The 142,802-nt window shown below is 35.1% G+C and overlaps 9 protein-coding genes and 4 non-coding genes across 33 annotated transcripts in view; 10 read left to right on the top strand and 3 right to left on the bottom strand.

Moving 5' to 3' along the window:
- Positions 1-8,785: 8,785 nt before the first annotated feature.
- Positions 8,786-15,772, bottom strand: LOC131520386 (nucleotidyltransferase MB21D2). Of its 2 annotated transcripts, none has more exons than XM_058744575.1 (3): positions 15,647-15,772; positions 14,727-15,036; positions 8,786-11,067 (listed from the first exon to the last, which is right to left on the bottom strand). In XM_058744575.1, exons 1-3 carry the CDS (start codon positions 15,665-15,667, stop codon positions 9,803-9,805), a joined length of 1,596 nt encoding a protein of 531 aa, XP_058600558.1. In that variant the 5' UTR covers positions 15,668-15,772; the 3' UTR covers positions 8,786-9,802. The 2 variants fall into 2 exon arrangements, with proteins under 2 accessions (XP_058600558.1, XP_058600559.1); XM_058744576.1 differs by having other exon boundaries at positions 8,787-11,067; positions 14,727-15,049; positions 15,647-15,721.
- On the top strand, positions 15,750-25,446 carry parlb (presenilin associated, rhomboid-like b). 3 transcript variants are annotated; one of them, XM_058744579.1, is made up of 10 exons: positions 15,750-15,888; positions 17,077-17,278; positions 18,256-18,396; positions 20,437-20,503; positions 20,666-20,761; positions 21,752-21,901; positions 22,007-22,077; positions 22,161-22,262; positions 22,366-22,463; positions 24,935-25,446. In XM_058744579.1, exons 1-10 carry the CDS (start codon positions 15,788-15,790, stop codon positions 25,056-25,058), a joined length of 1,152 nt encoding a protein of 383 aa, XP_058600562.1. In that variant the 5' UTR covers positions 15,750-15,787; the 3' UTR covers positions 25,059-25,446. The 3 variants fall into 3 exon arrangements, with proteins under 3 accessions (XP_058600562.1, XP_058600561.1, XP_058600563.1); XM_058744578.1 differs by having other exon boundaries at positions 15,777-15,888; positions 17,074-17,278; XM_058744580.1 differs by having other exon boundaries at positions 15,777-15,888; positions 17,074-17,278; positions 20,455-20,503.
- A 1,197-nt stretch (positions 25,447-26,643) lies between these two features.
- cldn15lb (claudin 15-like b) lies at positions 26,644-35,643 on the top strand. 3 transcript variants are annotated; one of them, XM_058744582.1, is made up of 7 exons: positions 26,651-26,798; positions 27,754-28,308; positions 28,648-28,882; positions 32,189-32,353; positions 32,434-32,515; positions 34,150-34,260; positions 34,346-35,616. In XM_058744582.1, the coding sequence occupies exons 3-7, from the start codon at positions 28,663-28,665 to the stop codon at positions 34,434-34,436; spliced, it is 669 nt and encodes a 222-aa protein (XP_058600565.1). In that variant the 5' UTR covers positions 26,651-26,798; positions 27,754-28,308; positions 28,648-28,662; the 3' UTR covers positions 34,437-35,616. The 3 variants fall into 3 exon arrangements, with proteins under 3 accessions (XP_058600564.1, XP_058600565.1, XP_058600566.1); XM_058744581.1 differs by lacking the exon at positions 27,754-28,308 and having other exon boundaries at positions 26,644-26,798; positions 34,346-35,614; XM_058744583.1 differs by lacking the exons at positions 26,651-26,798; positions 27,754-28,308; positions 28,648-28,882 and adding an exon at positions 28,889-30,908 and having other exon boundaries at positions 34,346-35,643.
- A 203-nt stretch (positions 35,644-35,846) lies between these two features.
- On the top strand, positions 35,847-57,976 carry atg16l1 (ATG16 autophagy related 16-like 1 (S. cerevisiae)). Of its 9 annotated transcripts, none has more exons than XM_058744883.1 (20): positions 35,847-35,979; positions 36,892-37,003; positions 37,948-38,038; positions 38,281-38,386; positions 41,093-41,166; positions 41,242-41,493; positions 42,083-42,148; positions 42,873-42,959; positions 43,044-43,106; positions 43,415-43,459; positions 44,610-44,712; positions 46,164-46,269; positions 46,758-46,828; positions 47,735-47,806; positions 48,502-48,622; positions 49,631-49,736; positions 49,826-49,975; positions 50,107-50,154; positions 50,426-50,527; positions 55,821-57,976. In XM_058744883.1, the coding sequence occupies exons 2-20, from the start codon at positions 36,898-36,900 to the stop codon at positions 55,912-55,914; spliced, it is 1,863 nt and encodes a 620-aa protein (XP_058600866.1). In that variant the 5' UTR covers positions 35,847-35,979; positions 36,892-36,897; the 3' UTR covers positions 55,915-57,976. The 9 variants fall into 9 exon arrangements, with proteins under 9 accessions (XP_058600866.1, XP_058600869.1, XP_058600867.1 ...); XM_058744886.1 differs by having other exon boundaries at positions 35,882-36,065; positions 43,047-43,106; positions 44,613-44,712; XM_058744884.1 differs by having other exon boundaries at positions 35,883-36,065; positions 44,613-44,712.
- LOC131521036 (small Cajal body-specific RNA 6) lies at positions 44,785-45,063 on the top strand. Its single transcript, XR_009266183.1, has one exon. It is a non-coding gene; the product is annotated as a small Cajal body-specific RNA 6 (non-coding RNA).
- LOC131521038 (small Cajal body-specific RNA 6) lies at positions 46,320-46,601 on the top strand. Its single transcript, XR_009266185.1, has one exon. It is a non-coding gene; the product is annotated as a small Cajal body-specific RNA 6 (non-coding RNA).
- Positions 48,126-48,394, top strand: LOC131521037 (small Cajal body-specific RNA 6). Its single transcript, XR_009266184.1, has one exon. It is a non-coding gene; the product is annotated as a small Cajal body-specific RNA 6 (non-coding RNA).
- Positions 57,977-59,512: 1,536 nt separating the features above from the next.
- Positions 59,513-69,668, top strand: sagb (S-antigen; retina and pineal gland (arrestin) b). Of its 3 annotated transcripts, XM_058798993.1 has the most exons (16): positions 59,513-59,630; positions 60,779-60,846; positions 60,982-61,042; positions 62,268-62,312; positions 62,400-62,599; positions 62,724-62,783; positions 63,076-63,143; positions 64,068-64,203; positions 64,334-64,418; positions 64,505-64,577; positions 65,843-65,980; positions 67,053-67,130; positions 67,243-67,257; positions 67,336-67,388; positions 68,355-68,358; positions 68,871-69,668. In XM_058798993.1, exons 2-16 carry the CDS (start codon positions 60,799-60,801, stop codon positions 68,962-68,964), a joined length of 1,158 nt encoding a protein of 385 aa, XP_058654976.1. In that variant the 5' UTR covers positions 59,513-59,630; positions 60,779-60,798; the 3' UTR covers positions 68,965-69,668. The 3 variants fall into 3 exon arrangements, with proteins under 3 accessions (XP_058654976.1, XP_058654975.1, XP_058654974.1); XM_058798992.1 differs by lacking the exon at positions 68,355-68,358; XM_058798991.1 differs by lacking the exons at positions 68,355-68,358; positions 68,871-69,668 and having other exon boundaries at positions 67,336-67,489.
- A 772-nt stretch (positions 69,669-70,440) lies between these two features.
- LOC131553998 (complement C1q tumor necrosis factor-related protein 7) lies at positions 70,441-74,322 on the bottom strand. Its single transcript, XM_058798990.1, has 5 exons — positions 74,188-74,322; positions 73,364-73,637; positions 73,202-73,282; positions 72,671-72,751; positions 70,441-72,577 (listed from the first exon to the last, which is right to left on the bottom strand). The coding sequence occupies exons 1-5, from the start codon at positions 74,206-74,208 to the stop codon at positions 71,676-71,678; spliced, it is 1,359 nt and encodes a 452-aa protein (XP_058654973.1). The 5' UTR covers positions 74,209-74,322; the 3' UTR covers positions 70,441-71,675.
- Positions 74,323-79,659: 5,337 nt separating this feature from the next.
- LOC131520300 (diacylglycerol kinase delta-like) lies at positions 79,660-113,866 on the top strand. 2 transcript variants are annotated; one of them, XM_058744407.1, is made up of 30 exons: positions 79,660-79,928; positions 86,498-86,605; positions 87,100-87,180; positions 93,580-93,684; positions 94,682-94,814; positions 94,948-95,054; positions 96,041-96,166; positions 96,258-96,360; positions 97,629-97,791; positions 98,276-98,384; positions 99,623-99,762; positions 99,840-99,924; positions 100,976-101,070; positions 101,146-101,245; positions 101,349-101,625; positions 102,508-102,642; positions 102,962-103,090; positions 103,169-103,262; positions 103,348-103,458; positions 104,566-104,662; positions 104,741-104,848; positions 104,935-105,048; positions 106,512-106,646; positions 106,732-106,886; positions 107,347-107,458; positions 107,543-107,635; positions 109,166-109,285; positions 109,357-109,474; positions 109,554-109,684; positions 110,703-113,866. In XM_058744407.1, exons 1-30 carry the CDS (start codon positions 79,806-79,808, stop codon positions 110,790-110,792), a joined length of 3,597 nt encoding a protein of 1,198 aa, XP_058600390.1. In that variant the 5' UTR covers positions 79,660-79,805; the 3' UTR covers positions 110,793-113,866. The 2 variants fall into 2 exon arrangements, with proteins under 2 accessions (XP_058600390.1, XP_058600391.1); XM_058744408.1 differs by lacking the exons at positions 79,660-79,928; positions 86,498-86,605; positions 87,100-87,180 and adding an exon at positions 87,801-88,695.
- An 8,531-nt stretch (positions 113,867-122,397) lies between these two features.
- trnag-ucc (transfer RNA glycine (anticodon UCC)) lies at positions 122,398-122,469 on the bottom strand. Its single transcript has one exon. It is a non-coding gene; the product is annotated as a tRNA-Gly (tRNA).
- Positions 122,428-128,072, top strand: ilkap (integrin-linked kinase-associated serine/threonine phosphatase). 5 transcript variants are annotated; one of them, XM_058744827.1, is made up of 11 exons: positions 122,428-122,473; positions 122,858-122,927; positions 123,437-123,565; positions 123,703-123,823; positions 124,624-124,730; positions 124,811-124,904; positions 125,031-125,118; positions 125,948-126,081; positions 126,665-126,784; positions 126,897-126,978; positions 127,664-128,072. In XM_058744827.1, exons 2-11 carry the CDS (start codon positions 122,885-122,887, stop codon positions 127,802-127,804), a joined length of 1,059 nt encoding a protein of 352 aa, XP_058600810.1. In that variant the 5' UTR covers positions 122,428-122,473; positions 122,858-122,884; the 3' UTR covers positions 127,805-128,072. The 5 variants fall into 5 exon arrangements, with proteins under 5 accessions (XP_058600810.1, XP_058600809.1, XP_058600808.1 ...); XM_058744826.1 differs by having other exon boundaries at positions 122,455-122,473; positions 123,437-123,555; positions 123,638-123,823; XM_058744825.1 differs by lacking the exon at positions 122,428-122,473 and having other exon boundaries at positions 122,497-122,927; positions 123,437-123,555; positions 123,638-123,823.
- Positions 128,073-128,758: 686 nt separating this feature from the next.
- Positions 128,759-142,802, top strand: part of zgc:162872 (BAR_ACAPs and ArfGap_ACAP domain-containing protein) — a 14,580-nt gene continuing 536 nt past the window's right edge. Inside the window, exons 1-22 of the mRNA XM_058745439.1 lie at positions 128,759-129,185; positions 129,609-129,666; positions 131,770-131,889; positions 131,970-132,023; positions 132,505-132,563; positions 132,634-132,817; positions 134,839-134,883; positions 134,965-135,060; positions 135,171-135,245; positions 136,396-136,499; positions 136,774-136,825; positions 137,171-137,271; positions 137,486-137,597; positions 138,036-138,214; positions 139,234-139,303; positions 139,456-139,547; positions 139,641-139,720; positions 140,611-140,765; positions 140,860-140,969; positions 141,085-141,195; positions 141,276-141,337; positions 142,390-142,802. The exon at positions 142,390-142,802 is cut by the window's right edge and continues 536 nt beyond it. Coding sequence (XP_058601422.1) covers positions 129,133-129,185; positions 129,609-129,666; positions 131,770-131,889; positions 131,970-132,023; positions 132,505-132,563; positions 132,634-132,817; positions 134,839-134,883; positions 134,965-135,060; positions 135,171-135,245; positions 136,396-136,499; positions 136,774-136,825; positions 137,171-137,271; positions 137,486-137,597; positions 138,036-138,214; positions 139,234-139,303; positions 139,456-139,547; positions 139,641-139,720; positions 140,611-140,765; positions 140,860-140,969; positions 141,085-141,195; positions 141,276-141,337; positions 142,390-142,523 — 2,106 coding nt within the window. The 5' untranslated portion in view covers positions 128,759-129,132 and the 3' untranslated portion in view covers positions 142,524-142,802. The remainder of the gene's footprint in view (positions 129,186-129,608; positions 129,667-131,769; positions 131,890-131,969; positions 132,024-132,504; positions 132,564-132,633; positions 132,818-134,838; positions 134,884-134,964; positions 135,061-135,170; positions 135,246-136,395; positions 136,500-136,773; positions 136,826-137,170; positions 137,272-137,485; positions 137,598-138,035; positions 138,215-139,233; positions 139,304-139,455; positions 139,548-139,640; positions 139,721-140,610; positions 140,766-140,859; positions 140,970-141,084; positions 141,196-141,275; positions 141,338-142,389) is intronic.

The raw sequence follows: 142,802 nt of genomic DNA on the forward strand, positions 1-142,802 counted from the left end.
GAAATCTGTTTTGTACCTTTGAAATACACTGATAACCACCAAATGCAGGTGATGATGAACCAAAGCCCATCACAAGCAGCTTTTAAATAATAACATATATAGAAGGTGCACAGTGTCATTCACACAAGCACTAAACACCATCATGGTGACACTCATTAAACTGAAATATGCAATAAACATTAATTTAACAACATAAGATGTAACATACAACCCTAATAAACATAACTGATAAGAAAAAACTAAGAAACCTAGTTATTTCAAAGAAAAAACATCAGATTCAAACAAAATTTGAAATGCAATGCAGGGAATTCTGGGAACGTCAATTTACGTTTTTTCCCTGTAAATTTTACATTCTTTTTCACTTCCAAAAGCGGTATTTCACTGTAAAATTTTCTGAAATGTCTATTACAGTTTTTCACCGTATATATTAGGGGAACTTACCGTTAACCATTTATTTCACAGTTTTTTACCGTTAAAATCACGGTCATTTTTACAGTGAAGGTAACCACTGCATTGCAAAGTGATTCACTGTTTCGAAGCGCTCCAATCATCCCGTATTGAAAATCATTTGATTTAGATCGGGACATCGGAATGGGATTTGTGAATCATTTGATTTAGATCGGAACTTGCCGTAGGCTATTCCAAATCATTTGATTCAGATCGGAACTTCGGAGCAATGATTGCGAATCATTTGATTCAGATCGGAACTTCGGAGCAATGATTGCGAATCATTTGATTCAGATCGGAACTTCGGAGCAATGATTGCGAATCATTTGATATAGATCGGAACTTCAGGGCGGGTTCGCAAATCTTTTGAATCAGATTGTAACTTCGGAGGGCGAATCATTTGATTCAGATCGGGATTTCCATGCGGGTTCGCGCTCATTATTCAGATCGGGACTACAGAGCAAGGATCGCAAATCATTTTATTTAGATCAGAAATTCGGTGCTGGTTCGCAAATTATTTCACGATTTGAATGATTCACTCCAATCAGATCACATATCATTTGATTTAGTTTGGGACTTCGGAGCAGGTTTGCGAATCATTTGATTTAGATCGGAACTTTGGGGCGGGTTCTTGAATCATTTGATTCAGATTGGGACTTCTGTGCGGGTTCGCACTCATTATTCAGATCAGGACTATAGCGCAAGGATTGTGAATCATTTTATTCGGGTCAGAAATTCGGTGCTGGTTCGCAAATCATTTTGCAAATTGAATGATTTGCTCCGATCGGATCGCATATCGCAGATCAGTTGATTTAGTTTGGGACTTCAGAGTGGGTTTGCGAATCATTTGATTCAGATCGCAATTTTCGGAGCGGGTTTGCGAAGTCTCGATTTGAAATGATGTTTTGCGAATCATTATTCAGATCGGGACTACGGAGCAAGGATCGCGATTCATTTGATTTACATCAGAACTTCGGGGTGGATTCACAAATTTTTGGAATCAGATCGTAATTTCGGAGCGCGGATCTCGAATCATTTGATTCAGATCGGGACTTCAGTGCGGGTTAACGATCATTATTATATTGTAAGACAACAAATGAAGAAAACTAATTTCCAGCCTTACAGTAGCCTACATTTAGTCTAAATGCAAATGTGGATGGAATAGCCTACTAGAGATTAAAACAAAATTTATAATTATTTAAAAATGTTAAATTTAACATTTTTAAAAAGTGTCATGCACTGAAAAAACAAGAAGCTAAATTTACTTCATTTTTATTTTGCATGCATATTTTTTAAGTAAAATTTAAATACGGAATTAAGTAAAATCTACTTATGTAAAATTAGCAACGGAAATAAGTAAATTTAAAGCTGCAGTCCGTAAGTTTTGCCTCTTTGTCGCCATCTATGTTTGAAAACCTGGAATTGCAGTTACTTGTTGAATTATCTTCATTGCGTGGGTTGTACTCTGGCACAGCTCCAGTGCGGATGAATCTAATGTTTTGAGGAGTATATGTAGCTGTCAGTCACCGCACCGGTGTGAATCCTGTACTTAGTAATCACAGATTCTAATCTAAGTCTTGGAATATATGACTCAAATAAGAATTTTCACTGTATATTGTCATCTGAACAAGTAAGTAACAAGTCTGCCACGTTTGTTCTGACCAACTGAGGAAACAAGCATTACCATAAATCGCGCTACCAATGGTGATTAAATGTAACGATCGGTTAGCTCATATCACATCAAACCGTGCAAATTATTATTATTGTTATACTTTATTCTAAAATTATTAATGTTAACAACATCAGCATTGTGTGACTATGAGTATAGTGTGTATTAGCGTGTAGATTTCAATTTCTGTACAGTCTAATATCTAATTGTCATACCATTCAAATTTCATACCAAGAAATTCATTTAACCCAAAAAGCAAACTATGCTCCCTTCTAACTGGTTTTCTTTAAAATACAAATCTTGCATAATCCCAGGCTATCTGTAATCAGAAGCACATTTAAAACTGGAATATAATTTAATTTCATTCACATGTGTTTCATAAACACATAATCCTTTCTGGATCACAATCCACCATCAGAATGATTTTTTGAGATTTAATTATTCCAGCTGCTGTGAGAAAAGGCTATAAACGTGCCGCCACCTGCAGGATCCTCACCTGCGACAGCATACTAGCCGGGACAACTTCTTTATGTTTACAGACGTGATGTAATGATGCAGCAGCATGCTCCAATTTCCCGTGAAAACCTACCCGTACCACTCAAATTAGAAAACATTATTATAAGCTAACCGTTGTGAATCGGGCTAAAGCAAGGTGATAGTTTTGAACACTGGCTGGTTATGAACTTGCTCAAATATTGATTTTGGATCATTTTTAACCAAAAAAAGTTACGGACTGCAGCTTTAACGTGGCCAGGTAGAGTTTGATGAGTAATTTCTACTTAATTATTTTAAGTTTACCCTGCAATACTCAAGTACATTTTACCCAGTCACAGTTTGTAAATTTTACACAAACAACAGAACGCTGAAAAAAAAATGCCTGTAAAGCATGTGGTTAGGTTACAATCACGTATGTAAGTAATTAGACCGATCGTTATTCTTTTTAAGGTAATATGTTGACTCAATATAGTTATTAACTGAATGAACACCGAGACCTGAATACTTGGCATATGATACACAATGACGGTGACAATCAGTGAATAGTGTTTGAGTATGAATGGGTCATTTTGAGTAAAAAAATGAACTCCAGATGTCACAAAACAGCAAGTTACTTAACCTAACAACAAAAGCAACCACAAAATAGTGTAAATAAGTCTCAAAAACAAAAACAAAAAAAACCTTATTAATTATTCAGTGCATGATGGGAACAACGGGATCATGATGTTGATATTTACTTAAACAATCTTTGTAAAAATAACAAACAATTCCAAGTAAAATATGCTTATAAGTTCAAACTTTAAATTCTACAAGCTTAAATTGAGTACTAATATTGAATTTACTCTTCTTTTTTTTTTTTTAATTCTTGCCTTAACAAAAATTTTTAATGTAGAAATTACATTTGTTTTTCTGTAGTATTTACTTCACCACAAAATAATTTTTATCAGTGTGGCATAGACAATAAATAATGTTTAAAATTATATAAATTATTTTAAAATATACCAAAAATGGCCAAAACGTATATTAGCATAAAATATATATTGAAACATCATTTGAAATATATTTGAAAATATATTTGAATAAAAATATTTCCATATGGATACAAAAGCCTGGCACATTCAAGTTACAAATGACCGCACCGCTGTCTTATGTTAAAATTTTTTGAATGTCAACAAACCAAAAACCTCTCTCTCTCTCTCTCACACACACACACACACAACGGTAGGTAAGTCGCAGGTGGGCAGACAGGTGCTGAGATGACAGAAAACAAAAATAACCTGGCATGGCCTGCGCAAACTCACGCACACATATATAAAACTGAGCTGGATTATTTTGGTATTTAGCTGCTTAAGCAAAACTGAATAAGCAGTTGTGTCATATCTAAATGTGTGCAAAAGAGTTTGAAACTCCACCTTCCTCAGGTCAGCAAGATATAACAACAGCTCTCAGCATTTACACACACACATCTCACCATCATCCTGAGCTGTACTTTACAAAGAGGCATTCTGTTGTACCGATAAACTTCTCAGCATTTCGGCTACCTTTCTTACACACACTTCTGTAATTCTCTGTCACAGCACTTTAGTGGAGCTGAGCTCCTGAAGGAAAAACTCCATCCAAATGTTTCTCCTACAGCGTCAGTGCTTTTAATACAGTAGTGAAAGAGCATTTAGCTGACGGCATGTGGGTTATGATCCCTGACGGTGCTCTCTAACTACACGAGTTGCTGGAGAAGCAGTAATATTACAATATATTTCGATTCAGTAGGAATCAAACACTGCTATTGCTCATATATAGACAACTTTTCAAAGAAATAGCATGTGAAACAGGAGGTTAAATGCTTCAAATGGTTGCATGCAACATTGATGTCATTCTTGCAATCCAATTTTGTGCATAAATATAGCAGCTTTTGGCAGTGATTATATAATGAGTCACAGAATGGAACAAAATCAGTTGATATTGCCTTCTACTAATCTCTCAAAACGTTTTTGTGAGAAATTAACACTTTTATTCAGCACGGATGCATTAAATTGATCAGAAGTGACAGTAAAGACATTTATAATGCCACAAAAGATTTCTATTTCGAATAAATGCTGTTCTTTTGAGCTTTCTATTCATCAAAGAATCCTGAAAAATAAAACGCATCACAGCTTCTCTATAAATATGAAGCAGCACAACTGTTTTAAACATTGATAATAATCAGAAATGTTATTTGAGCAGCAAATCAGCATATTAGAATGATTTCTGAAGGATCATGTGACTCTGAAGACTGGAGTAATGATGCTGAAAATACAGCTGCGCATCACAGAAATAAATGACATTTTACACTATATTTACATAGAAAACGGTTATTTAAAATTTTTATATTTGATAATATTAATGTATTTTTATCAAATAAATGCAGCATTGGTGAGCAGAAGAGTCTTCTTCAAAAACATTAAAAAATCTTAAACCTCAAATATAGGAACTGAATTTGCTTTTTTTATACTGAAAAACATTTTTTTAGGTCATTTTGGAGTTGCGAAACAGAATAAACAAAGTCTTCTTCACAATTTTGCACTTCTGTACAGCTTTATTTACCAAACACAAGTTTAAAATGCAATGCAACACTGATCCAGAGCAGATATGTTATTTTGCTGAGGTGTCTATAAGCCCGCTGGCATGTTAGAGATATTTATCAAGCATATGAATAACATGTACACACAGTTTTCAAGGACATTAGCCTAATGACGACAGTTAAAATAAATCAACATGTTCTGTTTAGTTCTGATATGTCCTGATTCAGATATAAAGAGAAACACATGGTGGGGCTGTAAAAGAGTTTTTAGGATCCCCTTAATCGGAATAAAAACACCCCACTGGTTTATTTTCTGTGATAAGGCATTACGATTGGTCCCTGTAGAGCTTGAAGATTCACGTTTGGTCTGTTCTGATCCGTCCCTCCTACCAATCACATGCAAAGATATGCATGTGTCAATAATTAAATGAGTGCACATCACATGATTGGCTGAGGCTGATTGGCCTAACCGGGAGAAGTAGGCGGGGTTAATTACAGCAGTATGTACAGTTACAAAGCACATCACATAATGATCAAAATACTCAAATTATTACAAAAACAAATTATTCAATGCACCTATCATGTTTAGCAGCATATATATATATATAAAAAAACACAAACAAATAAAGTTAATAAAGTTTTCTGTTTAGAATTTTTTTTTTCAAGGGGTGAATCTCACAAAAGCAATTTCAAAGCCTATTTTAGGATCGAGATTTTTCATGACAAGCGTTTCTTACCTTGCAATTCTCATTAAGGCAATGCAAAAAAAAAAAAAAATTATTTAAACTGCAATATTAATTGATGTACAATGTATATTTAATGTAGGCTTATTTTTATTTTTTTAAATCAATATTACAGTAGTGAGAATCTAATTAAATTTTAAAAAATGATCAATTTAAGGTTAAAAATGTGTTTAAATGTCATGAAAATAGTGTCACAATGAAAACATCTTAGTTCTAAAATATGCTTTATTTTTGAATGCAACATAATTACTCATAGAATTTTAGGGGGGTAAAATGATACACGGAAATGTTTTCATGAGATTCACCTCAAGAGACTGTGTTAAAATGAAACAAACATCCATCGTCATAGGGAGTGTGTTTGTGTGGAGTCCTAATGTGCAGTTTGTGAGAATAAAGTTATTCTATAAGTGTGTTTGTGAAACGATGGTGTCTAAAATAGCGTGTTTACAGTATCATGTTACAGTGTACTTACAAGTAAAGCGTATAAACACATTTTGTCTAATTGCACTTCTGAGTGGAGTTATGGATTTCCTGTTTTCCACATGAGCCATGCACAAACAGTCCTCCCCCCACATCCTTCCATGAATCTCTCGCTATCCTTCCCGTAAAAGCTGGGCGTCCATAATGGGGAGGAACAGATATGTGAACACGACTTCAAACTGGCAGCAGTGAAACAGGATCATGTCCATTTTTAACATCATATTTAGAGCCTGAAGCGTTTAACATCTCCAGCGCTGTGCAGAACACACAGCTTCCTGATTCTGGGACTCTTAAAAAAAACTAAAAAAAGTCAGCGCCCAATCAGATCAGGGGGCGTGGCTTCAGAAGAATTTATCATTAATGTTATAGTGAGGTTGTCAGCTCCCAAACAGATCAATGGGCGTAGCTCGAGAAGAATTGATCATTGATGCGAAAGTGAGGTCATGTAACATCATCTGCAGTCAGCGCCCAATCAGATCAGAGGGCGTGGCTTCAGAAGAATTTGTCATCAATGAGAAAGTGAGGCCTTTCTGCAGACAGCGCCCAATCAGATTAGGGGGAGTGGCATCAGAAGAATTGATCATTAATGCTAGTGAGGTTGTCTGCAGTCAGTGCCCAATTTTGATCAGAGGGTGCGGCTTGAGAAGAATTTATCATTAATGCTATAGTGAGGTTGTCAACTCCCAATCAGATCGGGGGCGTGGCTTCAGAAGAATGTCATCAATGCAAAAGTCAGCTTGTCATCAGTAAGCACCCAATCAGATCAGGGGGCGTGGCTTCAGAAAAAATGATTAATGCGAAAGTGAGGTTGCATAAGGTTGTCTGTAGGCAGCACCCAATCAGATCAGTGGGCGTGGCTTCAAAAAAAATGTATCATGGATGTGAAATTGAGCTCATCTCTAGTCAGCGTCCAAGCAGATCAGAGGGTGTGGCTTCAGAATTATCATCAATTAAAATGTGAGGTCATCTGCAGCCAGCACCTAATCAGCTTAGAGGGCGTGGCTTCAGAATTATTTGTCATCAATGGAAATGTGAGGTCATTGGCGGCCAGCACCCAATCAGATTAGAGGGCGTGACTTCAGAATAATTTGTCATCAATGGAAATGTGAGGTCATCTGCAGCCAGCACCCAATCAGATAAGAGGGCGTGGCTTCAGAATAATTTGTCATCAACGGAAATGTGGTAATCTGCAGCCAGCGCCCAATCAGATCAGAGGGCGTGACTTCAGAATAATTTTTCAATGGAAATGTGAGATTATATGCAGCCAGCACCCAATCAGATTAGAGGGCGTGGCTTCAGAATTATTTGTCATCAATGGAAATGTGAGGTCATCTGCAGCCAGCACCCAATCAGATAAGAGGGCGTGGCTTCAGAATAATTTGTCATCAACGGAAATGTGGTAATCTGCAGCCAGCGCCCAATCAGATCAGAGGGCGTGACTTCAGAATAATTTGTCATCAATGGAAATGTGAGGTCATCTGCGGCCAGCACCCAATCAGATTAGAGGGCGTGACTTCAGAATAATTTGTCATCAATGGAAATGTGAAGTCATCTGCAGCCAGTGCCCAATCAGATAAGAGGGCGCGGCTTCAGAATAATTTTTCAATGGAAATGTGAGATTATATGCAGCCAGCACCCAATCAGATTAGAGGGCGTGGCTTCAGAATTATTTGTCATCAATGGAAATGTGAGGTCATCTGCAGCCAGCGCCCAATCAGATAAGAGGCGTGGTTTCAGAATATTTTTCATCAACGGAAATGTGAGGTCATCTGCAGCCAGCACCCAATCAGATTAGAGGGTGTGGCTTCAGAATTATTTGTCATCAATGGAAATGTGAGGTCATCTGCGCCAGCACCCAATCAGATTAGAGGCGTGACTTCAGAATAATTTGTCATCAATGGAAATGTGGTAATCTGCAGCCAGCGCCCAATCAGATCAGAGGGCGTGGCTTCAGAATAATTTGTCATCAATGGAAATGTGAAGTCATCTGCAGCCAGCCCAATCAGATAAGAGGGCGGCTTCAGAATAATTTTTCAATGGAAATGTGAGGTTATCTGCAGCCAGCACCCAATCAGATTAGAGGGCTTGGCTTCAGAATTATTTGTCATCAATGGAAATGTGAGGTCATTGGCGGCCAGCACCCAATCAGATTAGAGGGCGTGACTTCAGAATAATTTGTCATCAATGGAAATGTGAGGTCATCTGCAGCCAGCACCCAATCAGATAAGAGGCGTGGCTTCAGAATAATTTGTCATCAACGGAATGTGGTAATCTGCAGCCAGCGCCCAATCAGATCAGAGGGCGTGACTTCAGAATAATTTTTCAATGGAAATGTGAGATTATATGCAGCCAGCACCCAATCAGATTAGAGGGTGGCTTCAGAATTATTTGTCATCAATGGAAATGTGAGGTCATCTGCAGCCAGCACCCAATCAGATAAGAGGGCGGCTTCAGAATAATTTGTCATCAACGGAAATGTGGTAATCTGCAGCCAGCGCCCAATCAGATCAGAGGGCGTGACTTCAGAATAATTTGTCATCAATGGAAATGTGAGGTCATCTGCGGCCAGCACCCAATCAGATTAGAGGGCGTGACTTCAGAATAATTTGTCATCAATGGAAATGTGAAGTCATCTGCAGCCAGTGCCCAATCAGATAAGAGGCGCGGCTTCAGAATAATTTTTCAATGGAAATGTGAGATTATATGCAGCCAGCACCCAATCAGATTAGAGGGCGTGGCTTCAGAATTATTTGTCATCAATGGAAATGTGAGGTCATCTGCAGCCAGCGCCCAATCAGATAAGAGGGCGGCTTCAGAATATTTTTTCATCAACGGAAATGTGAGGTCATCTGCAGCCAGCACCCAATCAGATTAGAGGGTGTGGCTTCAGAATTATTTGTCATCAATGGAAATGTGAGGTCATCTGCGGCCATCACCCAATCAGATTAGAGGGCGTGACTTCAGAATAATTTGTCATCAATGGAAATGTGGTAATCTGCAGCCAGCGCCCAATCAGATCAGAGGGCGTGGCTTCAGAATAATTTGTCATCAATGGAAATGTGAAGTCATCTGCAGCCAGCGCCCAATCAGATAAGAGGGCGTGGCTTCAGAATAATTTTTCAATGGAAATGTGAGGTTATCTGCAGCCAGCACCCAATCAGATTAGAGGGCTTGGCTTCAGAATTATTTGTCATCAATGGAAATGTGAGGTCATCTGCGGCCAGCACCCAATCAGATTAGAGGGGGCGTGACTTCAGAATGATTTGTCATCAATGGAAATGTGAGGTCATGTGCAGCCAAGGCCCAATTAGATCTGAGGGCATGGCTTCAGAAAAATGTGTCATCGATTCAAAAATAAGGTTGCATGATGTCGTTTGCAGCCAATGCCTAATCAGATCATTTGGGGTGGTTTCAGAAGAATTTGTCATCAATGCGAAAGTGAGGTCGCGTGACGTCGTCTGGGTTGATGAAGACTGAGATGGACTTCCCAGGATTCTCCGTGACCAGCTGCTGGAGTTTCTTCGCGAGCCGGTCGTCCGGTTGCTGATCGGCTCCAGTTTCTGACAGGGGAGACGATAGGTTTGAGCTTCCTCCACGCCATTGGAGCTCCAGCGTGAGTCGCGACGCGGCTTTAGCGTGCTCTATTGCGCTTCGCAAGTGTTCTGCTGGGTCTGAGCGAACGGACGACAGCTTGCGTGCATGCAGCATGGCCATGTCGTCGCTGAGGTGCTCTAGCATGTTGCATTGCGGGATAAAGTAATTCGGACAGGTCTTATTCACCAAGCAATGCTGCAAGTCGTCAATCAACCCTAGCAAAAAGTGCGCGGCGTAATCTTCCTGCGCCAAGTACGTATGCGGCAGGCGGTCGCAGGCCCAAAGCATGAGCGAGCGCAGATGATACGGGCTGATGGCTTTGGGTCGAGAGAGAAGCTTGATAATCAGAGCTTTACAAGCCTGGTACGCCTGCATGAGACTGGCAGAGATGCACTTCTTCAGCTGCACCTCGCTGCGCGCAAATGACAAACGCCATTCGTTTTCCTTCTGGCCTGTAGAAGAGCAGGCAGGCAGCAAATAAAACCCGCTAATCACTTCCTCCTCCGTGATTTTCCCATCCCAAAAATGGTTTTCCATTAGCCAGCTTTGGGCCACCGCCGGCCAGCCTTTGAATGACACTACTGGAACCACATCGTACAGCATCCGACTGCCTCCGACGCCCAAAATGATGGAGATGACTGTTGCATTGCGCTCGACCTTCTCGACCCGCGGGACGCCGCGCTGCGGCTTCTTCTGAATCTCTGCCAGAACCATACTAATGGATTCGTAGAACCAGTCGGCCACCAGCGTGGGTGAGAAAAAGTAATTGGTGGCACCGTTAACGTGGTCTACAACCGTGCAACAGTCCTTCCACTTGTTGATGGTTCCCTCGTCAAACAGACGCAGGCTGAGCCAGGAGTGGCAGAGCGCAGAGTGACGCATGTCTAGCGTGACCGGCTGGTTTCGGTCGTGGAGTTTGAGCGCGGGAACCAGTAACGTGAAGTCCATGTCGTAATCAGCTCCCCGTGCATATACCGTCAACTCGTCCAGATCCATGTCAACCACGCCTTCCCGGACCCCGCCGGACAACAGCAGGTACTCGTTGGCAACTGGAAGCTTCTGGTCCAACTTCTGCACCATGCCTGAAAACAGAAAATGATATCGTTAGATAGGGACAAATGTTGTGTACTTAAAACAGACTATATTTCCTTGTAAAAGGGAATGTGTGAGACCCTCTGTGAGAAATCCAGGCTAAAGTCTCAATCTAATTATGAGATAATAAGCATCAAAGTTTGATTTCAACCATTAATTTCACTATGATATCATAGTTGACATGGTCTTACTCAGTCAATGTTAAAGATATCAATGTTACATTTTCACAGAATGTTCTTTACCTTATGAAGTATGATTTTATGTAGAAAACAGTAAATCACCAAAAAATGACTTTAGCTGGGTGTTATACAAGTCTTGCGTGACAAAGTTTTATTGGAATTCTATCCTAAAGAACGTTAATTGGAGACTGTTACTCTACAAATTTCGTATTTCAAAAAAAGTCAGATAAATTAATTTAAAGACCTTGCATAAAATTTACAGAGACAATATTTTACTCTCAAAGTTTATAAGAAAACCCATCCACGTTTTTGTTGAACTTGCAATTATAAGTTGAAACGGCTTGTAACAAAGTACATCACATAATGATCAAAATGTTCAAATGACTACAAAAACAAAAATTATTCAATGCACCCATCATGTTTTGCAGATTTTCTCATTTGATTTTTAAGGGTTGAAACTCATGAAACCCACAATCTATTCATGACAATTAAGCACTTTTTTCCTTCCAAATCTCAATGTAGTTGTCAAAACGATATTATGTAAATAAGCATTTCTGTCTCACTGCATTACTTTTCATTTATAACCTGTAATTTAGTGTGATTTTATTATTAGAGTAAAATGATTATGATAACGTGTTAAAGTGCCATAAAAATAGCATCTCAATGGTTCTAAAACAGGCTTTGTTTTCTTCATGCAGTATATAATTACAGTACTTATTTTTATTCTGACATAGACTGTGTGTCTGTCATCACATGGTTTGTGTTTATGTGTATTTTTCAAGTCCTGATGTGCAATTTGTGAAAAACAGTTTCTAAAACTGTAGGCCTACAAGTTTGAAATTTGATGGAAACCTAGACTTCTCACACTTTGGTAGTTGCTCTACACGCAGTTTAAAATAAAGCTTTATAGCTTTGCAAGAGAATAGGGAGGTGAATTAAATTTGCATAGTGTAATTTTTGCACCTGTAACGTGACAAAATCGCATTGCAAAATAATTTTCTAGGCTTTTTAATGAAATTAAATAAGCTTAAATTAATGCAAACATCTTAAGCGTGGTGATTAAGTTTCTTCAAATTGGATGCACTTCGGGGTCATGAGCGTTGTCACAAAAACTAACAATTTCCATGTAGTAATGTTGTTATTTCGAGAGGTGAGCGCAACATTAGAGAGAATGAAGGGCATTGCTTCACAGAACAAAATTTCATAATGAAGCAATTGACAAAGGTTAATCTATAACCACAAGAGCAACAGAGCAAACGCAATAGAGTCCATAAAACGATTCCTACACAAACACAAGAACATTCCAGACTGGGAGAAACAGCCAACAGACTCCTGAAGAAAATAATCCCCAGTCACCCCTGAGCTCAAGCTCATGATTAAGTGTACATGCGCCAGCCAGTGACTCATGGGTATTAAAATCTCCCGTCAGCAGCAGAAGAAGAACCTCCAGAGACGCTCAGAAAAACCAAAACAACTTAGTGTGTGTGTGTGTTTGGGCCCTGAACATCTGTCACACTCCTCCAGAGGCCACAGTGAGTTCAATATTCAGAAATACACCTTCAGGCCCACAATTTGAGCATCTATCATAATAAGAGTGCAGTAAACTCAGCTCAGCATGCGAGAGGATCATTCTGTGTCGCCTCAACCAGAGGTCCCCGGCTAAACATATTGATTTTGATCATTTTTTTGGCTGTTGAAAGAAGTACATGAATGAAGGCGGCGGCAAAATATTAAATATCATTCATTGAGTAATCCACTATTTATGCATTATTAAAATCACGAGTTGTTTTTCACTGGTCACCATTGGCGTATAATACAACAAGTATTACTAAAGTCAACAGATTTTACTAATAGACCTAACAATCTCAAAATGATGCTGCCATCTTTCTAAAGTCATTTTTTCACCCTGTAATTTGGCTCCGAATCTCAGGTGAAAATTCACCTTTTGACCCCCCTCTGCAAATCACTGGATTACTCAGAAAATATTCAGCTATAACATTTAATATTCTGGCTTTCATCACTATTTATGTTTGTCTTTCTTCAGAAGAAATACTAACAGATTCAAAGGCTTTAGCAGAGGACGTTTCTGGTATTCGGTTGATTGCAACCAATTTTACTTTCCTAATGTGACTTAAAGCAGCAAACACCGCCAGTTTTGATTTCATCCTGCCCTCAGCTTGTTCTCCAGCACAGATGAGTGTGTGACTGCACGGCTGAGTAAACACGCGTGAGACAGAGAGTCAGTGCACACACAGCATCGCTGCATCGCCCTGAGGCTGCTCCTCGACTCATGCATCTGGACACATCTTCTGCTTCACGGTGCAGCACTTCTGTTCAGCGTCTCTGACAATTCAACTCCTTTACAAATAGACGCAGCTTTTATGTTCTATTTTTATGCAGTGATGCTCTTTGTACTGGCGCCACACGACCGCTAATTTGGTTCCACTAATTCCTGCTGGTCTGGCTGAACATTGCATTTTTATTCTAATCCACAACTACTTCAACTTCAAAACATATTTAGACCTAAATGTAAGATTTGTGTATATGAATTGCATACAACATTTTCATGAATTTGAATTGCAGAGTTTTAATATAAACTATTAAAATTAATGTGATGCATATTTTTCATGTACATATGTGATTTATTATAGATTTATTTATATAATAGTACACAATCAGAATGATTTTTGTTTTTATTTGCATGCTTTGGATTTGTTTTTTGCATTTATGTTATTTTACTTTATTATGCATTTAATTTTTAAATGCATTTCTTAATTTATTGCAGATTTGCTTATTTTATTCACATTTGGCAGTTTATTTAATTATTAATTTAATTGTTTATTTGCAGCTTTTTGATTTAGCTATTTTCATTTAATTTTATTCCTTATTTTAGTTTTCACATTTGCTTTTCCTCATGCTGTCTTGCCTAGTTTTTCCTTCCAATAATTAAAGCCAAAGCAACGAAAATTCTGTCATTATTTACATGTCTACATGAACATTTTCAGTGAATAACAGTTTAAAATGTTTAATTTTATGCCTTCAAAAGTGCATTTTTTGCTCTTTCTGGAGCTTTAAAGCCACTGCTGACCTTCCACTTTCACTGAATGAAAACAGAAAGCAGAGAGGCTTGGAAATTGTGCATCTCCTTTTGTTTTCCAGAGAAGACGAAAAGTCATCCAGCCATGCATGGTGAGTAAATAATGACAGAATATACATTTTTGGCTGAGCTGTTCCTGTAACAGCAAGTAGATGACCTGATTTTGACATCTCATGCAAATAAAGCATCTGAATACCAGTGCAAACTCGAGTTGAGGGTGTCGAAGCTGCAAACACACCCATCCGCAGCTCAACGCAGACCGAAGCGCAAAGACAAAGACAAACAGACGCGCTGAACGCGCAAAAGCGCACTTTCCCTTTCAGATGCATGCATGCATGAGTTGCATTGTGTCAGAAGCAGAGCTCTTCCTCACCGAGCATGGAGAAGATGAAGTCCTTGGCCGTGTGGATCTCGAGCGCGCGCTGGTCGTCATACTCGCGCTGCTCGTGCTTGCTGAACTCGGCGATCAGCCGGTTGAGCTCCTCTATCCTGGCTCCGGACCTGAAGTCCAGCTCGGGGGCCTGCGGGACGTGTTTGGTGCTGCTCGGGGTGGCGGTGGGGCTGTTGCCAGCTGAACCAGCCCGGCTGGAGAGCGCAGGCGCCGCCATGTTCGCGAGGAGACGGTGAACCGGAGCGGCGGAGCGCAGGCGCTGTACTGAAGCTGGAGGCGGGATGATGCGCAGCTGCGGACCCACACTGATTTATTTTTTTATTTTTTTATTAGACACGTGCTAAAAACTATGGAGGGCCAAATTGCTCATGCATTGTTAGTACATGAGTGTGAATAAATAAATGCATTAATAAATGCATAAATAAATGATTGATTGAATGAATTAATAAATATTTATTAATTCATTTATGTATATATTTCAACATTTATTTAATTTTGAGTAATTTGGCCCTCCATATGAGTAAACTAAACAACTACAAATAAATTAATTAATTAATAAACTAGCCTATAAAAGCAAATGTACAATCCAACCACTAATTCCAAATATAATAAATCAATTGTGCTGCAAATGAGTAAATTAAATGAGTGAATAAAAATAAACAAATGTGTAAACCTGTAAATAAATAAATAGGCCTAAATAAACAATTACACAAATTTGCAAATGAATAAAACTAAATAAATAAAAAAACCCGCAAAGCCTGCCCGATAACATATTCATAAAAATAAACAAATAGGCTATTTAAGCATGCAAATATATCAAAATTTTATAAATTCTGCTAAATGTATATGAATTAGAATTAAAATGCACGTTTCGTTTTTTTGAAAATAGTAACATTGATTACAACAATAGTCAGAGGTCTCATCTTGTCGAAGGCATAGATTGAGTGTCAGCGCGCGTCCTCCTCCAGCAGGCGCGCTCTGAGCCAGAAGCGGAAGCAGCAGCAGCAGCAGCAGCATGAGCCGGAAGCGGAAGCAGTAGCTGCATGAACCGCAGTGGGGTCGCAGCAGTGATGATGGCGGTGAGGGGGACAGTGTTCAGATGGGTTTCAGAGGACATCATCAGCACACACTACCTGACGAACAGGTGACACACACTCCTCTGACTGCGTGTTTATATCCTGAGCGCCTCACATCACTCACAGCAGCTTTAGTGGCTTTAATCAGCTCATTCATTAAAGCTTCAGCTTAAAGTATTCTTTTTTTTTTTTAACGGAATGAATATCATTGTAAACATAATGATAACGAGCAGCTGTTTAGATTGTAAACGTGTGTTTAGTTCTGTTATGGCATTTGTAGATGTAAACATTATTTAAGGAGAGCCTGAAATAAGAATGGACCTTATGTATTGTAATAATAAATAATACTAATAACTTTGGCAAAATGGAATAACTTGCTTCAGAAACAACTTTTATATTAATGTAACCAAGGCACAGCAGGCGATGTAAAATAATAATAATAATAAAATATATATATATATATATATAACAGTTTCATCCCATCATTATAATGTAATATATTATATCATATATGCGGCCTCAGAAACAAGGATGTTTATGAAAACAGGTGTGTGTTCATTTAATGGACATTTGTGACCCTGGACCAAAAAACCAGTCATAAGGGTAATTTTTTGAAATTGAGATTTATACATCACTTGAAAGCTGAATAAATAATCTTTCCATTGATGTATGGTTTGTTAGGATCGGACAATATTTGTCTGAAATACAACTATTTGAAAATCTGGAATCTGAGGGTGCAAAAAAATCTAAATATTGAGAAAATCACCTTTAAAGTTGTCCAAATTAAGTCTTTAGCAATGCATATTACTAATCAAAAATTAAGTTTTGATATATTTACGGTAGGAAATTTACAAAATATCTTCATGGAACATGATCTTTACTTAATATCCTAATGATTTTTGGCATAAAAGAAAAGTCTATAATTTTGACTCATACAGTGTATTGTTGGCTATTGCTACAAATATATCCGTGCTACTTATTACTGCTCCAGGGTCACACATTGAATGATCCAGTCAAATCATGACAGATAAAATCAAGTCCCTCCCACATTATTCCACTAGTAAAAACGTCTTTTCATTATTGAAAATAAATGCATTACGTATATTGTTTATAAGTTCTCTCAAGGTTACTTTTATCAAACAAGTTTTTAAAAATTAAGATAACATTTTTGGGTTATTGTTTTTATTTTTTCCACATTCCACCTATTGAAAAATCAATATAAATGAAATATTTGATGATTGTTCTGCTCCAAGTAGATTCACTCTTCAGACGCAGCAGAGATGTGGTTTCCGCAAGGTAGCGAAGAAGGTGGAGCCAAAGAAGGGTGTGGCAGAAGAGGCGGAGCAAAATGAAATCCTACACAAGAAGGGCGTGGCTCCTGCTCCAGACCCGCCCACCCCACATGTACCCACCAGGTCATTTGGCAGACTGGTCAAACCATTTGTCTTCACCATAGGGGTAGGTATATTTTGCTGACACATGGCAGGCCTCGTTCATATGCATGAAATATGCAGAAACAATTTCTGTGTAAATCCACATTTTTATATTATTATATTTAATTATATTCAGTTCAGTGGGACAGTTAAAATATAAAAAGGGCAAGTTTTACTAAACAGAGCAAATTAGCACAAGAGCACCGGGCGTGGAAATTTCTGCGGGTGATTTACTAACAAAATGCATAAATTAAAGAACACAGACGCAACATCTCATTTACATATCAAGCGCAGTGCAAATTAGCATATTCGCAAATAAAGAATAAAGAAATAAAGTAAAGAAGCCACAGTATGTTGAAAAGAACCGGAGGCCAAGGCCAAGTTTTGATAGACCTGGCATTGCTTGACTCCTAGTTGAGGGTTACAAGTCATCTTTTATTTCCTGAAGCAAATTAAAAATAACATGGCTTGATATGTTTGGACATTGTGTTTTTCTTGCTTTAAATTAATACATGTGGAAAAAATCCTCTCTCTTCTACCACACGCTCTCTGTTTTCTGCGGTGCCTCCTCTTAGCAACAACAATTGCAGCCATTTAAAGCGCAAAATACTAGTTTAAGACATGCTTTATTTAAGCGTTAAATAATGGCACAAATACCAGTAATTTGACGAGCGGAAACGTTAGTAAAACACGTTGCGTGATTCATTTCAATACTCTCCTCCCACAACTTTTGCATCTGAAAGGGAAACTCCTAGAAATGCATATTCAATGCAAAGGTCAGCTGCAAAAATAACTGTGTCTGCGCCTTTTCAGCGCTAATTCGTCACTGCGCGTCTTTAGTAAAACTTGACAGTACAATTTTAACGCCAAAAGACAGTTTGCAAGGGTTTTATATGCAATTTGCACATTCATTGTATTTGTATTCATTGTGTTTCATGAATAAAGTCCAATGTGTGTGTGTGGATTATGATCTTTCAGAATATCGTAATAACTCCAGCTCAGTTTACAGGTTGTTCGTTCGGCGGAGCGGCGATATGGCAGTACGAAAGTCTCAAATCTCGTGTACAGAGTTATTTTGACGATGTCAAAACAGACTGGATGGAGAAGATAAGGCCTCAGAAACAAGGAGATTTACGCAAACAGGTGTGTGTCCATTTAATGGACATTTGTGACCCTGGATCACAAAACCAGTCATAAGGGTAATGTTTCGAAATTGAGATTTATACATCATTTGCTGAATAAATAAGCTTTCCATTGATGTATGGTTTGTTAGGATAGGACCATATTTGTCTGAGATACAACTATTTGAAAATCTGGAATCTGAGGGTGCAAAAAAATCTAAATATTGAGAAAATCACCTTTAAAGTTGTTCAAATGAAGATCTTAGAAATGCATATTACTAATCAAAATTTAAGTTTTGATATACAGTCATGGCCAAAAATATCGGCACCCTTGGTAAATATGATCAAAGAAGGCTGTGAAAATTAATCTGCATTGTTAATCCTTTTGGTCTTTTATTTAAAAAATTCACAAAAATCTAACATTTTATTGGATAAGAATTTAAAATGGGGGGAAATATCATTATGAAATAAATGTTTTTCTGTAATACACATTGGCCACAATTAACGGCACCCTTTTAATCAATAGTTTTTGAAACCTCCATTTGCCAGTTTAACAGCTCTAAATGTTCTCCTATACGAGAGATCAGAGACCATTCCTTCATCCAGAATCACTCCAGACCCTTTAGATTCACAGCTCCATGTTGCTGCTTCTTCTCTTCAGGTCACTCATGTTCTACAGGGTTCAGGTCAGAGGACTGGAATGGCCAGCAGAAGCTTGGTTTTGTGCTCAGTGACCCATTTTGTGTTGTTTTGAGGTTTGTGTTTGGATTATTATGCGGTTGGAAGATCCAAACATGGCCCATTATAAGATTTCTAACAGAGTCAGTCACTTATTGATTTTTTATCTGTTGGTATTTGATAGAACCCATGATGCCATGTGTCTAAACAAGATGTCCAGGACCTCCAGCAGAAATATAGGCCCACAACATCAAAAATACAGCAGTATATTTCATTGTACACATGGGGTACTTTTTATCCCTGTGTTCACCAAACCCATCTTGAGTGTTTGCTGCTAAAAAGCTCATTTTTTAGTTTCATCTGACCATAGAAGTCAGTCCCATTTGAAGTTCCAGTCGTGTCTGATACTGAATATGCTGGAGTTTGTTTTTGGATGAGCGAGGAGAATTTTTCTTGAAACCCTCCCAAACAACATGTGCTGATGTAGGTGCTATTTGACTATTGTTTTTTTTTTAAGGTTTTCTGACCCCGAGACTCAACTATTTTCTGTAATTCTCCAGCTGTGGTCCTTGGAGAGTCTTTAGCCACTCAAACTCTCCTTCTCACCGTGCATTAGGACGATATAGACACACGTCTTCTTCCAGGCAGTTTCCTAACATTTTATGTTGATTGGAAATTCTTAATTATTGTCCTGATTTTCACTGCTCTAGCTCTTTTCTTAAAGCCACTTCACTAATTTGTGAAGCTCAATTATCTTTTGCTGCACATCAGAAATATATTCTTTGGTTTTTCTCATTGTGATGGATGATTAAGGGAATTTGGGCTTTGTTTTCCCTCCAATTTATATTTCTGTGAAACAGGAAGCCATGGCTGGATAATTTCATGTTCATAATCACCCCGGAGTGCTCAAAATTTCGAATATGAATGGGAATATACTTCAGAGATATTTTACTCAAGATATTTCTAGGGGTGCCAATAATTGAGTCCAACGTGTATTTGAGAAAAACATTTATTTCATAATGATATTTCCCCCCATTTTAAATTCTTATTATCCAATGAAAGGTTAGATTTTTGTGATTTAAAAAAAATAAATAAAAGATTAACAATGCAGATTAATTTTCACAGCCTTCTTTGATCATATTTACCAAGGGTGCCGATATTTTTGGCCATGACTGTATTTACAGTAGGAAATTTAAGAAATATCTTCATGGAACATGATCTTTACTTAATATCCTAATGATTTTTGGCATAAAAGTAAAATCAATAATTTTGACACATGCAATGTATTTTTGGCTATTGCTACAAATATACCCCAACAGCGACTTAAGACTAGTTTTGTGGTCCAGAGTCACATTTATGTTTTCTTAATGTGTGTTTTTAACAGACGTCTGTTGTTCTGCAGATGAATCAGTGGTGGAACAGTTTAAGTGATGGACAGAAAACAGTCACAGGTCAGCCTGAACGACACAAACCAAATTTAGCCATCCATATTACACAGATGAGCAGTTTAGATTGTGGAGACAATGTATTTAATGCAGTTTTAGTACATAAACAGATAATGTCCATCTATTTCTCTGTGCACTGTTCCATCTGAACAAATCTTTCTCTCTCAGGCATCATTGCAGCGAATGCGTTGGTGTTTTGTTGTTGGAGAGTTCCTTCTCTGCAGCGCTCCATGGTCAAGTACTTCACATCTAACCCCTCCTCCAGTGAGTCAGCTCATCTGTTTTGCTTTCATAATGTGCTGCATCTGAATAACAAATCTCTTTCAAGGTCAGTCTTGTTTACATTGCCTCAAAATGAGGAATTTTGTGTTGGATTGAAAAGGTCTGATTACACTTGGTCTGATTTATACTTTTATTGTACAGTCTGGCGTCTTTTCAGGTTTCTTTGGTATTGGAAAGAGTTTTGTCCTGGATTTTTGTATAGATTCTCAAACTGATAATAATGAGTCATTTGCAAACTGAGTAAAAAATGAATGTAATGTATTAATTTGCATTAAGCACTAAATTTCTGGTAGCATAACTGGTAGAATATCAGCAATTGCAATTCAGAGTGTTATACTTTAATTGAAGATAAAACATTTTTGTTATTTTAAATAAAATTGCTGAAATTTAAAAAAAAAAAAAGAGAGAGAGACAGAAAAGAAACTACTAACTGGAAAAAATGTTTTACATTTAAATAAAAAAAATAAAAAATAGAAATATTTTTTAAAACAAAAACTGATTTTAAAAAATGACAAAAGAATACAACAACATAACATTAACTGGTTATGCTGTAATTTGATCTGGATTCTGGTCTGGTTTTTGTAGTAATTTAATCTGAATTGTGATCTGGATTATGCGGTAACTTAATCTGCATTCTGATCTGGTTTATGCAGTTATTTAACCTGGATTCAAATATGGTTTCTAATATAATTTAATCTGCATTCTGATCTGGTTTATGCAGTAATTTAATCTGAATCGTGATCTGGTTTGTGCAATTATTTATTCTGGATTATACATTTATTTAATGATTCTGATCTGCTTTATGCAGTTATTTAATCTGGATTCTGATCTGCTTAATGCAGTTATTTAATCTGGATTCTGATCTGCTTTATGCAGTTATTTAATCTGGATTCTGATCTGGTTTATGCAGTAATTTAATCTGGATTGTGATCTTTGCACTGTTATTTAATCTGGATCGTGATCTGATTTCAGAGACGCTGTGTTGGCCCATGCTGCTGTCCACATTCAGTCATTATTCTCTCTTCCACATGGCGGCAAACATGTACGTGCTGTGGAGTTTCTCTTCAAGCATCGTCAACATGATGGGAAAAGAGCAGTTCATAGCGCTCTACCTCTCTGCAGGTCTGGATCATTTAAGAGTTTTCAGATTTCAAAAACTATCCTACACTCCTTACACTCTTTAAATTTGTGTTATTGGATTTCGTCTTTCTGTGCACATGTTCTCAGGTGTGATTTCTACGTTTGTCAGTTATGCGAGTAAAACAGCGATGGGTCGGTTTGGTCCATCACTGGGGGCGGTGAGTGCGTTTTCAGATTAAACATTTCAGGATTTCATCAGTGTTCATATGGATGTAGTGAACAGATTATTGCGTTGTGTCAGTCAGGGGCCATCATGGCCGTCCTAGCAGCTGTTTGCACCAAAATGCCTGAAGCCAAACTGGCCATCATCTTCCTCCCCATGTACACCTTCACTGCCGGAAATGTGAGTCTGTGTGTGTGTGTGTGTGTGTGTGTGTGTAAGAGTATTTTAGTTGTTGTTGTTGTTTTGTGATGGTCACAGTCTCATGATCTTCTCCTGCCTACAGGCTCTCAAGGCTATCGTCGCCTTGGATGCCACAGGCTTGATTCTGGGATGGCGTTTTTTCGATCACGCAGCTCATTTAGGTGGAGCTTTATTCGGCATGTGAGTGATTTGTCTCTGCTTTCTCTTACATTTAGATTAGTCTAGCAGTTTTTGAAAGCAGAAAGTGTTGTTATTGTTAACCAGAACTATTAAATATTGTTTTTGTTAGTTGAAATAAAGCTGAAAGGAAATAAAATATAAATATTAGATGAAAAACCTGAAGTGAAAATTAGAAATGTTGCCCTGGCAACTAAAAATAAAAGTAAAGTAAAAAATACATTAAAACTGAAGAAATGAATATATATATATATTAGGGGTGACCCCGAATAGTCGAAGATTCGATGCTTCGATTCGAGGAGCCTGATTCGACTCCCAATCTCACAGTCGAATATTCGCGGGTGTTATGATCATGCCATTTTGGCTATATGGGGGTGCTCAATGTCTGATTTCACATAGAACTACCAGTTTTCTCCCAATAAGTTAATATACAGCCTATTATGATAATGCTGTAAATAAGAATCTGAAAAGAAAAAAAAAAGCTTTAAATAAATATTTTAACGTGCGTGAATAAATCCAACCACCCCTATAGATTTAAATTTCACTTTCGTGACCGACAGAGGAGCATCTTGGCGGCAAGGATTTAAAACTTTAACAAGACTCAAACTGACGCAGAGTGAAAGACTGGATTTTTTTCGATCAGGTAGGATACAAGCGATTTCAAAACATTTCAGCCGGTTTATATATATCGTGTATATATTATTTATCTCGTATATGATGCATTTGGTTGAGTCGCTGCAGTAAAGCGCTTTATTGAACAGTGATTATCTCTTCAGTGCGCAGCGCGAGCAGGACAAACAACTATGCAGAATAGTAATAACTATGACTGGGACTGTCACATAGGCCTACACATAACATTATGAGAACACTATTATAATAAAACACTATGAATTTTTAGAGTTTATTTCCCGTGTTTTTGCACGTTGTTGCGTCAAGAACGCGTCCACAAAGAATAAATAATGAAGCGTATTTTATATGAGATAAATAAGTTAAATCCCATTGATTAAAAACCTTCTAAATTATTAATTCTACTGGTCATTCAGCGCGCGCAGCTCAAAACAGAAATGCAGAACATTAATAACTGTCATATACATAACGTTATAATGAGAGCACTATTGTAAAAAATGTTGTGAATTCTTAGGGTTTCGCTGACGTTTAATGTTAACTATCTTTTAATCAAAACATAAAACATTATTCACTCCGTTTGTATCTGCTAGGCATCCTTTACACATTTTCCCTGTGTGTTAATGTCAGTATTTATGACTGTCTAATGTCTGACTTGACTCTTGGTAATGTATTTTGCCCCGCCCCCAAATATATGATTGGACTATCAGTCGACTGTCAGCAAGATTCGAAAATTCGATTCGACTATGAAAATCCTTAGTCGGGGACACCCTAATATATATATATATATATATATATATATATATATATATATATGTGTATATGTATATGTACATTAGTGCTGTCAAACAATTAATCGCATCCAAAATAAAAGTTTTTGTTTACATAATATGTGTGTGTGCTGTGTATATTTATGTATATATATAAATACATACAGTATATATTTTGTAAATATTCAGTAAACCAGTAAATATTTACATGCATATATATTTATATTCTTATATTTTATATTATATATAAATATATTTAGTACATAAAGACAACATATCTGAATTAAATATATACATGCATTTGTGTGTATTTATATATACATAATAAATATGCACAGTATACACACATATATTCTGTAAACAAAACTTTTATTTTGGATGCAATTAATTGTGATTAATCGTTGACAGCACTAATATATATATATATATATATATATATACATAAACTAATAAAAATGGCAAAAGCGTATAATGAAATGACTAAAATGAAACCCGAAAAGTCAAATACTAATAAATATTTGAATAGTGTATAAATAATACTAATTTAACACTGGCAAATGACTTGTACAAGTGTTAATTCGGTATCATTAATATACTATTATAGTTTTTGTTAATATTTGATAATATATAATAGTTGATTTATCAGATTTAATTTTTATATTTGCTGTTTTCACTTTAATTTTAGTGAAAGTTTTAGTATATGTTTTGTTTTTTGTATTCATTTTTCATCTATATAGTTTTTATAAATTTGTATTTATTCTTTTTAGTTTATATAGTTAGATTTTATTTTAGTACTTCATGTTAAACTAAACAAAAATAAAAAGCTGTAAAAAGTTGGGGTTTTTGCATTTGATTTTTAGTTCATGTTTATTTTATTTTAACTAACTAAAAATTATTTTTAATAATAACCCTGGTATGTAGTCACTCAATCAGAGATCCTTGCCACAAAATGCATTTGACACGCATTTTAACAGCAGGAGGTGTAAACAGTGATGTGTATTGATTGACCACTTGATAGATCTTTTTACCAGTTTAAACATGTCAAGCATGTTAATTCTCTCTCTGTGTTTCTTCCTCAAGCTGGTACATCATTTATGGTCATGAGCTCATTTGGAAGAAGAGAGAGCCGCTGGTGAAGATGTGGCATGACTTCAGAACGAGAGGCCCGCCTGGCCCGGGCCCTGGCGGCAACGGCTCGATTTAGAGCCATGCATCATGGGTAGACGCTGAGCAGGTGACATGAAGAAAAAACAAGTTGAGAAATGGACACAGACACACTGACACATGCACTTAAAGCTCATATTCTGTTTTTTATTCTGTGAGGGAGTCATAGAGTGAGGTCCGTTTCAGTCACAGTGAGTATCGGTAGTATTACTGTGATGTCATTATGCTCCGCCTCCAATTTGAAATTTGAATCCAACTAACCCCACCCACTTGGTTAAAAATGCAATTGTATATTGAGGGGCGGAGCTTCGGCACACAGCTCTAAGGACGCTATACGTCTCAGTGACATTCAACATCATGTACAGAAACTTAAATGTTTAAATAGACTGTAACTGTCATTTTGAAAAATAAAATTATTTAAAATTCTGTTTTCACTGTTGTCAGAAATGATCAGGTGCCAGCTTTTGTTTGATTTGCTATAATTGTGTGCAATATGTTCTGCTTCCGTTTTGTTTATTTTCTGAGTCTCAGATGAGACTTTGGTCCTTGTTAAATGTGAATGATTAACCCGTTTCTCTATAACACACACACACACACACACACACATTCACCTGTGCTATACGTCTCTCATCAGTAGAAACCGTTTCAGTGTTGTTTTCTCAGATCGATCAAAGTTCAGCAACAGTCATGGTATCATAATGGCTCATGAACAATGCGTCTGTTTTCCACTTCCTCGTGTTTTCATGAAGTCACTGTATCGCTCATCTCTTCCTGTTTCCCAGTTATCACTCGTTAACTTCCAGCCCATCATTCTGTTCTCTCACACACGTCACTCGTTTTGTTGTCTTCTGGTTTTTGTTTAATTAATTACACAGTTTGGGTTTCATGTAGAAACATCCAGGTCATATTTCACCCCAAATTCACAAGAAATCTAAATATTTAGCAAAAATAATGTTAGTATATTAGGCTTTTGTTGACAAATTGGCGCATTTCCGGTTTTTTTCATGATGTAAAAAGGGTTTGGTTAAAAGTTCAAACGTTAGAAATTAACACTTTTCAACAAGGATGCATTAAATTGATGAAAAGTGACTAAAGGCATTTATATTTTTTGCCATTTCAAATAAATGCTTTCTATTCATCAAAGAATCCCCAAAAATAAGTTTCCGCAAAAATATCAGCCAGCGCAACTGTTTTCAACACTGATAATAATCAGAAATGTTTGTTGAGCAGCAGATCAGCATATTAGAGTGATTTCTGAAGATCATGTGACACTGAAGACTGCAGTAATGATGCTGAAAATTCAGCTGCGCATCACAGAAATAAATTATACTTTAACACCTATTCACACAGAAAACTGTTATTTTAAATTGGAATAATATTTCACTTTTGTCCAAATAAATGCAGTCTTGGTGAGCAGAAGAGACGTCTCTCAAAAACACCCCAAACTTTTGAACATTAATGTACTTTAAAGCCTCATGTTGTGTTTGCTGATAATGGTGTAATCGGTGTCCTGTGAAGTGTGTGAAACAGACGGATGACCCTGAATCAAGAGATGAGTCTCATCTGGAAAGAAGGCCATCTCTGCCCCCTTTTTGTGTTTTGAAGAGGATTTGATCTTTTCAGGGTTATTGACCTAAAGCCAATATTAACACAGTGACACTCGCCCATCACTGCTGTCTTACATATAGACGAAAAACCCTGCTCACAAGCCACAATTTCAGGGGAAACCTAACAAAATTATTCTTCATTATTAGGTCACAGTCCACTGGGAGCCAAACAGGTGCGTGTGAATATTCATTTTCATCAATATAATGATCAGTAGCAATTTCTGATTGTGCTTCGAGTCTTAACTGATAAATATTTGTCAGATATTCTGTTGTGAAGTTAGGTTTTGTTTTAAATATCAGTGTGTCTTTTGTTTTATATGCATTATTACTATTATAATAACAAATAAAAATGATTTTATTTTAGTTGCCACGGCAATATTTCAAATTTTCATTTTGTTTAACAATGTAAATAGTAAAACTGCAATAAACAAAACAAAAAAAACTAATATGACAAAACAAAATTACTAAAGCAACTAAAATAAAAATATATAAATAAAAACTATAATAGTATCTCAATTATATTAAAATGACATTGGTTCCTGGAAGGCTTTATTCATCATTATGAGTGAATAACATTTTTATGCATGTTATTAGATAAATAAATTGCAAAGTTAAGCACTGCATGATTTGCTTTTATTTCACAAGAGTTTGAAGTCCAACGTTTGACCAGTCCTCAATAGAACACGTCTGAAATTCTCACTCTATAAATACTTAAACATTCTTTAATCATATTCATATTTTAGAATCACATCAACCTGAAGAACCTTTATGCTGAAATAGTTCTTTCTTTGCAAGAGTTTATGGTATATGAAACCTAGATATTAATATTGAGAAAGTTGGTTTAAAAACCAAAGTTGAGATTTCACTGAATTGTGATGAGTAATATCTAAATTAGATAAATGTTTGGGGTTTCATTAACATTTCTATCAAACTTTGATATTTTACTCCCTTAAGGTAAGACACTAAGCCACTGCATGCACCAAATTCACTAAATCCAATCTGTATTTTGAGGGTTTTTATAGAGGGGTTTGTTCATAAATCATTCACACTGATGTATATAACAATTTATGTTTTTCCAGCCTGATGAACCTCATTTTCTGGTTCTGTTTGTTTTCTTGTGCTTCAAAGAAACCAGAATCCAATATATTGATGTGAAGAAGCATCTTTAAACAGCCACACAGCAAATTAAGAACCCTATAAAGCAAAACCCAAGAACCCAAGAACCTATAAAGCAAAACCCAAGAACCATTGAAGAACCTTCATTTTAAGAGTACAGTTTTGGTCAAAAGTTCACATGCACCTTGCAGAATCTGCAAAATGTTACTTGTTTTGCGAAAATATGAGGGATGATACAAAATGCATGTTATTTTTTATTTAGTACTGTCCTGAATAAGATATTTTACATAAAAGATGTTTACATATAGACCACAAGATAATAGCAGAAAAGTTTATATACCCTTGATTCTTAATACTGCGCGTTGTTACCTGCACGGTTTTTATTTTATTTTATTTTTAATTTTGTGTCAGGTTGTTCAGCGTATTTTGCATATTTGAACCCTTTCCAACAATGACTGTATGATTTTGAGATCCATCTTTTCACACTGAGGACAACTGAGGGACTCATACGCAACTATCACAGAAGGTTCAAACATTAAGAAAACTTTTTTTAATTTGAAGATCAGGGTAAGTTTTACTTATTTTGTCTTCTGGGAAATATGCAAGTATCTTCTGTGGCTTCTGAAGGGCAGTACTAAATGAAAAACATTGTGATATGAAAACGGTTCAAAAGTTTTCACCCCCCAGCTCTTAATGCATCTTGCTTCTTTCTGTAGCATTAGTAACCTTTAAACATCTTTTATGTAAATATCTTATTCAGGACAGCTCCAAATAAATAATGATCCCTTCTTTTTTTGGTAGAGTAATTAACATTTTGTAGATTCTCCAAGGTGTGTGTAAACTTTTGACCACAGCTGTTTATCTGTTTGTTTGTGTGAATAGTCTGATAAATGTTGCTCTTCTCAGAATCTCTCGCTCAGGATGGCAGCGATGGTGTTTCAGCTGATGGGAATGTTTCTGGGAATCGTGGGCTGGTGTTTGGAGTCCAGCACCACAAACTCAGCCGTGTGGAAGAAAGCCAGTCACGGAGAGGCAGTGGTGACGGCCAGCTCTCAGTTCGAAGGCCTGTGGTTGTCGTGTGCGTCTAACTCACTCGGAGCGATTCACTGCCAGAGATACAAGACCGTTCTGGGCCTTCCAGGTGAGACGCCCTCGACGTGGCCTTCGCTCACATTACATCATACTGCTGCCTGGTTTCAGTGATACAGTATCATGAGCGTTTTAATGGACGGCTGTGGCTCAGTCCTGTGACAAAACAAGGTTATACTAGTCATAAAAACTCATAAAACACTCACACACACCTTTAATCTAGAAGACAGTACAGTTTTCTGCAGATGTGTCTCAAATGCAGCCTGATTGCGGTTTAACTCTTGGACAGAATTGAAGAATTGAATTCTTTTAATTTATGGGTTCAAATTTGAATTGGCCACATTCTACAGCAAGATGAACTGAAATTTGATTTACAGGAAGAGGATTTACTTTTAAAAAAATTACTTGAAGAAAAAAAATGTTAACTGAAACTAGAACCATTTTCCAAAACCATTTAAATCAAAGTTAAAATAAAATTAATATTGGATGAAAAATAATTTAAAAAAAAAACAAACATGAAAATTAGAAATGGTGTCGTGGCTACTAACTACTGAAATTATTAAAACTGAAATAAAATAAATGAAAGATAAATAAAATAATATATGATTACAAAAGCACATAACAAAATTACTAAAACCTAAACTAAAAATAAAATTAAAACTGAAAATATAAAAATAGAAGATCATTCAAAATATTAATGAATACTTTAATCAGGGTAAATATAGTATATTTTGTTTAGTTTATCTTGAAATATCTAAAATGACTAAAACTAAATGAACTATAAGTTATAAATGAAAAAAAATGAATCAAAACAAACATATAGACATATTTTATAAAAATAAAAAACAAAATTGTTTTGAAGTGAAAACAGAAAAAAAAAAAAGGCAAACTCATAATGTTAACAAAAAACATAATGCTATATCAATGATACTAAAATAACATTGACTATAATAGTATATAAATCATACAAAAATAACAATAACATTAAAAAAAACTAACTACAAACAGATCTGCTGGCTTCAAGACTTCTTAAACGTTTGACTTTAAGCCATCATTCAAAGTTCATCTTGATAAACCTTCCTTTTCTAGTAAAAAATGACCCTTGTTTCAGCTACTGTTTATGATTTATATAAAATGTGTCGTTTAGAATCAGATGGTGACCGTTTATCAGTGTTGCCAAGTCTGTGGTTTTCCCGCAGAACTGGGTTACTGTAACACTGTTGCCGTGGGTTGTTTTACCCCGGAGTGTGATTTTTACTGGGGGACCCCCCTCGAAACGCAATTGCACTCGTTTTGAGTAGAAATTATGCGAGTTTGTTGTGAAAACCTGGCAATTCCGCTGCAGTGTTGCCAAGTCCTCAGTTTTCCCGCGGAACTGGGCTAAGACTGTTGCCGTGGGTTGTTTCTCACGTCTGCGGGTTGAAGCGACCCCAATAATCTCATATTTAGCCTCTGCGATTTGCATTATACCAGCTGGGGACCCTCTCGAAACACCTTCGGGCTAGTTTTGGGCTAGTTTTGAGTAGCAACCGGGATGGGTTTTGTTGTGAAAACCTGGCAACCCTCATAAAAGGCCAAGGATTTTAGAGGCTATTTTGGAGGTCAAACTCAAACTTTTCTCTATTAAAGTCACATGACACTTCCTGTATTGACTTCCATGGTGTTATCTAGTGAAAGCCATACAGGAGGGAGCAGAGTTTATGGTTTTATGACTGTTGAATCTATAACACACTGACACAGTCGTACACACTCCCATCCTGGTACGGCGCTCGGGTCGGTGTGAAGTCTCTCCGCTGCTGGACTCGTGGGTTCATTCTGAGTTTTTTGGATACTGTGTGGATTTGAGCCGTGTTAGTTGATCATGTCGACGGGGGTTCAGCTGCTGGGGTTTCTGCTGTGTTTGGGAGGCTGGCTGCTCTCCTTCGTTTCGTTGTTGAATGATTCGTGGCGCACGTCGACGTTTGCGGATCAGGTGATCACGTCTCTGTGGTACTATCAGAACCTGTGGCAGTCGTGTGCCGAGGGAAGCACCGGCGTCACAAACTGCAAGCAGTTCGAGTCCATGCTGTCTCTGTCTGGTAACACTCACCTCTCACACACACACACACACACACACACACACACACACACACTAACTAGAGTTTGTGCTGTTCAAAAATGGATTGAGGCGATAAGGGGTCGTATGATTTGCCAGTTTCAATATCATTAGCATTTTTCAACAAATTTACAATTGAAAAAATTATATTTAAAATTATTATTTACAAATATCATCATGACATATTTAATTTAGTAGAATTTATCTAAAATTAAAAAAATGACAATTTCATGCACTATTCAATTTTGTTTTTGTTTTGCTTTTGATTATTACTGTAGTGCTGTATCTTTACCATATTCTTATACCATTGAATTAATATCATTCATTAGTTTCGGGTCAGATTTGAAATGTTTTTGAAAAAAGTCCCTTCTGCTCACCAAGGCTGCATTTATTTGATCAAAAATTCAGATTGTGAAATATTTTTGCAATTTAAAATAGCTGTTTTCTATGTGATGAAATGTACTTATGAACAGAAAGTTCAAAAGAACAGCATTTAATTGAAATAGAAACCTTTTTGTAAAATTGTAAATATCTTTAATGTCACTTTTGATCAATTTAATATGTTATTTCTGAAGAAAAATATTCATTTCTGACCCCAAACTTCTAAAGAAAAATGTAAAGAACTTGTATTTTGCATAATAAAAAAAGTCTGTTTTGACATAATTTTCAACAAATTTACAATGAAAAAATATACAATTATTATTTAAATCAGAATTAATGAAACGCGGTTAAACAAACACTATAATGACAATTAAATACTTAAATATTTTAAATGAAAAAATAATTTAAATAATTACAATAATCTCAAGAACAGGCTTTACTTTCATGCAAAATATAATGAATTAATTATAAATAATATTTTTTTCTTTTGCTTTTGGGGTGAAATATGACCTGGACCTAATAGTATGGTACTTTGATATTTATTTTACAGAAATTAGAATAGAATGTTTTTTTTTTCTCTCTCTATGATACATATCAGTACATATTTGTACTTAATGGTACATTTTAGTATTTTAAAAGTACATATTAGTACCTTAAGTGTACTTATTAGTAGCCTACCTTTTAAAGGGTACCATGCCAGTAAGAGTTTTTACCTTTTTTCCTGAGAGAATACCATGTTATTGCCTTATGGTAATGTTCAAATATCATATGCATGTACACAATACTACCACTCTTAGTCATTTGTAAAGATATGTCTGCATGTAAATGACTGAAGCTTATAGAATGTGTGTACGATGTGATTGTTGTGTGTGTGTTTTGTAGGATACATCCAGGCCTGTCGAGCTCTGATGATAATCGCTCTCATTCTGGGTTTGCTGGCTGTCATTCTGGCCGCGATGGGACTCAAGTGCACTAAACTGGGCAGCACATCTGAGGAGTCGAAGGGCAAGATCAGCCTCACAGCCGGAATCATGTTCCTCCTGTCAGGTCAGTTTAATAACACACACTCTGACTGGATTATATCAAACATATTCACATGTTCACGTTCTGCCTGTTCTCTCTGTCAGGTCTGTGTGTTATGGTAGCCGTGTCGTGGTACGCCGCTCGAGTCGTTCAAGAGTTCAATGATCCTTTTTACGGAGGAACAAAGTGAGTAAAAGATGCAATAATAGATTTAACCCTGTAAAGCCTGAAATATGAAATAATAGTCTAAAAAAGAGTTTATAGAACCTTCAAACAAAATATAAAAAGGACTGTGCATATGTGTTTCTGTTGAGTATCATATTTGATCCATCAGGCTTTTATGGCTCATTTAGTCTGATACAGTGAGAATATGGAGGAAAAACAGCTCAGTTATATGCAATTTGGTGCAGATGCTGATTTATATGTGACCCTGGACCACAGAACCAGTCTTAAGTCGCTGGGGTATATTTGTAGCAATAGCCAAAAATACACTGTATGGGTCAAAATTATCCATTTTTCTTTTATGCCAAAAATCATTAGGATATTAAGTAAAGATCATGTTCCATGAAGATATTTTGTAACTTTTCTACTGTAAATATATGAAAACTTAATTTTTGATTAGTAATATGCATTGCTAAGAACTTCATTTGAACAACTTTAAAGGTGATTTTCTCAATATTTGGATTTTTTTGCACCCTCAGATTCCAGATAGTTGTATCTCAGTCAAATATTGTCTGATCCTAACAAACCATATATCAATGGAAAGCTCATTTATTCAGCTTTCAGATTATGCATAAATCTCAATTCTGAAAAATTGACACTTAAGACTGGTTTTGTGGTCCAGGGTCACATATGATGAATTTCTATAATGTAAATCTTTATAACAGTAAGCAGATACTAAACATGATATAAATATCCAAGTCTGATTTTGGCATTGGTGGGGACATAACTGCAGACATTTAATTGATTGATCAAAATTATTGCTGGATATTGTCATAATTCTACACCCTTGTAAATATCAGCAGTCGCTCTATATCTCCAATAATATGTCTTAGTAAGATGAGATTGACATGATCCAAACATATAATGCAATGCTGATGAGAGATGAAGAAATAAACGCTCCTCAGAAGATGTGAGATGTTTTGGAGGCTTTGTTTTGAGGAACAGTGAAAGTAAAGCTTCTGGAAACAAACGCTCCTCAAAAGATCCTGATGATCAGATTTGAGACGCACTGATTTAAAAAAATAAATAAATGATTGATGGAGAATCAAGTAAAGCTGAGCTGCTTCAGTCCAGCAAGTGTTCATCTGGAAATATTACTCTATAGTTATTCTGACGTTTACTTGATCAAAATCAGTCAAGATTTGACAGTAAAAACACACGTGAAGCACACTGTAAAAAAAAAAAAAAGTTGAGCCAACTTAAAAAATTTTAAGGCAACCAGCTTCAACAGATTTTTGAGTTTCCTCAACTTGTCGTTTTAAGTTCATACAACAAAAATCTGAGAATCTCCCACAAAAAAAATAAGTTGAGCAAACTCAAAAATCTGCCGAAGCTGGTTGCCTTAAAATATTAAATTGGCTCAACTTTTTTTTTTTCCTGTTTTTTTTTTTTTTTTTTACAGTGCAGCAGCTGAAGTACAATTACACTAAAAGATAAAAAAAACTCTAAACTATCAATCAGACAACACGGAGGAGATTGTCAAACAGCACAGTTTTGCTCATTTAGAGGTCTTAGATGAATGTGATACAGAAGGTTTTATAGGGTTAAACCACACTTTTGGACATGATCAAGTAAATGCCATTACATTGATGTTTCAGATACGAGCTGGGCCCCGGTCTGTATCTGGGATGGGCGGCAGGAGCTATGGCTATATTGGGCGGAGGAATCCTCTGCACTTCCTTTAAGAGTTCAAGACCTGCACAAACACGGTGAGCCTCAGACGAATCGCTGAAAAACTCATCTGTGATGAACACAACACAAGTCGTGACTTTCTTTATTCTCTCTCTTTCTCAGGACTCAAAACTATAACTACAGCTCTTCACAGCCGCAGAAGATCTACAGATCAGCGCCGTCAGAAAACAGCACCTCTAAAGCTTACGTCTGAGCCTCTTATTTTAGCTTTCTGTTTTTTTGTACCTGGATATGTGTATTTTTTAGCACTTGCATTTTAGAAGTCAACGAGTTGAGCTTATTTAATTGACTGAATGTGCATGATTCATCAGTGTTGATTTCAAAATGAGTTCATTATTCCATAATCTTGCATCAAAATGTAAAACTTTCTCAGCTTATATGAAAAGACTTCAGTAGATACGCTGACAGTGTTTCGGATAAGAATTAGATCCTCTATAATTCACTGTAAAATATCAGCTTTGACTCAGTTCTGATATGAAACACTCACTTTTGTTACTTGAAATAAAATATTTCAAAAAGCATAAACTTATTTTATTTCAGTTAGTTGCCAAGGCAATATTTCTCATTTTTATTTAGTTTAACTTGATGTACTTAAATAACTAAAACTGTATGCAACTATAGAAACTAATACAATGACTAAAAATTTAACTAAAAATAAAAACAAATTCAAAATATTAATAAAAACTGTAATAGTATCTTAATAATATTGCTTTACAGCATCACATCAGTTCCCTACGCTGCATATTTGTTTCTCATGAAATCTGTTTTTTTCATTAACCTTTATGTCATGCAAATTTTCATGCTATGGATCAATTTAGTATGTTATATAAATGTTACACGGTCTGTTCTGGTGTTTTGAAAAGCTCGTTGTTTTCTGAAATTGCTAGTATGTGTGTTTTGTCATTGTTTCTGTGAATAAAACAATGCTGTGAAGTTTTTGCAATCGTGCAAACTGTTTTTTTTTAATGTTTTACTGCAGTTATCAGCCAAATCCTGGAGATTTCTTTCATTTTCAGTTTTATTGAAAATAGCGTGTAAATTATAGCGTGTGCTTGATTCCTTTGACGACAACCTGTTAAAAAAATTGACTTTGTCCCTTCAGCTGAATTAGACCAATAAAGATTCTTGGATATGAAAATAAGATATTATTTTAACCAAAATGCAAAATGGGAACAGCATTTGTGACTGTTTGAAATATTAACCTAATGACTTATGTAAAGAAAGGTATATAAAAGGCTTCCAAAAACAATGGCCTAATTATAATTTGCTCACCATATTTAATAAATTATTATTATTTTTAAACAAACATTTTCAAATAACTGATATAATGTTCTTGTTTATGGATTATGATACAGGATTATTAGAGATTGACAATAGGCCTACAGTTCTCCAGTGTTTTTATTTTTATTATGTTTTGTAACTCTATTTTCCCGTTGAAATCTCAATAAATAAATATTTGAAACTAAAAATATCATTAATTCTTTTAATTAAACAAAATTTTATATTTTATCATTGTTACTCTCTTGTTCCCGTTTTTAAATTCATGAGTCATGCAGGCTTCAAATAAAGTTTTTTTTTTTTTTAAGGGAAAACGTGGGAAGCACGCGGTCGGAACGTAAATCTCCTGCGACGGCGCAGCAGGAAACATACGTCTGTTGAGCCAAAATGGCGTCCGTGATCCTTCAGTCTGGAGTGGGTTAGCATGAAACCTGTCCGATTAAACCTATTATGACAAGGTTCGGCTCTTATTAGTCGGATTAATCATTTTTATCATTAAGGAGAGTTCGTCTAAACTAGCGGAGACGCGTTTAGATGCTGTGAGGTAAAGTAAACCTGCTGTTTATTGAAAGTGAAAGTCAAGTGCAGCGATTAGCCGGTGCAGATCTGATAAATCGCATTAAAATAAGTAAAAACCGCAACAACGACAGATTATTTATTAATAACGGCACTGTTTATGATCAGATTACATATTGTGCTGTTTATTTAACGCGTACTTGTAAGTAACTGTCACAAACGATCAGTTTGATCTGTTCGCATCATATCTGTCACGTTTTTTCGCTGAATTATTGTTTATATTTTCAATTTGACGTGTTGGAAATGTGTTTTATGTGTCATCAGTCTTCAGTGTCTTCAGCACACGTGATTGAGTATCATAACAGGTTTATTTCCATCCTGTAGCTGGAATGACAAGGCAGATCTCATAATCTGATTCATATAAACCCTGTGTTATTGATTATTATTGATTGACACTAACATCTGATCAATCACGTGTGATCAATTCATTCTGCTCTGAAGGCAGATCATCAATACAAATGTGCATTCAAAAATGCAAATATGTAATTTGAATGTGCATCTGTCAGGTATTAATAAAAGTAGCATGCCTTTTCAAATAGTTTATAGTAGTTGTCTAGGATCAGTGTGTTAATTTCATTTCAAAAACTTCATTTTCTTGTGTTTGGTCTTGAGTCACTTCCTCCTGTGTTGAGGAGAGATGTTCCTCTTTTCCCCGTGGGCTGAACGTGCCCTGAATTAAGAAACACTCTACTCTTGGTTAATTGTATTTGCTTTAGGAAACTGGTTCACTGGAATATTAAGCGTGTCAATGCAGTTAACTCTGTCTGTGTGTGTGTGTGTGTGTGTGTGTGCAGGAGGAGATGGCGGGCCGTAGAGTCGAGTGTTTGTGGAAACGTCACGTTGTCGAGCAGCTGAAGCAGAGAGACAGAGTTCAGCGTCAGGCCTTTGAGGAGATCATACACCGCTGTAAGATATATGCATGTTTATTTAGTTATTTGTTTGTTTTGTTTTGTTTTTTAGTTGGTTATTGTTGTGTGAGATGAGATTATTTGTAACCCTGGACCACAAAACCAGTCTTAAGTGTCAATTTTTCGAAAGCTGAATAAATAATCTTTCCATTGATGTATGGTTTGTTAGGATCGGACAATATTTGGCTGAGATATAAATATTTGAAAATCTGGAATCTGAGGGTGCAAAAAATCTAAATATTGAGAAAATCGCCTTTAAAGTTGTCCAAATGAAGTTCTTAGCAATGCATATTACTAATCAAAAATGATGTTTTGATATATTTACAGTAGGAAATTTACAAAATATCTTCATGGAACATGATCTTAATATCCTAATGATTTTTGGCATAAAAGAAAAATCGATTATTTTGACCCATACAGTGTATTTTTGGCTATTCCTACAAATACACCTGTGCTGCTTATGACTGCTTTTGCGCTCCAGGGTCACGTTTATTATTGGTAGTAGTAGTAGTAATAATAGTAAATTGTTTTATTTTGTTGTTAGATTATTATTGTTATCGATTATTGTGATTGTTTTCTGCTTCTTTATGGTAAATCTGAGATCATTCTATTAAACAAAATCTGAAAAAATATTGGATTTAATTTGTTTATTCTAAATTTTACCCATCTTTTTTTACTGTTAAATATTAAATAAATAAATAATAACATTATGTACATATTTAATAATAATTTAATATATATAAAAAAATTATGCAAATAAATATTCGTGGACATACTGTGCACAGAATTTTTTGTTTTGTTTTATTGTCTTCCACCAATATGTTTTCTGATGACCTAAACAAAAAATAACAAATATATATATAATAACATGTCATCTTTTGCATTATTTTCCTGTCAGATATTATTTTAGTTCACAATTTCTCTATTTCTCTTTGTCTCCAGATAACCGGTTGTTGGAGAAGTCTGACCTTCAGGTTGTTTTTTCTGAACGTCTCCAGACCGAGAAATATGAGCAGAACAGACACGACCTCAGGTGCTCATGGGAAAACTTTCTCCATCAGTTCTGACTCCACGTAATGTAGAGCTCTGTGCCTGAAATACTGCGTTTAGTGACATCTTTTGTAATCCGTTGTAACATTAAAGAGAGGAGCTAACGTGTCGAGAGAAGAGCGTTACGTGAAGTGGAAACCAATTATGAATTATGGCATTATGGATACAAAAAAGTAAGATGATCTGTGTGTGTGTGTGTGTGTGTGTGTGTGTGTGTGTGTTTAGTCCGGGTGGCGAGGGCGGTCGCAGTGATTCCCTGCAGCAGGAAATGGCTCAGATGAGAATTAAACATCAAGAGGAGCTGACGGAGCTGCACAAGAAACGAGGAGAGGTGAACATCAGCTCTGCTAAACCCTCAGCGCTTACACACACATTTACATTACAGTGCCTACAGTTACATATCAGCCTTTTCAGCATTCAGGAGCTTGACCCTTCCAAGGCATTCCACAAGTTTTACATTCATGAGAGTGTTTAGATGAACTTCAAAAGCAATAATAGCATTTGAATCAGTTCTAATGGGTCATTTCATTAAATCAATTAAAAAAACTCAGATTTAATTTTTCATCACTCTGGCATTTTTTTGTACATTTAATTGTTTTTGTAAAAGCAGATTTAGGTAAGTATTAATGTTTATTATATGTATATAAATGAAAATGACTCAAATTATTATTGTATTTATTTTAAAAACAAATCTGTGTTGTTATGATTTACTAAAACCAGAAGCATAAAAAACATTTTTGTTACTTGAAAATAGGGGTGTCTCCGACTAAGGATTTTCATAGTCGAATCTGAATTTTCGAATCATGCCGATAGTCGACTGATAGTTGAATCATATATTTGGGGGCGGGGCAAAATACATTACCAAGAGTCCAGTCAGAGATTCTACAGTCATAAATACACAGGGAAAATGTGTAATGGACGCCCAGATACAAACGGGGTAAATAATGTTTTATGTTTTGATTAAAAGATGGTTAACATTAAACGTCAGCAAAACCCTTAAGAATTCACAACATTTTTTTTTTTTTTTTTTCAATAGTGCTCTCATAATAACATTATGTATATGATCATAATTATAACGTTCTGCATTTCTGTTTTGAGCTGCGCGCGCTGAAGATGACCAGTAGAATGAAGTATATGATAGTTTTTAATCAATGGAATTTAACTCATTTATCTCACATAGAATACGCTTCGTTATTTACATAACATAACGTTAATTACAACTTATAGGCTATCTGCACAAAACGCCCCGAATGCACATGAACGCGTCTGCGCGACTCTGAATGAACTCCTTTTGTGGACGCGTTCTTCACGCAATAACATGCAAAAACACAACTAAACACTAAAAAAAAATCACAGCTTTTTATTATAATAGTCATACAATAGTCTCATTATATGCTATGTATATGAAAGTGCCAGTCATAGTTATTAATATTCTGCATTGTTGTTGCTCCCACCGCGCGCTGAAGAGATAATCACCGTATGTATAATGAAGCGCTTTACTACAGCGTAACTCAACCAAATGCATCTTATACGATATAAATAATATATACACGATATAAATAAACCGACTGAAACGTTTTGAAATCACTTGTTGTACCCTACCTGATCGGGAAAAAAATGAAGTCTTCCACTCTGCCTGTGTCAATTTGAGTCAGGTTAAAGATTTAAATCCCTGCCGCCAAGAATGCTCCTCTGTCGGTGACGGATTAGAAAGCGAAACTTTAATCTATAGGGGAAGTTGGATTTATTCACGCACGTTAACATATTTATTTAAAGCTTCTTTCTTTTCAGATTCCTATTTACAGCATTATCTTACAGCATTATCATAATAGGCTGTATATTTACCTATTGGGAGAAAACGGTAGTTCTATGTGAAATCAGACATTTGAGCACCCCCATATAGCCAAAATGGTATGATCATAACACCCCGCGAATATTCGACTGTGAGATTGGGAGTCGAATCAGGCTCCTCGAATCGAAGCATCGAATCGTCGACTATTCGGGGTCACCCCTACTTGAAATAAAATAAACATTAACTAAATAAAATTTAAATTAGTGCTGTCAAACAATTAATCGCGATTAATCGCATCCAAAATAAAGGTTTTTGCTTAAATAATATATGTTAACTGTGTATCTTTATTATGTATATGTAAATACAAAGACGTGCATGTATATATTTAAGAAAAATGTTATGTTTGTTAAATATATTTTTATATAATATAAAATAGAAGAATATGAATATATAAATGTACATGCATGTAAATATTTTCGAAATATATACTGTATGTGTGTGTATTTTATATATACAATACAGTACACACACATATATTATGTAAACAAAAACTTATTTTGGATGCGATTAATCGTTTGACAGCACTAATTTAAATGTTTGTTTTCGTATAGTTTACCTTGAAGTACTAAAATAACTGAAATTAATAAATAAAAATAAATATATAGGCATATTATATATCCAAAATAAAAGTTTTTGTTTACATAATATATGTGTGTGTTCTGTGAAATATTTATGTATATATAAATACACACACATGCATGTGTGTATATATATATATATATATATATATATATATATATATATATTTCAGAAAAATATGTTATGTTTATATATTAAATATATCTGTATAATATAAATATATACATGTAAATATAAAAAAATATATATACTGTTTTTGTGTGTATTTATATACACAGTACACACACAAAAACTTTTATTGTGGATGCGATTAATCGTTTGACAGCACTAGTTTTGAATTAGGTTTTAATTTTATATTTTCAGTTTTGGTTTTAATGTGGTTTATTTTATTTTTTTTAATTCTGTTATGTGCTTTTGTCATTATTACTAGTTTTTTTTTTTTTATATTTCTATTTCGCTTCATCAGTCTTTTTTAAAACCAAAAACTAATAAAAACGAAAAAAAAAAAAAACTGAAAATATGAAAATTGAATTCAAAATATAAACAAACTATAGTAGTATATCAAACATGCCAATGAAGATCTCTTCTCTTTATGTGTTTTTGCAGTTGGCCCAGAACGTGATTGAACTAAACAACCAGATTCAGCAGAAAGACAAAGAGATCCAGAGTAATGAAGCCAAGTGAGTTCAGTGTGTGTATGTTTATGTTTGTGATTTCTATCTGCAGTATGTGAATGTTTTATATGTATCTGTCAGGATGTTGGAGTATCAGCAGCAGATCTCTCATCTGGAAGGAGAGTGTCGCGAGCTCCGCAACTCTCTGGCCGATCTGGAACGAGCCAATCAGACGCTGCGAGACGAGTACGATGCCCTGCAGATCACGTTCAGCGCCCTGGAGGAGAAACTACGGAAAACCACAGAGGACAATCAGGAGCTGGTGACGCGCTGGATGGCTGAGAAAGCGCAGGAAGCCAACAAACTCAACGCTGAGAACGAGAAGGACTCCAGGTCAGAAACGCACTCTGTTTATCTCAAGTTTTTACCTAAAATCTTGATATTGGACTGTTTGTGTCAATAAAATACCATTTCTTTTGTACCAGCTTTAACTTTAAAACAATGAAAGTTCATGATGTTTGTAAACGACCCATATATGGGAGTCATTAACGGCTCGTGTGTGTGTGTGAGACGAACACTCGCGATCTTGCTGATTAATTGATCAGTCGTTAAGGGTCGTTTAAAAACAATGGAAATGCATGATTGGCCGCCACCCAGGTGCTCATTTCCTGACCCTCCATGCAGAAATGAGCTCATTAGAATTCTCCACCTGATTGGTTGTTTGAAACAGTCTGGGAGGTGTTTAAATGAGTGTGTAAACCAGGGATCCTCAAATCTGGCCAGCAAGATCCACTTTCCTGCAGAGTTTAGCTCTAACCCTAATCAAACACACCTGAGCATGCTAATCAATGTCTTCAGAATCGTTAGAAAATCACAGTTCGGTGAGTTTTATCAGGGTTGGCGCTGAATTCTGCAGCACCTCCAGGGCAAGATTTGAGGAACCCTGGTGTAAACTGTGTTTAACACATTGATATCATTGTAGGCGCAGGCAGGCGAAGCTTCAGAAGGAATTGGCGGACGCAGCGAAGGAGCCTCTTCCCATAGAGCCGTAAGATTGTGTTTAGAAGCATTTCTTCTGGGTTCAGTGAGTTTGTTTGAGGTTTATCATTGGAAAACCTGCAGCTATTAGGCGATTTTAACATTTCTGCCGTAAAAGTACAGTGTTGTTTTAGCGTTGTTTATATACTTTTCAGTGTTTTTAAAAAAAAATATATATATATATATATATTTTTTTTTAATAAATATTTCAGTTTGGCTTTTAGCTATATAATTTTATTTTACAAAGCAGCATTTCTAATTTTCTTTTAGGTGCTTTTCTAGTTTTCATTTTAATTTAAACTTGAAATGATGATTTTTATTTGTCATTTTTCTTTTCTTTACATTTTTAGCACATTTTCATTTTAGTACTTGGAACTTATTTATTAAACTTACAACATTTCTAATTTTCATTTAAGTGTTTTGAGTTTTTGATCTAATATTTTATTTTATTTCAATTATCAATTTCTAATAGTTTTAGTAAACAATAACAACAGGTCCAGTAGTCAAACACCTGGCATAGGTACTATCTCTTCCACTAATATTTATTCATTTGATTTGAATTTTTTGGGGGTTAGTTTTTACTTTTTGTGAGGTTATATTGTAAATGTGTTATGCTTTTGTCTTATATTATTTAATATCTTTTAAATTTAAGCCCTGGTTAGTTTTTATAGCCTATTGGAATCATGTTAAATCACTTTGAAATCTCATTGGATCCTGTTTTCTGGTTGGTCTAGAGATGATGACATCGAAGTTCTCTCAGAGGATGCTGGGAAGGGAACGGGTGAAACGTCACCGAACAGACAGATCAGTCGCACGCCGAGGTAAACACACACTCAGAGTTACAGATTTCATAACACATACTCTTCACTGAATGCAGTAGCTAACTATGTGTGTCTGTTTCTCAGTAGACGAGTGTCTCAGCCGCCTCCTCCTGCTGGACTGCTGGATTCCATCACTAATATCTTTGGGTACGTCTCCGTCTGTGTATATGGACAAATGTTTATTTTCTTCATTTTGTACACAACTTGTCTAGAACATCTCCAGGTCATATTTAAGCTCAAAATCTTAAGAAAACTCATTGAATGATGCAAAACATTTTAATGATCCTAAAATGTGTAAAAAACCTCTATTATTTTGGCCTGGACATGTTTTTGTGACTCTTGTGTTTGTGAGTGTGTGTGTTTGGTTGTCTCATTCAACTGTGTGTGTGTGTGTGTGTGTGTGTGTGTGTGTGTGTGTGTGTGTGTCTCATTCTACACTCTCTCTGTGTCTGCAGCTTGTCTGATTCTGTCCAACCTGGTTTCGTCCCATCTGACTCCAGGTGATGCACACTGTGGTGTCAGGGGGTGTGTGTATGTGTGTGTGTGTATGAAAGTGACTCTGTGCTGATGTGAACCCAGAAGCATGCTAACAGAATTATATTTCAGAAGGGCTATGAAAAGGATTGTGGGTAACTGCTCTGAACGCTTCCTGTTTATTGTATCTGTTATTTGTATCCTGCAGGATGCTGCTCTCTTTGTGGATATTTTTGTGATAATTGCCGGCTGCCTGACCATTGCTCTGTGTAGTTGTGTGTGAGTTTTGGCTGGGTGGGTGATTTGCCAGTTGAAATGGTGATCTGGTATACACTGCTATGTATTTTATATTGGTTTTGCATTCACTAATTGGGTGAATTACATTAGGACACTTATCCAGGAATTTTTATATATATATGTATGTAAAATATAAGGCTTTCAGTGTGACATATTTAGCAAAAAAAAAAGCTTTACAATCAATGCAATATGCAACACAAAATATTTTACACACCTCATGTAAATCCCAATTGTGTATATTTAATTGCATTTTACAAGAGTTGTCAATTTGTTGTCTTCAGTCTCTTACGTTTGTTATTAAATCACGATCACATTAAGTTTTTGCATGCATTTATGCATATTGTTAATTCATTAATATTAATACATTATAAATAAACCATAACGGCATATATTTTAATGTCTCAATGTGCTTAAAAACAAAGTGAATTGCAATTAAATTATCAAAATATACGGACATTGCTATTTAAATTTTACGCACATATCATTTATAAAAATAAAATCTTTTTCGTATTTAGAATTGAATCTTTAAATATAAATAAGCATTTTTTGTTTTGTTTGTATTTTGCACATAATATAAAATATAATTTTTTAATTATTCATATCATCACCCACCCAAATTTGCGGCACATAGATTTGAATTTGCTTTGAGTGTCTTTTTTGCATCAGTTTTGTTTGTCAACGAGACGCCTTTTACATTTCTCCTAAAATGTTGCCATGCTAAAATCAATGTTACAGATTCAGTCATGCATTTATAAATGCTTCAAGTCCATGAATGACGCTCTTTATGAAGATAACATGTTTTGCAAGAAACATGAGACTAAGATCCTACAAAACGAGTTCAGCACAGCCCGTGTGACACATGCGCTTTCTCTCCCTTAGAAGACGTCGCTCGGTGAATTCGTTCGGCTCGTCTCCTGAAACCGCAGAGGTGCCGTCGGCGAGCGCTGATGTCCGAGTTCCCTCCACTGCGCTGCACATCTTTGTGAGAGTTGCTTTCCTCGTTTCTCTTTCATGCATCCTTCACTCTGTTGTTCTTCAGAGGTCAGGCTTCAAAGGTCAATGATGAGATGTAAAAGGTCTGATATCCAGGTCTCCTCCCAGTCCTTCCGACCCTCCCAGCAGCCCCTCTTCACATTTTCCCAGCATGCTCTAGTTGTGCATTGCTTGTTTGAGGTGGCGGCTGATACTATGGATGCTTTTGCTGAATAAGAGTCTTTTAGAGAACCGAGTGAGACCTCGACAGCAGCATCCAACAGAACTACAACACAAAGGAGGGCTGGACGGGAGGAGAACGTTAAACTGGTGCATGATCTCAAGTTTTCAAGCTGAGACCTTTTAAAACGAGCTCAAAACAGAAGAAAACCAGTTCTGCTTTAAAGAGGACGGGAGCAAATAATTTGGTTGAATTTCCATCTCATTTTCAGTCAAAGTTTGGTGAATCTGAATGCTACATGTTTTAAAAGCAACAACAGGAAATCAACCTACACATTGCTGCACTAATATCACTGTAAACTTAATCGAATTAAAACGTGTTGCAGGTCAATTTGACCCACACATGATTTTCAAACTGCTTGGAAAAACTGGTTAATTTCTCTTTCCGAATTTATTATTATTTCTCATTTAGGGACATGAATGTGCAAAGTTTCAACAGATGTGTTTTGGAAAAGCTGTACAAATTTGAGTAATTATGTAGCATTTGTGTTGGGTCATATAGACTTCCCCATTGGTTTCCATGCAATTTGGCAAAAATCATTTTTTAAAAATTAAGGAAATGTTTTTATTTTGTGTGTGTAAAATTTATTAAATCTATTAAATTTATTTAATGTGAAATAACAAATGAAAATGTATAAAATTTTTCCTTTGTCATTTAAAGTGTGTGTATGTGTATATATATATATATATATATATATATATATATATATATATATATATATATATGTGTGTGGATTTCATTTAGATTTAATTTAATTGCGTTTTACACTTCTTTACATTCTCAATTAAATCTTTTTGTTTTTGAATCATTTTCAAAATATCACTTTTTAATTGAATTTGTAAATATTGATCGCGCTTTTTATTTTTTTTATTCTCACACACTACAATTTATTGAATTTTTATATATATATATATGTATATATATATGTATGTGTTTTTTTAACTTAAGTTATCTGCTGCCAAACTTTGCAACATAAAGGATGTAACTCTTTTAATTTCTCATATTTGATGTTTTTAGTCTCTGACGAGCTACAGCAGAGGTTTTCTGTTTTTACATGAATCTGTAGTGTTGATTTGATGAATTGCATGGAAACCAACGAGAGTCAATTTGACCCACAACACAAAACCCGGATTTTAAACATAAGCCGTTTGAATCTGAAATGTTTAATTGAAGTCTCTAAAAGCAGAGCGGTGAAACCCATAATCGTGTTTTGTGTGTAGGATGCCCATGATGGAGAAGTGAACGCTGTGCGGTTCAGTCCCGGTTCCCGTCTGCTTGCCACGGGAGGAATGGACCGCAGGGTGAAGCTCTGGGAGGTCGTTTCTGGTACTGTGTATATATCTATATTATCATTTTCAGTTTCGTCAGGGTTCAAAGGTCAGTGATGAAATGTAAAAGGTCCGAAGCCTCCGTCTCCTTCCAGTCCTTCTGTCCCTCCCAGCAGCCTCGGTTCATTTTTCTCCAGCTTGCTCTAGTCGTGCATCGCTGGTTCAACGTGGCAGCTGATATTATGGATGTTTCTGCTGTATATTTAGAGTCTTTTAGAGAATAATAAGACTTGATAACAGCAGTGTCAAACAGTAACACAACACACAGGAGGGCCGGACTGAAGGAGAACGTCTGACAGGCTCATGATCTCAAGTTTTCAAGCTGAGACCTTCAGTCGTTTCAAAGAGGAAATTGGCCAAATTGTGTGTTATGCCACCTCAGTTTCACAAGGTTTAATGAAACCGTTTCCTCCTGAAACAAAGATGCAGTAGATTTTCAGGTTTGTCTTTGTGGGATCTTAAAAGCTTTTTTGTTTGTTTCTCCAGGCCGATGTGAGCCTAAAGGTGCGCTGACGGGCAGTAATGCTGGAATCACCAGTATAGAGTTTGATAGTGCGGTGAGTTATTCTGTCTACATTACATCTTTAAGGGTACCGTTACTAATAAAATATGACATCAGTCAGATTGTCCTAACCTAGAGCCCTATGATTTCTGTAATGCAGAAAACAGAAGGAATTGAGGAAATCCACTGTGTGCTGTATAATTAAGGAATTTGGTGTAGACTTATGGCCAATTATTGTTAAATGAATGAGTTCACAAGCATTTCATTATTTTATTTGCTAAAAATGTTATCAAATACACACAAAAACTCTTAGGAAAAACAATATAAAATGCATTTAACAAATTAAAAATTTGAAAAACATGCATACAAAATAAATACACTTTATTTTAAGGTGTCCTTGTTGCAGTGTAATTATGTATTTCAGTACTGAGTAATATTAATTAACTGTGCAAGTAACACTAAGCCAAACCATATAGTAAATGCACAATGCATAATTTTTTTATTATAATAGTAAGTTCCTGTAATGTGTAACAAGGACAGTTTTTACAGTTTCATTTGATTTACATTTTAGAAGATTAAATTTGTAACATTTTTACGAATTCAATTGATTAGATTTTTGATTGTTAAAATTTGTAACTCTTTAAAACAGAACCCAGACAAATAAAATGGAAACATTGAAAACATTGCCCTACAAACCTCAGTAACTGATTTGACAATTGCATGTGTCTTCTAAAGGTTTATTTTGTCTTAGTTCACCGTCATAAATAGTTGACCTCAAAGATATGATAGATATGGACTAAAAGCCACAAAAATCCAACTGAATTAATAGGGTCTTAATTTCAGATAGAAAATCTGCCTATATGTAATGCACATCTTACTAAATCTCCACCAATGATGAACAGAATGAAAGAAAAGTGTGTTTTACTGTCGTGACTGATAGCAGTGTGTTTGTGCTCTGCAGGGCTCGTATCTATTAGCTGCGTCTAATGATTTTGCCAGCAGAATCTGGACGGTTGACGACTACAGACTGCGGGTGAGCAATTCACTGAAAACACAGCCATACATGCATGAGTAGCTGTTTTAGTCTAAATGCATATTTAGCTGTAAATGTTATGAAGGTTTTAAGTCATATTGACAGTCTCTTGTTGTTCTTGTTATTCATGCATTTAATTATTAACTTTATTTGTTTATTTTTTCTTTCTTAAATGCATAAATTATCGATCATTTTACTAATTGCATGCATGCAAGTTTAGCTTGTTTTTTTCTAAATGAAACCACAGCTGAAGATTATTATTGTTGTGTGATTTACTGACAAATCAAGCATAAACCTATATTCATGATGTTGGCTCAAAGGTCAGTGATGTGATGTAAAAGGGCTGATGTCCAGGTCTCCTTCCAGTCCTCTCGTCCCTCCCAGCCAGCTCTACTAATTTTCCCAGCATGCTCTAGTTGTGCAGCCCTGGTCTAATGTGGTGGCTGATATAATGGATGTTTCTGCTAAATAAGAGTCTTTTTAGAGAATCAAGAGAGACTCTGACAGAAACATCCCACAGAAACCCAAACACAGGAGGGCTGGACTGAAGGAGCCTGGTCAGCTGATCTCAAAAATCATACTGAGACCTGAATCCGTGTTCAACTCAATCTCATTTACTACTAGAAATGACAGACCTTAATTTAGTTGTTGTTTGCATGTGTATTCTAATTCATTGCACTTTCTTTTTCCCAAAGCACACACTCACAGGGCACAGCGGGAAGGTTTTATCCGCTCGGTTTCTCCTCGATAACACTCGAATCGTCTCCGGCAGCTACGATCGAACGCTCAAGCTCTGGGACTTGCGCAGCAAAGTCTGTAAGAGACTCTTAGTTGTTATACTTGCTGCTTAATTGCAGTTATTCAAGTCCATGAATGAGATGCAAAGTGGGGCTTGAAAATGAAGTGAAAATTGTTGCATTTAAGTTATATTGCTTAGCCTTCAAAAAATGTTGTTTGTACATTTCTGGGTGACAAACTAAATATTAATTTGAATTAATATTAATTAAATTATTTTATATTGAATATTGGTTTTTCAGCTTCTCAACAGGTTTTAACTTTAAATGCAGCAGAATTTCAAATTTTCTTTTTTAAAAGACAAACTAAATATTTTCAATTTTTTTTTAATTAATACTAGTTAATCATTACATTAACATTTGAAAAACCTTTAATTAATCTTTAAATATTAGTTAATTTTTCAACAGTTTTTAACTTTAAATGCATCAATTTCTAATGAAAATTGTAAAACATTTCATACTAGTATTAATTCCTTTAATTAAATGTGAATTATATTTACATGAATATTTAATTTTAAATGTTTGTAGTTTAATAATTTTTAATATTAATTTATTACATTAATACTTGTTTAATATTTAACATTAAATATTTTTCAACAAGTTTCAACTTTAAATGCATCAGAATTTCTAATAAGATTTGTATAAATTGACGTACTAAATAATATTCATATTAGTTCACATTAAATGGGTCCTATTAATTACATTAAGAGTGATTATAATATCTCCTATAGAAAAATGACCAGTCAAAAGTTTTTGAACGGTAAGATTTTTAATGTTGTTTTTTTTTTTTTTTTTTTAAGAATTTTCTTCTGCTTTAAAAACAAAATCTTACCATTCAAAAACTTTTGACTGGTTGTGTATATGATATTTAATAAAATAATCAAAATGTACATTTTATGGTAGTTGACAGTTTATTGAATGGTTATTTCTCTGAATTTGTTCTCATGTTGTTCATGAAAGTTGCTGGTTACTTTTAAATGTGTTGTACTATGACCCTTATAAGACTGATAAATCAAACTCTTTTTCTCAGGCATTAAGACGGTTTTTGCTGGTTCTAGCTGTAATGACATTGTCTGTACGGAGCAGTGTGTGATGAGCGGACACTTCGATAAGAAAGTTCGTTTCTGGGACATCAGGTGAGTCTGGATTTGACTGGAGAATACGTAGAGTTAGTTTAGAGTGCTCAAATCCTTCTGTCTCAGGCACTAACTTCTCTGGTGTTTAGGTCGGAGAGTATTGTGCATGAGCTGGAGTTGCTGGGACGCGTTACATCTTTGGACCTCAATCACGACCGGACCGACCTGCTGACCTGCTCTCGTGATGACCTGGTGAAAATAATCGACCTGCGCAGTAATGCAGTGCGACAGACGTTTAAGTGCGTTGCTCACACTTTTTCACTTTATATAATGGTTTATTTATTATGCATCGCTCTTTGGTATTCTAACTTTAAATGCATCGTGTTCTAATAAAAATTGTCACTTTTGTATTACTCCTGTCTTTCTGCAGTGCTCAAGGTTTCAAGTGTGGTTCAGACTTCACCAGGGTCACGTTCAGGTAAGAGGTTATTTTATTTTATTTTTTGTAATTTGATGCAAAGGTGATATAATACAAAGTATAATGTTATAAATGTACGTACAGGTAAACTCATCACAATCTTGTGAAAAGGGTCCATAGATTTGATTTTTAATTTTATTTACTTTTAAACATTCTTTTATTTTTGTCGATGTTACATTTTAATTGAATGAGTTCATCAACTGAAAGCTCATCATTCACCAGACTGCATCTGTTTTGCACCTTTCTGATCTCTGAGTGTTTGTGTTTTCAGTCCTGATGGAAATTATGTGGCGGCCGGTTCTGCAGACGGCGTTCTGTACATTTGGAACGTTCTAACGGGGAAACTAGACAAAACCCTTGATAAGGGTCACAGGTGTGCAGGACCACATGCTCTCTCTCTCTCACACACACGTTTGTTTTTGTGAAAAGTGGTGACATCCCATAGGCGTAATGCTTTTTATACTGTACAAACTGTATGTGCTATTGCCCTACACCAACCCTACACCTAAGGGTTTGCCTCCAGATAAACGGCAGTATTACTTAATCGCCGATCATATAAAAATGTTAAATATTAGCTTTTGGAATATTCAGGGTTTTGTGCTCTAAAACATTTGGATTAAAAAGCACAAACACAGATTTTTTCTTAAATAGCATCACAAATGTTGACATCCTATTTCTAACAGAAACATGGTGTAGATCAGATGTGTCCACTGGAAAGAGGTAGCCCACCTTTGTCAAACTTTAGGTCTTTATATCCTCAATGGTAGAATCAAAAGAGATTCCTGTGGACAATTTACCTATAGCTCAAATCTCGGCAACAGTGCTGTAGATTATGCCATATCAAATATAAGCCCCTCCCATTTCAGTGCACTTACCGTCAAAGCCCAGTCACCCCTCTCTGATCACAGCCAGATCAATCTTTGCATTAAAGGTGAAAACATCAAATCAACAGAAATTCATAAAAAGCCAATTCATCTACATAAGCTCAAAACACCATATAGATGGACTCGTAATGCTGCTGAAACATATTAAAGTATTGAAGTCTAAGGAAATGGTCAATTCCATAACACTGTTTAACAATTCAGCATATGATAATAATTGGAAAGGAATAAATTTAGCTATTAAACATGACATTTTTGAAAATATAGCAAAAAAGGCTAATTTAAATAAAACTACCACATATAAACACAAAAATAGAGCTAAACAAAAACCTTCTGAAGTGGTTTGACCATGACTGTAAAACAATAAGACAAGAGCTACGATTAATTTCAAATCAAAAACACAACTCAGAATTACACTTAAAGCTCTCAGAACTTCTGAAACAATGCAAACACGCACTGAGACGGAAGAAATTGGATTATTATTAAACACAAACACCGTATCATTAAACGCAATTGATCAGGGTCAGTTCTGGAGCACTTGAAACTTCAGTCTAAACGATACAAAGCCACAAGAACTAGCCATACAAGATGGTCAAACTTGGAAAGATTATTTTGAGAAGCTCTATACACCTCAAACTGACCCTCTGAATAATCCCAACCAGTTAAAAGTCCTTGAAAAATTGAATGCTCTTGAATCATGTATCAAAAACAACCAAAATCCACTAGATTATCCAATAACCCAACAAGAACTTGGTGGAAAACTGAAATCCCTCAAATGTAAGAAATCCTGTGGCCCTTCACAGGAACTTCAGAGTGCACTACTCAAACTTTTTAGTTTGATCTTTTGAGTTTAGGCATTTTTTCCTGAGGTCTGTAACACAGGACTCATCTCTCCTATCTTTAAAAGTGGAGACAAAACGGATCCTAATAACTACAGAGGGATGTGTAACCAGTAATTTGGCAAAAGTATTTTGTTCTATAATCAACACTCGGATTTCATCTTTCTTAAAGCAGCACAATGTCATCAAAGCTCAAATTGGCTTCCTCCCTAAACATCGATTGACTGACCATATTCACACACTACACACATTAATAAATGAACATGTACACCTAAGGAAAGAGGGAAAAATATTTGCATGCTTCATAGATTATAAGAAGGCTTTTGACTCCTTTTGGCATAATGGATTGTTTTATAAAATCCATCAAAGTGGCATAGTGGTAACACATATGACTTAATTAAAAACATGTATAACCAAAATAAATGTGCAGTAAAAATTGGACAGCAAAGGACCGACTATTTTTCTCAACAGCGAGGAGTGAGACAGGGCTGCTGCCTCAGCCCGACTTTGTTTAACATATCAATGAATTGGCAGATCTACTGGACCAATCAGACAGCCCAGGACTACAATTATTCGACACAGAATTAGCAAGTCGTCTGCATACAATAAATATTTGACTTCTATCTAAAACACCAGAAGGTCTCCAGAACAACCTTGACATTTTAACTTAATACTACCATGACTGGAATTTAGAAGTCAACATCCAAAAAGCTAAGATTATGATATTTCAGAAAACCCCCAGAAATCTAGAACATAAACGTATATTTACTTTAAACAACACCACACTTCAACATGCTTTATAATATAATTCTCTTGCTCTGATTTTAACTCGCACTGGAAATTTTAATTTGGCAATAAAAACATTACTTGTAAAAGCCCGCAGGGCACTGCACGCCATACGAATAAAATTTCAAAATGGACATCCCCATCAGAATCTGGACAAAGATTTTCGATAGTGTCATACTGCCTATTGCCCTGTATGGATGCGAGATCTGGGGCCCAACGAGTAACTACAGCCATAAAGATTGGCGCAAACTTCCTCCTCCACTGTGACAAATGCACGCCCTTAAGACACGCACTGTACAGTCAAATACAGCAGATTATTCCTGAGTTCCAGTCACTCCGTGAAAATGACAAATTTGGAATATTACTTGAAGGACCTGCTTCCTCTTTGGTAGCACAACATATTTATAAATGCCACAAACTAAGAAGTAAAGAGTGAACACATCTGCATTAGTAGTACCATTAATAAAAATAAAAAATTTAAAAAAAATTATATACGCACAGTATCTCACAGAAGTGTGTACAGCCCTCACATTTTTGTAAATATTTTATCTCTTTTCATGTGACAACAATGAAGAAATGACACTTTGCTACAATGTAAAGTAGTGAGTGTACAGCTTGTATAACAGTGTAAATTTGTTGTCCCCTCAAAATAACTCAACACGCAGTCATTAATGTCTAAACCGCTGGCCACAAAAGCGAGTACACCCCTAAGTGAAAATGTCCAAATTGGGCCCAAAGTGTCAATATTTTATGTGGCCACCATTATTTTCCAGCTCTGCCTTAACCCTCTTGGGCATGGAGTTCAGCAGAGCGTCACAGGTTGCCACTGGAGTCCTCTTCCACTCCTCCATGACGACATCACAGAGCTGGTGGATGTTCAAGACCTTGCGCTCCTCCACCTTCCGTCGTCTTGGAGGTGTGTTTGGGGTCGTTATGTTGGAATACTGCACTGCGGCCCAGTCTCCGAAGGGAGGGGATCATGCTCTGCTTCAGTATGTCACAGTACATGTTGGCATTCATGGTTCCCTCAATGAACTGTAGCTCCGCAGTGCCGGCAGCACTCATGCAGCCCCAGACCATGACACTCCCACCACCATGCTTGACTGTAGGCAAGACACACTTGTCTTTGTACTCCTCACCTGGTTGCCGCCACACACGCTTGACACCATCTGAACCAAATAAGTTTATCTTGGTCTCATCAGACCACAGGACATGGTTCCAGTAATCCTTAGTCTGCTTGTCTTCAGCAAACTGTTTGCGGGCTTTCTTGTGCATCATCTTTAGAAGAGGCTTCCTTCTGGGACGACAGCCATGCAGACCAATCTGATGCAGTGTGCTGCGTATGGTCTGAGCACTGACAGGCCCCCCCCCCCCCAACCCTTCAACCTCTGCAGCTATGCTGGCAGCACTCATACGTCTATTTCCCAAACACAACCTCTGGATATGACGCTGAGGACGTGCACTCAACTTCTTTGGTCGACCATGGTGAGGCCTGTTCTGAGTGGAACCTGTCCTGTTAAACCGCTGTATGGTCTTGGCCACTGTGCTGCAGCTCAGTTTCAGGGTCTTGGCAATCTTCTTATAGCCTACGCCATCTTTATGTAGAGCAACAATTCTTTTTTTCAGATCCTCAGAGAGTTCTTTGCCATGAGGTGCCATGTTGAACTTCCAGTGACCAGTATGAGAGAGTGATAACACCAAATTTAACACACCTGCTCCCCATTCACACCTGAGACCTTGTAACATTAACGAGTCATATGACACCGGGGAGAGAAAATGGCTAATTGGGCCCAATTTGGACATTTTCACTTAGGGGTGTACTTACTTTTGTGGCCATTGGTTTAGACATTAATGGCTGTGTGTTGAGTTATTTTGAGGGGACAACAAATTTACACTGTTATACAAGCTGTACACTCACTACTTTACATTGTAGCAAAGTGTCATTTCTTCAGTGTTGTCACATGAAAAGATATAATAAAATATTTACAAAAATGTGAGGGGTGTACTCACTTCTGTGAGATACTGTATATGGATGTATTTTACATGTTTTGTTTATTTATGGATGTATATTGTTTTATTTTGCTATGTACAATGCCAATAAAGCAATATGAATTCAGAGAGACAGACAGACACGGAGACACACGCACACAGACAGACAGGAATGGAATACTAGTATATATTCTATATATTGCTCACCATTTGTTTTGACAACTATAACTATATTGACTACAAATCATGTGAAGTGCATTGCATTGTGGGATACAATCACACTTTTCTGGTTGTATACTGCACATTTTAGGAGGTGATCTGGGTATTATTACATGTATACAGCAAATTCGCATATTCTGCGTCTCCGTGAGTCTTAAGAGTCTCAAAGGTCTTAGTTTGAACATTCTCTCACTTATTACAAATTCTGTCTTAGTCTTAAATTTATAAAATCATGGCATTAAATGTTGCATGCACTTGAGTATTTTCCCTTTTTATTTTTTGTTTTCTAGTACAAATATCTAAACCACCTTCAATCAAAATGTATTTGCTTGAGATGCAAATTGACATGAAGATTTGTTTTCTGAGAAATTGAACAAAATTAGGTTTATGCTTAAAGCAAGAACAAATATCTGTCCATGGGGAAAGAGAACTTGTTTTCCCTTTTAATTAAATACGTTTTTCTGAGGCCGTTGGAAGATATGATATTGTTTTAATCCTTAATTCACTCAATTTCTCATAAAACAAGTGTCCTTCTCATTTCACTACTCAAGTAAATGTTACTTCATTTGATATTTGCACTGGAAAAAAAGATAAAATACTAAGGAATGACTTATTTTTGCAGTGTGATTGGGTAAAATTAAAGGTATTTCCATATGCTAGTGGTTGGGAGCAGCTATTCATGCCCTTTTTTTTTTTTTTTTTTTTTTTTGTGCAAAATGACTAAAAGTAAAGATTGGTTGGTTGTTTTTTATTTTTAAACTTATTTTTCCCCAAATCTTTGGAGTCTTGCTAATACAGGATATTTACATTTAGATGCCATGTTAAAATATTGTTTATGCATACTGCAAAAATAGTATGCCATGCTGAACGTACTTGTTTATGAACCAATTACAGATGTAAAAAAAAAAAAAAAGCACTTTCAATAAACTTTGTCTTTCTCTTCTGTTTGTAGTTCTGCCATAAATTCAGTGTCCTGGTCTCCGTCGGGCACGTATGTGGCCAGCGTTGAGAAAGGCAGCAAGGCCGTGCTTTGGTCTGACATGTGACCAGCTGCTCTCTTCCTCCGCAGCGATTGGTTGAGCACCACCCCGCCACGATTGGATGAAACAGACTGTAAAGACAGAAGGAAAGTGAGCCCACCCTCACGTCCCACTGGCCTCTTGAACTACCTTTCCCACAATGCCATCTGTTTGGCTATCTGTGTACGTGTGCTGCCTGCCTGTATGATCGGACAGCACCGTACACATTATACATATTTATATCAGCTTTCATGTACTGTCTGTCTCGCACACACTCGATGTGAGATGATGGAGATTACACAAGTGACTCACTGTTCTACACGACTCGTACTGCTAGTTTTAACATGGCTTTAAAATAGTGTGTGTTTGTGTGTCTACTGTCAGAGTTTGTGCTTTGCCTTATACAGATAAAGGCCATTAAGCTGCGTGTGTGTGTGTGTGTATGTGTGTTGAATGCAGTTTCAATTGAGCTCTATGGATGGCACTGTTCAATATTTTTCCTAGATTTATGGAAATCCCACATCTCCCCATGAATAAAACGCATGTATTGAACAGGAACCCAATATTATTTTGGATGAATCTCACACATTAATGTCTTTATTCTAATGACATTTTTGTGATATTTAAACGCATTGAACCCTCATTTTCTAATTGCATTGCAAAATGTCATTTGTCGTGAATGAAAAATTAATTCTCATACTGTTATACAGTAACAATCATCCTATCCATAAATTGTTTTATGAATGAATGATTCATTCATTCATTTTATTGCAGTCTGCATAAATTAAAGACAGTACAACTGCCATTTATTTAGTTATAACAAACTTTTTTTTAACTTTTATTTATTATAATTTATTTGATATTTCTCTCCACAAAGTAACTTTACACCACACCAAAATTTTTGGATTGCAGTAATGAAAATTTAGTGGGAAAATGTGATTTAAAATAAAAATAATAATGTCTAAAATAAGTTAAAATTTCTAAATATTAAAATATATGCAAAATGTAAATTCTTTTGGATTGCTAAACAAAAACAATGTACATAAAATATTAAAAATCTGAAACAAACATGAAAATTGTTACTTTAACATTTTTTTCTAAAAACAGGCATAAATTTCTTTATGCAAAATGTAATTTCTTTTGGGGTGAAGTATCATTTAAACATTTTGTGAGATTTACCCATAAACTCCTGACCGTGTTGGTGTTTTTATTAATGCTCTGATTAAAAAAAAAAAAAAAGATTTGTGCCATGAATGAGAGATTTAAAAATATTTCCCACGATTCCTCCTATAATTTTCACATTTATTTTAATCCGCTGATTAATAGGTATCATTTCTGTAGAGAAAATGATTTATAAACCATAGTTCGGCTAGACGCCATACTTAATTTCACACAAATGAAAACGAGACTGTCACTTATTTCGGCCAATCACAGTGTGCTCTGTCCTAAGCCCCTCCCGTCGGGCCCCAGATGAGCGTGTGCATGTGGTGAGCGGGTGATGCTGAATGAATGCAGTGAGATGAGTGTGCGTTTTAGTGGAGAAAGCGATGCTCTGTTCTTTATTTTTATTTTCATTTCATATGCACTCGCGCTCATATCCTGACAGTGTTTCCTCCGAGCATGACGTCTGTTTCAAATACTGTATCAAACTCTACGCAGACACTCTCTTTGAGCTGTTTTGCAAAGGAAAACAAGTGCACTTGTGATTCGCCCGATGCCAGCAGCAGATGTGGTGACACTCGCACTTAAAAAAAAAAAAAAAAGACTGTAATGCATACTCGACCGAACACTAGAATTGATGTATCCGGCTCAGTTTAAAACACTCGCGTCCCCTCGCACTTAACGCTGCGGTCTGTCGAGGTGCCTAACAAGTGCACTTGGTTTCAGATGGTGAGTGGAGGGGACTGCACACTTTATAGATGACTTGTGGGTGTGGCTTGTTTAGCCCCGCCCTCTCTGATGCATTTATGGGTGGGGCTGAGAGTGGGCCGGCTTAAACAGACTGTGGAAGATAATTGTTGCTAATGTATATGAGGTCTCTGTATATGTCTGCTTAATGTTTGCACACCATAAAATGTGTGGGACGTTACTTTCATTCGTTTTTGTCTTTTTTGTGTGTGCATGAGTTATGTATGGACATCAGAGAGCTCGGCTGAGGTTTCCCAGACCTCTGTGTAAATGAGATGAAGAACGATAAGAGGGTCTTTTCTCTGTGTGTGTATAATCCCATGAGCTGACATCAGCACTCAGACTGCTGAGATTGACAACACGGTCTTAAATCGAAGGCTTTATGGACCTACAGACACCTGCTGATGATCGTTCAGCCGCCTCTTTCTTTAATCACCCACAAACATGCATTATGTAATGGATCGTTCTAATCCTGTGTTCCAGTAACAGACCAGCTATTAACTTTAGTTGATATGACACCACTAGATCTACTCGTAAAAGATGACACGCATCAGTATTATTCAGGAATTAATGTTTTTATGTTCAGTGACTTCTTCAGTCAGTATGTTCAGACGAAATACTGGGGCAACTTCACAAGTTTCTTTTTGTTTACATTAAAAAAATACTTATTTAAATCAAGAAGTATCTTACTTTGAAATACTTAAAGCATTCATTAGTCTTAATGTTGATTTTAACATTTACTAATATATAGATAGGTAGATAGATAGGTAGATATTAATAATATATATGTATGTGAACGTATTCAAATTGTATTTTAATTTATTATTGTAAAATTGCAATAACAAATTATTATATTTATAATACAATTAATATTTATTTAACAAGAATTAATATAATTTAATTAAAAATATGTAAAGTTTTTTATATATATAATTTTAATTTTATGGTAAATTATAATAAAATGTAAAAATATTTTAAAATGAAAAATAAAATAATGTATTAATAGACTTGAGCTTACATGAACTAATAACTGTTAACTAATAACTATTAACCGTTAACAAAGTTAAATAATATTCAACTAAATTGATTGCTCATTGATGATACTTTATTTATTAATGGGACTTTTTGATTTATGTAATTTAACTCCCTTATTGTTTTGTGATGAATAGATTGTAATTCTCCAATCAAAGGTGCAACTGAAATTTTAAAAGTCAAGATATTTAGTGTGCAAAGGGTTACTTTTCTATTTCATGCACACAATTATATTTTATTTATTTTTATTTTTTTATCATGAATCGTATGGGCTATATTTATTATGCTTTTCTGGAGCCTGACAGCGAGCAGAAGCTTTGACATTCTGCTAAACATCATCTTATACTGGTTTGACATGAGGGTGAGTAAATGATGACGGAGCTGTTATTTGTGGTTGAGTTAGTCTTGTAAACTAAGGTAAGGGTGGAATCCACATTGAGAATCCGCTCTATATGGTCCTAACCGACCCGTCACCACCTGAGAAACCTCCTTCAATCCTCGGAGCCCACATAATCTGTATAAGGTTATTATACTAAAGATGCTTTCTTGTTGCTTGTTTAACACGTGTGATATAAGAATGATGTTCCTGCATGTTTGTCAGTGTCTTTATACGCGTGTGATTGGATTAGTTGTGCATCTTCATTACTTCTGCAAGCCAGAGATGCTAATCTCGCTGATGGAAAAGAGCCGAGCCGTGGGGAATGAACGGCTAGCGGTGGGCGGAGTCACAGCTTACAAATACTGGCCCTGAACACCAGCGTCCACTCGCGCTTCAACACAACACACACCACCACAACAGACGGGTGAGTTACTGCTGCACCAACACAGGTCACGCATGTAGAACAGAAAGGTCAGAGAAACACACGATCACTGTGTGTGTATATATAGTAAGTATAGTAGTAATGGTGGACATAGATATCATTATTATTATTATTATTATTATTATTAAAGTGAGTCTGCAGTCAGTGTTAGAATTTTTATTAAAGTCCTATAATTAATATATAATAGTATTTATGGAGAAATAAACATATATTTAAATATATAGTAGTAATTAGATATTTTATCATCATTATTATTATTATTATTACTACTACTACTTTTATAGTTTTTAATAAAGTGAGTCTGCAGAGTTCAATTTTCTTATCTTATAACACAGGAATTATGTAGATAGACAGGTAGCTAGTTGTTATTATTATTATTATTATTATTATTATAGTTTTTAATAAAGCGAGTCTGCAGAATTCAATTTTCTTATAACACATATAGGAATTATGTAGATAGACAGGTAACTAGTTGTTGTTGTTGTTATTATTATTATTATTATTATTATTAATAATAATAATAGAGTTTTAATAAAGGAAGTCTGCAGAATTCAATTTTTTAAATTTTATAAATATAGGAATTATGTAGATAGACAGGTAGCTAGATATTATTATTATTATTATTATTATTATTATTATTTTTTAATTTTTTAAAGAATAGGAGTCTGCAGTCAGCATTATAAATTTTTATTGAAAGTAGGGAACATTAGGCATCTTAAAATTAACAATTAGTACTAATAATGTGATGATAATATAGTAACTGTTAATAGATGATTATTATTATTATTAATAGAGTAATAATATAGTAACTGGTGATGGATATAGAGACCTGTGGTTGTTTGTGTTGAGGTGTTACTCTAGATTAGTGTTGTGAGTCATTGGCTCAGAGCTGAAACTGCTGATGTGTGTGAGAGAGATTACAGATACACATTCACTACTCATAACAACATGATTTCAATATTTGAACACAGCCTCTCTATAGCTCAAACAGCAGCAGGTCATGGGTTTGATTTCCAGGGAAAACAGGAATTGATCAAATGCATATTTTAAATACAATGAAAGTCACTTTGGACAAAAGCATTCGCCAAATGCAGAATGTATGAAGTGTTTCTTGATCATCATTGTTTCAGCTTCAGCTTCAGCAGACAGAATGAGTCCCAAACACGTCATCTACAAGAAACTCTCCAGAGACAAATCTGTGAGTGTCTGTCCGTCCATTCGCTTTTGTTTTTGCTCGTTCACTTCTGTTTTGTGTAATTATGTCTGTGTTGTGCTCATGACTCAAGTTAAGTGTTACTCATCAGTGATTGGTTAACGGTGTGTGATGTCATAGGTGGGCGTTTACATGGGGAAACGGGATTTCGTGGATCACTGCGACTTTGTTGATCCTGTTGGTGAGTTTAACAGCCAATCACAGCTCACATGCAAATCACTGCTCTCAGCTTGCGTCCATACTAGAACTGGATGGTTATAACGCAAAGTGACTATATGGGCAACAGGATATGATGTCATGTTTTTTTTCTTTTCTTTTTTTTTTAAGTTCCAACTTCTGTTGCCAGCTGAACCTGAAATTTTAACTTTATATTTCAATAATTAAACACATTTGCATATTCATGTTTCTCTGATGCCTTTTAATGGTCACATGACGTATAGATAAACAAATATAATTTTTTTTTAATATATTTTCAAAATGTTTTTTTTTAACCTTTTTACGATCAGTTATTAGCTTTTTATTAACTTATTAACCCCTTAACACCACCAATTGTTAGCGAACCCCAGTTTGGGAAACCATGTTTTAATAAATAAATTATGAAATCATCTAATCAATACCGTTTGCTCCACTGCAAAACTGTGAATGATTTTAACACCGTGAAGCCTGATATATGAAATTATAGTCCGAAAAATCTAATGTTTTTAAATATGGAAGAAGTTATTGAACCTTTAAACAAAATATTAAAAATAATCTTAAAATATGTTTTTGTTGAGCGTCATATTTGATCCATCAGGCTTTTTGGCTATCTGATATATTGAGAATATGGATTATTCAGAGACACAAACTGAGCAAAAATATATAATTCGGTCCAGATGCTGATATTTCTAAGATTAAATTCTTATACTTATAATGCAAATCATTGAGATCTTTATAACAGATACTCACATAAAGTGATTTAAATATCAGTCGTCACTACATATCTCTCATAATGTTTTATTAAGATGAGATTGAAATGATCCAAACATATAATTCAATGCTGATTGAGAGATGAAGAAATAAACGCTTCTCAGAAGATCCTAATGATCAGATTTGAGACGCACTGATTTTTCTAAAAAAAAAAAAAAAACAGTTGATGGAGAATCAAGTAAAGCTGAGCTGCTTCAGTCCAGCAAGTGTTCATCTGGAAATGTTAGTCAAAATCAGTCATGATTTGACAACAAAGACACCAGCTGAAGTACAATTACACTAGAAGAGCTTTCAAACTATCAATCAGACAGAAGTAGATTGAGTGCGACAGGTTTAAAAGCAAAGTTTTGATTGTTTAGAGGCCCTGATTTGCATGATACAGTAGACTTTATAGGGTTAAATGAATCTCAAATCACAGATTTCTCTGTCTTGTGTGTCAGATGGAGTTGTGCTGATCGACCCCGAGCAGGTGAAAGGGAAGAAAGGTGAGACGTGTTGACAGACAGGTGGCAGTGCGGAGCTGCTGATCACAGCTGTGTGGATGAATTAAAGCCTGTGTTTGTCTGCTCTAGTCTACGTCATGCTGTCCTGTACGTTCCGGTACGGTCGGGATGATATGGACGTGATGGGAATAGCGTTTCGCAGGGATATCTTCCTGTGCACTAGACAGGTCTATCCTCCTCTGCAGGACAAGGAGCGCAGCGTTCACACCAAAGTACAGGAGAAGATCCTGCGCAAACTCGGAGACAACGCATATCCCTTCTTCTTCGAGGTGAAGTTCATTCCGGGTCACTTTTATTCATGAAAACAGCGCAGTATTTGTGCTGACGGATATAAACTTTTACTTTAAGTGGGTTTGTGTTGTGATTTGTGAAAATGCTTGTATCTTCTCTCAGTTTCCAGATAACCTGCCGTGTTCAGTGTGTCTGCAGCCGGGGCCCACAGATGTAGGAAAGGTAAACATTCAGTCTTCTGATACTATTGTATTTTTTATAAAAATTTAGATGCTTAAATTTATTATATATTATAACAAATAAATAAATGAGAAAAAAAAAAAAAAAAAAAAAAAATATATATATATATATATATATATTAATATATATTATAATTTTTTATTTTTATCATTGTTGTTTTTCCCCATTTATTTATATATAAAAATAATAAAAACACACACTTTTAGTTTTAGTTAACTGTAATACCCATGTATTTGTGTGATTAATTGGAGCAAAAATGTATGTATTTGTGCAGCGCTGTGCAGTGGAGTTTGAGGTGAAGGCATTCTGTGCAGAAAATCAAGATGAAAAAGCCCAAAAGAGGTGAGAAAAGTCACAAGCGCACAGTATTCATTACCAGACCATCATAAGACCCCCTAAAAGAACAAAACCAGACCAGTACAAGACCACCCCCAGGCCCAGACCAGGGCTTGCAAAATATAAACTGTTTGACACAGTCCTGCATTGTGAAATTTTTTTTTTGCTGATTTGCCAAAAAATGCCTAATATTGTCTAATTGGGTGATACGGAATTCAAAAGTATCAATAAAAAGTTTGCATCATGCAGTTTTTTTCTAAATGTTAAATTTGAAGATTTAAAAATTATTTTTTTTTTTTTCACAAAACCAGTAGATTCTTGGATGCAGTAAAACACCCACAAACATAGCAGAAAACGTCTGGCTCACATTTGCATTTTCTTCTGTCTCTGGCCATTATTCTAGCATAAAATAATTAAGCAAATAGCTGTAATCTGTCTCAGAAGAAGACAATTTGTGGAAATTTAAAGGAAAATACAAGACTTCTTCACTTTCTAAGCAAAAATGCTATAAAATGCATCATATTTTGTGAGAAAGTGTGATGTGCTCGAGCAAAACCGCCTCTATTTTTGAAATCAGCGTCACACAATTAGTAAGAAACAAGTATTGGATTTAATTCTGCAAATATGATGCAGAGCGGTGTAATCTCTTTATATAAATATATAAATGTGTCCAACTTCATCTGCATGCATACAGTAACACTTTTAATGCAATATGCTATATAGCAAATCTCAACTGATGATTTTTAAAAATTGTCACAAAATGTAAACTATATTATTACTCGGCTCTAATCTGCTAAATGCAACTATAAAGCATGTAGATATTATAAACATTTACATTGTGATGATATTCTGTAAAGACCCAGACCATGCTCGTGTAGTCTTGAGGGTCCTGAGACCAAAACTTATGATGCTCCATATGTCTTTCTGCAGGAGTTCGGTCCGGTTAGCCATCAGAAAGATCCAGTACGCTCCAGATAAAGGCAGCGAGGCTCCATTGGCCGAAACCACCTGTGAATTCATCATGTCTGATAAACCGCTGCACATGCGTGTCAGTCTGGAGAAAGAGGTGAGACGTCCTGCATCATATCTAGAGGCTCTCTTGACTTTAGCAATCACAACTATGAATAAGCACATAAGTTATACCATAACTAAACATAAATAGTAGTATTGAGTTTTGAGACTGTTGATTGTTACAGACGTATTACCACGGAGAGGAGATGAACATTAGCGTGGACATCGACAACAGCTCCAACAGGAACATGAAGAACTTGTCAGTCTCAGGTGCGTGAACACTTTTCACTTTAAGACTGATGAGGAAGTGTGTTTTCTGTGTGTTACTGAGTGTTTTCTCTGTTTCTCTGTGACAGTGGAGCAGGTCACTAATGTGGTGCTTTACTCAAACGACAAGTACATCAAAACTGTGGCCTATGAGGAAACCATGTGAGTACCAACATGAGCTTTATTATGCGTAGAGGCGGAGTCTGTTATGTCACATACTATTATGACATAATAAATGAGCTCACTGCGTAGCGTAAATAAACAAGCATAAAATTATATTCTAAAATATTCAAACAAAGTTATTTCATTATTTGAAATTGTAATAATGTTTCACAATATTTATTTATATATATATATATATATATATATCACACACACACATTCAAAAGGGGTCAGTATGATTTAAAAAAAAAATTATTAATATTTTCATTCAGCAAGGATGCATTCGATTCAAAAGTGACAGTGAAGACATTTATAATGTTACAAAAGGTTCTGTTTCAAATAAATGCTGTTCCTTTGAACTTTCTATTCATCTGTGAATCCTGAAAAATAAAATGCATCACAGTTTCCACAAAAATATAATGTATAACTGTTTTCAAAATTTCTAATAATCAGAAATGTTTGTTGAGCAGCAAATCAGCATATTAGAATGATTTCTGAAGATCATGTGACACTGAAGACTGCAGTAATGATGCTGAAAATACAGCTGCGCATCACAGAAATAAATTACATTTTACAATAAATTCACATAGAAAACAGCTATTTTAAATTGTAATATTTTACAATATAAATGATGGGCATAAGAGACCCATCTAAACCTTACTGACCCAAAATGGTAGTGTATAGCACCATACTCATTACAGTATATTATATATCACCCGACACCATACATATTACTGTGTAACGTTACCCTGGCATTTAATTACCAAAAACAGGTAAGCTTTGCTGTGATTGAGTTTCTAATAGAGTTTCTGAGGGAGTGACTGTAAGTCTGACGTCTTTCTTTCCTGTAACTGCTGTAATCCAGATCTCTGCATTTTCGTCCTCTTCCGGAAAGTCGTGGGAGCACAATAGTGGAGTTCTTCATTCACTGCTGGAGCAAATGGGAAAGCAAAAATGATATCTCGCGTACCTCTATAGAAGTTTACCCTGCTGTAGTGTATATTCCTGGAAATGTCAAACGGGTTCATTGAGTTTGTCTCGGTGCATTCTTAGATTCTCTTCCAAATGGGATGTATTAGAACGATGCTGCAGTATTCTGACTTCTAATATAGCACTGAAGCGTTTCATGTTGTGAAGCACATCTCTGATGTTTTTAAACACTCACTAGGTTCAAATGTAACATTTCGGAGTGTCACCTTTATGATGTCACTGTCAGTGATATATTGTTATTTTGTAACATTTGTGTTGTGTTTATGATGTCACAGGGACACGGTGCCGTCTGGTACGAGTCTGAAGAAGGTTTACACCCTCTGTCCTCTACTGGACAATAGCCCTGAGAGACTGGGACTCGCTCTGGATGGAAAACTAAAGCATGAGGACACTAACCTGGCCTCCTCCAGCATGTGAGTGCGGATCATTCAGCACCTATACACCATAATTTATTTTTTTAGTTTCTTTTGTAATTGTGAAATTTACCAGCAATTTATAAGTGAAAATTGTTTCAATTTTTAAGTCCTACACCAGTTTTTTTTTTTTTTTTTCTTCAGTGTACATGGATAATCTGATAAGTATGGAAGCCCGTTTCCGTCACTGAATAAAAAATTAAAAAGGTAATTGCGACTTTTATCTCACAATTCAGACTTTTTTTCTCATAATTGCGTGATATTAACTCGCAATTGCGAGTTAAAAAGTCATAATTGTGAGATAAAAATTGCAATTCTGAGAGATAAAGTCAGAATTGTGAGATAAAAATTGCAATTCTGAGAGATAAAGTCATAATTGTGAGATAAAAACTTGCAATTCTGAGAGATAAAGTCATAATTGTGAGATAAAAACTTGCAATTCTGAGAGATAAAGTCAGAATTGTGTGATAAACTCGCAACTCTGACTTCATAACTCGCAATTGAAAGTTTATATCTCTCATTTCTGTGAAGAGAGAAAAAAAGGAAAAAAAAAAGTCAGAATTGTGAGATAAAAAGTCACGATAACCTTTTTATTTTTTATTCAGTGGCAGACACGGGCTTCCATAAATAAGACCCTAAATGTCCATAGAGGAAAATTTCACCTCAAAATGAAAATTTTGTCCATCCTAGATGTAGATGAGTTTGTTTCTTCAGCAGATTTGGAGAAATGTAGCATTGCATCACTTGCTCAGCAGTGAATGGGTGCCGTCAGAATGAGAGTCCAAACAGCTGATAAAAACATCACAATAATCCGCAAACGTCTTAATGCTGGATGTGTTTCAGCTTTTGTCTTCTCCAGATGTTAACTGATGGACTGGAGTGGTGTGGATTATTGTGATTTTTTTTATCAGACTCTCATTCTGACGGCACCCATTCACTGCAGAGCATCCATTGCTGAGACACTGATGCAATGCTACATTTCTCCAAATTTGCTGAAGAAATAAACTCATCTACATCTTGGATGACCTAATTTAAATTTTTTGCTGAACTATTTCTTTAATATTCTGTGCAGTGTAAAGGATGAAGTGCTGAAGGAGATTCTGGGAATGTTGGTGGCTTATAGGGTGGTGGTGAAGTGTGATGCAGCCGGGTGAGTGAACATGAGCTGTTTTGAGTTTAGGTTCATACATGCAGTATGCTAACAAAACTAATATGTGGTTGTTTGGGAAGATGCTAATGACTTTATTTCTGCTCTCTTACAGCATCGTTGGATCCAGGTGAGTGTTGAATCCAGTAAAGTTGTCTAGACTTTGTGAGCGTGTGCGTTTTGTAAGACGTGATCGTGTGTGTTTCAGTGAGGTTGCTGTGGAGGTTCCCTTCAAACTCATGCATCCTAAACCTGATCCAGGTGAGCTGATCACATTGCCAGTCCTGATTTTACAGCTATTCTCTCTCATCACAGAACATGAGTTTAAATCATACCTCAGTTTCTGAAATAAATTAAATGAAATGCACATGCATAGCACTACAGTACATGGAGCAAATTCCACTCACATAAACTGTATTATCAGTATTGAATAACCTAGAACAATTGTAAATTCATTAACATATACAGAAAATTTTGCTAGTGTTATTGTAGTATCACTGAGCTATTACTATAGCTTTCTTCAGTATTTTAATTAGTTTTTCTGTTTGTATTTTCTGTTTTCATTTTAATTTTAGGTAAAGTTTTAGTAACAAAAAATGTTTATGTAGTTATTTTTATTTCATTTTTCTTTTCTTTTTTTAGTGCGTCAAGTTAAACCGAGTGAAAATGTGAAATGATTAATTTTGTTAATTAAAATTAAAGTTTAAAATAATAATAAAATAAGTTACTGTTTTTAAAAAATATATTTTATTGTATTTCAGTTTAGGTTTATTTTAATTCAAGTAAGAAAAGTTTTTTTTTTTTTTTATGGTTTTATTTTTAGTTAATGATAACCCTGATAAGTGCATTACTGTAAGCATGATTTTTGTTTTTACAAACTAATGAATCTTCTGAGGCCATGTAATTTTGAATCTGAATGGGATTTAAAAGACAATTAATATTCAATAATATTAACAATTTTATATGCACTGACACTATCGGAACAAAAATTGAACTGAATTGAGGTGGATAATGACACCAACTTTGCAACACTGTTATTGAGCTCTATCTTCTATAGAGATGCTTTAGAGCTGAAATTAAATTTTTACAACATTAACACGGTTATTTTTCTGCTTTGAAGCAATCGGTATTGTATAAAGCGCTATAGAAATTAATGTGACTCGACTTGATCTGATAATAACTGAATGTTATCTGCTTGCTTTTCTCCCTGTTCTCCTCGTCCTAAAGAGAGGTAAGCCACAGTTATAATTTTCCATTGTGATTGTCCATTATCTGGGTGTATATTCAGTGGGGTTCATGATATGATCTTATGCTATATGTGCTGTTATATAATACCTCCATATAGAGTCCTTGTGTCTCTGATTCCACGTGTTCGTTGCACAATGTGTGGCGTTCACTTCCCTGTCTTTAATGTGCAACAACACACACACACACACACACACTCTTGAGACGATAAGCGATCCGCGTTGGCTCTGGGAAGGGAAAGTTGAGAGCGCGAGGATATCGGTGTCCCATCTAAATCCGATCGTCTCTTGTGTGGAGCCCCAGTTTAGAGTCGTTCTTTCAGTAAATCTGTTGTTGGTGTTCAATAGAAACTGTATTCTGACATCAGAACCAGGGGTGTGTGTCGTTGACATAAAACGCCTTTGTTCCTGTTTTCTGATTTACTGTTCCTCTTCATCTTCACATCTGCGATTCTATCGGCATTGATTGAGATTCTTGTTCATCTCTTTGTGTGTTTAGTGAAGACACAACTGACCTGGTGTTCGAGGAGTTTAAACGCTCGTATCTGAAAGGAATCATCGGTGACGATGACGAATCTCCGGCTGAGCCTTGAGAGCCTTCTCCGTGAAGAGTGCTCACGTATGAGTGTACACACACAGACTCATTCATAAGCATTTATGGATGCATGTTGAGATTGTGTAGATGTTGTGATGTGCACTAATGCAAGAACTTCTAAGCCAGGTGAGGGAAAAAAAACAATCAGCCAAATCAGCATTTATGCTGCAGTCTCCATACATTCACTGCAAATATGTATATTGTAGCAAACCTGATCAGCGCTGCTAAATATTTGCAGTTAGAACCAAAAATCATTATTCCAAGTGTGAACGTAGTTCAAAAGGCTTCTTAGAATACTGAAATTATATGCTGATATATAGTACATTTTATTTGTCATGAATGGATGTACTGCATAGTAAATTAGAGGCAGATTCTGTTGTTACTTGCTCTTTAAATAAATGCTTTGAACTAAAAGAAAACTCTTTGTGACAGCAAAACATCTGGGTTTACATGATCTCTGTACCAAAAGACTGACAATTTTTAACAAAACCTTCATTTCAAAGCCTTGTAACATGTGTAGTTAAATTAGTTTGTAAATTAGTCTTGTAAAATGAGTTTAATTAACCAAAGATTCTCATGGCCTGGTGGAATGCCACCCTATACTCAGCAAACTACAGTTAACATACAATTTTAGTGTGCAGCTTCTTATGGCAGCAATCCAGAGATAAACTCAAACCTGTTTACCTTTAATAATCGGTTTCAACTGAGGAGCATTTCTTGTTGCATTAACAATAATAAATCTATTTTAATGCTTATTTGAGTGTTGTGTTGTTTATATACTGTTATAGTTTTCATTAATGTTTTGAATTCGTTTTCAATTTATATATATATTTTAGTAATTATAGTATTTCAATGTATTGCAACAAACCTTCAATAACTTTTTGTCAGGTATACTGTAAAAAAAAAAAAGAAAAAGTTGAGCCAACTTAAAATTTTAAGGCAACCAGCTTCGGCAGATTTTTGAGTTTGCTCAACTTATTCTAAAATTTTTGTTGTATGAATTTAAAACGACAAGTTGAGAGAACTCAAAAATCTGCTGAAGCTGGTTGCCTTAAAATTTTAAGTTGGCTCAACTTTTTTTTTTTTTTTTTTTACAGTGTAGTTGCCAAGTGTTTTTATTTTATTCTATTACCGGTATTAGTTTCATTTATTAATGACAACACTTAAAAGATGTTAAGTTTGGATGCTGTCTAAGTAGACATTAGAAGCAAGGCAGCTCACTAGGTTTTGGAACAGAGCTGTTGCATTTTGAAAATTTCCAGATGAAACATTCAAATAAAAATGTTCAGACATGGCGTTGGTCATTGACACTTCCTAAGGCTTTTGTCGGGTAGTGCCTTGTGGTTCTTGGTCTGGTCTGATTTGCTCAGGTGGTACTAATTTTACTGGTGGAAAGTGGAAAAACAATCAAAAACAAGGAGTCTGATTAATAGTTTACAATTTATTGGAAACATAAGGGTAATCAATACACAGAACATGAGCATGAACGCGTTGTGTTGTATTGTTACATGGTCACTGCTAGAATTCACAGCATCCAGGACAACTATTTTTATTTTTCTGGGTGGGCCTCCTCTTCTCTGGACACATCTAGGCAACACCATAAGAGGTTTCCCAACAAAATATTGTGTGTCTGAATAATCCATACTCAAAGGATATAAGCCCGAAGTAAAGAGACTCTCTTTCTCTCTCAAACAGGTGTTTAACACTTCAATTGTGTAAGACAACACCTCTCTTTCTTGTTTCTCTCAAATACTTCTCTCCACTCACCTATCCTGAGACACACATACATGCACCGGCCCACCCAGTTTTCCTGTTCTCATTCTCAGTGTGTGTCCACTGAATAGCTGGAAGGATGATTTAACAGCTGATTGGTGCCTTCCTGCTCATTTTTCATTCTTTATAAACATGTCTGTCAAGGGAGCAACCTCCCAGCTGATCCACCTCACTGTGTATTGTTGGTTCATAATACAGCTAATCAAGATACTGGACATGCACTGCAAATAAACACCGCACATATCCACCTGGAGAACTAATTCATTCCAAACATGAGGAAGAGAAGGCTCTGCTTTCAGCCGAAGGTTTGCTTCTACATACAAACTACATAAAGTGGTCTTAAAATAGAATCTACATGTAATCTGGGATATTATTGAAACAATAGAGGTTCGTGTTTAGGAGGTTGAGAAGTGGATCATTTTAGAGGTTTGGTTAAGAGTTTAGAATGTTGGGTGTAGGTTAAAATTAGGGCGCAGGTCCATGGAGTTGATAAAAGATTAGGTTTGGAATTTTGGTGTAGGTCTAGGGAGTAGAGTTTAGGTATAGAATGTTGGTTGTAAGTCTAGGGTGTAGACAAACGTTTGGGTGGAGGTTTAGAATGTTGGGTGTTGGTCAAATTTAGGTTTAGAATTCAGGGTGTAGATTAGGTGTCTAAGGCCAGGGGTCTCCAGGGACCCTTCTTTTGGAGAGCTACCTTCCTGCATTCTTCAGCTCCAACCCTGCTTCAACACACCTGCCTGTTACTTTGACGTAATCCTGAGTATCTTGATTAGCTGTTGTGTTTGAATGGGGTTGGAGCTAAAATCTGCAGGATGGTAGCCCTCCAGGAGCGTGATTGGCTGCCTCTTGTCTGGGCTGTAGGTGGTGGTTTAGAATGTAGGGGTTGGTTAAGGGTTTGAGGTGTAGGGTAAGAGGGTTAGGTATTCATGTGTGTCTTTATTCAGTTCCCCAGGCAATAGGACCATCAGGGAATATCTTTTCAATGCTTCCACTGCCATCTCTTCCAAACATGTCATCACATCTGTCTGGGTACAACAAAAACCCACTGAATGTGCTGCTGACCTCACTGCCGGTGTACATGCCGTTAGTGGCGGTGTCTTTCACCTGCAACCACATCCAGTCACCCTGGGTCAGTTTCATCACCACCTGCTGAGAGGCGGTGTTCATTTCCACTGGCGTAGTTGTCCTCACCATGGCCTCGAAGTTGTGGAAGAGTGCGACCTTCAGCAAACGAGTGGCCACTTGCAGATGGTAGCTAAATACGTAGGTTCCGTTAACCGGGGCGGTGTAGACGCCGTTATCAGGGTTGTAGTGCTGGTTTAAGTTGTAGATGATACGTTTGAAAGGCACTGGGCGGCTCGGTGTTGGAAAGGAGGTGAGTAAAGCAGCAGAGAAAGCAGATTGCACGGTGGGTGAACAAGGTCCAGGTATACCAGTCATTCCCATATCTCCCTGATCACCTTTAGATCCTGTGGCTCCAGTTTGACCCGCCGGCCCTGTCAGACCCTGGTGTCCCTTCTCACCCTTTTCACCTGTTTGACCCTGGGCTCCTGTAGCCCCATCCTTACAATTGCACAGGCCCTGTGGACCTTGGTCACCCTTCTCCCCTGGTACACCTGGAACGCCAGGCACCCCTGCCACACCAAGATCGCCCTTCATCCCTTTGGGACCAGGGTCTCCATTCAGCCCAGGTAACCCCCGTGCACCTGCAGGACCGGGAAGACCTGGCTCACCTGCTGGCCCTGGTAAGGGTTCACAGGTTTCTGGGCACTGCCCATCTTCTCCCTTTGGACCCTGATCTCCCATATGACCATCAAAACCACGGTCACCCTTCTCACCTGGGAAGCACATGTATATAATAACATGGTCACCAAGGCCCATAATAGGCATTGTGTGTATTTAAATGCTAATAGATTAATAGATTCACTGACCTTTAAATCCCCTGTCTCCCTTCGTCCCTGAAACTCCAGGATGACCAATGTCACCCTTATCTCCTGCATCACCCTTCTCACCTGTGGGTGTGTGAATTACATTATTAACACTCGTTTTGCAGAGTAAATAACTCTTGATCTACTTTATCCAAAAATGAAAAATTGTCATTATTTACATTAAGATATTTTGAAGAATGCTGGTAACCAAAGAGTTGTTGGCAGCCATTGACTTCCATAGTATTTTTATTTTTTCCAGTACTATGGCTACCAGCAACTGTTTGGTTACCTGCATTCTCCAGAATATCTGTTCTTGTGTTTAACAAAAGAAAGAATTTTGAGTAAATGACACAATTTTCATTTTTTGGGTGAACTATCCCTTTAAGCTTTCAATGCTTTTTGGAAATGCATCCTAAACCGTAACTTAAACCATTAATTTCTCTACTATAAGCGGGAAGCCACAATTTCAAACTAGCACGCACACATTCATACTGCAGTAAAATGCATCATACAAGACTCGTTCTCGAGTCTCACCCTTTATGCCGGGACGTCCCGTGAATCCTGGACGGCCGAGAAGCCCAGTGAGACCTCTTGGACCTGGACTACCAGGAACTCCTGTGAGTAACAGATGCAGTTAGTAAAACCTTTGACGATAATAAACGGAGTATGTGTGAGAGAATGCAGTGGAGTTTGTACCTGGCAGTCCGCGGTCGCCTCTGTCTCCTTTCTGGCCTCGGTTTCCGGAGCAAGCGGAGCAGATGCAGAACCAGGGTACCTGGTCCGCTGTGGGTGGAACCGGAGCTTCCAGAATCATCTGACAATAGGATAAATCAGGCTCCGCAAATCCTGTTTGTCCCTGCGTCATGTTTTCAGGGGGCAGTAACCCAAACTCTGTTGCACGGAGTTCAGGAATTAAAGCACACTGGCCGAAAGACAAACACACCAACACCCCTACGATACCCCTCATGTCCTGTAGACAAAAACACAGAGTTAAATCTAATTACAGAGCACCTTTAAAATATTTTGTTACTGTCTCACAGCAAGAAGAGTCAAGATTGTTTCATTTTAATGGTTGCTAGAGCGTTGCTGGATAGCATGTTCTGATTGGTTGCTATAGCGGCATTGTCATTTTATGACAAGATGATCAGAGCATGTTTTACAAGAGAATGCCGTTTCAGACTTTCTGCTTCTAAATTTCATGTTTATTCAACTGTAAATATTTGTGAAATTTAGGAACTAGCAGTTTCCAACTGAAAATTGTTTCAAAATATCTATTTATTTTTGATGATTTAAGTTTGAGCACCTTTGACCTGGCAAACACCGCTGATAAATACCAATTTTGCTATGAAATAAAGAATACTATAGAAAACACGGTATAATGAAAAAAAAAAAAAACTCAACTACAACACTAAATATTTAACTCTGATTAGCTTTTTTTTTTTTTTTTGGTCAAGTGAATAACTGTCATTTTCATCAATCAGAGCAATTAGGTAAGACGGACCGATATATTGATCACCCACCATGTTCCAGTGAAGCAGCATCTTGCTCTTCCTCAGTCCAAGTTAAGTGTGTGAAAAAATCTCTGATGTTCTGACGACCTGCACTTATATACCTGTACCTGCGCGAGTGTGTTTGTGTGTATTTGACCGCTGGGACTTGGGATTTTTTTCTCTCTCCATTCTCTGCGACCTCATTAGGCCAGAATATCATGAGTAATAATATAGCGGAGAGAAAACCAGAGAAAGCTTCTGCCTTTGTGTGTGTGACACAGCAGTGTGAGAGCAGGCGCGGCTCCGTCAGGACTGTAACAGGAGAGAGCTGATGCGTCTCTGGAGATGATTTATAATACAGGGAAGCATGGGAACACGGCAGGCCTCTGACCCGATCCAGGTCAGATCTCACACAGACACAGAGGATTCTCTTTCTGTAAGAATATGTAACAAGTAATACCTGGAATATCGTATCACAGATCTGTGAAGAGTGTCCCATAATGCAGCAGTACATTTGTTATTTTAATCTTTTATTTTGACAGCAAAAGCGCCACACTGAATTTATTGAAGAGCGATGGCTGTGCTATTCATTTCGTGCAGTTCTGACTGTCATTATTTCCCAAATAATTATGCACTAAATCTGCATATTATGACTTAAAATAAGTCGTTTGTTGACACACTGTGGCTTTCAAAATATTTCACTCTTTGTTGGAGCATTTCAACCAAGAACAAACAAGAAAATGTTTGTATAGCTTGTATTTTTGTTATATTAATTATTAAAATTATGTATTTATTGGTTTATTTTTAAACAAGAAATGTCTCTCAGGACTCAAAAGGCCACTCTACAAAGTGTGCCAAACTGTTTTTGATTTGGTGGTTTACTCTTTTGTGCTACAGAATAGCTCCCTGTCTGGAAAAGTTAGTTTTTCCCAGTGCAATCTTGGCTTGCTTTAATGCAAAGGCGATTCAAGTTTGTTTTTACCAACTTGGGGGCAACTGTATTCCTTACTTGTATTTAACTCATTCCTTTAGATTGTGTTCAAAAACATTCGTGGGTCAAATTGACCCTCATTGGTTTCCATGCATTTTGCCTAAAATTTACACTATAAAAAGCACTAAAGATTCGCGCAAGAACAGAAGACCTCTGTAGTCGCTTCTGATAAAATATTTTGTTACAGACTAATTTCAAAGTGGATTAATTATTTTACTAAATTCTACAAACAATACCCCACAATGACAACGTGAAAGAAATTTGTTAGAAATCTTTGCAAACTTATTAAAAATAAAAAACCCGGAAAAGTCACATGTGCATAAGTATTCACATCCTTTGCTCAAGCACCAATTACAGCCTCAAATCTTTTTGGGTATGATGCGACAAGCTTTGCTCATCATCATTTGGCAATTACCTGCCATTCTTCTCATCTCTTCACCTCTCAAGCTCGGTCAGGTTGGATGGGGGCAGATGCACATTTTCAGGTTTCTGCAGAAATATTTGATAGGGTTTAATCCCAGGATGTGGCCGCGCCACTCAAGGACATTCACAGAGTTGTCTATAAGCCACTCTTGCTGTGCGTTTAGGGTCATTGTCCTGTTGGAAGGTGAACCTTCTGCCCAGTCTGAGGTTCTGAATGCTCTGGACTGGGTTTTCATTAAGGCTCTCTCTAGATTTTGGTGCATTGAGCTTTTCTTCCACTCGGAGTCCCTCAGTCCCTGCCGCTGAAGAACAGCTCCACAGCATGAGGCTACCAGCACACTTTACTTTTGGGACGATACTCTGCAGCTGATGAGCAAAGCTGGTTTCCTTCAGACGTGATGTTTAGAATTGAAGTTCATCAGAGAGAATCCTGTTTCTCAGAGTCTGACGGTCCTTTAGGTACTGTTTTACAAATTCCAAGTGTTTTCATGCGTCTTCACTGAAGACAGGATTGAGTCTTGCCACACCGACATAAAGCCCAGATCGGGGAGTGTTGCAGTGATGTTTGTCCTTCTGTAGGTTTCTCCTGTCTGCATCAACTAGAGTGACCATCAGGTTCAGACAAGGCCCTTCTCCATCAATTGCTCAGTTTGGCCTGGAGGTCAGCTCTAGGAAGAGTCCTGGTTGTTTCAAACTTCTTCCATTAAGGGTAACAGACACTACATGCTTCTGTGAGCCTTCAATGCTGCAGAAATTTTTCTGTGCCCTTCCCCAGATCTGTGCCTCGATACAATCCTGTCTCGGCGGTCTACAGACGATCCCTTGGACTTCATGGCTTGGTTTGTGCTCTGACATGCACTGTTAACTGTGGGACCTTATATAGACAGGTGTGTGCCTTTCCAAATCACCATCTAATCAACTGAATGTACCACAGGTGGACTCCAATCAAGTTGTAGAAACATCTCAAGGATGATCAGTGGAAACAAGATGCACTTGAGCTCAATTTTGAGTGTCATGTACATGTGATTTTTTTTTTTTTCGTTTTTTGTTGCAGATTTTAAACAAACTTCTTTTGTTTCATTATGCACTCTTAAAAATAAAGGTGCTTCACGATGCCATAGAAGAAACCTTTTTGTCTAAATGGTTCCATAAAGAACCTTTAACATCTGAAGAACCTTCCTGTTTCACAAAAGGTTGTTTGTGGCGAAAGAAGGTTCTTCAGATTATAAAAAGGTAAGAAAGAGATGGTTCTTTAAAGAACCTTTGACTGAATGGTTCTTTGTGGAACCAAAAATGCTTCTTCTGTGGCATCGCTGTGAAGAATCCATTTAGCACATTTATTTTTAAGAGTGTGGGGTATTATTTGTTGAATTTTGAGGAAAAGAATCAATTTAATCCTTTTTGGAATAAGTCTGTAACATAACAAAATGTGGAAAAAGTGAAGTGCTGTGAATCCTTTCTTGGTGCACTGTACCAGCAGGAACAGAAGTGTCTCTGTTTATAGTTGTGGATTAGTTTAGTGCTTGCAAAAGAGGTGTGTCTTCAGCTGTTCCTTAAAGACATTAGAACGATAGAAACCAACGGGGATTCCCCAATTAGTTAGCTTAGGAAACGTGCATCCTTTGAGCCTGACCTGAATCAGATTCGCTTGACTAAAATGAGCTGTCTTCTGTAGAGCTGCTTTTGCAGTTGTTTCATAACTGATGAACTCTGCACAATTAAAACTGCTTTAGTGATGAATTGAATTTGTTTCATAATTGACAAAGCTTTGCAACATTGACACTATACAGAGATGAATCAAAATGGAACAAAATCGAGTTGAATAATGACACTTTTATTTGTTGAAACAATTTTCACTCTGGAATTCCTAGTAAAAATCATCAATAATTACAAAGAAATGGCGATTAACAAATGAATTAAGCATTACATTTTGAAGCAGAAATAATTAAATGGTATTTTCATTGTAAAATGCACTCTGATAATATTTGTTTTATTTACAACTTTTGAAAAAAAAATATTTTGAACAGTGTATGCTGTTTCACAGCATCATACAGTATTTAATAATTGATTAATTTTGTAGCAATAACACTGTTATTTTCCTGTTTGTTAAGCTGCATTGTATAAAGCGCTTAAATGTGATTTGACTCTATAATTTCCAGACAACAGTGGACATAAAAAGGTGTTTATGTAACAAAGATCATGCGTGATGCGTGGTAAAGCACACACACATTATGCAGGATCGGTTTCTATCTCAGTTTTCTTCCCTATCACAAGAACGAATTACTGTGGAAGGTGCGTATTTGTGAAAGAAAATTAACGAGTGTATTACTGAAATCAATGCTGTGTTGTTTAGAAAGAATGTGTTATTATTTGAAGGGAAAGCATCCTAATGAGAGCGAGTGTGTGTTATTGAGGAAGCATGCATTGGCAAGATGTGAAACACAGATGTGAAACTGGACACACAAACACAAACAAAGCCACAGCCGCTTCTTCACAACACCGCCCAGCTCCTGACCCTGTTTCTACTGTCCTGCGCTGCTTTACACGGCCCTGCTGTGTTTATTATCTTCATGAGGAATTCCATTACGGCTGTATGTGCTGTATAACCCCCCCCAAACCCATCAGGATCAAGTCTACAGTTACACACTCAGCAATCATTGCTGTATTTATTACATTAGGGTGTATATTTACAGGAAACACACACTCTCGCTATCATATTCTAGACCGTTCCATAACCTCAGCTTGAACATTTCGCTGCAGGCTGTTGTGATTGTTATTGTGCTTTCAGTGTCCACAGCTTTTTCTTGAAACAGTCATCAATCACCTGAAGAAACGATGGACCTGTGCATGTGGACGATGTCAAATATGATTTAAAAAAATGATGACATCCAAAACAATACATAAAGTGACATAAAAAGAGGAGGCACACTTCCTTCCTTCCTGAAAGGATGTTGGAGTTTTGAATTAACTCTTTGATTCGTGGAATATTTAACACGGTTGTTCGTAAATGTAGCATTGCATCAGTGTCTCAGCAATGGATGCTCTGCAGTGAATGGGTGCCGTCAGAATGAGAGTCCAAACAGCTGATAAAAACATCACAATAATCCACACCACTCCAGTCCATCAGTTAACATCTGGAGAAGACAAAAGCTGAAACAAATCCAGCATTGTCATTTTAACTTCAAACTGTTGCTTCCAGCTAAGATATGAGTCTATAATCCATAACACTTCATTCAGTGAAAAAGTCTATCTTCTGTTGTCCTCTCACATCAAAATGTGACTTTTGGCTTGTTAAAGGTACTTGACGTGTGCGTATTTCACTCCTGATTCAGACTGTTTACAGGTTCATTTTTGCATTTAATCAGCTGTGTTTTGGTGATTTTTAGTTGGAAGTCAGTTGAACTATGCTCCAATAAAGTGGCTTTTATTTTAAACTTCTTTTTGACTGAAAGCATGCTTTTAGTATCTTTAAAATACATTATACTTTTTTTTTTTTTGTAATCTAATGCAATCCCAGTTTATAAATATATGTTAAAATGTTCCCATTAATTTATGAAAGCATTATTTCGTAATGTTCACATCCAGCTTTTTAAAAATGTTTTAACTTTTTTTTTCTTCTTGGTTACATGAATGTTAAGGAAACATTCTATTTCATAATTTTGCAAACAATATGGAAATGTTACTTTTGAATGTTCTCTGAACGTTCTGAAACAAGTAGTAACATTAAAAAAACAAACATGAGCCTCCAAAAAGTTTCAGAAAAAAAAGTATAAATAACATTTTTGTGCTCAAGTTTTAAGAACAGATAATTTTAAACGAACATTCTAATAATGTTACTATACTCTCTAAAAAATGCTAGGATGTTTCAACCCGACTTTGGGTCAAATATGGACTAACCCAGCTGTTGGGTTAAATTTGAACATTACAATTTTAAAAGTTGAGTTAGTCCATATTTGAATCAAAGCTGGGTTGAAACAACATGAAGAAGAACGTTTGTTCATAACTTCCTTGAATGTTACCAAAGTTCTAAGAACGTTCCGTTAACTGGGATGACATTCAGTCATTTTAAGTGTGACCTGTGCGTCCAGATATTTTGGAGGGCCACTCGTTTTGCTGCAGCTCCTCTGTCCAGTAGGCGGCGCTCCCGGCGGCAGTGTTCGGTCTGTCCGAGCGGCGGCGCTGTGAGGCCGGTCCCGCTGGAACAGAGTGTGAATCCCGGGGGCTGGAGCGCAGGATGGCGGCGGTCGGTGCTGCTGCTGCTGAGGCCGAGTCGTCGGACAGCGAACCGGAGCAGGAGCACGGATCCCCGCAGAAACTCATACGGAAGGTCTCCACGTCAGGTCAGATCCGGAGCAAGGTAATAAACCGCGTGCGTGTGTCTTTAGGGTGGGTTTGCAAAGAGAAAAGCGCCTCAGACCGAGCGGCCCGTCTGAGATCCGCGACATTTCCTGCGTGTCCAGAGCCTCCGGTTCCGACCGACACCGACACCGACACCGGTCGCTGAGACGAGAGCGTGTGAATATAACGGAACCACGCGGGTCTGAGATGAGCTGACTGTGCGCGCGCGTGTGTGTTGTACTGTATTGCAACATTGTAACTGTTTGTTTGGAATCTGTGAGTTTGAAAATGAAACACTGTAACATTTGCAGCTCAATGAAAGCGCGGCGGTTACATTCAAACGCAAATTCCCTTACAAAAAAAACTACCATACTTTCTGCCGCAGTACAACAGTTGCTGCAGTTATTTTACTGTAGTAAAACTGTGGTAAAAAATATAGTTATAAATAATACTAAAAAGGAGGAAACGATAGAAAATGTATTAAAGCTACTTTAAGGAAATTGCATATTAATTTTTTGTCATATAATATTATAAACAGTAGCAAAATAGGTTACGCTTGATTTTGTCCCTTTAACGCATTCTGTTGACTATAAGTAACGTTGCACCTATTAGCTCTCAGTAGAGTTGGTAGAGTATTAGTAGGGTTAGAGTAAGTTGCAAAGTTACTGTTTGAAGACCATCACAATAAAGAGTTAGCAGATATTAATCACCAGACAATCTACTAATACTGTAATGAGAGATAGTAGACATGTATTACTTATTGTCAACAGAATGTTCAAAAGCGACCATCAAAATAAAGTGTTACCGCAAAATATGTGCAAATATTTCTTAATTTTGGTGGAAACTGTGGCTCCCATGGTTATTTTGTGAGGCAGCATGTTCAAACCTTACAATAATACTCTCTGGTATTCATATTTTTTGTCCATACGTCACGGTTATCATTTATTATTATTACGGTAAAACTGTGGTAACTTGGATTCAGCCTCCACTATCATTAAAAATATATATATGTAAAGTAAAATAAGGTTGGCAAAGCATCTGTTTGCTGGAGATTTAATGTATTCTTTGCATTTTAGTTAAAACAGATGCTGTGTAGCCTACAGCTTTAAGATCTGAGCTGCTAAACCAAAGGTTGAATTATTCAAAATCAGTAGTTGTGATCAGAATCATAGTAATAGTGTTGACATTTTACGCTTGTTCCGTTACTGACAAACTGTTAAATGTAAGATAAAGTGATAAAGAATAAGAGAACATTGACTTCCTGAGAGCTTGATCTTTCCGTTTTGACAGAATTCTTTGATTTAGTGCATTCTTGTAGTATGCTGGATCTGGTTTCACTAATGCGTAACCTCATTGCCCTATTCGAAAGACTCAAAAACAAACCATCAAAATCATGTTTTTGCTATCTCTAAATATCAGTTGCTTTCTGTGTGAATTAGGTCTAGATTTATGGTTATGGTTAGGATAAGCAATTGTCATGAGCTTGCTATGAAAAGCTCTGTGTATATGAGAGATGTTCAGTAACAGAGCCTCAAAAGCCTGTGTGTATCCGGTTAGTGAGATCACACGCTAGATATGTGAGATGATGCTCTGTTGCTTAGGACGGACCGGAGATGATCCGTGTTTGCATCATTTATTTGCTCTTATGGTGTCTGTGATTTATTGTTTAATATCTTTCACCTAGAAAACGAACCGGTATTGTTTGCTCATGCCGAAGGGCAATTCACAGCCAGAGTCTGTAGAAAGCGGTTACGTGTGTTTAAAGCAGGACACTACGTGGAAAAACATTGGTTTTCTGTAATGTTTTTCTTTCAGTTTAGTGGAAAGAAAACATAAAATGCACATTTAAGTGTATGTTCTTATATTTGATCTATTTGGGTGGGTCTGTTGACTTCAATTACAATACATATTTAAAAAATATGTTTTGTCAAAATTAGTTTTTTTCTCCACTTCTGCAGCACTTGAAAACACCAGACTTATTCCTATCTAGAGGGGTTTGTTTATATAGGATACATTTATATAAAAGTATTTTTCCTGGCTGTTGACAGTATTTAAGTTATTCAGTGATAAAAAAGAGAAATCCAAAATCCCTCCTCAACAATAATTAAGAACCTGGCTTCATATTTCTGTCCTGGACATTTATTCAAATTAGTGCACACTTAACAAGAAAATACCTAAATTTATGCCATGGTCTGTCTGAATACTGGATTCTGATTGGCTGGCAGGTGTTGATTAAATTCGTTGAACTGCACAGGTAGTTCCAGGTCAGTTTAATCACGTTCTATATTAATGCATAGTAACATACAGTTACAGTTGAATAGTAATGCAGACGAAAATAACCGTCATTTTTATTGTTCCGGTCAAATATTGCAGCGCAAATATTATTAACATCTTTAATATGTGAATGCTGGCAAATGACCATGGCATAAACGGGATAATCAACGGCTAGCTTGTTGATTATCCCTTACTTATGTTAATATTTCAGAAAACTTGTAAATGTGTTTTTTTCTTAATGTAATAAATCATCTGTAAAAGTTGAATGATTTTTGGTGATTGGCATTCTTACTCTAATCACCTGTGGTGTTTTGCCTTAAAAAGGTAAAGTTGAGCAGCAAAAACTATACTAAAACTAAATGCCACATGCGTGGTTTTTGCATGATGTACCAGTTTTTATATGCACAGCCAGAAAAAGTTGTGCAAACTTTCATTAAAGCATTAATGTTGCAAAAGTGTAATTTAATCTGAAATTTAGCTCACTGTCCAGCAAATATCCCATATCGTGATCATACTAAATTTGATTATATATTATATATATGTAGATTATATATTATAGCAGTTTAGTGGTAAAGATTTAAAATGACAATCAATTAGTTTTTGAGGAGCTGCACTGAGACCCTTAAATAGTTTTTTATTGTCATTCAAAGATTCTGTAAAAATGCCTGACAAGATTTTTTGGTCTAAACTATTCTTACACTGAATGATGTAAATCATGGTAAAAATGTTTGATCATCATAACTTTTTGCTCTGAAAAAAATATAATTATACGGGACATAATGTATGGATAAAAGTTGAAAAGCCGTGTTATACTTTTATGCTTTTGATGCTTGAAAACCCCTTTTCGTCTTTGACCCAAGTGTTTAGGGAGCAGACATGGACATGAGCGTAAATGATGGTTTGTTATTTTAAGTGCACTATTCCTTGAAGTCCAGGGGAAGTGCGCTTGTCTAGCAATGCATTAGTTAAGGTAACAGTAATGCGTGGGTGGCCGGAGGCTCTGCTGCAGCGAGGCCGACCTGTAAACGCTGCTGCGGCTCTGGGCTGAATTCTGAGAAGCGGAAGCCGTGTCTCGCCGCTGTACTGTCATCACGTCTGTGTGCTGCGGTGGGGGGAGAAAGAAGAAAGAAGAAAGGTCACGGTTCAGATCGGTCACAGGCTCTTTGAGTCTGATCAGACGGAGGTGAGATGAAAGCGTTGGCTCCGACTGGCCGCTGCAGTAATCGCAGGCATCTGTCCGCTGAAAGGTCACGATTGACCAGCGGGCGCTTCGCTGATTTCAGAGCATTCGTTTAGGAGTTAAATCCACGTTTTAATGAAAAGCATCTTTGTGACAGTAAACACACTAGTATGCAGTACAGCTTCCACAGCTGTGTGGACGCTCGGTCCACGATGAGACTGTTGGACACAGTATTGCTGAGATTCTTGCAACAATCATCTGTATTTATTTACATTTAAATCTAGTCATTTAGCAAATGCTTTGGATGAATGACTTAGTTCACTCGCCCTCTGGCTATTCAAGATGTAGATGAGTTTGTTTCTTCATCAGGTTTGGAGAAATGTAGCATTGCATCAGTGTCTCAGCAATGGATGCTCTGCAGTGAATGGGTGCCGTCAGAATGAGAGTCCAAACAGCTGATAAAAACATCACAATAATCCACACCAGTCCATCAGTTAACATCTGGAGATTTCTCTCTCATCCAGTCCAAATAACTGTTATCTGACAGGTTTCGACATGCAACATTTTATAAAAAGCTCCAAAGTTATACAGTACAATCAATGCATTTAGTTGGAAAGTGCAACTAGGCAGATTGTAAACGACAACCACAGTTTGGTGACATTTGCAAACTCACATTGACTTATTAGTATATTTACACACAGGGCCTAAATATATTAATGGTTGAATGAATGAATGCACAGGCTTTGTCTCTGTTTATTAAAATCTGTGTAATTGTAGCATCATATACTAGTTTTTATTAATATTTTCAGTTAGATTTTAAATGTCCTGTTTTTGTTTTAATTTTGTGTTTTTCTTTTAAAATATGTCTATGTAGTTTTTTGTTGAATATTATTTCTTAGTTTAGTTATTTTAGTACTAAATGAACTAATGAAAAGTTCTGCATTGGCGCACAGCTGAAAATAAGTTTACATTTTTTAAATGTTTTATTTCAGTTAATGTTTATTTGATTTGAAGTAAAAATGCTTTTTAGTTTTATTTAATGATTTTAATTAATATTATGAATTACATTGTTAATTTCAGTTAAAGTTTTAGTAATTTTGTTGTGCTTTTCTATTTTTGTTTTAAAATATTAGTTCTTAGTTATTTTAGCACTTTAATGAAAATGATAAATGTGGCGTTGGCAACAAGCTGAAAATAAGTTTGCATTTTTTTTTATATTTAGTTTTAATATTTTATTTCAGTTAATGTTTATATCGTTTCAAGTATTGAAAAAGTTTTTTTGCTTTTAGTTTCAGTTAATAACCCTGATTAAATGATGTCTTGGTGTTAAAAGCTGCATCAAACGCTCGTGTCATTCATGCTGCAGCTCACGCGGATGTAAAGATGTAAAGTTAGCATGCGGTTAGGAAATGGCTCTATTATCTGCATCAAGGCTTGGAGTGAGCTATTTTGGTTGCTCTTCTCAAAGCCTGAGCGCTGCACAAGCGGGTCAAGCTTCCTGTGGGTTGATCAGCGTTGTGTGTTTCAGACTTCATCGCGTGTGTGTGAGCTGAAATGACAGGTGCCTTCAGTGGCAGAGAAAAGGGCATTTACTGTCAGCGGAAACCAGCATGAGTGAGTGAGTGTGTGTGTGTGTGTGTGTGTGTGTATATGTGTGTGTAGCGTAAAAGCCTCACGTCAGTCAGACGCTTCTCGCTCTGACCTGTGTCTCATGGATTGCACTAGGGGCCAGGTTAGTCTGTTACACTCTCCGAACATCCGAACATTTATCTTACTAAATCATTTCTAGTCCATACCGATTATGCATATTTTGTAAGATTCAGTAAGACTTAGAAAAACTTTTAGCGTAAGAGTTTTGTTGAATGCTGATTCTGTAATTGCTTGATATGGGAATGCATTTTAAATTAAACCTGTTGTCTGAATCCTGCATGCAACCTGATGTTCAGTACGTTCTGCTGGTTTGTAAAGTGTTCAGATGGAGTTGCATTCGTGCATTTGTCCCATTACTTTGCTGCAAATTCATGCATGAAAAGTTTGCGTGCTTTTTTCTCGCTGTAGCTGCAGAGCGACCTTGAGTAAAAGATATGATACTTTATCAGCCTGTTTCTGTAGTAAATTTAGTTCTTTTAATCTCTTTTTAAGGTCTGAATTTTTCAGCATCCCGTATCCGATTTATGTAAGCGTGTGTTTGCTCTTGTACAGTGTGTTTAAAACTGTGAGACTGAACGAAAGCTATTTATGGTTTTTTTATGGTTTGTCGACCCTCTTTTAATATGTGTCTGTGATGGGATTTTTTTTTAGCTTTCAGATCTAGCGGGTGAAAATGGTGCATCTGATTACTTAGTAAAGTAACATAACACATTTGTGACCCTGGACCACAAAACCAGTCTTAAGTCACTGGGGTATATTTGTAGCAATAGCCAAAAATACATTGTATGTGTCAAATTATAAATTTTTCTTTTATGCCAGAAATCATTAGAATATTAAGTAAAGATCATGTTCCATGAAGATATTTTGTAAATTTCTTACCGTAAATATATAAAAACTTCATTTTTAATTAGTGTTATGCATTGCTAAGAACTTCATTTGGACAACTTTAAAGGCGATTTTCTCAATATTTAGATTTCTTTGCACCCTCAGATTCCAGATTTTCAAATAGTTGTATCTCAGCCAAATATTAATATAAATTGACACTTAAGACTGGTTTTGTGTTCCAGGGTCACATTTGGTTTGAGGAATCATTCACGTCTGCAGCACAAACTGCAGGAATCAATTTGAACTTGGAACAATATTGCTAGTTGTGCTTGCAAATTAAGCATAACTTGGGAAAAAAACTTGAATAGAATGAAATTAGAAATCAGACGTCAGAGACATGTGTGTGACGTGTTGAGCTCTGCTGCTCCCTTTAGGTGTAACATGGAACTGCAGGCTGTGTGTGTGTGTGTTTCTGAGGTTGGAGTGAAGTTTTGTGGTTTCTTGGTGTAAAAATATTCCATTAAAGGTTTGTGGGAGATGTAATGATGTGTAAAGAGCCGCTCGAGGAGGATGATGATGCCGTTTATTACGTAAATGAACGGCGGGTGACTGGAACAAGAGGAATTTTCACATACTTGTCTCTCTCTCGCTTCTTCTAGACGATTTTAAAAGAGGGAAAGTTGATGAAACAGACGAATTTTCAGCGCTGGAAGAGACGTTATTTTAAACTGCGGGGAAGAACGCTGTACTACGCTCAGACGGCCAAGGTCTGTCGAAACAACACACACACACACACACGCACAAACTGAGAGCATACTGTATGCTCTTTTATTTGTATTTAAAGCTATTTATAATTAACACACACTAACCCAAACCCTAAACCTAAAGGAGCATTTAAATATATTATATTATTTAAAAAAAATTAAATCTCTCTCTCTCTCTCTCTCTCTCTCTCTCTCTATATATATATATATATATATATATATATATATATATATATATATATATATATATTTGCAAATGTGTATATTTTATAATATATTTGATATACTGTCTGTGTGTGTATATTAAAATAAATAAATATAATGTACATATGTATACCTTTGATGACATCAATAAAGGAACATTTTGTGAGCTTTAATTTATTTCTGGAGACAATTTTGTATTTTAGATATATGTAGAAGTAAACGTGAATCACACACTCACAGATTTACATGAAAAGTTATTGACTTTATTGATTTTTGCTATGATTTGTTTTCAGTCGATTATTTTTGATGAAGTGGATCTGACGGATGCCAGTGTAGCAGAATCAAGCACGAAGAACGTTAACAACAGCTTTACTGTGAGAACACACACACACACGTTAAACTGAAGATGTGTCATAATCTACTTTTTATGTAAAGCTAATTATAAGTGTTTTTATTGTGTGATGTGACTGTGCAAATCTTCCCATGATTAGGGAATTATTTATTTAACAATTCCAGCTCTGATTCTTCTCAGTGAAGCCGTAATGCTTCGATTAACCATTTTTTTTAGTACTTTTCATGAAGAATTGTCTGGAAAAGGAAATTGCATGGTTGCAGCGTGCTGCCAAAAATGATGAGCTCATCTCAGATTAGAAATAAATCAGAATTAGTTATTTTGAATGACTTTTCAGTCACTTTTTAGTGCCAGCATAAATGCAATTGTATATGACATACACTTCCGTTCAAACCTCTGGGGTCGGTGTGATTTTTTTTTTTTTTTTTTTGCATTTTTGAAATCAAAAATACAGTAAAAACATAAAAGTTGTAAAATATTATTATAATTAAAAATAACTGTTTTCTTTGTGAATACATTGTACACAGTAATTTATTTATGTGACGCAGCGCTGTATTTTCAGCATCATTACTCCAGTCTTCAGTGTCACATGATCTTCAGAAATCATTCTAATATGCTGATTTGCTGCTCAACAAACATTTCTGATTATTATCAATGCTGAAAACAGTTGTGCTGTTTCATATTTTTGTGGAAACTGTGATGCATTTTATTAATCAAGATTCTTTGATTAGAAATGGAAATCTTATAAATACTATAAATATCTTCACTGTCACGTCTCTTTGATGTTTTGATCTCTAGATATGGCATAAAATCATGGGATTTTTATTTTATTTTATTTTTTTAAGTCTGATGAATTAATGCTAATGGTTTTGCATTTGAACAAACCAAACCTTTTTAATCAACTATTTTTAGCTTTGAGAATGTCTCTTTTAGGTCAGACTTCTGGAGACAATTTGGTGCTAAAATTGTAGTCGAGTAAACACACACACACACACACTCGTTTCTTGTGTTTTCTGTGACGTTCCCAGCGAGGAAATGAAGCTTCTGAGAAAAACGCAGAGTGTGTTTATTCTGGATCTGATAAACAGAGCGGCCTGAAATAGTCTGGAGCACATGTGCGTGTGTGTTCGTGTTCTGAAGTGTATTTATAGTTGCCATTTGGACTGATTTAATTTTAATTGCAGGGAGGAGCTCATGCTTTTCCATGGTCTGTCCGTTCTGGGCTGCGTGTGTGTGTTCGCTGTGTTTTCATATGCATTTTTTCTGCCTGCTGCTGGTTTGTGGGAGGGTCTCCGGCAGGATGCGGCTCTCTGAGTCATCGGGATGGAAACAGGGAGGAGTCTTTGAAAGAGAGAGGGAAGGAAAGAGACATGGATCAGCTGAGGAAGGAGAATTAGGAATGATTTGCCGCTGAGCCGGTTCGTGGATCTCCATACGGCTCCGATCAACCTTCACAGACAGGAAAAGAGAGAGCGATAGAGAGGCAAAAGGAGAAAGAAGAGGTTTATTGGAGCGTCTGGATTTTGCCGGCAAATAAGTAAGAGGAAAGAATGCGTGGAATGAGAGAAAGCGAGCGAGTGTGTGTTTACTTAAAGGGATAGTTCACCTCAAAATCATCATTTACTCACCCTCGTGTCATTCAAAGCTGTGTTACTTTCTTCTTTTTTGAACTACAAACAGCATTGTATGGATAAAAAAACCTCGAAATATCTTCTCTCTGTTCCACAGAAGAATTACGGGTTGGATTTTAATTATGCTTTTGGTATGCAATTACCTTCAGATGTGAGATAAAGCTGGTGGATATCTGGAGGGGTCTTTAAAGGTGGAAATGATTCATGAAGTAAATTGGTGTTTTACCACGTGTTCTTTTTTAGGGCTAGGATTAGATTTTGGTCTTCTGTAATCTACATAAAAAGCTTTATATGTAAACAATTCAAGTCTGTTGTATGTTTTCATTTAGATAGAGGTAGGTGTGTGTGTGTGTTTTGAACACTGTGTCCAGTGTTGTGTTTTGGCCTTGGGCTCAGTATTACAGCAGTGTGTGTGTGTGTGTGTGTGTGTGTGTGTGTGAATAAATGTCTAGATTAGATATGCATGTTAATAATACTTGTAAATTAGAGAGATTTTATAGAGTTGGGCTGTCATTTGATTAAAGTAATAGTAATAAAATAATATGCCAGTTAATTAAAGTAAATTGCATACACTACTGTTCAAAAGTTTAGGGTGGACAAGATTTTTTTTTTTTTTTAAATAAACTAATATTTTTCTTCAGTAAGGATGCATTAAATTGCTCAGAAGTCACGGTAAATGCATTTATAATGTTACAAAAGATTTCTTTCAACTAAATGCTGTTCTTTTGAACTTTCTGTTCATCAAAGAATCCTCAAAAATAAAATGTATCACAGTTTCCACAAAAATATGAACTGTTTTCAACATTGATAATAATCAGAAATGTTTCTTGAGCAGCAAATCAGCATATTAGAATGATTTCTGAAGATCATGTGACACTGAAGACTGGAGTAATGATGCTGAAAATCACAGAGATAAATGACATTTTACAGTATATTCAAATAGAAAACACTTATTTAAAACTGAAATATTACAAAATATTACTGCTTTTGCTGTATTTTTAATCAAATAAATGGTGAGCCTTATTTCAAAAACTTAGTCTTACTGACACAAAACTCTTGAATGCTTGTGTATACCAATATTTGCTGGTTTTTTTTATAAATTTTTTTTATTTCCATATCATGGAACATAAGCCTATGACTATCAATCTAGGAAACATGCAGACTGACGTCTTTGGCTGTTATGTGGTATTTGCTGTTCAAGCTTGAATTACTAATACGATGGGAAAAATTCATTACATTTGCATTCATTCATTCATTCATTTAGCAGAAACTTTAGAGGAATTGATCTAACAAAAGTTCATTCTAGAGCCTTTGACTTAAAAGATTGTATCTCGTTTTAGACCAGATCAGATTGATATTGCTTGGATAGTCAGCTGGTTTTCCTCTGACAGACCTCACGGTGTGGTTTAGGACAACGTGTGCTTTAAAAGACGTCACTGGCTTGTGTTGTGCAAGAGTTCAGCGGGGTCTGAGTGCAATAGAGGCTTTGAAGTGTTGGAAGTATCAAAATGATTTATATTTAATGGTGAAGTGTTCATCACTGAACAGAATTGCAACATTTAAAGTCCTCAAACACTCTTACTGCTTGCTCTGCCCCTCCCACTGTCTGCCATTGGTTAGTCAGAAAGATAGCCCCGCCCCCAAACTCACGTCACTGGTTAAGTCAGAAGCTGCAGTGTACACTATGCATACCGTTATAGTGCATTATACATAGAGGCTTCAAGTAAGGTTTTACCACATTTGTTAATCATGAGTCAATATTTTGGATTTTCTTGTTTCATGCTTCAGACATTAATTAATCTTACAAATGTGCTAAAATTTGCCTAGAGCTAGAAGAGATATTAAAGAAAGTTACCCAAAAATTTAAATTAGCTGAAATTTCAAACTCTCACCGCATTCCAAGATGAAGATGAGTTTGTTTCTTCATCAGATTTGAAGAAATATAGCATCACATCACTTGCTCACCAATGGATCCTCTGCAGTGAATGGGTGCCGTCAGAATGAAAGCTGATAAAAGCAACGGTTTGAAGTTATTTGTTTCTTACAAACACGCAGCTTTCGTCTTCTCCAGATGTTAACTGATGGACTGGAGTGGTGTGGATTATTGTGATGTTTTTATCAGCTGTTTGGACTCTCATTCTGACGGCACCCATTCACCATTGCTGAGACACTGATGCAATGCTACATTTCTCCAAATCTGATGCAGAAACAAACTCATCTACATCTCAGATGTGGTGAACTACTCCATGTTTGAGTGAACTATTGCTTTAACCCAGAGTTAATCGTAGTGGAAAGCATTAGATTCGCCTGAAACTGATATTTCATTAGGTGCTTAATTACATTAGTGCGGCAGCTGTGTGTTAAAGTGTTAAAAACAGGATGTGTTCAGCTTATGTAACGGAACCCGAAAAGTTCTTTGAGTCGTATGACACAGTTCAGCTGGCGTTACGACAGCGCTGATAATGTGTGTTTGTGTGTGTGACTGATACAAGTGGCTTCAAGATCTACATCAAAGACATTAACCAGACACACACTGACTGTGTGTGTGTGTGTGGGTCTGTCTCTCTTCCGCTGCGTGTCAGCAGATGCATGCGTCTGTATATTTTAGTTGGTTTTATGAGGCAGTTTGTGTACTCTTCTGTGAAATGAATACTATGATCGGTTTATATATGTGTGTGTGTGTGTGTGTGTGCTGACGGAGGAAAGGCGTGAGTTATTTTTATCCGTGTGGGAACAGAGGGTCTTTGTCAGCAGCTGGAGGAAACGGATTGGGAAGTTGAAGTATACACACACACACAAACACACACACACCCGCTATTTTAGGCCTTTGAATGCTTGAAAAAGTTTGAGTTCCAGACATTTGTGGCCACTAGTGAGCATGTTTCTATTTTGCATTCTATTCTAATTTTATTGCAAGTTCTAAGCATAGTAATTTAAGTGAGAAAATCACTTTGCATGAATGTCTTTGGTTTGTTTTGGGGTTTCTTTGGTCCTTTTACTTTATTGACAGAGCTGACATGAACAAAACATCATCTTTCTTTCATCAAAACTTTTCAAACTCCTAAAACATTTATTTTTAGGTTTAAATTTGATTTTGAATCCCTGATTCTTAATGTGCTCTCAGACTTGAGACAAAGTGTATCTCAATATTTTCCTTTAATATGTTATGTGCTTACAAATGTATTTATTTACTTGAATGGCTTCGAAGGGGATGCAGAAGATATTCAAAATGTTAATGAATTTTACAATAAAGTTTCATTTGCTAACAGTAGTCAACTACGTTAGTTAACATAAACAATGAACAATGTTATTTACAATGAAAAATGTCTACAGCATTAATTGATCTTAGTTAATTTTATTAATGCATTTTTTTAATTAAAAGTTGTCTGTTAGCATTAGTTAATGCACTGAACTAACATGAACAAACACTGAACCACTGTATTTTTATTAACTAACATTAGCGACAATCAATTAATTAAACAAGACACTTTTATACACTGGTTGTCACTGAATATTTAATAATTTTCATTTATATGCACCACTATAACGATGCATAATGATACACACTAAAGCATGAAAAATACACGCCTCTGTGGACATTTGTGAGTAATAATGCAGACTATTTGTTTGACTCACTCATGAATTGACGCAAATTAAAATAAATTGATCTTATCAACTTTTTTGATACTCATATGCTATTTATACATCTCTTAACACACTCTCTTACTCATGAGTAGCTGAGAATAGAAACATGTGAAACTAATCTAATCCCACAGCATTAAGGTGAAATTAATGACAAGTAGGTTGTTAAAGATATAGTTCATCCAGAAATGAACATTTCATGAAAATATGCTCATCCTCAGGCCATCCAAGATGCAGATGAGTTTGTTTCTTCATCAGATTTGTAGAAATGTGTCACTGCATCAGTGTCTCACTGCAGTGAATGGGTGCCGTCAGAATGAGAGTCCAAACAGCTGATAAAAACATCACAATAATCCACACCACTCCAGTCCATCAGTTAACATCTGGAGAAGACAAAAGCTGAAACACATCCATCAAGATGTTTTTAACTAAAATATGAGTCCATAATCCATAATAACGCTTCCTCCAGAGAAAAAGTGTTCTGGTCTGAATCAGGAGAGAAATCTGCACAAATCAAGCAGCGTTTACAAGCCAAAACGGCTCTGAACAAATATGTGGCTGGATTTTAATGTGAGACTTTTCCACTGGAGGAAGCATTATTATGAATTATGGACTCAACAGTTTGAAGTCAAAAACGTCTTGATGGATTTTTATCAGCTGTTTGGACTCTCATTCCGACGGCACCCATTCACTGCAGAGCATCCATTGCTGAGACACTGATGCAATGCTACATTTCTCCAAATCTGATGAAGAAACAAACTCATCGTAATCCGGGAGGGCCAGCAAATTTTCATTTTGGGGTGAACTCTTTTAAAACCTTTCCAATATTCCTCTTAGTGTTACTTAATGTTGTCACAGCAGACTCATTGAAATACTTTCAGTCCGTCACCCAGCCCTAGTTGGCACCCGATAAGCTGGATAACAAGAGCTCTTTGGTAAGCGTGAGTGTGAAGTGTACAGTGTGTTCCTTGTTCCTTGGCCTTAGTTTGTGGGAGAAGCACATGTTTCTGGAGCCCTGAGTGTTCTCTCACACACACACACACACACACTCACATTTAAGGCTACGTGTGGTTAAAGCAGCTTATAATACTTGAACTAATCTATTGTGATTTCTTCAGTTTTTCCTCTCTCTCTCTCTCTCTCTGTAGGTAATCACTCCGTGTCGTCGGCTGGTTCTGTGTGCGGAAAACAGGAAAGAAATGGAGGAATGGATCGCAGCGCTGAAGAGTGTTCAGAACAGAGAACACTTTGAGGTGAGTTTCTCCGTCTGACTGGACGTTTTCACGGTATGTTCAGGGACCAGTTATTCTGAAATGTTTTACACCACATTCTTTAGAAGCAGTTGTACTGAAATCAGTGGAAAATCTTTGTTGTTGGTTTTTTTATACTATTTCACACACAAAATGAGTCAGAATAGTTTAATTTCTAGCAGTGACTCAAAACCTGCCATCTGTGTTTTTTGTGCTGTTTAGTGGCAGGTAATAGGACAGATTACACCACAACAAACCGCTGTCGAAAATATTAATAGTTGTAAGGAAAACAATATAAAAACTGTAACCATAATATACATTACTGTTCATCTCTGTTCCAGTGTTATTGTGGTATTATTATATGTTCTTATAGTTGTTACTAATATTTTGGCTTTAGTTTAAGTTTTTATTAATTTTGTTGCATGCTTTTGTTTGTTTTTAATTATTATTATTTAATTTAAATTTTTTTTTTAAGGTTTAATTTATTTTTGTTTCAGTTTTAGTTTTTATTTATTTCCAGTTTGTAATTTTAGTGCTTCGTTTTAAACATATTTCAGTTCTAATAAAACTTTTGGTTTAAGTTTTCCATCTTATATTTTTATTTTATTTTATTTCAGCTTTATTTTGATTAACAAACATAACTTACACTAGTACCATTCAAATGTTTGGGTTCGGTTAGATTCTTTAGTGTTTTTAAAAGTAGTCTCTTCTGCTCATCAAGGCTGCATTTATTTAATCAAAAATACATAAAAAATTGTGAAATATTATTACAATTTAAAAGAACTGCTTTCTATGTGAATATCTATTAAACTGTAATTTATTTCTGTGATGCGCAGCTGTATTTTCAGCATCATTACTGCAGTCTTCAGTGTCACATGATCTTCAGAAATCATTCTAATATGCTGATTTGCTGCACAAGAAACATTTCTGATTATTATCAATGTTGAAAACGGTTAATATTTTTGTGGAAACAAACGTAATGCTTGTTTCTCTGCTGTAGTCCACTCAGTTCAGTATGGATCATTTCTCTGGGATGCATAACTGGTACGCCTGTTCTCACGCTCGCCCCACGTACTGTAACGTCTGTCGCGAGGCTCTGTCTGGAGTCACGTCTCATGGACTGTCCTGCGAAGGTCTGTCGCTCCTCGTGATGCTTTCTGATTTGATATGCAATAATTAGATGTTCTTGTTCATGCTGATTTTTATTGTATGGTTTAAGTGCTGATTTGTGTGTTAACTGGACTGAAATCTCTGTTTGTCGTACAGTGTGTAAGTTCAAGGCTCATAAGCGTTGTGCGGTCAGAGCCACTAATAACTGCAAGTGGACGACACTGGCCTCTATCGGCAAAGACATACTGGAGGATGAGGATGGGGTGAGTGCTATTCGTGCAAAAACAAATCCAGCTCTGTTCCGGTGTTGTTTTAGAACTATTTACATACTTTTGTAGTTTTGTTAGTATTTTTAATTATTTTTTAATATATATATATATATATATATATATATATATATATATATATATATATATATATATATATATATATATATATATATACAAAATTTTGTATTTTTATTAATTTTATGTTCTTTTGTTTGTTTAGTACTTTTTATATTACTATTTAGATTTAATTTATTTTTATTTGTTTTCAGTTAGTAATTTTAATTCTTAAAGGCAAGGCAACAATTTTTGTTTAGTGTTCAATCTAATATTTTATTTCAGCTTTATATTAATTAACAAAAATGTATTTAATATTTTATTTATTATTATTATTTTAATCATTTAGGTTTAATTTATTTTCATTTCAGTTTTAACTTTTATTAATTTCCAGTCATTCCACACCATGCTTCAACTTAAACTTATTTCAGTTTTATTTAACATATTTTATTAATAAATCTTATGCTTTATATTTTGTTTTTTGTAATACATTTTTATGTATTATTATACTATCACATTATGGGTTTTTTATATTACTGTTTTTGTTTATTTTTGTTTTATTTCAGCAACATTTCTAATTTCCAATTTCCATCTAATGTTTTATTTTATTTTATATTAATATTTAATTAAATAACCAAAACCAAAAGTTAGGCTAAATTGTTGTTACTTTTTTTTTTTGGCCAAAAAGACAGGATTACATGCATTGCAACAACATTACTGACTTCATTTAGTACTAAATAGTTTAGACTAATTAAAATGCTATGTATTTTGATGCCTATTTTAGAGTACTGAGCTGTTAGCTTAGCGAAGCATGTGTGATGCATGCAAGCAAATCAGCAACTTATGAGGTTCCTTATTGTGTGAGAATCTCAGTTAACATCTGAACTGATTACTCATCCTGTAATTAACGGCTTTGTAAACTCTAGATCTCGATGCCTCATCAGTGGCTGGAGGGGAATCTGCCCGTCAGCGCCAAATGCACCGTGTGCGATAAAACCTGCGGCAGTGTCCTGAGACTGCAGGACTGGCGCTGTTTATGGTGCAAAGCCATGGTGAGTGAGTGAAACTTCACTCTTTCTGACATTTATGATGTTTTATTAATTTTAGGCCACACATTTATTAAAATACCATAATGTTCTCCAGGTGCATGCTGGGTGTAAAGACCAGCTCTCTCCGAAGTGCCCACTGGGTCAGTGTAAAGTCTCAGTGATTCCACCCACTGCCCTCAACAGCATCGACTCAGACGGTGAGCGTCCAATCAGAACAGTCCCTCAGAGACGACCAATCAGAAAGAGCCATCTCATGGAAATATCCTATCAGAGCGCTCTGTCAGAAATAACTCATCCAAATCACCTCTGAGAAATGACCAATTATGGCATTATGTCAGAAATAGTTGAGAACTGAAGTACGCAGATGCTTTAGACTGAAGTGATTCGATGTTGATATTCAGTACACCAAACATAAAACTAATATTTTAATGCGAATGCTGTGAGGCTTCAGTCAAAAGCAAAATACATGCAAAAAAGTGTCATTGTTAACTAAAACTAGTAAAAGTCACGTTTGTTAATTGACATAAAGCTGGAATAAAATAGAATATAAATATTAGGTAAAAGATTTGGTCTTAAAAAAAAAAAACCTTAAACTTGTTTTATTTCAGGATTAGTTTTCAATTTTTGTTTAAGTTGAAGTACTAAAATTACTAAAACTTAAACTGAATTAAAATAAATTAAAGCTAAATAGAAATATTTTAAAAACTAATACAAAAGATAAAAGCACATAATGAAATCAAAAATGAAATTACTAAAATAAAATGCTAGCTTAAAATATAAAAATAAAAGCACATAAAGTCCCAAATCCAAAAATAATAATGATAAAAACACACAAAAAATTACTAAAATTACTTCAAAAAAAGTAAGAAAATATTTTAAAAAATCAAAATATTAATAAATATTATAATACTAGTAAATAAGACTTTGTAATAAAGTCCCAAAAACAAAACTAATAAAAATGAGAAAAGCACATATAAATCACTAAAATTACTGAAAATAAAATAAAATAAATGCTGAAAATATATTAATAAAAGCTAATTCAAACATGTTTATAAATAATAAAATAAAACATTTTACAGTAAAGTCCAATTAGTTATTTATTACAGTATTTATTATAACATTAGTTAATAAAACTACAACTCTACTGTTAGTTCGTGTTAGCTCAGCTGCAATAAAAAATATTAATAGATACCACGTTTGAGTGTAATAATATATTAAAAAATTCAATTATTAGTTAAGTAGGAATAAAATCCTGCATATAGTTGTCATGGCAACATTTTCAAACTTTCGTTTATATAAATGTATATTAATAAATACTATAATTCTATGTAAATGGTAACATTCTACAATTAAGTCCCAAAACTAAAAATAATAAATCCATCAATAACAAAATTCGACAAATGCAACCTTATTGTTAAGTGTTACCATATCAGTAATAAGTAAAAGTAAATGTGTGTGTTTGTAGGGTTCTGGAAGGCGACGTGTCCTCCGACCTGCACGAGCCCGTTGTTGGTGTTTGTGAACAGTAAAAGTGGAGATAATCAGGGCGTGAAATTTCTGCGGCGCTTCAAGCAGCTGTTGAATCCTGCACAAGTGTTCGATCTGATGAACGGAGGGCCACATCTGGGGTAAAACACACCTGTTCACACAAATATGACCCTGAACCACAAAACCAGTCATAAGGGTCCGATTTGTGAAATTGAGATTTATACATAATCTTAAAGCTGAATAAATAAGTTTTCCATTGATGTATGGTTTGTTAGGATCAGACAATATTTGTCTGAGATACAACGATTTGTAAATCTGGAATCTGAGGGTGCAAAAAAATCTAAATATTGAGAAAATCGCCTTTAAAGTTGTTCAAATGAAGTTCTTAGCAATGCAGGTTACAGTAGGAAATTTACAAAATATCTTCATACTTAATATCCAAATGATTTTTGGCATAAAAAAAAAAAAAATCAATAATTTTGAGCCATACAATGTATTGTTGGCTATTGCTACAAATATACCTGTGCTGCTTTTGTGCTCCAGGGACACAAATCCGGATCATAAACATCCACTCAATCTTTCTGTGATTCATATTTGTTCTGTTTGTTTGTGTGTCTGTCGCAGCTTGCGTCTGTTTCAGAAGTTCGACACGTTTCGTATTCTGGTGTGTGGAGGAGACGGCAGCGTCGGATGGGTTTTATCAGAGATAGACGCGCTGACTTTACACAAACAGGTACAGTTCATTACAGAAACGGATGTATAATCAAACTGCAAAAAAAATGTTCATCATTACTTAAAGGCCTACACTGCAGCCTGTCAAAATAAAAGTTCATTTTAATTTCAAGAAAATGTGGCGGAAATGTATCTTACTATTGTACTGTAGAATGTGCTTCTCAAATAATGATAATACAATTATTAAAACTTTATTTTTAAGGAATATCACACCATTTTTCTTCAATATTTAATTTTAACAGGAAACTTCTATTGTGCAGCACCTTTTTGCCAAAAACAAAAGGAATTGTTAAATTATCATTTGATTAAATTTGAAAAGATTCATTGAATTAATGTTTCAAGCCTACATTTGATTAACTAATAAAACCAGACAAGACCGAATTTATGGGGAACATTCAATTGAGCCCTATTATTGTAAAAAATGTAAATAAATTATTAAATTGTTACATTTGTATGAATTCAATTATTTAGATGTGTTTTTGATTGTTAAAATTTAAATAAACCATTAAACAGATTTAAAATTCAAATAAAAACCATTAAACGGAATGAAAATACAAAGCAAATTAAAATTGTTAAATAATAAAAAATAATACATTTTACATTTATGCATTTAGCAGATGCATATAATAATAGTTGTTGTTATTATATTATTATTATTATTAATAATAATAATAATAAATCAATTAAAAAATGTTGTGTAATATAACTTGTGTTTGTTTGTTTGCTGGTTTTTATTGTATTTGTTATACTTGTATTTTTTGTTTTTATTGTTTTTGCCATGAAAATAGCCTAAGATGCTGACATGGCATTTAAATAAAAATGTACTACTACTACTAAAAAAAATCAATTAATAAAATTACAACAGAATTTTGGAAATTAAAATGGAAAAATGGAATTTGGGAAAAAACATAGGTGTCCCAAATATGGCATTAATATATAGGACACTATAGAGTTTCAGACACAGTTTCTTTGCTTATACTGCCTTCTGGTGGTGGATCTGGGTGCATGGCTGAAAATCAGCTCTGTGTTTATTTATAGATATTTTTTACATGAACATTTAAGCATTTAGGAAATGCTTTAATCTGAAGCGACTTCCATTGCATTTAAGGTTTTACTCTGTTTTCTCAGTTCATGAATTCCCTGGGAATCAAACCCATCTTCATCCAAGCTCTACTGTTTGAGTTGCAGGTTTATGTCCGGAGGAGTGCTGATGTGTGTGTTTGTGTGTTGGCTCTGCAGTGCCAGCTCGGCGTACTTCCTCTGGGAACAGGAAATGATCTGGCCAGAGTTTTGGGGTGGGGCTCGGCGTGTGACGACGACACACAGTTACCGCAGATACTGGAGAAACTCGAGAGAGCCAGTACTAAGATGCTGGACAGGTCAGTGTGTGTTTGAGGTCATTGTCGCAGTCTGTTTCTCTCCTTCACAAACATTTAAGCACTTTTGTTTCTCTTAGATGGAGTATTATGGTATATGAGACCAAGTTACCACGGCAACACTCCAGCTCCACGGTAACAGAGGACTGTAGCGAGGACTCGGAGGTAACAGTGATGATGATTAATGCTGCTGTGTGCATACATATAATAGAAAAAGCTAATACACATGTCAAAAGCACATTACAAAAATGCTAAAATGTAAATATAACAAAAGCTAATTCAAAATATTTACAAATTCTATAATAGTATATAAATATATACTGTATACTTTAAAGTACGGCTGCATGTTTAATCAAAATAAAACGGAATGGATTTATGCAGTTATCAAATCTCAAAGGCTGCAATTTAATTCTGCAGCTCTGTGATCTTTTATTAAATAAAAGCTTGATGGTTTGATGTTTGAAAATTAAGAAGTTAAGACAGCCATAAATATTATTGTAAAATTAAATATTTTAATTACACAGTTGTACTTTACAATAAATGTATTAATATATTTTTGTTTTACAGTGAAATATTACAATAGTAATATTTTATTTAGTAATAATAATTAAAATAAAAGTATATGTCATATTGATATATAATCACAATATTTTACAAACAAGCACTGCAAATCTGGAGCTATTTTATTTTTTTTATTTATTTATTTATTTTATTTATAATTTCACGGTTGTATAAAATTAATACAATTCAAATAAAATCATTCTTAATTTTTTTTTGCTTTACATTGAAATATTACAATAGAAATGTTTTATTTAGTTATATATTTTATTTAGTTATAATAATAATTATCATAATAAAAATATTAATAATTATTGTTATAGCCGTATTGATATGCAATCACAATTTTTTTTTTTCTCAATGTTACTGTTAGTCAAGGTTTCTTGCACCATAAACAGTTGTAATTTAGTTTTTCATAACCTTTCTCCGCCCTTTTATTTATTAAATAATCAGTATGTCAGATAGTATATCAAAATCTTTTATTTTAAAATAACTGCTGCTGTTCTGTGTTTCCTATGCTCTGATTGGCTGTTCTGTGTTTCCTATGCTCTGATTGGCTGTTCTGTGTTTCCTATGCTCTGATTGGCTGTTCTGTGTTTTCTCTGCTCTGATTGGCTGTTCTGTGTTTTCTCTGCTCTGATTGGCTGTCTTGTTTCAGGTGCAGCACATTCTGACCTATGAGGACTCAGTTGCTGCCCATCTCTCCAAAATCCTGACGTCCGACCAGCACTCGGTGGTCATTTCATCTGCCAAGTATGTACTGTATATGTGTGCATTTCTGTTCATGTGTATTCTTGCTGGTGGTTTATCTAAAAGCGTGTTTTTCAGAGTCCTGTGTGAGACGGTGAAAGACTTTGTCGCGAAAGTCGGTCGTGCTTACGAGAAAAACACAGAAAACTCAGATGAATCAGAGGCCATGGCTAAAAAGGTCAGCTGGCTATTGGATAACTCGCTGTTTTGTGATTGGCTGTTGGAAGACCTGGAATGTTCTGTGATTGGCTGATGAATGACTCAGGATGTTTTGTGTGCAGTGTGGTGTGCTGAAAGAAAAGTTGGACTCGTTATTGAAAACGCTTAGCGAGGAAGCCCAGGCCAGCAGTGTGATGTCTGCGCCGCCGCCCACCATCGCTGAGGAGCAGGTGGATGGGGAGGGTGTGGTTCTGGCTCCGCCCACTGCCCCGCCCACAGTCACAGCCCCTTGTTCGCCTCGACCGCCTGCCGCCATCTTCAAACCTCGAGAGCAGCTGATGCTTCGAGCCAACAGCCTGAAGAAAGCCATCAGACAAATCATAGAGCACACCGAGAAAGGTAGCGTAGCTTTGCTGGAAATTGCATAAAAATTCAGTCAATATATAAACAATTTAAATATAAATATATGTGTGAACTGTGTATATTTATTATGTATATATAAATACACACATGCATGTAGATATATAAGAGAAATATGTTATGTTTATATATTAAATATATTTATATAATATAAATTATATGAATATAAATTTATGCATGTAAATATTTTAAATATATATATATATATACTGTATGTTTATAACTTTTGACAGCTCTTACAAAAACACAATAAAAACAGCATAATAAAAATGTTTTTAAAATTAAAAGTTATCTGTTTTGCAAATAAACTCTTCATATGATTAATATATTATATATAATATATTATATTATGATTAATCACAATTAATCGCATCCAAAATAAAGTTTGTTTACATAATATATGAGTGTACTTAGTTTATTTATTATGTATATATAAATACACACACACATACATAAATATATTTAATACATAATCATAACATATTTTTCTTAAATATATACATGCATGTGTTTGTATTTATATATACATAATAAATATACACAGTAAACACTCATATATTATGTAAACAAAAACTTTACTTTGGATGCAATTAATCGTGATTAATTGTTTGACAGCACTAATATATATATATATACATATACATATATATATATATATATATATATATATATATATATATATATATATATATATATATATGTATATATATATATATATATATATGTGTTTTGTTTTGTCAAATCTTGGGATTGAAGAATCAATATCAACAATATAAAGAGTGATTATTATTGTCAACCCGCCCTACTTCACATTATAATTCAAAACTAAAGATTTGACATGTTTATGATCTCGTCTTTCAGCCGTGGATGAACAGAACGCTCAGACGGAGGAGGGTTTGCCTTCGCTTCCGGTGGAGGAAGAAGAGGAGGACGATGGTTCAGAAACCTTATCTCTGCAGTCGTCATACAGCAGCCGAGCGCGAGCCTGCAGACGAGGTGAGACGACTCGATACTAGGGCTGCGATGATAAATCAATTCTGTTAGATTCTAACAGCAGATGGCGCTCTAATCTAGTTTTTAATCTGCATGCTGAAATGCTGATGAAGAAGAGCTCTTAGTCTGTAATTTCACCTCGGCTCAGAATGCTTTTATGATATATGTTCAAGTGTGTGTAAGGATTTGGAAACAAGTAGAGTACGGCTGTTTCTGAAGCATGCAGCGCCATCTGCTGTTCAAAACTAAGCTCTACTCGTTACAAAGACTCATTAGTCAAACACAGCGGCACTCGTTTACTCATTTTGTCCCTCTATCTCAGTGTCTAAGACTCCATGTGAGAAGCTCATCAGTAAAGGAAGCCTGTCCATAGGCAGCTCCGCCTCACTTCCTGCTCAGACAGGAAGTCGAGAGAACATGCCCATGCTGAACACTAAGATCCTCTACCCAAGTAAGAGCGTCAGTCTGTATGAAGCGGCGGAGGCTTGGCTGTTGTTCAGAAGCTGATGTTGTGTGTTTGTGTGTGCAGGTCTCAGAGCAGGTGTGTCTGGGTCTTTTAGCGGTTCGGTGATCACCAGGCTGCTGGTCAGCGCTGATCCGTTCAACTGTGATCCGGAGAACCTGTGAGTCATCGTTTCTTTCTGTTATTACACCAGCCGATCGAATTTAGGGTAAAGGCTGATGGGAAAGTGCCTCTCTGTGTTTCAGGGATCTGTACACAGAGAAATGTGTGATGAATAATTATTTCGGAATCGGTCTGGATGCCAAAATCTCTCTGGACTTCAACAACAAACGTGACGAGCATCCAGAGAAATGCAGGTACATAGACACATCGCAAACATGTTTGAAACTCTTCTGCTGCATTTATTTGATCAAAAATACTGGAAAAACTGGGAATTTATTAAATAATTTAACTATATTTCAAATAACTGTTTTCTATGTGAATATATAGTAAAATGTAATTTATTGCTGTGATCAAAGCTGTATTTTCAGCATCATTACTCCAGTCTTCAGTGTCACATGATCTTCAGAAATCATACTAATATGCTGATTTGTGACCCTGGACCACAAAACCAGTCATAACGGTCAATTTTTTTAAACTGAGATTTATACATCATCTGAAAGCTGAATAAATAAGCCAGGGTCACATTTGCTGCAAAAAATAAAATAAAATTCTTTCCAGTGATGAAAATCATTTAATATTTTGTAGATATTTATTGTATGTATGTATGTATGTGTGTGTGTGTGTGTGTGTGTGTGTATATATATATGTTTTAGTGCTTTCAAACGATTAATCGCGATTAATTGCATCCAAAATAAAAGTTTTTGTTTACATAATATGAGTGTGTACTGCATATATTTATAATGCATATATAAATACACACACATACAGTATATATTTAAAAAATATGTTGTTTATATATTACATATATTTATATATACAATATGAAATCTAATTATATAAGTGTATATATACATGTAATATTTTCAAAATATGTACTGTATTTGTGTGTATTTATATATACATAATAAATAAGCACAGTACGCATACATATATTTTGTAAACAAACTTTTATTTTGTATGTGATTAATCGCGTTTAATCATTTGACAGCACTAATATATATATATATATATATATATGTATGTGTGTGTGTATATATATATATATATATATATATATATATATATATATATATATATATATATATATATATATATATATATATATATATATATATATATATATATATATATATATATATATATATATATATATATACACATACACACACTCACATATATAAAATGACAATACAAACAACTGCTAGATGAACATAGTTAGTATATATGCTATTAAGTTAGTATTTATACTAGTATTAGTATTATAGTGTGTCCTTGTAATTCTTTCTTTTTTCTCTGTTTAGGAGTCGCACTAAAAACATGATGTGGTATGGAGTCCTGGGAACCAAAGAACTTCTGCACAGAACATACAAGAACCTGGAACAGAGGGTTCTGCTGGAGGTGTGTGTGTGTGTGTGTGTGTGTGTGTACGTACATGTTATAAGGTTAATCATACCTAACCTGTGTGTGTGTTTGTAGTGTGACGGGAGGCCGATTCCTCTTCCCAGTCTGCAGGGAATCGCTGTGTTGAATATTCCCAGCTACGCAGGAGGAACGAACTTCTGGGGCGGAACTAAAGAGGATGATGTATGTTTGTGCAGGGACTTCCTGTTTGTTTGAGTGTGTGAAATATGGAAGTGTGTGTTTGTGATGAAATGCGTGTTTGTTCGCAGACGTTCACGGCGCCGTCGTTTGACGATAAGATCCTGGAGGTGGTGGCTGTGTTCGGCAGCATGCAGATGGCTGTTTCTAGAGTTATTAATCTACAGCATCACCGTATCGCACAGGTACACACACACACACACACACACACACACACACACACACGTTTATCTACACTACCAGTAAAAAGTTTGGAATAATTAAAATGTTTTATGTATTTGAAAGAAGTCTGTATTGCTCACCAAGGCTGCATTTATTTGATTAAAAATTTTGTAAAAAAAAAAAAAGAAATATTATTACAATTTAAAATAAGTGTTTTCTATGTGAATATGTGTTAAACTGTAATTTATTTCTGTGATGCGCAGCTGTATTTTCAGCATCATTACTGCAGTCTTCAGTGTCACATGATCCTTCAGAAATCATTCTAATATGCTGATTTGCTGCTCAACAAACATTATTATTATTATTATCAATGTTGAAAACAGTTGTGCTGCACAATATTTTTGTGGAAACTGTGATGCATTTTATTTTTCAGGATTCACAGATGAATAGAAAGTTCAAAAGAACAGCATTTATTTGAAATAACAAACTTTTTTAATATTATAAATGTCTTTACCGTAACTATGGGTCAATTTAATGCGTCCTTGCTTAATAATATTTATCTCTTTCAAAAAACATTGTACTTAACCCAGAATTTCAAATATTAATGTGAATGTATATTATTTAAAAAAATGACTGCTAGATTTGTAAAGTTAATTATTGCGGAGACAAATAATATATTAAATATAATATTGCATTTCTGTACTATTATAGTGCATCTACGTAATTCTTTTTGTTTTTAAGCCAATAGTCATACTGTATTTTAAATAAAATAAACAGTAATTAAAATAAAACATGAAACCATGATACACTGCCATTTAAAAGTTTGGGGCAAATAAGATTTAAAAATAAATTAATAATTTACTTTAAAATCTTACCAAATATATGAATCAGCACAGTTTCAGTAATCAGATAATCTATATATTAGGTGCAGTGTTATTTTAATATCATTGATACATTACTGTAGTTTTTTTAATATTTTGAATTATATATTTTTTGTTATTATATAGTATAGTATATAATAATCAGAAATGTTTCTTGAGCAGCAAAAGTATATTAGAATGATTCCTGAAGATCATGTGCCACTGAAGACTGGAGTAATGATGCTGAAAATACAGCTTTGATCACAGAAATAAATTACATTTTAACATAGAATCACATAGAAAGACAGTTATTTGATATTGTAATATTATTTCACAATTTGTACTGTATTTTTAATCAAATAAATGCAGCCTTGGTGAGCAGAAGATGATACTTTCAAAAACATGAATAAATCTTCCTGGTATTGTAGCCTATTCCATAGACTTTGATTGTTAGAACTAGTTATAAATACTGTAACCTGCTGTTTTTATATATGAAGACATCACCCAAAGGAGGTTTTGTTAGGTTTAACTCATTTCTGGGCACAAATTTGTCTTCAGAATATATTTAAGTAGGTAGACACACACGATGATTTAAACATCTGTGTGTGTGTGTGTCTCTTCATCAGTGTCGAACAGTGAAGATCACTATTCTGGGAGATGAAGGTGTACCTGTGCAGGTAGACGGGGAGGCCTGGATACAACCGCCCGGATACATCCGGATCCTCCACAAAAACCGCACACAAACCCTCACCAGAGACCGGGTCAGTGCCACACGCACAGCATTATGGGAACTCGAGAGGAGGCTCTCGGATAAGTGAACGCAGCTCATGTTCGGCTGTTTTGCAGGCGTTCGAGAACACTTTGAAGTCGTGGGAGGACAAACAGAGAGGCGAGATTCCTCGGCTGGTTTCCCAGCATGCATCGCAGCCGGAGATCGTTTCTGAAGAGGAGACTGCTCAGATCAGCCTGTTCGGACAGGCAGCCGGTGCACTTATACACAGGTACATGGATTTTATTTTTTAAAGAAATTAGTATTTTTATTCATAAAGGATGCATTAAATTGATGAAAAGTGACAGTAAAGACATTTATAATGTTACAAAAGATCTCTATTTCAAATAAATGCTGTTCTTTTGAACTTTCTATTCATCTGTGAATCCTGAAAAAAAAAAAATGAATCACAGTTTCTACATTGTGCAGCACAATTGTTTTCAACATGGCTAATAATCAGAAATGTTTCTTGAGCAGAAAATCAGCATATTAGAATGATTTCTGAAGATCATGTGACACTGAAAATTCAGCTTTGATCACAGGAATAAATTACATTTTATAATATATTCACATAGAAAACAGATAATTGAAATTGCAATAATATTTCACAATTTTACCATTTTTAATCAAATAAATGCAGCCTTCTACATATTCCACATGTATAGGTTGAACGTGCATGTGTGTGTGTTTAGTATCAGGGAAGTGGCACAGTCTCATCACACTATCGAGCAGGAATTGGCTCATGCGGTCAACGCCAGCTCTAAAGCTATGGATCTGGTGTACGCAAACTCCAAAAGCAGCGGGGTGAGTCAGCGTATGGATTATGACAACTCTGGCTCTGGTTCGGTTCTTCATGACCTCCTTGACATGCGTCGTGTGTGTTTGTAGGGTTTGACCTGTAACGTGGTGATGGAGATGGTCAGTAACGTCAAAGCTCTGCACAGCGAGACCGAACTGCTGCTCGCGGGAAAGATGTGCCTGGTGAGTGAATCATACAGAGAAATGTGTGTTTACTGTATATTAGGGAGAAAAATTAATGTGAGAAATCAATCAATATGTCAGCCGATGGAAAGGAAGTCCCGCCTTTCAATTAAAACAAACCAATTGGCTTGTTGATCGATTAATTTACTGCAGAACGTACATGCGCATGACTAGGAAACACTAAAACTGTTGTTATTTGAAATAAAACTGAAATAAAATAAAATATCAGTATTAGATGGAAAAAAAAAAAAAGATAAGGTGAAGTAAATTTTGAATTTAAGGAAATAAAAATAAATAGTAATATTAAAATAATGTATTTGTGTGTACTAAAACAGAATACCTGTCAAAAAATAAAGTATAAAAAACTGATTAAAAATAATGAAAGCTCATAACAAAATAACTAAACCTTAAACTAAAATGAAAACTGAAAATATATTAAAATACTTTAGTTGTATATTATATAGTAGTATATATCAATAATCTAAACTATGTACTGTATACTATATCATGATGTTGTTATTTTTTTTTTTTTTAAATAAGCGAGTGGCATCCACTTATCTTCCAGTTTATAAAAAAATAAAATAAATAATAAAAATCATTTTAAATAAATAAATAATCTGGGTTATTAACTAAAACCATTTAAAAAAAATTATTACTTGAAATAAAATAAACATGGACATAAAATGAAATATCTTATTAAATAATATATTACTTGTACATGAAATATAAAATATTACTTATATATTCAACTTTATTTCAGCTAGTTGCCAATGCATTCTTGTACTAAAAAAATACCTAAAACTTAATAAACCTATATAGACATATTTTTTTAAAAAAGCTGATAAAAAAATTCCATTAAGTGCCCCTATTATGGGTTATGAAAGGTTGATATTTTGGTTTTGGGAGTCCCCAACAACAGGTTGACATGCATGCAAGGTCAAAAACACTTTCATTGTTTTATAATATGCATTTATTTTTACCTTACTTGCTCAACGACTCCCAAACGATTCGCTCAACGATTCATTTTTCCAAACCCCTCCTTTTGCGTGACGCTAATCTGCGGTGATTGGTCCGATTTCATTTAAAGCAGCGTTTGTGAGCTTTTAAAGCTCCAAAAGCGGCACCTAGTGGCAAAGAAAGAATTTACATTTTCATTCAGACCAACAAGTGAGTGAGCAATATGCTAATGTTTCATGTTGACTTCAACATGAAACGGCTTGGGATTCGTTTTAAAAACGACTCAATTCAGTGATTCAGAGTCGACTCTTTCTTTTGAGAGACAATAACTTTATACACAGTGCACTTTCAGATTTAAGACTTTGCAGGATGTTTTCATTCACTGTTACACACTGCATGAAAGCTCATTTTCAAAAATCCATAATAGGGGCACTTTAATTATATCTATGTGCATTAGCAGCGACCTGGTTTGTAATGTTAATGGTTGAGACTGAGACTGAATTGAGTTCAGTCAGTGATGTAGACCCATCATGCTCTGATTGCAGCTCTGTCTCTGTGTTTGTGTCTCTGCAGCAGCTGGATCCTCCTCAGAGAGATCAGCTGAGCGGTGCGTTGAGTTCAGTCACTCAGCAGTTACGCAGACTCACAGACATCAGCTGGCTCAGTCAGCTCATCGACCCGGCCGACGACGAGGTGCGTGACATCCAGCTGTTTTTGGGATGTTTTGGTGTCTCTACTCCAGTCTAAAGTGTGTTTGTGTGCAGGGTCAGCTGTCCGATTTCTCCAAGCGCAGTCGTAGCGCTAAATTCCGCCTCGTGCCCAAATTCAAGAAAGACAAAAACAACAAAAACAAGGAGACGTGCGCCGCCCTCAACATGCCAGGTATGACCCTGACGTTTGACCTCTGACCTCGTCCATTGACCGTGCATGAGTGTAACACGCGTGTGTGTTGTGTGAGCAGTGAATACGTGGGGTGTGGATGAAGTGGGCGTCTGGCTGGAGATGCTCTGTCTGGCCGAGTACAAGGAGATCTTCATCAGACATGATATCAGAGGACCGGAGCTGCTTCAGCTGGAGAGGAGAGACCTGAAGGTATTAGATGCACACATATAGATGCATTACTTGTCTTCTAATCCAGGAGTTTTCCAAGAGGGCTGCAAGGGGTTCTTGGAAAAAAGTCTAAGATTTAATAATAAATACTGTAAAAAATAAAGATAAGATTAAACGTATATAAAATTTGATATAAATGACTAATAAATAAATAATTTTGATGTATTATTTTAATCAATTATTTATTTTTTATTATAAATAAATTTGGTTTAAAGTAAAAATAAATTTAGTTTAAAATAATAAATTAATTAATTTTGTTTTAAATAGACAAGAATTACATTTGAATTAAAGAGTATTCATTTGATTTAAATAAAATGTATTTAATTTAAAAATAATAATAATAATTTAAATAACTAATAAATAAATACATTTGAGTAAAATAAAAACTAAATTATTTATTAAAATAATAAAATTTGTTAAATAAATATTAAATAAATTTGAGTTAAAGTAAATATTAATTTGATTTAAATAAAGAAGTTGATTCAAACAAATAAATAAATAACCCTGTTTAGATTTTTATATTATATTCATTTAAATCAATTTTATTATAATTAACTAAAACTGAACCAAAAAATATTTACTCAAAATAAAAAATAAAAACAAGCTAGTTTTAGTTTTAGTTAGTTCAGCTAGTTATTATAGAAAATATAAAATAAAATCTCATTTAAAATATGAACAAAAACTATAGTAGTATATGAATAACACTGCATTTAACAGTAAAATACTATGAGTAAAAAAAAAAAAATGATGAAACAATTTTTATAATAGACATTACAATTGTTTATATTGGTATTGTACACATTTATAATAGTAATTTTTCACAGTGTTAATGTGGTCTTTACACATGAAAGATATAACTGCCTTTTAAATTTTAGTATGAGGATGATCATATTTGGGGTCCGTGAAAATCCCTGTGATTATCAAATGCTATGTTGTGTACTGTTTGAGTCAAGAACTACAGACTTAAAGCATCTCGTGTGTGTGTGTGTGTGTGTGTCAGGATCTGGGAGTGACTAAAGTCGGCCACATGAAGCGGATCCTGCAGGGAATCAGGGATTTGAGTCGAAACAGCACAGCCAGCGAAGCCTAGACGCTCCACAGCCAATCAGATGCCTCGTTCGGACGTGACGCAGCTTCACCGGCCAATCAAAAGCTCAGTCACGACTATAAGCAGCCATACTCTGCCCACCACCTCATGGTGACCAGCGGCCACTCGACTCGACCAATCACAGTGCCTTCTGTTCTCCACCTCTGAGACATCACCGCTTTGGGGGAAACTATTTAACTACCTAGAAGGGGGAGATTTATCAAGAGCCATCACAGGGTCGAACCAATGCCACAGACTTTAAAGAGCCAAAGGAAAATTCACTGGAGACAACATGAAATCCAAGTTCACCCTTTAAATACTTTCACTTCGTTAAAGTAACAATTGTTTGTCTTCTAAATGTGTCATCAAAATTTAATAACCATTTTCATTTCCTATGATGCCACCAAGGCTCAAATTTATACTGTTAACCAATAATCCTAAACCCCATGTTTCACGATCCAATCAAATCCCGATGGATAACATTAGTCCCGCCCTCCATTATTTTCTTCTAAATATATTCATTTCTCATTTTTCATAAGCTAAGTGTGTGGTGACTGCAGTTTCATGTTGTCTTGAAGCTCATTGGCTCTGTTCAAAACCCAGTGAGCTGCCTTGCTGTCTACTGCCTACATAGACAGCTGCCTTAGCCACCAGAGACTCTCAAATGATCCTCAGACGAGCATAAAAAAATACTTTTCCATTTTACGTTTATGCATTTGGCTGATGCTTTTATCCAAAGTGACTTGCATTGCATTGAAGGTATAAAAATTGAATTAAATATTAAATTACGTTCAATTGAATTAAAATAAAATAAATTATTCAAATAAATAATATTAATACAATTATAAAATTGATTAAAGATGAGTTGTAATGCACAAAAAAAAAAAAAAAAAAGTTAAAATATTTTTATTTATGCATTTGGAAGACACTTATCCACTAACATTGCTCTCAAGAAATAAAATAAATATAAAATTTAATTTAATTAAATTTCAAAAAAATAATTTGATTGAAAACAATAAATTAATAAAATAAATACAGTTATAAAATTGATTAAAGATGAGCTGTAATATGCAAAAAAAATGTATCTCCCGCCCATATATTTGTATTTATGCATTTGGCAGACACTTATCCACTAACATCGCATTCAAGAAATAAATATAAAATAAAAAATATATTTTTGATTGAAAACAAAAAATTAATAAAATAATAAACAACTATAAAATTGCGACTTTTATACAAAGCAGTCTTTTAATTTGAATTGTATTGAACTATTTTCATTGATTCATTCCAGCACTGAACGAACAATAGTCATAATTTCTCTTTTATGTAAACTTTATCATACATGTGATGCTACCTTAATGAAGGTGATGCCTTCAGATGCTGTCTGAGTAGGGAGCTCATTGAAAAGCGTCATGAGACCTTTAACATGTTGTTGTGACAATCAACTGTATTGACTTATCAAACTCAACCAATCAAACGCTCCGCTTTGCCCTTCCCCGCCCCTCCACTTCCTCTTCCTCTTCCTGGATGCCTTAACGTTTCACCAGCATTCTGAGGAATCACATATCAGCCTGAAACAACGAGAAGTAAATCGTGATGCAAACACTTAATGAAATACCGCATCTTAAAGTGGAAGTCGGCATACTGTGTTTGACCATAGACTTCAATTATGATGCTGTTTCCAGAGAATAACTTTTAACATGAAACATTCCTTTAAAACAGGTATTTTACAGATATGTCTCATATGTTGGCTTTAAAAGAGCATCGATGGCAGAGTATGTCACAGATTCACAGTCTTAACCAGGTGATAAAAGCGCTCTCTTATGTAAATCAAAGACTACACTAGCTCCGCCCACTGTGAAATCTCATTGGTCAAAAACTTCACACGATCACATATCAGTGGTTTTCAACCAGAGGGCCTCAAAATGACTTCAAATGATTTAAAATAAAACAAAACAAGCATTAAAAAGGGCCAACACATCTAAAAACTAAAACATTTAATATTTTATTTAACCTCTTAAGCAATTATTTGAAGTACAAAAGTTACCAAAACCTGGTCATATGAAGAAACTGTGGTTTCTAGACCTGGGAAAATAATGAATTTGTATAACTCTATGGGCATTTATAGAATGAATATATATTTTTGTAGTTATACCAAGCTCTAAAACGAAAACTTCAGCAAGTTTTTACATTTATGCATTTGGCCAATGCTTTCATTATAAGTGACTTGCATTGCATTCAAGGTACAAAATAAATAAATAAATCTTTACTCTTAATCGTTATGCAGTAACTCAAGAAAAACTGTAAAAGTCATGCACAATGGAGTCAAAAAGGTTGAGAACCACTGCTATATATTAGAAGCACGATTGACTTTTCAACCTGTTTTGTTGAACTTGTAATTATAAGTTCAAGGCATTGCAAGTTGAACAAACTTAACTTTAGAAAAGCTTCCACTTGAGCAGCTACTAGTTTACCATGTTTCTGTCTTCGGTGTTACCTGCTGCGAAGTATTGAAGTATATTTGCTGTGTGGACACAACATGAAATACTATTCATAATGCCATACAAACTTACAATGTCACAGTCGCCTTGACAACAGAGAGAAGTGTTTTATATAGTGTTTCTAAAAGCTTTTTTACAAACTCTTCTGGGATTGAACACTGACTGTGTCTGAGACAAACACTGTCTTTACCCTTTAACTGCTTTGCACACTTCAGTGTGTGTTTGAGTCTACATAGTGTCTTGTTAGGTGTAGATGTCAAGTGTGTGTGTGTGTGTGTGTGTGTGTGTTTCTCTCTCCTTCACATCCAGTCTTACAGTTGAATCAGACTCATATCGTGTCATTTTGGACTCCAGGGGCGTCCGATCTCTCTGACTGTTAAGTATTTATTTTATTGTTAAGTTATAACTTACATCCATGTGACTCTGTCCATCTCTTGTTTTTGTTGTTTTATTTTTTATTTTTTGTATATAGGCCATTACTAAGAATGTAAATAACTTGTTACTGTACAGTGAAACTGTCTGTATTAAAACAAGGCCTGTGTAACTCTAAACTGCTGTCTTTTGTGTCAATTTTTTTTTTCTAAACAGAAGTATTAACATTAAATGGTGTCATTGTGCTGCACATATTTTTATTTTATTTTTTACTTTTATTATAAGAAAATTTATATAATAGTATATTAACAGTAATTTGCAGTAATGTCACATTGTACAGTGTCATTTTGGTGTATATATATTTTATTCTATTTTAAATTACTTTTATAATAGTAATGTAAAAGCAATTTTTGACAAAATATATTCATTTTAGAATAGTAATTAAAAATTTGTATTTTTTGTAATAGCAATTTATTTTACATTATAAATTACATTGTATAGTGTCATACCATGCATATTACTTTTTTAATTTTTTGTAATAAAAAATAAATTTGTTTTAGAATAGTGATTTAAATTTTTTTGTATAGTAGTAATTTAATAGCATGCAAGTAATGCATTACATTGTATACTGTCAAACCATACATATATTTTCATTTGAGAAAAATAAATTCGTTTTAGAATAGTAATTTAATTTTTTTTTATAATAGTAATTTATTCAATTAAATTCAATTAAATTCAATTAAATTTTTATGTTATAAATTACATTGTATATTGTCAAAATTCTGTACATGTAATTTTATTTTATTATAAAAAATTCTAGAATAGTAATTAGGGGTTCAAGCACAAAGTCGTAGCTCGTACACCGTTTGTCGTAGACTCAAAATTTTAACATCGTTGCGATCCTTGGATCAGCCCGAAGAAAAGTGTAAAAGTGTTTTCTCTAAAACGCATGTTTTTTTCCTCAAAATATAGTTATATCTGAGACCTACTTTTGCGAACTAGTCCTAGGTTTTTAACCTGATCGGAATCAAACCACTTCAGAAATATTGGACACTGAATATTTGAAATTTTGATTTTCGCGCGAAACAGTACGTCAATTAGCATCTATGCTAACGTTAGCCAAATGTTATTTGAAGCATAACTCTGGAACGGAAATTAGATATCTTCACCAAACTCGGTACAAATGTGTATGAGCTCAATCTTTGGTCAAATAAAAAAGATTGTGCAGCTCTGCCACTTGAAGGCGCTATAATTCAATTCAAGTTTATTTGTATAGCGCTTTTTACGATACAATCGTTGCAAAGCAGCTTTACAGAAAATTAAGTTTCTACTATATATATGCATACACATACGCACACATGCACATATATATATATATACACATACACGCAGAAGAAACCCAATATATTTAAATTATGACAGACTTAACTTGGTAATTGTGTATGTTGTCTGAGAGTTGGCTTCCTCCGTGGTCCTCTGAGGTGTTGCCATCATCTCTTCTCAGGTGTTTGGTCATCTTGAATCTTTTTAAGGGTTGGATCCAGACTGACGCTTCAGTAATTCTTAGTTACCACGGGATGTTAATCCCGTGGCAGAATCAGAGAAACAGATAGAGACATAATTAGCGTAGCTGCTGTTCTATTCAAGCAAAAATGATTTGTTCAACCCAATCTAAAGAATTATAATGTACATTTGATTAGATATAAATGCAGTACAAGATTATTATGTGAATGCTTGGCTAAAGAGATGTGTCTTTAATCTAGATTTAAACAGAGAGAGAGTGTCTGAACCCCGAACGTTATCAGGAAGGCTATTCCAGAGTTTGGGTGCCAAATGTGAAAAAGCTCTACCTCCTTTAGTGGACTTTGCTATCCTAGGTACCACCAAAAGTCCAGAATTTTGCGACCTTAGGGAGCGGGTTGGATTGTAGCGTGGTAGAAGACTAGTTAGGTACACAGGAGATAAACCATTTAGTGCCTTATAGGCAAGTAATAATATTTTGTAATTGATCCGGAACTTAATAGGTAGCCAGTGCAGAGACCGTAAAATTGGGGTAATATGATCATATTTTATTGACCTGGTAAGGACTCTAGCCGCTGCATTTTGGACTATCTGTAGCTTGTTTATTGAAGATGCCGGACAACCACCTAACAGTGCATTACAATAGTCCAGTCTAGAGGTCATGAATGCATGAACTAGCTTTTCTGCATCAGAAACGGGTAACATGTTTCGAAGCTTGGCAATGTTTCTAAGATGGAAGAATGCTGTTTTTGTAACATGGGAAATATGATTTTCAAAGGACAAGTTGCTGTCTAATATAACACCCAGATTTTTGACTTTAGAGGACGTAACAGTACATCCATCTAGTTGCAAATTGTAATCCAAGAGATTCTGAGTACTGTTTTTTGGTCCAATAAGTAATATCTCGGTCTTATCCAAATTTAATAGGAGGAAATTATTGGTCATCCAATCTTTTACATTTTTAACACAATCTATTAGCTTAGATAGTTCAGAAGTTTCATCTGGTCTTGTTGAGATATATAGTTGAGTATCATCAGCATAACAATGATAACTAATCCCGTATTTTCTAATAATATCACCAAGGGGCAACATGTATATTGAAAATAGCAGAGGACCTAGGACAGATCCTTGTGGTACTCCATACTTTACTGGTGATAATTGAGATGGCTCCCCGTTTAAAAAAAACAAAGTGGTAGTGATCGGATAGGTAGGATCTAAACCATCTTAAAGCCTGCCCTTGAATAGCCCTGTAGTTTTGTAATCGATCTATGAGTATGTCATGATCTATAGTGTCGAACGCAGCACTAAGATCAAGTAAAACTAGCAGCCTTGGTCTGACGCAAGAAGCAAGTCATTTGTAATTTTAACAAGTGCAGTTTCTGTGCTATGGTGAGGCCTGAAACCTGACTGAAATTCTTCGTAGAGATCATTTTTTTTTGCAAGAAGCAGCACAATTGAGCAGACACAACTTTTTCTAAAATTTTAGACATAAACGCCAGATTTGAAATGGGTCTGTAATTTGCCAGTTCACTAGAATCTAGTTGTGGTTTCTTAATAAGAGGCTTAATAACCGCCAGCTTGAATGGTTTTGGGACGTGACCTAAAGATAACTATGAGTTAATAATATTGAGAAGTGGTTCTTCTGCTACAGGTAACAACTCTTTCAGTAGTTTAGTGGGTACAGGATCTAATAGACATGTTGTTGGTTTAGATGCAGTGATAAGTTTATTTAGTTCTTACTGTCCTATAGTTGTAAAGCACTGCAGTTTTTCTTTGGGAGCAGTGAATGAAACTGAAGTATTAGACGGTGTAGAACCTACATTTGTTATTGTATTTCTAATGTTATCTTTTTTATCAGTGAAGAAATTCATAAAGCTAAATAAAAACCTTGGATTGTTTTGGTTATTATCTATGAGTTTGTGGATATGCTCTGCCCTGGCAGCTTTTAGAGCCTGTCTATAGCTGGACACACTGTTTTTCCACGCAATTCTAAAAACTTCCAAGTTAGTTTTTCTCCATTTGCGCTCAAGATTACGAGTTTCTTTCTTGAGAGAATGGGTATAACTGTTGTACCATGGCACAGTACGTTTTTCTCTAACCTTTTTCATATTGAGGGGGCCAACAGCTTCTAATGTATTAGAGAAGATAGTGCCCATGTTGCTAGTCATTTCGTCTAGTTCACGTGTATTTATGGGTACACAGAGCAGTTGAGATAAATCAGGCAGGTTATTTGTGAATCTGTCTTTGGTGGCTGGAACAATAGTTCTGCCCAGACGATAACGCGGAGCCATATAGTTAATATCGGTAATATGCAGCATGCACGATACAAGGAAATGATCAGTAACATCGTCACTTTGAGGTACGATATCTATATCAGTAAGATCAATTCCATGCGATATAATTAAATCTAGCGTATGATTGAAACGATGATTGAAAAGACTGAAAAAATTAAAAACAGTGTTAACTAACAGTGTTGGTCCGATCGACTTGAAAATTGGTATGCAGCGTCTTGGTCCAAAGGGGCACGAGTGTCTATGAGGTCATTTGTGTATCTCAAAAAACATGGCCGCCATCGGCCAATAAAATTTAAACACCTATTAAACAAGGTTAACGGAGGTCGATTGGAACGAAACTCAGTGGGCATGTTTGACTCATGGCCCTAAAGGTCTGTAAGAATTTTGAAAGAAATCGGCCACTAGTTGGCGCTAACGAGGTTTTTTGGCTCTGTAATCACGTGGCGTTTCACAAATCCACACAATATGTATATCATTTGACAGATCTCCTCATAATGAACAAATTTGCCTCAAGAACCATTGCTGTCAATCAAGTTGTTCATTAATTATTCACAAATATGTTAAAAACCTACTTTTGCAAACTAGTCTCTGGTTTTTTGCTCAATCTCGATCAAACCACTGCAGTAATAATCTCTGGACTCTCCAGATCAATAATTATCGAAATATTTTTGAATTTTGTCCTTTGGTTAGCTTTAAGTAGCTCATTTAAAAAGGGGGCGTGGTCACATACAACCATAAGCCTATAAAACCTAAACAAAAACTTGAAACTTTATGAAAGTTGGTGAAAACGTGTCTTATGACTCTTAACAGCCATGCAAAGTTTCATGGAGATCGGCCATAGGTGGCGCTATAACAACTAAAAAGGCCTCAAAAACACAAAATTTCTATAGAAAATGACCTCAAATTGTAGAAAATGTTCATATATTCAAACAAACACTAGGCCTTCATATCATTTGATATATCTTCTCATTCTCAGCAACTTTGCCTCTGGGACCAATGCTGTCAATCAAACTATTCATTTAAATATTTGAGAATCTTTAAAAAAAAAAAAAAAAAACTACTTGAACTTGACATGGTTTTTAAAATCAAAATCAATAAAATCAGTGCAATACTATTCTGTAGACTCTCTAGGTCAATAATTATCAAAAAATGTTGAACATATGCATTTGGACAACTATAAACCAGTCATTTTATAATATCTTCTTTACATAATGTACCCAAAGGCCTATGAATCCTAAAAGAAAGCCCTCAAATTCTCAAAACTGTGTAAAATTATGCCTAATTTCATTCTAAACAAGCATGCAAAATTTTAAGAGAGACTGGGCAAAAAAATAACACTATAATAGTTATTAAGGTTAAAACACAGTGTTGTATGAGAAATTGCAATTTATAACCACTAGATGGCAGAGGAAGACCACTAATGGGCTCATTAAACTAACTCAGTGGTTCTCAAACCTGTCCTGGAGGACCCCCAGCCCTGCACATTTTGTATATCTCCCTAATCTTTCACACCTGATTCAACTCATCAACTCATTAGTGGAGACTACAAGACCTGAAGTGGGTTTATCAAATATAGGGAGACATACAAAATGTGCAGTGCTGGGGGTACTTCATGGAGAGGTTTGAGAACCACTGAAATAACTCAAACAGTACTGTTCATAGGTTTTATGGATTCATGCTTAGATATTATAAAATCACTGTTATAACATTTGAAATCACATTTAGTCAAAGTTTACCATTTTGTTCATAGAGACATATCAGTTTTTACAATTATGCCAGATTATGATTACAGTAAAACCTGAAAATGACAAACTCTTAAAAAGAGACGACTTGCAATAAGTATTGTCACTTATAATCTATTTCAAATATATATCTCTGCAACAAAATGTGTGTGCATGTATGTCTGTGTGTGTGTGTGTGTGTGTGTGTGTGTAAATGTGCTTATAGAGTATTAATATACTAGTTAAATCATTTAATGTCAGTGTGTGTGTGTGTGTGTGTTGTGTGTCTGTGAGCCTATTATCCATTTTGGATGTGTTTTCACACGTTTAGAAAAAATGGCTTAAAGGTAAAAATGCCCATAAAACTTGTTGGAAAAGATTCATTTCTATTGCTGCTGTGAACTGACCACACAGAATATGAAGAATATTAAAAAATTCAGGAGTCTTTTAGATATCAGCACAATAACACACTCAGCAAAATATCGTCTAATTATCTTTATCAATAAAATCCCAGAAAATATCATGATATAATTTTTTTGCCAATTTTGCATACCCCTAATTCATGTTATTTAATTTATATAATACCGTAATTTATTGATAATAATTGTTAAAATCAATATTATTAATACTTTTGATTTATCCATTTTCTTAAAAATTGTTTAAAGGCTGAAATGTAAAGTTTATCATTTTACAAAACTTTTTGGTTTTGTGAAAACTTGTATCTGAATTGTAAATTCTGCTTTTTACAGTCATTTTACAGTTTAATATGGTACTATGGACATTATAGAATCTTCTCATTCTGATCAACTTTGCCTCTAGGATCACTGCTGTCAATCAAACTGTTCTTTAAGTATTTGAGATTATTTTAAAAAACATGCTTTTTCAACTAGCCTTCAGTTTTCAACTAGCCTTCAAAATCAATCAAATCAGTGCAGTACTGTTCTCTAGACTCTCTAGGTCAATAATTATCAAAACAATGTTGAACATTTGCATTTGGACAACTATAAACCAGTCATTTTATAATATGTTATATATATAGTGTACCCAAAGGCCTATTAATACTAAAACAAAGCCCACAAACTGTGTAAAATGATGCATAATTTCATTCTAAACAAGCATGCAAAATTTAAGAGATTGGGCAAAAAATAACACTATAATAGTTATAAAGGTTATAAACACAGTGTTGTATGAGAAATTGCTATTTTTAACCACTAGATGGCAGCGGAAGATCACTAATGGGCTTATTAAACTCTAAAACAGTACTGTTCATAGGTTTTCTTATAGAGATATTATAAAATCACTGTTATAACATTTAAAATCACATTTAATTCAAGTTTACCATTTTGTTCATACAGATATATCAGTTTTTACAATTTTGCCATATTATGATCACAGAGAAACCTGAAAATGACGATATAAACTCTTAAAAAGAGAAGACTTGCAAAAAATATTGTCACCTGCCATTTATTTCAAATATCTATATCTGCAACAAAATATGTGTGCATGTATGAGTGTGTCTGTCTGTGTGTAAGCAAGCTTAATGATTATTAATATGATAGTTTATTTTATTTCTATTTGTGTGTGTGTGTGTGTGTGTGTGTGTGTTTCTGTGAGCCTATTGTCCATTTTTGATGTGTTTTACTGTCAGCTATGCATCCAGGTTGGCCTAGACCCTAAAAGCATACCACATTAGGCCTTAAAATGCTTGTACCCCGGTAATCGCTGCTTGCAGCTATATTTTATAATTATTTTTGTATAATAGTAATTTAATAGCAATTTATTATTAGTATTAAATTACATGGTACCCTCGAAACAATTTAATTTCATTTATTTTATTAAAATAAATTATAGAATAGTCATTTAAAATGGTTATTTTTATAATAGTAATTTAATAAAAATATATTATAAATAATCAATTACAAAATCCAAAAATTCATAGCTCACGAAAGACGTAAATAAATATTGCAAATATGCATCTATCATATAGGCTACTACGGGCCCCAATTAACTTATCCTATTCTTATCAGCAAATGTAGGCTATGTATTTTTCCTGTAGTGTTTTTTTTTTTTAAATAGTGCTTTGGATCCATATTTGTGGGCCTTAACTTTTCCCATTCATTCTCTATGGTAGTGCTTAAAAACTACGGATGTAATATATTTTTGGCCACGCGTAGACTTCATGGCGCTGTTTACTGTCTGAAAAAAATGTAGGCTATGTATTTTTCCTGTAGGTTTTTTTTTTTTTTTTAAATAGTGCTTTGGATCCATATTTGTGCGCTACTGCGCTTTATTAAAAAATAAACTTAACCCCTTAACTGTCACCCCCCATTTTTGAACATATACACATGAAAGTGCACTATCCAAACTTAAACTCTTATAATTCATGAATGCTTTGGAATACAGACATAAGGTTGGACTCTTTTTAAAGACAATCAGCAGATTACTGCAAAAGTGGAATTATTTTAAAATATGAAAGTAACAAAAAGTTATAGAAGTTTAAATTTACTGTAAAGAAAATACAAAATATTATTATTTTTATATTTTATATAAAATAAATATTTTACATAACAGGTTTTACTCTAAAATTGGCATAAAATTAAAGCCTTATGTTTCAATAAGTTATGTTCCAAATTTGAAGTTGATATGAGAAAAATTGAGGTTCCTGTGAAATTTTCTATGTAGCGCGTTATACCACAAACAGCCACCGGGTGCCATCCAACTCCATTTAATTTTTTTGATGCATTTTTCTGTCACAAATGTCTAATTTTCTCTGTCAATATTTCTCCGATCACCAAATATGGAATCCTGAGAGTCAGACCTTTATGACAATATGTATTTTGTCAAGATTATAAAAGGTTTTGATTCTAAAAGACCGTAAGACGTAATAAGTACAATTTCCATGGTAACGCAATGTCCGATTTCAAAATGGTTTTCACAGGATGAATATTGAGGTTTTAAGCTTTCAATGATCTATAATTTATGATGATTACTCAAATATTTTAAAGGGAAAAAAGACAACGAAAAAAAGAGCGCCAAGCGTCCTACAGGTGGGACGGTGACAGTTAAAGGGATAGTTCACCCAAAAATGAAAACTCTGTTATCATTTACTCACCCTCAAGTAGTTCCAAACCCTGTATGAATTTTCATTTTTGGGTGAACTATCCCTTAAAGGGGTTAAAAGGAGAACGAAAAGTGTTTCTGCGTTGGCCGGGAATCGAACCCGGGTCAACTGCTTGGAAGGCAGCTATGCTAACCACTATACCACCAACGCATTGGTAGTGATAAGAGATCATCAATAATTTTTAAACAAATCTGAAACATGTATTTGTTCACTAAAGTGTTTTTGTGTTGCTTTGTGCGTATGATAACAGCTAGCCACATATATCATGATAAAGTTAACGGTATTAAACATAATTTCGTTAATTTCCTCCTCAAATTCATTCAGTTAGCATTAGCCTGAATAGCTGTTGCATTCAAACACACACACTTACAAACAGCGCCTCTCCTTGATCTGCTGATTTAGTCTGTTTTACTCTAAAAATCAAACATTAGATCTGTGTGAATACCTGTGTGATCATATTTCTTTCTTTCAGCGTTTATCTGCTAGTATACGTGTGTAATTTGATCAGAGTATTGGGGGTATTTTTGTGGTTTATCAGAAGCTAACAGGCTTTTCAGGTTCAGAAATGGATTTATTTGGTGATCTTCCGGAACCTACAAATGATCCAGGTGGGTTAATTCTCACCAATAATAGAATAATAATCATCTTGCATGTGTAATAGGTGTTAGAATTAGTGATTTAGATTAGTTAATTTTACGTTAAATTGTGCAGTTAAATGTGGATACAGTGCATGCTGCACGAGCCTGGCTTCAGTGTTCCCAACACTAACAATGTCTACAAAAATAAACAATATTGCGCCTAATTTAATAACTAACGTGCTAAATTAACGTGATTATCTTATATATGCATGCATACATAGTCTCTCGTTTTGAGAATATGTATACTGCAGAATCCGTTGAATGTTTATGTGAATGCATGAAAATCTGTCTGTGTTACAAATCCTAGTGATCCTACCTCACAAGTGTGCCTCAAAAATGCTGTCTTGGTAGGCAGCTCACTCAATTTTGAAAAATAGCCTGTATTTATTGATGCAGATGCATGGTTTGGAAGTGCTAAACTTATCTCTCTGTCTCTTCAGTGTAAGGATTGGTGTTAATTCTGAAGTTTTATTGAACAGGTTCTGTTAAAGCCAAGCAGCCGGATGAGGGCACAGAGGAGGATCGAGGAGAGAAGAGGAAGAGAGACGTCAGCTCGGAGGAGACAGAGGTGGAAGACAAGAAACAAGAGGAAAAGAAAGTTTGTAAAGGTTTTCAGCTTTCCAGGCACATTGTGTTGGTGACAGAGGGTGTGCTCAGAGTGTGTGTGTGTGTGTTTGCAGTGAGAGAGGGAAGAGCTGTGATGAAGAGGGAAGAGCTTGTTCTCTGTCTGTTTGTTGTGTTCCAGCAGATCTTGCGAAGCTGACAGGTTTTGTCTCAGCGAGACGCGGTGAACGAGAGGAGATGCAAGATGCTCACGTTCTGCTTCCAGATCTGACATCCAGCGTCATTAACCTCCCCTTGCAAGTGTGAGTGATCTATCTATCTATCTATCTATCTATCTATCTATCTATCTATCTATCTATCCGTCTATCCGTCTATCCATCTATCTGTCTATCTATCTATCTGTCTATCTATCTGTCTATCATCTATCTATCTATCTATCTATCTATCTATCTATCTATCTATCTATCTATCTATCTATCTATCTATCTGTCTATCTGTCTATCCATCTGTCTATCTGTCTATCTGTCTATCTATCTGTCTATCATCTATCTATCTATCTATCTGTCTATCTGTCTATCTGTCTGTCTGTCTGTCTGTCTGTCTGTCTGTCTGTCTGTCTATCTATCTATCTATCTATCTATCCATCTATCTATCTATCTATCTATCCATCTATCTATCCATCTATCTATCTATCTATCTATCTATCTATCTATCTATCTATCTATCTATCTATCTATCTATCTATCTATCTATCTATCTATCTATCTATCTATCTATCTATCTATCTATCTCTATCTATCTATCTGTCTGTCTGTCTGTCTGTCTGTCTATCTATCTATCTATCTATCTATCTATCTATCCATCTGTCTATCCATCCGTCTATCTATCCATCTATCTATCTATCTATCTATCTATCTATCTATCTATCTATCTATCTATCTATCTATCTATCTATCTATCTATCTATCTATCTATCTATCTATCTATCCATCTATCCGTCTATCTATCCGTCTATCTGTCTGTCTGTCTGTCTGTCTGTCTATCTATCTATATCTATCTATCTATCTGTCTATCCATCTATCTGTGTGTGTGTGTTGTGCAGTTCTCGTCTTGCGTACTTCGCTGTGTTTGATGGTCACGGTGGAGCTCGAGCGTCACAGTTTGCTGCTGATAATCTCCATCAGACGCTGCTCAGCAAATTTCCTAAAGGTAAAGCCTTTCTGCCCTGATCCTCGTCACGCTCACAGCTACAATAACAAGCTGTTCCCATAATGCATCATGATTTGCAGGCGATGTGGAGAACTTAGAGAAGCTGGTGAGGAAGTGTCTGCTGGACACCTTCCGTCAGACTGATGAGGATTTCCTGAAGAATGCCTCCAGCCAGTGAGTTCTGCTTTAATTGGTTCTGCTGGATTTGAAATGAAGTGAAGTGGTGAAAACACTGTGTGTGTGTGTGTGTGTGTGTGTGTGTGTGTGTGTGTGTGTGTGTGTGTGTGTGTGTGTTTGCAGGAAACCCGCGTGGAAGGACGGCTCGACGGCCACATGTATGCTGGTGGTTGATGATGTTCTGTATGTGGCAAACCTGGGAGACAGTAGAGTAAGTCTGAAGACTAAAACTGAACTCATTTCTATTCAAATGTTAATAGTTCACCAAAAAATTAAAATGTGTTCACCCTCAGGCCATCCAAGATGAGGATGATGTAGCATTGCATCAGTGTCTCAGCAATGGATGCTCTGCAGTGAATGGGTGCCGTCAGAATGAGAGTCCAAACAGCTGATAAAAACATCACAATAATCCACACCACTCCAGTCCATCAGTTAACATCTGGAGAAGACAAAAGCTGAAACAAATCCAGCATTAAGACGTTTAACTTCAAACTGTTGATTCTGGCTAAAATATGAGTCCATAATAACTCTTCCTGCAGTGAAAAAGTCCATCTCCTGTTGTCTCTCACATTAAAATCCAGCCACACATTTGTTTAGAGCTGTTTTGTCTTGTAAACGGTGCTTAATTTGTGCAGATTTCTCTCCTGATTCAGACCAGAACACTTTTTCACTGAAGGAAGCGTTATTATGGATTATGAACTCATATTTTAGTTTAAAAATGCCTTAATGCTGGATTTGTTTCAGCTTTTGTCTTCTCCAGATGTTAACTGATGGACTGGAGTGCTGTGGATTATTGTGATGTTTTTATCAGCTGTTTGGACTCTCATTCTGACGGCACCCATTCACTGCAGAGCATCCATTGCTGAGACACTGATGCAATGCTACATTTCTCCAAATCTGAAACAACATCTACATCTTAGATGAAATGTTCAGCTAATTTTTGGCTGAACTATTCCTTTAAACATCAAATTTGATTATAATTCTTCTAATTTCACTGAAACCACAATGCGAAACATCTTAATGTTTTGTGTGTGCATTAGGCAGTGCTGTGTCGTTTGGAGCAGGCTGAGGATTCTGGGAAAAGGAAGTGTGTGACTCTGGCTCTCAGTAAAGAGCACAACCCCACCATATATGAGGAGCGCATGAGGATTCAGAGAGCGGGTGGCTCGGTCAGGTGTGTGTGTGTGTGTGTGTGTGTGTGTGTCTGTGTGTCTGTCTGTCTGCCTGTGTGTCTGTCTGCCTGTGTGTCTGTCTGCCTGTGTGTCTGTCTGCCTGTGTGTCTGTCTGCCTGTGTGTGTCTGTGTGTCTGTCTGCCTGTGTGTCTGTCTGCCTGTGTGTGTCTGTGTGTCTGTCTGTGTGTCTGCCTGTGTGTGTCTGTCTGCCTGTGTCTGTCTGTGTGTCTGTCTGCCTGTGTGTCTGTCTGCCTGTGTGTGTCTGTGTGTCTGCCTGTGTGTCTGTCTGCCTGTGTGTGTGTGTGTCTGTCTGTGTGTCTGTGTGTCTGTGTGTCTGTGTGTCTGTGTGTCTGTGTGTCTGTGTGTCTGTGTGTCTGTGTGTCTGTCTGTCTGTCTGTCTGTCTGTGTGTCTGTCTGCCTGTGTGTCTGTCTGCCTGTGTGTGTGTGTGTGTGTGTGTGTGTGTGTGTGTGTGTGTCTGTCTGTGTGTCTGTCTGCCTGTGTGTGTGTGTGTGTGTGTGTATGCAGTCATTAGGAGGGTTCTGGGATACGGGTCGTGGTTGTTGTAACTGGGTGTGTGTTTGCAGGGACGGCCGTGTGCTTGGAGTGCTGGAAGTGTCTCGTTCCATCGGTGACGGTCAGTATAAACGCTGTGGAGTGATTTCCACTCCGGACGTGCGGCGCTGTCAACTCAGTCGACATGACAGGTCGGTTTTATGCATAAACACTTTGTTTACTAGAAAGTATTCTCACTAATATGTGGTTTCAAACCTGTAGGACTTTGTTTGAAAGATTTAGTGTTGTTGTGTGTGTTTTTAGGTTTGTTCTCTTGGCGTGCGATGGGCTTTTTAAAGTGTTTTCTGCAGACGAGGCCGTTCAGTTCGTCCTCAACATTCTAGAGGTGTGTATTTTAATGCACTTCCTCATTCTATGTGCCAGCATTATTATAGAAAACTTTGTTTAAAAAATTGTTACTTTAAAAATAAACGCTTACTGAAATAAAATAAAATATAAAAAAAACTTATTTGCTTAATCTATATGTATACTAAAATAACAAAAAAAAATACTGAAATAAAATTTACGAAAACTTTGTTAAAAAAGTGTTACTTGAAAATGTTAACTGAAATAAAGTAAGATATAAAAACCGTATTTTATAATGTAATAAACATTATTTTAATTTACTTTAACTTATACTAAAATAAAAATAAAACTGAAAAAAAACTTTGTTAAAAAATGTGTTGCTTGAAAAATAAGCATTAACTGAAATAAAATAAATATAAAAACTTAATTTATTATATAATAAATATTATTTTCATTTACTTTAACTTGATGTACTAAAATAACAAAAATAAACCTGAAATACATTTAATAAAAACTATATAGACCTATTTAAAAACAAAAAAACAATAATACAATAATAATTAAAACAAAAATATATAAAAATGACAAAAAAAAAAAAAAAAAAAATTTAAAATGAAAACCAAAAATAAAAATATGTAAATATTAATAAAAACTATAATAGTATCTTATTTCTAAAATAACTCTACTTTGTGTAATGTATGTTAAAATGGTTTTATTTCTTTTAGAACGAGACTGTGCAGCAGAAGGAGGGGCAGAGTGAGGAGGCGGGGCAATTTGAGGCAGCTTGTCAGCGATTGGCCAGTGAGGCTGTGAGGCGGGGCTGTGCGGACAATGTCACTGTTATTCTCATCTCTATTGAGTTCTGAAGTCATAACACACACACACACACACACACACACACACACACACTTCCATTCAGAATCTTTTCTGTTACTCAAACACACACAGGTACACATGAATGCATGAATTCAGAGGTAGTACATTGTGCTGAAATGAAAATAAGGTTTATTATAGAGATGTTTGAATCTCAACTTGATTTTTTTTTCCAAAGCAGGGCTTTTGAAAACACTGTGTCAGATTTTAGTATTTGTGCTGTTTGGCATCAAATACTAAACAATAAACTTTTATACAATCTCACAATATCTGTGTCCTCTCTGAATTCCTGTGTATGTGAGTCAATGCGCACTGATTGGTTAAAATATCAGCAGTATTAAACCTACTGATTCACTTTTGAAATGGCGTTATTTAATATTTTAGATCTTTATTTAGTCAGCAGTTTTGTGTAAATATTAGTTAAAGGGTTTGTTTAATGTGTGTTTTTTGCACATTTGGGATTTTCTTTTCTATTAGATTTAATTTTCTTTCACTTTAGATTTGATTTATGTTTTATTTCATTTGCTTTTATTTTATCCTTTTCTATTTTAGTTTGTGTTTTGTTTAAGATTTTATTGTATTTGAAATGTTATTTTAGATTTTAGTTTTTATTTATTTTAGATGTCATCTTATTTGAATAAATAGTGTTCAAAAAAGGTTATTTTTTTTCATTTTTTTATTTTATTCTGCTTTATATTTTATTTTACATTTTATTTTAGATATTTTATTTTTGTTTCATTTCAATTTAGTTTTATTTTATTTTATTTGTTATTCTATCTATCTATCTATCTATCTATCTATCTATCTATCTATCTATCTATCTATCTATCTATCTATCTATCTATCTATCTATCTATCTATCTATCTATCTATCTAATATTTTTTAGCTTTTATTTTACGTTATAGTTCATGCTTTTATTTTGAAAATGCCGGACCGGACATCCTGAGCGCGCTTGACTTCCGGCACCGGAAAAGCGCGTCAAGATGAACAAACACCTCCGCAGCTGTCAACACAGCTCGAGACAGACTCAAACATCGCAGACAACTTGAATGATATGATTTAATGAATCGTGTGCGTTAGTGTGGTCCATGTCCAGTATCTGCAGCGTGTGATGCAGCACAGGTTTGCTGTCAGTCCTGTCAGTGAGTGTGAGATAGTAACGGTTCACGGATGACGGTCTGCACCGGAGACAGTGATGCTCTCGGCGCTCGGTGTGTTTCTGCTTCAGGCCTCCTCCGGGAATCAGTCGTGTCTGGATAATGTCTTATAGTGCGTCAAACTATAGTTACAAACACTGAGTTCATAAGGACAGAGCGAAACATGGACACTTTCCTGGACTTTGAGGAGTGCATCAGAGACTCTCCTGCGTTCAAGTATTAATATCACATTCATAACACATTGTATAATAATATCACATTCATAACGCGCTGAATGATTCCTCAGATGTGCATATAGCAGACCCAATGCTAATAAAATGAGTTTAGGAAATGTGTCGTGATGGGTAGTTGACCCTTGATGCTAAACTCTAAACAACATTTTAAATTAAATTACTACACTGTATACGTGTTTAATTAATAATTCATTTTTCACGCTGCAAGTGTTGTGCTGCTGCAAAAGAAGAAACCAATCTAAATAATGCAAAATGAAGAAAAACTGAAATGTCGAGCAGTTGCTTATAAATATTAATTTGAACATAAAATGTTTATTTATAAAAAAATAAACAAACTACCCATCATGCTCTTGGGCTGGATGGTGTATCTGATATCAGATTAATGTGTGTGTGTGTGTGTTTGCAGGCAGTCTCTGGATAAATGTGAGAGTAATGTTGCAGAACTGGAGAGCCGCGTGGAGAAAGTAAGATGTCTGCGTATTAAACATTTCATAATCATACATTTTTGGAGCACTTATTTTTTTCCAATGAGGTCCACTGATAATGCCAGCGAAGATTTTTGTGCCAAAACAGTGATTTATTTAAATATTTTTCTTTTAAATTTTAGTTTATATTTTTAGACTTATTATAGTCATGTTATTATATTTTAGTTGATATTTTTATATTCTATTATAGTCATGTTTTATGGTATATTTTACTTTATACTTATGTTTTATTATTTTGTTTTGTATTATATTTTACTTATTTATTTTAGATTTAATTATAGTCATGTTTTATATTATATTTTAGTTTGTATTTTATTATGGTGATGCTTTATATTAAATTGTAGTGTGTATATTTTTACATTTATATTAATATATACAGCGGGGTAAAATAAGTATTGAACACGTCACCATTTTTCTCAGTAAATATATTTCTAAAGATGTTGTTGACATGGATTGTTACCGACATCTGGTGAAAATTTCAAGTAATCCATACATACAAAGAAAGCAAAACAAAAAAGTTCAGAAATGAAGTTATGTGTAATAAAGTGGAATGACACAGGGAAGAAGTATGGAACATGTGAAGAAAGAGACGTGCAAAAATGCATGGAAAGCCAAGACACCAGACGCCCCTCGTCAGTGGAAATTAATATTAGTTGCTTCAGTCCCAACTGATGGCCTATAAAAAGGTGTCACACAAGATATATTTCACGATGGATAAAAGCAAAGTGCTTTCTCAAGACCTTCGCAACGTTATTGTTGCAAAACATACTGATGCCATTAGTTACAGAAGGATTTCTATACTCTGAAGCTCGTTTAAAGTTTGCTTCACAACATTTAGAGAAACCTGTGAAATACTGGGAGAATATAGTCTGGTCAGATGAGGCAAAAAATTGTACTCTTTGGATGCCATAATACACACCATATGTGGAGGTCAAATGGCGCTGCACATCACCCCAAAACATCATGGTGCAGCACTGGCAAAATTCATATAGTTGAAGGAAGGATGAATGGAAAATATATATTCTTGATAAAAATCTGCTGCCATCTACCAGGGTGATGATGATGAAATGAGGGTGGACGTTTCAGCGAGACAATGATCCCAAACACAGCCAAGCAAACTCTCGACTGGTTTCAGAGAAAGAAAGTTAAGCAGCTAGAATGGCCAGCTAATCACCTGACTTCAATCCAATAGAAAATAAGAACTAAAGATCAGAGCTCATAGAAGAGGCCACAGAACCTTCAAGATCTGAAGACTGTGTGGAAGAATGGGCCAAAATCACACCTGAGCAATGCATGCGACTAGTTTCTCCTACAGGAGGCGTCCTGAAGCTGTCATTACCAACAAAGGCTTTTGTACGAAAGTATTAAATCAATTTCAGTAGTTCAATACTTTTTCTCCGTGTCATTCCATTATATTACACATAACTTAATTTCTGAACTTATTTGTATTGTTTTCTTTGTATGTGTGGATTACTTTGGTTGTTACCGACATCTGGTGAAAATTTCATGTCAACAGCACCTTTAGAAATATATTTAATGAGAAAAATGCTGGCGTGTTCAATACTTATTTTACCGCTATATATACATATGATAATATAGTCATGTTTTATATAATTTTTACTTTATATATATATATATATATATATATATATATATATATATATATATATATATATATATACTTATATTACATTATATTTTAGTTTTTTTCTTTAGATTTTTATAATTATTATATATTATTATTATTATTTTTATATTATTTTTGTTAACAACTTTTTATAAAATTTTCTTCTGGGAGCAGTAGTAAAAAACAAAAAGCAACTGTGTAAATTTAGAACCCACCCCAACCCTTATTATTATTTATTTATTTTATTATTATATTATATTTTAAGTTTATATTGCTAGACTTGATTTGCCATTTTATATTTTATTTTGTGTATTATATTTTTTTTCATGACCATTTCCACAGATAATAATGTGTTGATGTTCATCTCGTGTCGAAAGTTCAAAGTAAAATGATTTTCTCATGATCTTAGCTCTTATGCACAGCACACTCTTCGTCTGCTCTCTGTCTGTCTGCAGGTGATGAAGCTGTGCGGTCAGATGGTGGAGGCGGGTCAGAACTACACCTCCTGCAATCAGCTCTTCCTCTCCGGCCTGGCGGAGTTTACAGCGTATCATAAGAGCGACGGCGTTATTCTGGTGAGCACTGATGTCTGAAGGGTCGAGCTCTCTGATCAGACCGCTCATGCTGACCTCTGATTGTGTGTGTGTTTCTGTAGAACTGCCTGCGTCAGTTCAACCAGGGCCTGCAGGAAATGATCCAGTTTCAGACGGTGAGTTTGTGCTAAATGCATCGTTCTCTATATACCTGTGCAATGCCAAAAAATGTATTTGTGACCCTGGACCACAAAACCAATTCAGGGTCAATTTTTTGACATTGAGATTTATGCATCATCTAAAAGATGAATAAATAAGCTTTCCATTGATGTATGGGTTGTTAGGATCGGACAATATCTGTAATCTGAGGGTGCAAAAAAATCAAAATATTGAGAGAATCGCCTTTAAAGTTGTCCAAATGAAGTTCTTAGCAATGCATATTACTAATCAAAAATGAAGTTTTTATATATTTACAAAATATCTTTATGAATCGTGATCTTAATATCCTAATGATTTTTGGCATAAAAGAAAAATCTATAATTTTGACCCACACAATGTATTTTTGGCTATTGCTACAAATATACCCCAGCGACTTAAGACTGGTTTTGTGCTCCAGGGTCACATTTGTGCATTTAAAAATGATGTGTTTTCTTGCAGATGCTGTTTGATCAGACTCAGAGAGCCATTACCCAGCAGCTCACAAACCTGCTTTCACAGTACGTCACACACACACACACACACACACACTTTTACTGCATTAAAGTGTAACGGTTTGTTCTGTCACAGGTTTCTGCCGCAGATTCGCGACACTCGCCGTGAGTTCGTCCGGATCGGAGACGATCTCGATGCCGCCGTTGTGAAAAACGCTCAGGTCGGTCGACACAAACCTGTTGACGCTGAGCGAGCGACTCACCTGCTGCTCGCCACCCGCAAGTGCTACCAACACTTCGCCCTGGACTACTGCCTGCAGGTATTTCATTAACCATATTCTACATTTTCATACCATTTGGTTTTTCCCTAAAGTCCACATGAGTGTTATTTTAGTATCATTGAGAGACTATCATAGTTTTTATAATTTTGAATTGTTTTATTTTTCTGTTTTCTGTTTTAATTTTAATTTTAGTTACATTTTTTTTTTTTAGCATTTTATTTTTTCTATTTTATTAAATATGCCTATATAGTTTGTATTCATTTTTATTTAAGTTTGAGATATTTTAGCACATCAACTTAAACTAAAAATTAGAAATGTTGCCTTGCAACAAGATAAATAAATGTAAGATTTATAATAATAAAATAATCGTAAATTATTTTTTGTTTTCATATTTTCTGATTTCAATTTATTTATTTATCATGTTTTAGTAATTTGGTTGTTTTTGCTATTGCTATCAGTTTTTTAAATAAATATGTCTATATAGTTTTTGTTATTTTAGTACATCATCTTAAAATAAACAAAAAATGAGAAATGTTAATGTTGCCTTGGCAACTAGATGAAAAAAACAAGTTTATGGTTTTATAATAATAATAATAATAATAATAAATGAGTTTTTATTTGTATATTTTCCATTTTTATTTTAATTTGAGTAAAAATGTTAGTAATTTAGCTTTGTGGGTTTGCCATTTTTATTTGATTTTTTAAACTATGGTTTTATTGATTTTTCTTTTCTTTTTTTTTTTCAGTTTTAGTTATTTTAGCATATCAGGTTAAACTAAATGAAAAATGAATTGAATTTTTCAAGTAACAAAAATGTTTTTTTTTTTTTTATGGTTTTAGTTTTAATAATAGTTAACCATAATAACTCTGTCCCATATAATTTTAGTCTTCAAAACCATTTTAATTTCGTTTTTAAGATAATTTTCTGACCTGTAGAACTAAACAGGCTGTCATGTCATTTTTGCATCAAAATGTTCTGGGTGACTGTAGAGGGGGCTTTGAGTTGTGAATGCTGAGGAATGAGGGTCAGTAGGTGTGTTTTCCTCTTGGCAGAAGAGTGAAGTTTTATCAGTACATCAGTTTTATCATAACGTCAGCACCTGCAGGAATGAAGCTGATTGGCTGCTGCTTGTTGTTTGTTTTGACTCAGATCCTGTTTACTCTGAACTGACATACTGAACTCATGTTACACATCACTCAAATAGCACCTCATACAATCAGCTCTAATTTTTCTTGTAAATCTTGATGTTACTCTGATAATGTCATTATGAATCATGAACATCACATTTCACTGCAAAATAAAAATATTTTTTTAAAGTTAATGTTTTTTCCCCCAATATTTATGTTGCAGGTTTTTTTAAATTATTATTTTATTAATGTATTTATTCATTTATTGGAGAGAAATAAGCCAAAGGAATTTATCCTAGAACAAAATAAAATTATATATTTAAAATATTTAGTTTTTATTTTTTAAATTCATTATATATATATATATATATATATATATATATATATATATATCTCATTTTTAATTAATTAATTTTTTATTTAGTTATACATTTTATTATTTTACTGGGGGATATTTATCTGGAGAAATTTCCCCAGAACAAAAAAAGAAGGAATATTTTGTATGTATATATTTTATTTTTTAAATGTTTGTTTATTTATGTATTTTATTATTTGAAACTATCTGGGAAATCTGGTGAAAATGACCCAGAGAAATTTCTCCAGAACAAAATAAAAATAAAATTAATTCATTCTATTTTATTTGTTTTTGTAGGGAGAAATAAAATATTTAGTATTTATTTAAAACATTTTATTAGGGAGAAATTCACCCAGAGAAATTTCCCTAGAGCAAAAAAAATAATAATAATAATAATAATAATAAAGAAAAAAAAAATTATATATATATATATATATTTTTTATTAGTATTATTATTTATTTGCTATTTCTATTTTATTCATTTCATTATTTTATTAGGGTGAAATTCACCCAGAGAAGTTTTAACCAGAACCACTTTCACCAGAGAGAAATTTATTGTTTTCTTCTTTTCTTGCAGTTGAATAATTTCAAGGCCCAGCAGAAGTTGGATATTCTGAATTCGGTGAGCTGTCAATCAGAAAACTGGGTTTGTAAATACAATAACATCTTGTATATTGACTAAAATCCTCTTTTTTTCCCTCAGGTCTTCTCGTATTTTCACGCTCAGTACACGTTTTTCCATCAGGGATTCGATCTGCTGAGAGATCTAGAACCGACTATGAAGACGATGGCCTCACAGGTCACACATAAACACATCAGATATTCATATATACACAAAATAAACCCTTTACATCCACACACAGTGTTTGATGGATGTTGGAGTTAAGTATGAGTAATATCTGTGCGCAGCTCTCTCAGCTGTCGTCTGACTGCGCTGCCAAGAGGAAAGACCTGGAGAACACGCACCTGCTCGTCCAGCAGAGAGTGAGATGATATTAAATACTGATGAGCACAGCAAAAACAAATGTGCAGTTCAGTCCAAGTCTGTAGTTTTGAGGTCATTTTTATGATTTTATATAAGTAGATTTTAGCAGGATTTGCAGTCTTTCTCTTCCAGAAAAACAGACTAAAACATTAATAACATCATCTTACTTCAGTGAAATGCTCTCTGGAACGAGAACTTCACTAAATTATGAACACCACATACTGCTAAACATGATTTATTATTGAATAAATAATTCTTATTTATGATAAATAAATCAATAAATAAAAAAAGATGAATAAATCAAGATGCATTTGCTTGAGAAGCAATGAAGTGCATTTATGCTTAAGACAAGAAAAAAAAATCTTTCTGTGGGGCAAGAAAAATAAACTTGATTCAAAGGGAAAACAAGATTATTTTTCTGGCCACACTGACATATTTTTGTTTTGTTTTGTTTTAAGCATAAACTTCAATTTGAACAATTTATCAGTATACAAGACTTAATGTCTTGAATCAGCTTCTCAAGTAATTATCAAGTATCTTGGTTTAGGAATATTTTTAATTGATTTAGATATTTGTAATAGAAAAAAAGAAAAAAACTTTTGCAGTTCTTATGCTTGCAGCAGTACAATACTTATTTATAACAATGGTTATTATAGTTAACTAGGAAAAAAGGGGTATATATATATATATATATATATATATATATATATATATATATATATATATATATATTATTTATTGTTTTATTACTATTATTATTATTTTTATTTATTTATTTATTTTTACTTATTTAACTTATTTAAATCTAAATTGTAACTTTTTTATTTACATTTCTCAAGTACTTAAGTACTAAAATAACTACATAAAAATGTAAATGTTAAATTTAATATAAAACCCCCCACAACAAAATGACTAAATTTAAAGTGAAAACAGAAAATATAAAAATCCAATTCAAAATATTAACAAAAATATAAAAGTAAATTAATGATCCTAAATGAATAGCGTTTATAACTTACTCTTCAAATGCATGTATGTCAACATGATTATTTTTTTAAATTGTCAAACTTCCATCTGTTTAATCATAGTGAGTTTTGGTAGGAAGTTGATATTTTGATCGTGTGCGTTTGATAACGATTGTGTGTTTGGTAGGACGCGTCTGGAGAAGCGGTTATTGTCTGTAACCCGTCTGACGGAGGAACGATTCAGGGTTACCTGTTCAAACGCTCGCGCAGGAAGAACAAGACATGGAAGAGGTCAGAGAGCCAGTGTTCAGATACTATCATTGAGATTTTTATTAATATTTTGAATTTGTGATTTTTATTTAATGTTGAAATAATTTGTCTTTAATTTCGTCTTTGTTTTTAATAATTGTGTTTGTATCATTTTGATTAGTTTTTTTTATTTCATTTTATATTTCAGTTTTAATTATTGTAGCTCATCAAGTAAATAAGAAAATGAAAAAATGCATGCCTGTATGCATGTTTCGTACAGGTACATAATCTGAGAATATTTGTTTCCATCTCTCAGGTGCTGGTTTTCCGCTGAAAATAATCGGTTAATCTACTCAAAATCACACAAGGTAAACCATCCACGTCAGTCTAGAACTGGGTCTTCATGTGACTTGTTTTCGTTCACATTGTGTGTGTGTGTGTGTGTGTCCTGGTATATATGGTTTATGAGGACACAAATGTGTATAATAACATGGGTACTACAACGTAAACATGGTTTATGAAGACACTTCCTGTGTCCCCGAAACCAAAAGGGTTAAAAAACATACTAAACAGTTCTATGAAATTCAAAAATTGCCAGTAGTTTCCTGTAAAGGGTAGGTTTAGGTGTAGGGCAATAGAAAATACAGTATAAAAACCTATAGTCACCATAAACTACAAATGCAAGTGTTTGTGTGTGTGTGTGTGTGTTTCAGGAGCCGCCGGTGGTTCTTTTCGATGATCTGCGTCTGTGTGCGGTGAAATCTCTGGATGTGATCGACCGCCGTTTCTGTTTTGATCTGCTGTCGGTGCAGAAGTAAGACGATGAAACACACACACACACACACATCAGTGTGGCTGTAAAATCTGTCAAATGTGTGTTAAAATGTGATGAACTGATTCGTAGCTAAAGCGTTATTTTGAAGTCCAGTCTTCTAGTTGAATGATGGCTGTTTATACAGACACAGATTTGGTTTTCATTAAAAGGCTGTCAGGTGTGTGTGTTAGTAATCATGTGTTTGTGTGCGCAGGTGTTGTGTGTTACAGGCTGATTCGGAGGAGCTGAAGTTGGCGTGGATTAATGCTGTTCAGGGCTGTATAGACTTGGCGTACCGCGATCAAGTAACAGAACAAAACACTCAGGTACAACACACATATACTTGTTTTATATATATATATATATATATATATATAACTAACCCTAGCTTCTCTAATCTTTTTGTATTCTATGTATTTGTTTTCTTTTTATTCATTATATAATAATAATAAAAAAAAAACCTTGCTATGTGTACTGCGTTAAGCTAACTGAGACTTATAGCACTTGCATATCATTGCTCTTTTGTTGATTTTGATTGCTTCCATTGTCCTTATTTGTGAGTCGCTTTGGATAAAAGTGTCTGCTAAATGATTAAATGTAATGTAAAAATAAATAAATAAATATATATATATATATAATTTTTTTTCTATACAATTATTTGTTTTTTGTCTTTTTGTAGCAATTTTTTTGTTTTAAATTTGTTCAAATCCAGTTTCACAAACAGAATGGAAAGGGTGTGTTATTTGCATATTGTGTGTGTTTAGGTGAAGGAGAACTCCGCCCCCACGCCTGTTCCAGACCCGCCCCCTCACTCCCGCGCTCTGGGCGTGGCTCTCCGTGGCAACGGTAACCGGCGCTGCTGTGACTGCGGGGAGGCGGAGCCTCGCTGGGCCAGCATTAACCTCGGCATCACCATGTGCATCGAGTGCTCGGGGATCCACAGGTGATGTCTGAGCATCTGCTGGGTTTAAATCATGCATTACTCCACCATCTAGTGTGTGTGTGTTATATTAGGTTATTTTGTCATCCAACATCAGATTCTAGATGCTCTTTAGTTGAGTGACAGTTGAGTTGAGTGAGTGCATGAAGTGTTGTTTTTTCGGTTAATTAAGTGCATCATTCAGGCATTTAAAGTGCACTTTTTCACTATTTATACTAAAAATGGCATAGAAGGGTTATTATAGTTAACTAAAACCATAAAAACAGTTTTTGTTACTTGAAATAAAATAAGCAATAAATGAAATAATATTTATTTTATTTTATTTCAGATAGTTGCCAGGAAAACATTTCTAATTTTCATTCAGTTTAACTTGATGTACTAAAATAATAAAACTGAAACCAAAATGAATAAAAACTGTATAGACATATTTAATAAAAACATAAATAAGTAAAATGGCAAAAACATACAACTAAATTACTAAAACATAAAATAATTAAAATGAAAATGGGAAATATAAATTTATACTTAAAAAATAAAAATAATAAACACTAACAAAAATATTAAAACTTTAAATTGAAATGAAAATATAAAAATTTATTTATTAATTTTTAAATATTTAGTTTGTCATTGCTTGTTCCATTCTGTATGGTTACTTAACCATTAATTTTTTTATTTTTTTTTATTATTATATTAATATTTCAAGTAAATGCTATGTGTATATTATGTCTATAACAAGTTTAATAAAAACACATTTCAAAATGATAATGATATCTCGGTGGTACTGGGAAGTTTATTTTCCAATTTCATATACTTTCACGGTTTTTCATTTTATTGTGTAACGATATGATATTCAATATAAAATGAATATTTTTATATATGTATCAACAGGACACAGCATTCACAACTTAGAAAGTCTGTAAACAGAGATAATTTGTGGTTTTATTAGTAGCATTACTCATGAACTCTGTGATATTGAATGGGTTTATTTGTTTAAATGTGAGGTTGTTGGTTTGTGTTGACAGGAGTCTCGGTGTTCATCTGTCCAAGGTTCGATCGCTCACTCTTGATTCCTGGGAGCCAGAACAGTTAAAGGTTTGTTATTTGATCTGAACGGCCTGATTTCATTTTTATAAACACCATTTGAACTCTTTTATCAAAATCTCTGATATAAAGCATCACTCCAAAACCTAGTTACAGCAACTAATGCCATTGGTTGATCTGCGTCTATAACTCCGCCCCCACAGCTGCTGTGTGTTCTGGGTAATGAAGTCATTAATGGCGTTTATGAGCGTAACCCAGCAGATGGACTGCAGAAGCCCAGCGCAGACAGTCCACGGTACGAAACAGGAAGTGTCTGTTTCTCACAGGTATGTTGTTATATATAAAGCGCTCTGAATGTGTAAATGATTGTTGTCACTGTCTCTCTCAGGCAGGATAAAGAACAGTGGATCCGGTTTAAGTATGTGGAGAAAAGATTCGTGGCACGTGATCCTGATGGTCCTGATGCTGGTGAGTGTGTTTGTGTTGTTTATCTTTAATAAATAGCTTTTAATATTCTTTTAAATGTAAAACATCTCATATGCTTTCAATAAATAAATATTTTTAATTTATAATTATTTTAATTAATTATTTTTGTATAATTAAAAAGTGTTTTATTAAAGTAATGTTTAAAATAAAAAAATATGTAGTTGGATAATATAATTGCTTTAAATAAATGATATAATTATTTTAATTTAAATAATCTTTTACTATTAAAATACTGCAATTATTTAAAATAATTTTAAATTATTTCAGTTACTATTTTTTAATAATTAAAATAAAATTTTAATTTTTAAATTATTTTAACTAAATAATACAAATATTGTAATTATTAATTAAATAAATAAAATATCATTTAAAAATACATTAATATAATTAACATACTTCTGTTATTTGTAAGTCGCTTTGGATAAAAGCGTCTGCTAAATGACAAAGTAAATGTAAATATACAATTATATAATAAAATTCGTTTAATTCATTAAAATACTATTTTATCATTAAAATAATACTATATATATATATATATATATATATATATATATATATATATATATATTTATAATTATAATTACAATTACAATTTTAATTTAAAATAATTGTAATAAAATAATATTATTGTTTTAATTCCAACCATTCGTTCTCCAAACCGCTTATCTTCTGTACTTGGGTCATGGGAGGCGGCCTCAGGCTGATTATTTTAATGATTAATTAAAATAATGTAATAAGTTAATTCTAAAAAATGTTAATATGAAGTATAATATTTTAATATTATTACATTTAATTACATTAAACATTAAAAATAAAATTTCATTTAAAAATATTTTTATAATAATAATTATTTGAATTAATTTTTGCCATAGAAACAGTAAAGCTACGGGCCGGTGAGAGACTGTATCAGGCGTCGCTAGGTGGTGATCTTGTTGCCATGGCGACGGCGCTGGCCAAGGGGGCGGAAGTGAACTGGAGTAACCCTGAGTGGGAGGGACGGACAGCTCTGATTGGTTCAGCCGTCGGGGTGAGTGACAGCCGAGCGTCCGAGTGCTGTTTAATGTGTTTGTGTGTGTGTTTAGCGTCTTCAGTGACGTTGCGTGTGTGTGTTTCTCTGGCAGGGCTCACTGTTGGCGTGCGAGTTTTTGTTGCAGAACGGCGCGAATGTGAATCACAGAGATCAGCACGGACAGGGAGCTCTGCACGCCGCCGCCACCTACGGACACACGGGGTACATCACCGCCTGGATTATCAGAGCTCACAAACATTTATTAAGCAAGTAAATGAGTCCGTTTTCATTGGATGTGATCTTTAATGTGATGCTGTTCTGTGATTGGTCGCTTCAGGCAGGTGTGTCTGCTGCTCAAGAGAGGAGCCAATCAGTATGCAGCTGACGAAAAGGGAAACGATCCACTCAGTATCGCCATTGAAACCGCCCACGCTGACATTGTCACTTTGTGAGTGATCAGAGTGTGTGTGAGTGTGTGTGTGTGTGTGTGCTAGAAATCATAATTAATGTAGTGTGTGTGTGTTTCAGGTTGAGAATGGCTCGAATGAATGAGGAAATGAGGGATTCAGAGGGATTCTTCGGATCTGTTGGTAAGATGTTATTGTTTTTTTTTTTTATTATTCTATAAAATTTTGTTATAAGATCCAAAGTAACAAAACAAAATACAGAACCATTACAGCTTTCTCACACCAACATTAATTTAAAAAAAGATAATAATGGAATGAAAAAACAATAATTACATATGGATTTATATGGTGAAAGCGTTGTAATTCTGAAATAATTTTATTTAAAAATCTTGATAGATTATTTAAAATAATTTTACATTTATTCATTTTATAATTTAAAATATTACAATTAATATTAAAACTGTATTAATATTAATAAATATTAACAGTTTATAATAGAAAATATTATTGTAATTACATAATTCTAAATTAAAACTGACATTATTTTAATTGCAAATATTTTAGTTACATAAATGCATACAGAGATAAGTAAAATCAAATAATATTATTATTAATAATAATAATAATAATAATAATAATAATAACAGAAAATACAGAACCATTACAACTTTCCCATACCAACGTATACTGTATAATGAAGTTAAAATAATAGTAATAATGGAATAAAAATAAGAATTGTTTTATATATATATATATATATATAATGGTGGCAGCATAATTATATTAAATAATTATATTAAAAATAGATAAATTAACTATATAAAACTATTTTATTATTTTAGTTAAAATAATTTTACATTTAATTAAAATAATTTTTATTATACAATACTATCATATTTACAAAATTTTAAATGAAAACAATTACATTGTTTTAACTAGAAAATAGTTTAATTAAAATCATTTATTTATATATATATATATACACACACAATTACATTTGAATGTGTAAAAATAAATGAATAAAATAATAATAATAAATTAAGTTATGTTTATCAGAACAGTATCTGCTATTGTTTAAAAACAACAAAAACTTTCACATTTTCACATCATTCGTTTACAGCCTTCACAATTGAACTTTCCTTATTTTCTCATAATCAAGTATTAAGCAGAAACATCTCATAAACCACAATCAAAAGTTTAGTTTATAGTGAAACTTTAACTACGCTTTTCTTCAGGAGACGATGAAACATTCCAGGATATCTTCCGTGATTTCAGTAACATGGCGTCACACGACCCGGAGAAACTCTCTCGCCGTCAGTTCCTCCGCGGCTCTGAGGATGAAGAGCGCGACGAAGAGGAGAAAAACTAGAGAGGGACCGGAAGGTCAGAGGTCAAGTGAGGTCAAGTGAGGTCAGAGGTCACGCTGCTGCACTATGGGACAAGGGGAAAAAACTAAAGTGGGAAATCTTAATGTTGCAACTAGTTAAAAACTAAACATCTGCTCTGAATCGCTGAGTGTGTGACGGTTAACGTGACTGACGCTCCGTATTAAAGCGTGTTTAATGAGTGTGTGTGTGTGTGTGTGTGTGTGTGTGTGAGGCGATCCAGTCCAACTCATTTCATCCACACTGACTGTTCTTCTCCTGAT

The sequence above is a fragment of the Onychostoma macrolepis genome, chromosome 15 (genome assembly GCF_012432095.1).
Source record: "Onychostoma macrolepis isolate SWU-2019 chromosome 15, ASM1243209v1, whole genome shotgun sequence".
Taxonomy (NCBI): Eukaryota; Metazoa; Chordata; class Actinopteri; order Cypriniformes; family Cyprinidae; genus Onychostoma; species Onychostoma macrolepis.

What these genes read in the sequence shown, in the direction of transcription:
- LOC131520386 (XM_058744575.1), bottom strand. Translation starts at nt 15,667, where the DNA reads ATGAGACCTCTGACTATTGTT. An exon ending in TGAGACCTCTGACTATTGTT is followed by an intron (nt 15,037 to 15,646) that starts GTAATCAATGTT and finishes GTGGGTCCGCAG; the next exon opens with CTGCGCATCATCCCGCCTCC. An exon ending in CTTCATCTTCTCCATGCTCG is followed by an intron (nt 11,068 to 14,726) that starts GTGAGGAAGAGC and finishes TTCTGTTTTCAG; the next exon opens with GCATGGTGCAGAAGTTGGAC.
- parlb (XM_058744578.1), top strand. Translation starts at nt 15,788, where the DNA reads ATGAACCGCAGTGGGGTCGCAGCAGTGATGATGGCGGTGAGGGGGACA. An exon ending in TGGACAGAAAACAGTCACAG is followed by an intron (nt 20,504 to 20,665) that starts GTCAGCCTGAAC and finishes TTTCTCTCTCAG; the next exon opens with GCATCATTGCAGCGAATGCG. An exon ending in CACATCTAACCCCTCCTCCA is followed by an intron (nt 20,762 to 21,751) that starts GTGAGTCAGCTC and finishes ATCTGATTTCAG; the next exon opens with AGACGCTGTGTTGGCCCATG.
- cldn15lb (XM_058744581.1), top strand. Translation starts at nt 28,663, where the DNA reads ATGGCAGCGATGGTGTTTCAGCTGATGGGAATGTTTCTGGGAATCGTG. An exon ending in CCTTTTTACGGAGGAACAAA is followed by an intron (nt 32,516 to 34,149) that starts GTGAGTAAAAGA and finishes TTGATGTTTCAG; the next exon opens with ATACGAGCTGGGCCCCGGTC. An exon ending in TCAAGACCTGCACAAACACG is followed by an intron (nt 34,261 to 34,345) that starts GTGAGCCTCAGA and finishes TCTCTTTCTCAG; the next exon opens with GACTCAAAACTATAACTACA.
- atg16l1 (XM_058744883.1), top strand. Translation starts at nt 36,898, where the DNA reads ATGGCGGGCCGTAGAGTCGAGTGTTTGTGGAAACGTCACGTTGTCGAG. An exon ending in TTGACGACTACAGACTGCGG is followed by an intron (nt 47,807 to 48,501) that starts GTGAGCAATTCA and finishes TTTTTCCCAAAG; the next exon opens with CACACACTCACAGGGCACAG. An exon ending in TTCACCAGGGTCACGTTCAG is followed by an intron (nt 50,155 to 50,425) that starts GTAAGAGGTTAT and finishes TTGTGTTTTCAG; the next exon opens with TCCTGATGGAAATTATGTGG.
- sagb (XM_058798993.1), top strand. Translation starts at nt 60,799, where the DNA reads ATGAGTCCCAAACACGTCATCTACAAGAAACTCTCCAGAGACAAATCT. An exon ending in CGACTTTGTTGATCCTGTTG is followed by an intron (nt 61,043 to 62,267) that starts GTGAGTTTAACA and finishes CTTGTGTGTCAG; the next exon opens with ATGGAGTTGTGCTGATCGAC. An exon ending in GTGTCAGTCTGGAGAAAGAG is followed by an intron (nt 64,204 to 64,333) that starts GTGAGACGTCCT and finishes TGATTGTTACAG; the next exon opens with ACGTATTACCACGGAGAGGA.
- LOC131553998 (XM_058798990.1), bottom strand. Translation starts at nt 74,208, where the DNA reads ATGCTGCTTCACTGGAACATG. An exon ending in TGCTGCTTCACTGGAACATG is followed by an intron (nt 73,638 to 74,187) that starts GTGGGTGATCAA and finishes TTTTGTCTACAG; the next exon opens with GACATGAGGGGTATCGTAGG. An exon ending in GGGACGTCCCGGCATAAAGG is followed by an intron (nt 72,752 to 73,201) that starts GTGAGACTCGAG and finishes ACACACCCACAG; the next exon opens with GTGAGAAGGGTGATGCAGGA.
- LOC131520300 (XM_058744407.1), top strand. Translation starts at nt 79,806, where the DNA reads ATGGCGGCGGTCGGTGCTGCTGCTGCTGAGGCCGAGTCGTCGGACAGC. An exon ending in ACTACGCTCAGACGGCCAAG is followed by an intron (nt 86,606 to 87,099) that starts GTCTGTCGAAAC and finishes ATTTGTTTTCAG; the next exon opens with TCGATTATTTTTGATGAAGT. An exon ending in AAACCCTCACCAGAGACCGG is followed by an intron (nt 106,647 to 106,731) that starts GTCAGTGCCACA and finishes GCTGTTTTGCAG; the next exon opens with GCGTTCGAGAACACTTTGAA.
- ilkap (XM_058744826.1), top strand. An exon ending in CAAACCTGGGAGACAGTAGA is followed by an intron (nt 125,119 to 125,947) that starts GTAAGTCTGAAG and finishes TGTGTGCATTAG; the next exon opens with GCAGTGCTGTGTCGTTTGGA. An exon ending in CAACTCAGTCGACATGACAG is followed by an intron (nt 126,785 to 126,896) that starts GTCGGTTTTATG and finishes GTGTGTTTTTAG; the next exon opens with GTTTGTTCTCTTGGCGTGCG.